General features: G+C 45.3%; 1 protein-coding gene across 1 annotated transcript; it reads right to left on the reverse strand.

Annotated features, from left to right (window-relative positions):
• Positions 1 to 32,516: 32,516 nt before the first annotated feature.
• LOC134910929 (uncharacterized) lies at positions 32,517 to 88,877 on the reverse strand. Its single transcript, XM_063919320.1, has 9 exons — positions 88,834 to 88,877; positions 80,579 to 80,634; positions 68,477 to 68,615; positions 67,107 to 67,234; positions 63,875 to 64,010; positions 45,379 to 45,556; positions 44,081 to 44,173; positions 34,500 to 34,695; positions 32,517 to 33,932 (listed from the first exon to the last, which is right to left on the reverse strand). The coding sequence occupies exons 1-9, from the start codon at positions 88,875 to 88,877 to the stop codon at positions 33,169 to 33,171; spliced, it is 1,734 nt and encodes a 577-aa protein (XP_063775390.1). The 3' UTR covers positions 32,517 to 33,168.
• Positions 88,878 to 144,179: the final 55,302 nt, after the last annotated feature.

Consider the following 144,179-nt stretch of genomic DNA (forward strand, 5'->3'; position numbering starts at 1 on the left):
TACAACAAGGAGAAGGGTTTTATTCAAGCCTATTTGTAGTTCCGAAGCTGGACAGCTCGGTCAGACCGATTCTAAACCTGAAAAATCTGAATCTCTACTGTCAAAGTCAAAAATATTACATAAAGAGAACATACAAACTACACACATTTAAGTCGCTATACTTGCAAATATGCGCAGCGAGCACAGCAAAATATGGTAACACACGCATTTACACGGACATGCCACAGAGATGGATTCGACACTTATTTCATACAGTACATAATTATAATAATATCAAGCGCCAGACATCATGATGATTTAAAATTACCTAATGAATTAATGTCATGAATGTGTATTATTTGAACGGAACCAGACACACCTGTCATGTTTACTATTAAAACAAGCAGATTGGTGTGTAGATTAATTTGATACTTGTTATTAAGTTGTGGGACATTGCAGCGGATAATTATGATTACATGTATAAAAGCTAAAATCACTTCTATTAGAACAATAGAAGCTCCAAACAGGTAATGAACAGGAAACTCAGGCCAGCCCCTTTGGACGTCCCCAAGGGCTGAGCATGTTCAGCACATACAAAGAAACTAGTGACTCAATCATGAATGAGAGAGAGACCCCTCCCCCAGAAACTAGTTAACACATTTTGCTGGTCACACAGGAAGGTAGTTCCTGTTTCTTTTGGTCTCAGAGTTAGTTGCTTTTTGGTCTCAGAAGAAGATGAAGTCTCAGCATGATTTTACAGAGGAAAGAGAGAGAGAGAGAGTCATATGGAGACAAACTTATATGAGAAAGATATGGTATTGTATCGCTGGCATGTAACTGAAACTGCATATAACTGTATGTAATTGTATGTTCTAACTGTTTACTGTGTGAGTTGTATTCATGTAACTATAGGTATACTGTACTTTGTAATATATATTGAATTCATATCCTTTTAACAACAAATATATACATTAATGAGCTTTGGAACTCAGATAACGTGTGGGTGTATTGTTTTCTCTTATGGGATGCAGTGTTGTGCGATGTACAGCGCACATTCATGGGATATAGTAATAAGAGGTGCAGGCATTTACAATATATATTAGAGCGGGCATTTTAAATATTTGTGAGAAATCAATTTGGCATTCTTACTACCAGCAAAGGTTCAAGTTCAAGATGGAATCTCTGAGGGCAGAGATTTCCAGTCTGGAGGAGGGGGAATTCATGGTGTCAGTGGACATAAAAGATGCCTACTTACATGTTCCCATTTATCCTCCGCATCAAGCTTATCTGAGATTCGCAGTACAGGATTGTCATTACCAATTTCAGACGTTGCCGTTCGGACTCTCCACGGCACCGAGGGTGTTCACCAAGGTGATGGTGGAGATGATGGTCCTCCTTCGACAGCAAGGAGTCAATACAATTCCTTACCTGGATGATCTCCTGATAAAGGCAAGGTCCAGGGAAAGGTTGGTGCAGAACATTGCACTCTCCCTGACAGTACTTCATCATCACGGTTGGATCATAAATTTTCCAAAATCACAGTTGGAACCAATGACAGGATTGTCTTTTCTGGGGATGATACTGGATACAGAACTACAGAGGATATTTCATCCAGTAGAGAAGGCACTGGAAATCCAGAGAATGGTCACACAAATTCTGAAACCAACAAGAGTGTCGATTCATCAATACATTCGGTTGTTGGGAAAGATGGTAGCGGCCTACGAGGCCATACAGTTTGGCCGATTCCATGCCAGAGTATTCCAGTGGGACCTGTTGGACAAGTGGTCCGGATCCCATTTACACATGCATCAGAGGATAATCCTGTCATCCAAAGCCAGAATTTCGCTCCTGTGGTGGCTACACAGTTTTCACCTCCTAGAGGAACGCAGGTTCGGGATTCAGGACTGGGTCCTAGTAACCATGGATGCAAGTCTCCGAGGCTGGGGAGCAGTCACACAGGGGGAAAGCTTCCAAGGAAGATGGTCAAGTCAAGAAACCTGTCCTCACATAAACATTCTGGAGTTGGGAGCCATTTACAATGATCTTCTTCAAGATCAACCAGTACAGATCCAGTCGGACAATGTAACAGCAGTCACATACATAAACCGTCAGGGCGGAACGAAAAAGCAGAACAGCGATGGCAGAGGTGACAAAGATCCTCCTCTGGGCAGAAAGACATGCAAGAGCTCTGTCGGCAATTATCATTCTGGGAGTGGACAATTGGGAAGCAGACTTCCTCAGCAGACACGATCTCCATCCAGGAGAATGGGGCCTCCACCAAGAAGTCTTCGCAGAGGTGACAGGTCTTTGGGGAGTTCCTCAAGTAGACATGATGGCATCTCGTCTCAATAAGAAGCTTCAGAGATATTGTTCCAGGTTGAGAGACCCTCAAGCAATAGCAGTGGATGCACTAGTGACCCAGTGGGTGTTTCGGTCAGTGTATGTCTTCCCTCCACTTCCACTCATACCGAAAGTTCTCAAGATCATAAGAAGAACAGGGGTTCAAGCAATCCTCATTGTCCCAGACTGGCCAAGGAGGACTTGGTATCCAGATCTTCAGGAGTTGCTCATAGAAGAACCTCGGCCTCTTCCTCTTCACGAGGACCTGCTGCAACAGGGGCCGTGCGTGTATCAAGACTTACCGCGGCTATGTTTGATGGCATGGCTGTTGGGCGCCGGATCCTAGCCCGAAAGGGTATTCCCTATGAAGTCATTCCCACTCTTATTCAGGCCAGGAAAGGAGTAACGTCTAAACATTACCACCATATTTGGAGAAAATATGTATCTTGGTGTGAAACCAAGAAAGCTACAACGGAAGAGTTTCAGTTAGGACGTTTTCTCCATTTTTTTCAGGCGGGTGTGGATGCGTGCCTAAGATTGGGTTCAATCAAGGTCCAGATTTCAGCCTTGTCGGTTTTCTTTCAGAAACAATTGGCCTCCCTTCAAGAAATTCAGAAGTTCGTGAAAGGGGTTCTGCACATCCAACCTCCATTTGTGCCTCCTGTGGCACCATGGGATCTTAACGTGGTGTTGCAGTTCCTTCAATCAGATTGGTTTGAACCTCTCCAGGAGATAGAGTTAAAGTTTCTCACTTGGAAAGTGGTCATGCTGTTGGCCTTGGCATCCGCAAGGCGGGTGTCTGAGTTAGGGGCCTTGTCTCACAAGAGCCCTTACTTGATCTTTCATGAAGATAGGGCTGAGTTAAGAACTCGTCAGCAATTTCTTCCAAAGGTGGTTTCTTCTTTTCATATTGATAATGTCGATTTTGATTACCTTATAACCTTCACAATAATGGGTAAGAGACACAGAACGCAATTGGCGTATGGGGTACCGTAAGGGTACGCACTTAGCGTAGCATACGCTCGGCCGTGATCGAGACGCACATGCGGCACGCTCGCTCACAGCTTAATGCGTGGTGTCGAGCACGCTATAGGCGAGCGACTACCGTAATGCTACGCTACCAGCGTAGCGGACGCTCGAGACCAGGAGGAGATCACGAGCGGCGCAGACGCTCACAAGATGATAATCAGTAAACCTTGAATGTAACACACAGAAAGGATACTCTTATACTGTAAACCTTGTACTGAAACACTGTAGCGATATAACGCTGCTTAACCTGAAAAGCTGTTTGAGCGATCGAGACGCTCCTATTACCCACTGCAATGTAATGAACACACGATACCGTGCTAAGGTTCCAACACCTTTACTAACAAGCTTTTAAATTATATCGAAAAAGGTAAACAGTTCACAAGTCATACACTACAGACTAACATATAATTCTAACAGATTATCTAGACAGAAATATACAATAACGTTACAATCTTATACTAAACAGAGAGAGAGAGAGAATATGGCCAATACAAGCAAAGAGCGAGATGATTACAGAGAATTACTTACACACACTGGGAATGATCGCTGCGCAGCCTGGTACCAGCTCCGAGTTAGTCAATATGAAAACCGTTTGTAGAGTGAGATAGAGCTGCCCAGGCTGGCTGATCTTATATACACTGAGTACAGTATACTACAAAGGGACCTATAATCTCATTGTTCATTGGACACAGGAATGTCTCCTCGCATCATAACAAAAGGTCATAGGTTAGTTTGAACAGGTGGGCTGTGACTATATCAAACTGCTCAGGTGGGAGGGAATCTGAAGATTCCCGCCGCATGGGTAATGAATCGCAAATATATGAAATGTCCAGAATCTACTAATGGCCATAACTATACGCAGGAGCGATTAATCTTTACCTAACCATCACCGGATTGTTGCTATTAAAATGTTCTTTAGTTAGGTACCAGACACAGCTGTTCAAACCCTGTCTGACCCTTCGTACCATACAAAGAGGAATTCCTCTGTCCAGCGACCATTTACATTAAGCAAACTTACAGTCATTATTAAGGGGAACATTATCTATAAAACATACTATTTGGTGTTATTATTTAACGATTGAGTCGCCCGCTAGACGCACACAAACTCTAAGGTAAATGCACATACCACGCGCTCGAGCGCATGGCCGAGGCGCCATCACGCGGCTGCGAGTATCCGCACGCACGGGAGAGAATGTGCACGTGCAGCAGGCACGCGCATGAGGTGAATATATGGCAACGTGTAGCATGATATTTTTCTGACTTTGACAGTCCACCCTTTGGCAGTCATCAATAACTGCCACTTCCTAAAACAGTTCAAAAAGAGAAAAATATATGTCATGTATAAATACATTTCTATGATTGGGTAAGGGAGAAGAGAAGAAGGTGGGAAAAAGGTATGACCTAGTGAGATAGTAGAAGCATGTGTGTATGAGTCCATGTTTGAGGGGTCATGTATCATCGTGCCGTACATGTTTTAAATCAAGCTTCGAGGTATTGCGAAGTATACATTTGAATTCCTTCTTGTCCCGTATTACGGGCCTGTGGATGGGCTGTCAAACTTTACCAAGCACTTTTCGGCTTTTGGTTGCAACAAAATGGGGGAGCACACTTTAGTTGATGATACATGAATGGGGGGGAATATGCGAGTGCTGATATCTGTGCCTATATTCCCTATCGACTATGTGTGTCATTACCTGAAGGTTGTAGAAATGCAGATAAGAAGCAATTATGGTAAATGCAGTCATAAACTATGTGAGTTTAATATACATTTGTTGATTGAGGTCTTGTCTTGCGTCTTGTCTTGATGTACATGTTGACTGTAGTCTCTTTGGGCTTTTGCTATAATGCGAGCAAAGCCGTTTCAATGTCCATAAAATTTTAAATCACTAAAGTTCTGGGCTAGCGTTTTCATTAAAGTCACTAGGGATATTGGGGGCCGGCAACATAGTCCATAAAAAATCTTTGTATAAATGTGGTCTTCAAATCCTTCTTCCAAGCGAGTCTTTGTACCTTGGAGAAAAACAAAGGAGAAACGGGTGAAAGAAACGGATCGTGGAATCACATTTTATCACAGCGTGGTCTCAATGGTTGGGTCGTAAATCAAATCAACTTTGTTATGCGATACAGTCATTACTTCAGGCGGTACCTTTCCAATATAACATAATCCCTCTGAGTTTGGGGCAAGCCACTCATACGCCTTTCTCCCGCATATGAAATATGCATCATCGGGGAGAACATATGGGACTGAATATGTCAAAACCATGTTACACATTTTCCATGTGAACTCTCCTAACCCTAATTCTCCCATCTGTCTAGTACACGTATCCGGTTGTATGATATGTGCACAGTATCCTGGTGATACTTCTCCAACTCTCATTGTCCTACTTCCTAGGGTATACCTATATCGGAAGAATTTCCTATGGTCGGCTATCTGGCGTATAAGTTTTGTGTCTATGGGCAATCTGTCGGCTCTGTATGAAAAGGTCATGGTTTTGTTATTCCATGACACTTCCCAATTTCCCGGCTTTCGGGGATTGGAAATGTTAAAGCACACTAAGGACCTATCCACATGATATTGGTGGAGCTTCAAACTAGGAGGACTAGAGATATTAAACCTCTTGTCCACCGGCCTCCCACCACTTAGCTCAAGTACCTCTCCTACCGTTAAAGGGAATGGTACTAGTCCTGATTTGCTATGGCCATGAGGTACTTGAGAGCATACCCAACAGTCTGTCTTATTTAACACTTTACCCACTAATGAGTGATAGTCACTCAATGGATGCCGGTCCATGTGGACATTAAAACTGGACTGACATTTCTTGATGCACCCGTTCTCAACTAAGTTTTCACAATGCCTACAGATGCAATTTTCTTCAGCTAACAATCCTTCACAATGTCTACAAATAACATGGCTGCTAGATCGTTTTCTGGTACTCGCCTTTGCTTGGTGATTGTGTTGCTATTGGAAATTTACGCCTCCGTCTCAGTCATCAGAACCTTTCTGGGTCCTTTCTCGACCTCACTGGTACTCTCAACGAAACAGACTGCTCTGGTCAACATCATGGTCAACAGGAAAACACGGACTGCAGTCTCTTGGGGCGAGTCCATCTTACAGGAGGAGAAAGAGAAATTTGTAATGGGGGTACAAAAAAACAGTTTGAGGGGGAGAGAAACTTGTTATGATAATTAGTTCTCTAGTCTTGTTGTTCTTCTTGTTCTGTTGTCATCTCAAAGGTGCTGTCTCTCAGTCTTCTAAACATTCTGGTGATACAATATTCTTTCTAGCTCAGTGCTCTTTCTGTAAGGAGAATAAATCTTGCATTACCATTTATCCAACTGGTGTGTGACATACCATCTGTAAAGTATGAGAACATGAGAAAGAAGAAAAAACAAAAAACAAAAGAGAGAGAACAATTCATATATATATGTTACATAAACCAACAATAAACAACAAAACATTGTCAGATCTTCCGTTCACCATCAGGCTGTCACATCTACATGTCCAATGGTATCTTTGCATAGTCTCTCCCACCAGTATTTCCATACTCCACCCTTTGTATCTGGCCAGGATACATCGATGCTGGTAGGTCATACTGGGGTTTGGTAGACTTCTGAAAAGGTCAGGTAGTCAGGTGATGTTGGAGCTGTTGTGGTGAACGTCAGAGATGGGGAAAAAGAAACATTTTACAGATACATTACAATTTTTACCCGGTCATTCCTGTGTCTTCAAGGAATGACCTCCCATTAACTGTTACCTTAGGCTTTATCAAGGTTAATGATCAACTTTCCTAATCATAAATTATATGTGTGGACCAAAATTTGACATGTGTGATACCTGATTATACTTCCGAGTGTCGTAACTCTGCTCGTGTTCTTGTCTAGGGGGTCTGACTTTATGTGGGCTGTTGCAGTTACTGGCATAATGCCCTTCTCTTTTACAAAGATAACAAATCCTTGATTTCCTCCATGTGCCAATGGCCTGGGGTTTTGGTTGATTTGATGCCTCCTCTAATGCTTGGATGCTCATCACCATCAACCGCTCTTCCTGTGTTTCCCTGGTTCTTTGACTATTATGGTCATGTCGTTGTCTAGGGGGTATATATATCTTGTGTGTGTTTTTAGACCTACAATCTCGTGCAACATGACCTTCCCTTAAGCAGTTGTAACACCTTCTTACTTTTGACCTATTCACAGGGGTTTGTGGCTTGCTTTTAATGTTCCGGTCATGATTAATAGCGGACTCTTTCAAATCGGCCACTGAGATATCTCTCCAGTTAGGTAGAGAGGCTTGTATACTCGTTCTTAATACTTCCTTTAAACCATTTATTAACACATAAACTGCTACTTTCCTGTAGTGTACATTTGTTTTAATATCTTCTATACCAGTGTATCTAGCCATTTCCTGCAGTGCCCGATGAAAGTAATTAGAAGTACTTTCCCTTTCGTTTTGTCTTATGGAGAAGATTTCGTTCCACTCGACAACGGCTGGGAAATATACTCCTAACTGTCGGTTGATCTGCTTAATACATTCCTGATTGTGTTCCTCCGTTTGAGGTACTTCTGTGTCTAATTTACAAACAGCAATAAATTTCGCAGAGTCAACATTGGAGGGCAGACATGCCCTCAGCACTGCCCGCCAACCTTTGTTGGTGGGTTCTGCAGAATTACCTAACTCTCTAATGTACTTCTGACATGCGGCTAGATTTCTCCTGGGATCAGGGAATTCAGACATAATTGTCATCAATTCCATCCTGGACCAGGGACATTGCATAGCAATGTCTCTGATGGGAGTGACCTTGTGACTATTAGTCCTTTCATTGGGGATTGTGTTCACCCTGACAGGATTTTGTTCCATTATGCTATTTTGTGTTAACTCTTCGGTGTAAGATGCATTTGTCTGTGAGTAACATACAATACCGTACTTACCTGTTGACACGACCTCACCTGACCCTCCGTTAGGGGGTTTGATTATTGCCTTTACCGAATTGGTCGTGTCCACCTGGACGTCTTGTGTGATGGCTGCTGGAGAAGATGCCGACATCGTGCTAGGTTCACTTTCTTGCTGGTAATCCTGAGGGAAGTTTAACATGGGGTGCAACTTGCATGGGTTAATAGTTGTACATTTAACAGTATTACAATTATTCTTGTTACATTTATTACAATTGTTCTTATCATCTATAATACAGTTGCTAAGTGCATGTTTATCAAACACCAGTGTGCCATTCTCTGTAACCACCTTCTCTCTCGCTGCCATATTTTTCTTACCAAAGTGAGAGTCAGCTGTATGAGCTAATCCTCCTTGTATTTCACCTTCCTGTTGCCATAATTGTAAACAATCATAATATTTGATCCGTCTCTTTGCAGATTTAATGAGACATATCCTTCTCCTTAGATTCTGTAACACCTCGGGAGTAAAACTGCCTACCCGTGGGAACTTTTCCCCGTCATGCACAGTCATTCTTTCCCATTCATTGAATAAAACCTCTGTGTGTGATCCATCTCGGACCTCCTGGTCTGTATCACATGTTATAGACCTTGCCGACCCTATTGGCCGGTTTACTAAATCAACCCGAACCGAGGTTGATCGCCCCCTACCTGAACAACTGGCCCCCATCTTTGCAGGTGTTGCTTTCACTACCTCTGACCTTCAAATCAGGGTCTTCAGCGAACCCTTACAAAAACCAAGATGTCCGGGGTAGGCCGGTGGTGGCAGTTTACCGAGTACTCCACTCACTCGCCCACGTCGACCAATACGCCCACACACTGCTCTAGCGCTGGCGTACTCGACCTAGGGCCCCTGCGACCTGAACCTCTATTTACTGGAACATGTGGGTGTGATCCGAAGAGCACTTAACCCTTTCCAGTAACTATTGGTTGTTGGCTAGTTCCCAAGTGACTAGCGAACTTCCCTTAAAATAAAAAAATTACACAAATCACGTTAGAATGTACAAATAGCGTTTATGACCCCTCTAGCGTACGCAAATGGTACTGGGTCAAGTTACTAACTAATGCACACAATTACGTGCGGTACAATCGTTCTGCACATAAGCAACTAATCTTATGTGCGGAGCGACCAGTGGAATCGAAAATTGTGGCTGCGAATTCCTTCAGCCTGTGCTTAATGGCCTATATGGGTACCGCACCAACCCTTCCTGGTGTTGTGCTCCTTTACTCTTTATCTATAGCGGACTTCTTAGTCTGCTGTACCTGGACCTCCTGGTCTGTCTGGACCTCCTGGTCTGTGCTACAGTAGACCTCCTGGTCTGCTATACTCTAATGCTCTTTTTTAAATGTTTAACAAGGGATGCCTCCCAAGCCACCATGCAGTCACTTACACGTATGTACCTTCACGAGAACTCGATGATTTCCTTGGTTCAACCCCAAAAATTAGAAACTTATATATATGTATACACACTCTTTCACCTCATGTACTCTTTACTTTCGTTTCTGCGCAGAAATCCCTTTCATTCAGTATCGCAGGCTAATCCCGAGGAGTTACAACTAGAGAAGGATCTATTAGCTTAAAATTTTGGACACTGAGATCGATTTGCGCTATTTTCGCGTTGCCTCCTTATCGCCTAATTAAAACAATACTATCGTGTGATTTGTATTATGTGGGCGTACCCAGACGCTCCGTTGCATAATATACGCTCCGTGCGTCGGCCCTTGCGTCGCGTACACTAGTCCCGCCCTTTGTTAGAGACACGTGTACGCCAGCCAGGTATATCCACAGAAATACAATTTAACACGTTTATATCAATGTAGATGATCTTTAACTGTCATCATCTACTGAACACCACACCAAACTTCCTTGTATCTTAGGCAAGCCGTGCGCGTGTATTACAAATTACTCCGTAACGTATTATTTTTACTCTTTAACTACCAATAGCAACAAATCTTTCTCAGCACGTTATAAATTGTGAAATGGCAAACAGGAAAGTGATATGTGAAAATACACAAATGAAAAGAAATACAGGTGTGTGCATGCGTGTGTACGCAAAACAGAAATAAACAGTTTTAAAAGACACTAGCGTATTGTTCTTACCTCCGGTTCCGGATTCCACCAGCACTCCTTCAACGTAGCGAAACAGATGCTTATCTAGCCAGCACTACTGTATCCCGATACGAAGGGATACTGCCTTCCTGCCCTTGCTGACAGATAACGTTTGTTTTCGCTAGTGCGGATATGTGGAGGACGGACGAGCCGCCAATTGATAATGTCGATTTTGATTACCTTATAACCTTCACAATAATGGGTAAGAGACACAGTACGCAATTGGCGTATGGGGTACCGTAAGGGTACGCACTTAGCGTAGCATACGCTCGGCCGTGATCGAGACGCACATGCGGCACGCTCGCTCACAGCTTAATGCGTGGTGTCGAGCACGCTATAGGCGAGCGACTACCGTAATGCTACGCTACCAGCGTAGCGGACGCTCGGGACCAGGAGGAGATCACGAGCAGCGCAGACGCTCACAATATGATAATCAGTAAACCTTGAATGTAACACACAGAAAGGATACTCTTATACTGTAAACCTTGTACTGAAACACTGTAGCGATATAACGCTGCTTAACCTGATTAACACTAAAGCTGTTTGAGCGATCGAGACGCTCCTATTACCCACTGCAATGTAATGAACACACGATACCGTGCTAAGGTTCCAACACCTTTACTAACAAGCTTTTAAATTATATCGAAAAAGGTAAACAGTTCACAAGTCATACACTACAGACTAACATATAATTCTAACAGATTATCTAGACAGAAATATACAATAACTTTACAATCTTATACTAAACAGAGAGAGAGAGAGAGAATATGGCCAATACAAGCAAAGAGCGAGATGATTACAGAGAATTACTTACACACACTGGGAATGATCGCTGCGCAGCCTGGTACCAGCTCCGAGTTAGTCAATATGAAAACCGTTTGTGGAGTGAGAGAGAGCTGCCCAGGCTGGCTGATCTTATATACACTGAGTACAGTATACTACAAAGGGACCTATAATCTCATTGTTCATTGGACACAGGAATGTCTCCTCGCATCATAACATAAGGTCATAGGTTAGTTTGAACAGGTGGGCTGTGACTATATCAAACTGCTCAGGTGGGAGGGAATCTGAAGATTCCCGCCGCATGGGTAATGAATCGCAAATATATGAAATGTTCAGAATCTACTAATGGCCATAACTATACGCAGGAGCGATTAATCTTTACCTAACCATCACCGGATTGTTGCTATTAAAATGTTCTTTAGTTAGGTACCAGACACAGCTGTTCAAACCCTGTCTGACCCTTCGTACCATACAAAGAGGAATTCCTCTGTCCAGCGACCATTTACATTAAACAAACTTACAGTCATTATTAAGGGGAACATTATCTATAAAACATACTATTTGGTGTTATTATTTAACGATTGAGTCGCCCGCTAGACGCACACAAACTTTACCGTAAATGCACATACCACGCGCTCGAGCGCATGGCCGAGGCGCCATCACGCGGCTGCGAGTATCCGCACGCACGGGAGAGAATGTGCACGTGCAGCAGGCACGCGCATGAGGTGAATATATGGCAACGTATAGCATGATATTTTTCTGACTTTGACAATATAAACCAACCTATTGTGGTTCCAGTGGCTACTGACACCTTCGCTACTTCAAAGTCTCTGGATGTGGTCAGAGCTTTGAGAATTTATGTCGCAAGAACAGCTCGGATACGGAAAACAGAGGCTCTGTTTGTCCTGTATGCTCCCAACAAGATTGTGTGTCCTGCTTCTAAGCAGGCCATTGCGCGCTGGATCAGAGGTGCAATTCAGCACGCTCATTCCACAGCAGGGTTACCGATACCGAATTCGGTCCTTGGCGGCTGCCTGGGGGGTCTCGGCATTACTACTTGCTCAGGGACAAAAATGTTTGCTAAGTTTTACAAGTTTGACACCTTGGCCGATGAGGACCTAAAGTTTGGTCAATCGGTGCTGCAGGGTCATCCGCACTCTCCCGCCCGTACTGGAGCTTTGGAGTAACCCCATGGTACAGAAGTGGACCCCAGCATCCTCTAGGACGTATGAGAAAATAGGATTTTAATACCTACTGGTAAATCCTTTTCTCCTAGTCCGTAGAGGATGCTGGGCACCCAACCCAGTGCGTAAATTTGCCTGCAGTTGTTATTATGTTATAGTACACAAGTGTTGTGTTCAAATTTATTTTCAGCATGTTGCTGCAATAATTCACGCCCATTGGCATATGTTCTGTTGAATGCCATGTTGTGCGGCATAGTTGAAGTGTGAGCTGGTATGAATCTCACCGTTAACTTAAAAGTAAATCCTTTTCTCGAAATGTCCGTCTCCCTGGGCACAGTTCCTATACTGAGGTATGGAGGAGGGGTATAGAGGGAGGAGCCAGTTCACACTCTGGAAAAGTCTTAAAGTGCCCATGGCTCCTGCGGAACCGTCTTTACCCCATGGTACTGAAGTGGAGCCCAGCATCCTCTACGGACTAGGAGAAAAGGATTTACCGGTATGTATTAAAATCCTGTTTTTCCTCACAGGAAGTGATGTCACCAATCACTTAGCCATGTGCTAGGATTCTATTTTCTCTGTAGGTATAAATTGAGCTCCATTGACGAAACACGTTAGGACTGCTGTACCTGAACCTCTCATATGGACAGATAAGCCTTTTATTATTTATTTCTTGTACGTTTGCATTGTTACCATTTCTACGGATATTTATGAAAAGTTCGATGTACCTGTTTTCCTATATGGACAGATAAGCTCGATTGAATTTTATATCCTGTACGCTTGCATTTCTACCATTAGTTTTTATGTGTTGTATTAAAATTTGTAAAAACCTTTTAATTATACCTGGCTGTGGATTTTAAATTATGGGATGTACTTATCCTTGTAAAGGTTTTTTATATACAACTGTTTTTGTGCTGAACAATGGTATGATAATTGCATGAAAACGGTATGCGCTATGTTATATTTAATTTATCTCTTTTATGTTCCATTATTGGTCTCACGACTGAAGGAAAATATACGCTCCAGATAAGTAGTGTTCATTCCTATTCACACTGGGTATACACTGTATACAATTACCTAGACACTAGAAGGCGCCCTTTTCTCTACTTTCACTTAAATTTCACTATATGTGTGTTTTCCAAGCACATATTAAACTGCTTAAGGTTGCTGCCACTTGATTTTAGAGGAGTGTCAATTAAATGAAAATTATTAATTTTAATAAAAGTTTCAATCATTAAATAATATTTTTTGATCACGTGCTTTGGTAGTGCAGTTTTTAGTGTCACCTGGGTGCCCCCACATCTATTGTTTTTCATATATATATATATATATATATATATATGTCTCCAGGAAACTGAATCTGGGCATTTGGTCACCAATGCTGGAGAGCTGAAGATTGAGAGAACATTGGTCTAATGAATGTTGAGTTCTCCTGTGACATGCAGGTGGTAGAGACGGAAACAATTTAAATACATGGATCCATACTGCAATCGTCAATGGTTCAGGTTGGTGGTGGTGGGGTAACGGTGTGGGTAAGTGGGCTGTGCTTTATCCTAAGATCGATATATTGATCTGAATTATACAGTATTATAAGAATTGCTTTAGTTCTTCATATTTAATTAAATTTTCGTGGCGGGATGTACTAAACGGAAAATGCTGTAAAATCCCTGTTTACCGCATTTACCAAAGTACTAACTGCTGGCCGCCGGGGCACATCCGCGGAGGGGAACACACTACCCCATAGAAGCATATGGGCCTCTCTTTCTGCAGCGCTGGCGTGAGGGATACGATTGGGCCCATCCCAGTATGCCCTGTGGCTGCCTCGACACTCTGCGTATATGCATAATGACTCCCAGGTCATAAACCCGGAAGTCCAGGGCCCGCCGGAGATCGCAATGGACTGCTCTTATCCGAAGAGCTGTCCTTCGCAGTACTAAGGACATCTGTAAGTGCATATGCGATTAGCATCGCTGCGATGGGCGGCGATGGCCGGAAATACCCACTAGTATTTCCCGCCCTCTATATTTTTCATGTGCGTATCTGTCTGTGTGTCCTATTATGTGTGGAAGTATGTGAGACATTGCCCCCATTCATTGATAAAATCTCAATATTGCATCAATAAACTATATTTTCAAGTTTCTCTTTCCATTGATGCTACATGGTGATGGTGTTTGGAGAATGGGTGTTGCAGTGATAACAGTCAGCTCTGATACTTGGTGAATATGCATGGATAAGCCTTTGTTTGTGGATGCTGCAAATACTTAATATGACATTACAGCATCCCTATTACATATAGGTTGAATAAACTGTAGCTGCCAATAAAATGTTTCATAAACTGCTAAATATGCCCCTATTATTATTACAAACAAAATGCAAACTTGTTCAATTGCAAAATAATAAAATAAAACAATCCATATGAAATATGGCATAAAGAGATATAGCCTATTTTTCTTCATAGAGACATGGATACAGTATTTACAGGCAGTATTAGCACATCCAACTAAACAAGAAAAAGAGTGGAAGGTTAAAAATAAGCATAGAATAAGATCAAGAAAAGGAAATACAAAAGCACACACAATCAGTATTATAGGTACTTATGAGTGATGAGCAATATGAGAGGTAAGTGAATTTTATGAGCACAAAACATAAAGGCACACATTGTGTAATACATCACATTGACTGTTATAGCTACAGTATGTCACCCATCCTCTGTTTTGGAGGTACATAGCTGCTACTTGGTACATAAAGTCTAGAGACAAACTACATTTTTAAAACTGTTCCACACAATAGTTACCTTATTCTGAATTTGGCCCCAAATTTCCAAATGTTTTACTAGTGGAAACTAGTGATGAGCGGGTTCGGTTCCTCGGAATCCGAACCCCCCCGAACTTCAGCCTTTTTACACGGATCCGAGGCAGACTCGGATCTTCCCGCCTTGCTCGGCTAACCCGAGCGCACCCGAACGTCATCATCCCGCTGTCGGATTCTCGCGAGGCTCGGATTCTATCGCGAGACTCGGATTCTATATAAGGAGCCGCGCGTCGCCGCCATTTTCACACGTGCATTGAGATTCATAGGGAGAGGACGTGGCTGGCGTCCTCTCCATTTAGATTAGAAGAGAGAGAGTGAGAGTGAGACACTTGATTTACTGGAGCTTAGGAGTACTCAGAGAGTGCAGAGTTTACTAGTGACTGACCAGTGACCACCAGTGCAGTTTTATTATATTATTATTTAATATAATCCATTCTCTGCCTGAAAAAAAACGATACACAGTGACACTGTAACAGTATACCATATCTGTGCTCAGCCTCAGTGTGCTGCATCATCTATGTATATCTGACTGTGCTGAGTGCTCAGTGCTCACACAGCTTAATTGTGGGGGAGACTGGGGAGCAGTAGCAGGAGTACATATTATTTAACAGTGCACACTTTTGCTGCCAGAGTGCCACTGCCAGTGTGACTGACCAGTGACCACTGTCTGACCACCAGTATATTGTGATTGTCTGCCTGAAAAAGTTAAACACTCGTCGTGTGGTGTTTTTATTCTATAAACGCATTCTGCTGACAGTGTCCAGCAGGTCCGTCATTAATTACATAATATATACCTGTCCGGCTGCAGTAGTGATATATATATATATTTTTTATATCATTATCATCCAGTCTATATTAGCAGCAGATGCAGTACGGTAGTCCACGGCTGTAGCTACCTCTGTGTCGGCAGTCGCTCGTCCATCCATAATTGTATACCACCTACCTGTGGTGTTTTTTTTTTTTCTATCTTCTTGATACTAGTAGCTTACTTTAGGAGTCTGCAGTGCTGACAGTGTCCAGCAGGTCCGTCATTATAATATATACCTGTCCGGCTGCAGTAGTGATATATATATATTTTTTATATCATTATCATCCAGTCTATATTAGCAGCAGACGCAGTACGGTAGTCCACGGCTGTAGCTACCTCTGTGTCGGCAGTCGCTCGTCCATCCATAATTGTATACCACCTACCTGTTGTGTTTTTTTTTTCTATCTTCTTGATACTAGTAGCTTACTTTAGGAGTCTGCAGTGCTGACAGTGTCCAGCAGGTCCGTCATTATATAATATATACCTGTCCGGCTGCAGTAGTGATATATATATGTTTTTTATATCATTATCATCCAGTCTATATTAGCAGCAGACGCAGTACGGTAGTCCACGGCTGTAGCTACCTCTGTGTCGGCAGTCACTCGTCCATCCATAATTGTATACCACCTACCTGTGGTGTTTTTTTTTCTATCTTCTTGATACTAGTAGCTTACTTTAGGAGTCTGCAGTGCTGACAGTGTCCAGCAGGTCCGTCATTATATAATATATACCTGTCCGGTTGCAGTAGTGATATATATATTAATTTCATCTCATTATCATCCAGTCTATATTAGCAGCAGACGCAGTACGGTAGTCCACGGCTGTAGCTACCTCTGTGTCGGCAGTCGCTCATCCATCCATAATTGTATACCACCTACCTGTGGTGTTTTTTTTTTCTATCTTCTTGATACTACTAGTAGCTTACTTTAGGAGTCTGCAGTGCTGCTGACAGTGTCCAGCAGGTCCGTCATTATATAATATATACCTGTCCGGCTGCAGTAGTGATATATATATATATTTTTTATATCATTATCATCCAGTCTATATTAGCAGCAGACGCAGTATGGTAGTCCACGGCTGTAGCTACCTCTGTGTCGGCAGTCGCTCGTCCATCCATAATTGTATACCACCTACCTGTGGTGTTTTTTTTTCTTTTCTATCTTCTTGATACTAGTAGCTTACTTTAGGAGTCTGCAGTGCTGCTGACAGTGTCCAGCAGGTCCGTCATTATATAATATATACCTGTCCGGCTGCAGTAGTGATATATATATATTTTTTATATCATTATCATCCAGTCTATATTAGCAGCAGACGCAGTACGGTAGTCCACGGCTGTAGCTACCTCTGTGTCGGCAGTCGCTCGTCCATCCATAATTGTATAGCACCTACCTGTGGTGTTTTTTTTTTCTTCTATCTTCTTGATACTACTAGTAGCTTACTTTAGGAGTCTGCAGTGCTGCTGACAGTGTCCATCAGGTCCGTCATTATATAATATATACCTGTCCGGCTGCTGTAGTGATATATATATATTTTTTATATCATTATCATCCAGTCTATATTAGCAGCAGACGCAGTACGGTAGTCCACGGCTGTAGCTACCTCTGTGTCGGCAGTCGCTCGTCCATCCATAATTGTATACCACCTACCTGTGGTGTTTTTTTTTTTTCTATCTTCTTGATACTAGTAGCTTACTTTAGGAGTCTGCAGTGCTGACAGTGTCCAGCAGGTCCGTCATTATATAATATATACCTGTCAGGCTGCAGTAGTGATATATATATATTTTTTATATCATTATCATCCAGTCTATATTAGCAGCAGACGCAGTACGGTAGTCCACGGCTGTAGCTACCTCTGTGTCGGCAGTCGCTCGTCCATCCATAATTGTATACCACCTACCTGTGGTGTTTTTTTTTTCTATCTTCTTGATACTAGTAGCTTACTTTAGGAGTCTGCAGTGCTGACAGTGTCCAGCAGGTCCGTCATTATATAATATATACCTGTCCGGCTGCAGTAGTGATATATATATATTTTTTATATCATTATCATCCAGTCTATATTAGCAGCAGACGCAGTACGGTAGTCCACGGCTGTAGCTACCTCTGTGTCGGCAGTCGCTCGTTCATCCATAAGTATACTAGTATCCATCCATCTCCATTGTTTACCTGAGGTGCCTTTTAGTTGTGCCTATTAAAATATGGAGAACAAAAATGTTGAGGTTCCAAAAATAGGGAAAGATCAAGATCGACTTCCACCTCGTGCTGAAACTGCTGCCACTAGTCATGGCCGAGACGATGAAATGCCAGCAACGTCGTCTGCCAAGGCCGATGCCCAATGTCATAGTACAGAGCATGTAAAATCCAAAACACCAAATATCAGTAAAAAAAGGACTCAAAAATCTAAAATAAAATTGTCAGAGGAGAAGCGTAAACTTGCCAATATGCCATTTACCACACGGAGTGGCAAGGAACGGCTGAGGCCCTGGCCTATGTTCATGGCTAGTGGTTCAGCTTCACATGAGGATGGAAGCACTCAGCCTCTCGCTAGAAAAATGAAAAGACTCAAGCTGGCAAAAGCACAGCAAAGAACTGTGCGTTCTTCGAAATCACAAATCCACAAGGAGAGTCCAATTGTGTCGTTTGCGATGCCTGACCTTCCCAACACTGGACGTGAAGAGCATGCGCCTTCCACCATTTGCACGCCCCCTGCAAGTGCTGGAAGGAGCACCCGCAGTCCAGTTCCTGATAGTCAGATTGAAGATGTCAGTGTTGAAGTACACCAGGATGAGGAGGATATGGGTGTTGCTGGCGCTGGGGAGGAAATTGACCAGGAGGATTCTGATGGTGAGGTGGTTTGTTTAAGTCAGGCACCCGGGGAGACACCTGTTGTCCGTGGGAGGAATAGGGCCATTGACATGCCTGGTGAAAATACCAAAAAAATCAGCTCTTCGGTGTGGAAGTATTTCAACAGAAATGCGGACAACAGGTGTCAAGCCGTGTGTTGCCTTTGTCAAGCTGTAATAAGTAGGGGTAAGGACGTTAACCACCTCGGAACATCCTCCCTTATACGTCACCTGCAGCGCATTCATCATAAGTCAGTGACAAGTTCAAAAACTTTGGGCGACAGCGGAAGCAGTCCACTGACCAGTTAATCCCTTCCTCTTGTAACCAAGCTCATGCAAACCACCCCACCAACTCCCTCAGTGTCAATTTCCTCCTTCCCCAGGAATGCCAATAGTCCTGCAGGCCATGTCACTGGCAATTCTGACGAGTCCTCTCCTGCCTGGGATTCCTCCGATGCATCCTTGCGTGTAACGCCTACTGCTGCTGGCGCTGCTGGCGCTGCTGTTGTTGCTGCTGGGAGCCGATGGTCATCCCAGAGGGGAAGTCGTACTCGTAAGACCACTTTTACTACTTCCACCAAGCAATTGACTGTCCAACAGTCCTTTGCGAGGAAGATGAAATATCACAGCAGTCATCCTGCTGCAAAGCGGATAACTGAGGCCTTGGCATCCTGGGCGGTGAGAAACGTGGTTCCGGTATCCATCATTACTGCAGAGCCAACTAGAGACTTGTTGGAGGTACTGTGTCCCCGGTACCAAATACCATCTAGGTTCCATTTCTCTAGGCAGGCGATACCGAAAATGTACACAGACCTCAGAAAAAGACTCACCAGTGTCCTAAAAAATGCAGTTGTACCCAATGTCCACTTAACCACGGACATGTGGACAAGTGGAGCAGGGCAGGCTCAGGACTATATGACTGTGACAGCCCACTGGGTAGATGTATGGACTCCCGCCGCAAGAACAGCAGCGGCGGCACCAGTAGCAGCATCTCGCAAACGCCAACTCTTTCCTAGGCAGGCTACGCTTTGTATCACCGCTTTCCAGAATACGCACACAGCTAAAAACCTCTTACGGCAACTGAGGAAGATCATCGCAGAATGGCTTACCCCAATTGGACTCTCCTGTGGATTTGTGGCATCGGACAATGCCAGCAATATTGTGTGTGCATTAAATCTGGGCAAATTCCAGCACGTCCCATGTTTTGCACATACCTTGAATTTGGTGGTGCAGAATTATTTAAAAAACGAGAGGGGCGTGCAAGAGATGCTGTCGGTGGCCAGAAGAATTGCGGGACACTTTCGGCGTACAGGCACCACGTACAGAAGACTGGAGCACCACCAAAAACGCCTGAACCTGCCCTGCCATCATCTGAAGCAAGAAGTGGTAACGAGGTGGAATTCAACCCTCTATATGCTTCAGAGGTTGGAGGAGCAGCAAAAGGCCATTCAAGCCTATACAACTGAGCACGATATAGGAGGTGGAATGCACCTGTCTCAAGCGCAGTGGAGAATGATTTCAACGTTGTGCAAGGTTCTGCAACCTTTTGAACTTGCCACACGTGAAGTCAGTTCAGACACTGCCAGCCTGAGTCAGGTCACTCCCCTCATCAGGCTTTTGCAGAAGAAGCTGGAGACATTGAAGGAGGAGCTAACACAGAGCGATTCCGCTAGGCATGTGGAACTTGTGGATGGAGCCCTTAATTCGCTTAACAAGGATTCACGGGTGGTCAATCTGTTGAAATCAGAGCACTACATTTTGGCCACCGTGCTCGATCCTAGATTTAAAACCTACCTTGGATCTCTCTTTCCGGCAGACACAAGTCTGCTGGGGTTCAAAGAACTGCTGGTGACAAAATTGTCAAGTCAAGCGGAACGCGACCTGTTAACATCTCCTCCTTCACATTCTCCCGCAACTGGGGGTGCGAGGAAAAGGCTCAGAATTCCGAGCCCACCCGCTGGCGGTGATGCAGGGCAGTCTGGAGCGACTGCTGATGCTGACATCTGGTCCGGACTGAAGGACCTGACAACGATTACGGACATGTCGTCTACTGTCACTGCATATGATTCTCTCCCCATTGAAAGAATGGTGGAGGATTATATGAGTGACCGCATCCAAGTAGGCACGTCAGACAGTCCGTACTTATACTGGCAGGAAAAAGAGGCAATTTGGAGGCCCTTGCACAAACTGGCTTTATTCTACCTAAGTTGCCCTCCCACAAGTGTGTACTCCGAAAGAGTGTTTAGTGCCGCCGCTCACCTTGTCAGCAATCGGCGTACGAGGTTACATCCAGAAAATGTGGAGAAGATGATGTTCATTAAAATTAATTATAATCAATTCCTCCGTGGAGACATTCACCAGCAGCAATTGCCTCCACAAAGTACACAGGGAGCTGAGATGGTGGATTCCAGTGGGGACGAATTGATAATCTGTGAGGAGGGGGATGTACACGGTGATATATCGGAGGATGATGATGAGGTGGACATCTTGCCTCTATAGAGCCAGTTTGTGCAAGGAGAGATTAATTGCTTCTTTTTTGGTGGGGGTCCAAACCAACCCGTCATTTCAGTCACAGTCGTGTGGCAGACCCTGTCACTGAAATGATGGGTTGGTTAAAGTGTGCATGTCCTGTTTATACAACATAAGGGTGGGTGGGAGGGCCCAAGGACAATTCCATCTTGCACCTCTTTTTTCTTTCATTTTTCATTGCGTCATGTGCTGTTTGGGGGGTGTTTTTTGGAAGGGCCATCCTGCCTGACACTGCAGTGCCACTCCTAGATGGGCCAGGTGTCTGTGTCGGCCACTAGGGTCGCTTAGCTTAGTCACACAGCTACCTCATTGCGCCTCTTTTTTTTCTTCTTTGCGTCATGTGCTGTTTGGGGACTAGTTTTTTGAAGGGCCATCCTGCGTGACACTGCAGTGCCACTCCTAGATGGGCCAGGTGTTTGTGTCGGCCACTTGGGTCGCTTATCTTAGTCACACAGCTACCTCATTGCGCCTCTTTTTTTTCTTCTTTGCGTCATGTGCTGTTTGGGGAGTGTTTTTTGGAAGGGCCATCCTGCGTGACACTGCAGTGCCACTCCTAGATGGGCCAGGTGTTTGTGTCGGCCACTTGGGTCGCTTATCTTACTCACACAGCTACCTAATTGCGCCTCTTTTTTTCTTTGCGTCATGTGCTGTTTGGGGAGTGTTTTTTGGAAGGGCCATCCTGCGTGACACTGCAGTGCCACTCCTAGATGGGCCAGGTGTTTGTGTCGGCCACTTGGGTCGCTTATCTTAGTCACACAGCTACCTCATTGCGTCTCTTTTTTTTCTTCTTTGCGTCATGTGCTGTTTGGGGAGTGTTTTTTGGAAGGGCCATCCTGCGTGACACTGCAGTGCCACTCCTAGATGGGCCAGGTGTTTGTGTCGGCCACTTGGGTCGCTTATCTTACTCACACAGCTACCTCATTGCGCCTCTTTTTTTTCTTCTTTGCGTCATGTGCTGTTTGGGGAGTGTTTTTTGGAAGGGCCATCCTGCGTGACACTGCAGTGCCACTCCTAGGTCGGCCAGGTGTTTGTGTCGGCCACTTGGGTCGCTTATCTTACTCACACAGCTACCTAATTGCGCCTCTTTTTTTCTTTGCGTCATGTGCTGTTTGGGCAGTGTTTTTTGGAAGGGCCATCCTGCGTGACACTGCAGTGCCACTCCTAGATGGGCCAGGTGTTTGTGTCGGCCACTTGGGTCGCTTATCTTACTCACACAGCTACCTCATTGCGCCTCTTTTTTTCTTTGCGTCATGTGCTGTTTGGGGAGTGTTTTTTGGAAGGGCCATCCTGCGTGACACTGCAGTGCCACTCCTAGATGGGCCAGGTGTTTGTGTCGGCCACTTGGGTCGCTGAGCTTAGTCATCCAGCGACCTCGGTGCAAATTTTAGGACTAAAAATAATATTGTGAGGTGTGAGGTGTTCAGAATAGACTGAAAATGAGTGGAAATAATGGTTATTGAGGTTAATAATACTTTGGGATCAAAATGACCCCCAAATTCTATGATTTAAGCTGTTTTTTAGGGTTTTTTGAAAGAAAAAAAAACCGAATCCAAAACACACCCGAATCCGACAAAAAAAATTCGGTGAGGTTTTGCCAAAACGCGTTCGAACCCAAAACACGGCCACGGAACCGAACACAAAACCAAAACACAAAACCCGAAAAATTTCCAGTGCTCATCACTAGTGGAAACTGGCCATACGTGTTCCCAGTCCTAACCCAACCACATCACACAATATAATGTACTATCCTTGCAGCTTTATCCAAAGAGTATATGGGATGCGGATTCCAAAGGTTGAAATCCAGATGGTCAGAATGCTGATAGTGGCATCACAATGGTCAGAATCCCAACGGATCCCGATGTCAAGTACCTAGGGTTAGGGAAAGGATTTAGGGTTAGGCAGTAAGAGGAGGGTTAGGATTAGGATGTGTGTGGGTGGGGTGGGGGGTGGGGGGGAGACAGGGAGTAAATGTGAATTTCTAATTACAGTGTGGAAATATCATTGGGTGTGAATTGTGCAGCAACAAATAGCAGAACTTGAAGATTGTAAGGCTGGACCTTCACATATCACATAGGAGGGACAGGGCAAGCAAAAGAGTAGGAGGTGTATGTCTTTATTTTAAACCATCTCTTAAGTCATACTTAAAGTAGGTTATTTATGAGGGGACTGGCGATAATGTGGAGTCACTATGGGTTGTAATCTCAAGTGGGGGTATTGATGCAAAAAAACTAGTCATAGTCACGTGCTACAAACAGACGGATATTAGCATACATGAGGAAGAACAACTCTTGCAGCAAATTGAAAGGTCTGCGGGATTGGGGGACATCCTAGTGATTGGAGATTTTAACTATCCTGATATTAATTGGAGTAACAATTCATGTGTTAAAGCTAGGGGCAACAGGTTCTTAAATATGTTAACGGATCACTACTTGTATCAATTAGTAGAGGACCCAACTGGGCGTAAAACTACTCTAGATCTAGTAATTACTAATAATGTGGACATCATATCGAATACTGAAGTTGGGGAGACTTTGTGTAACAGTGATCACTATATGATCACATTCAACCTCAGTTTCAGGAAACATATCTATAAGGGTTCACCAAAACATTTAACTTTAGGAAGGCTAACTTCAGTATGCTGAGATGTGCATTAAATGACATTAAATAGGAAGTTTTGTTTCATGGTAAGTATACTTCGGAAATGTTGGATGCTTTAAAAGGGTTGCTAGGTAGCAATATTCACAAATTTATTCCCATGGGCAGTAAGCGCAGGAGTACCAAACTCAAACTGATGTGGCTTAACAAGAAGGTCAAGGACGAAATCGATAAAAAGCATGCTTTCAAAGCATTTAAATCTAATGGAAAGCAGGATTCATTACAATACTACAAGGAATGCAATAAAAGACGCAAAAATGCAATAAGAGCAGCTAAAATTGAAAACGAAAAGCAAATTGCTATACAGAGTAAAACCAATCCTATTTTTTTTTATAATACATAAACAGTAAAAAGTTAAAAAAGGAGAACACAGGTCCAATAAAAGATGAATTTGGAGTATTGTTTAATGATGACGAATCAAAAGCAGAAATACTGAACAAATTTTTTCAGTGGTGTTCACCAGAGAAGAACTGACAGTGGAAGTAGTGCATAGTGACAGTAAGGAAGGATTCATGGTTAGATATTTGTTTAAGTGAAGAAGTAGTCTGGGAGAGATTACGCAAAATAAAGATTAACAAATCACATGGCCCAGACGGACTTCATCCGAGGGTTCTTATGGAGCTTAGGTCACAACTAGCAAGACCTCTATACTTGATTTTCAATAGTTCAATTAGATCTGGCATGGTACCGAAGGTTTGGCGTATAGCAGAGGTAGTGCCATTATTTAAAAAGGGATCCAAAAATCTTGCGGGTAACTACAGACCAGTTAGTTTGACATCTATAGTGGGGAAAATATTGAAAGGAATTTTAAGGGATAGCATACAGGAGTATCTGCAGACCACTAAGATTATTAGCAAGAACCAGCATGGGTTTGTGAGGGACAGATCATGTCAAATTAACTTAGTTAACTTCTACGAGGAAGTGAGCGACAATCTTGACCAAGGAAAAGCAGTGGATGTGGTCTACTTAGATTTTGCAAAAGCCTTTGATACAGTGCCTCACAGGAGACTAATCAGCAGATTAAAAGAGCTTGGCCTAGGAAAAACTCTTTGTACATGGATAAGTAACTGGCTGGACAACAGGGTACAGCGAGTAGTGGTCAACAGGAAGTCCTCAAGCTGGACACCAGTAGTCAGCAGAATACCACAGAGGTCCGTACTCGGGCCACTACTGTTCAACAAATTTTCAATGACCTAGAAATAGGCCTGGAAAGCACAGTGTCAATCTTTGCAGATGATACTAAACTGTGTAGGGTAATTAATTCAGAAATAGATGTGGAGTCTCTGCAGAATGACTTATCAAAACTTGAAATCTGGCGTCTAAATGGAGAATGAGGTTCAATATAGAAAAATGCAAGGTTATGCATTTCGGGACTAAAAACAAACTTGCATCCTACATATTAAACGGGGAAAGTCTAGGGGTAACAGTTTTGGAAAAAGATTTGGGGGTACTCATTGATAATAGGCTTAATAACTGTATACAATGTCAAAGCGCAGTAAAGAAGGCAAGTAAGGTGCTAGCGTGCATAAAACGAGGAATTGAGACAAGGGACGAGGATGTAATCCTCCCACTGTACAAATCATTGGTACGTCCGCACCTGCAATATTGTGTTCAGTTTTGGGTACCACTGTATAAAAAAGATATCGGTGAACTCAAAAGGGTTCAAAGGCGAGCTACTAAATTGATTAAAGGGCTAGAGGGGCTGGATTATGATGAAAGGCTTTACTAGGTTGAATATGTATACACTGGAAAAGAGGTGTCTAAGAGGAGACATTATTAATATCTTCAAATATGTAAAGGGACATTACAAAGAGTTATCAGAGGAATTATTTATTAAAAGAACTGTTTAGGACATGTGGGCACTCGTTGAGGCTGGAGGAGAGAAAATTCCGTACGCAACAGAGGAAAGGGTTCTTCACTGTTAGGGCAATAAGGATTTGGAATTCCTTGCCAGGGAAGGTGGTAATGGTGGACTCTGCAAATGCATTTAAAAGGGGATTGGATGAATTTCTGATTGAAAAGGATATCCAAGGTTACAACATTTAAAATATTGACGTTGTTAATCCGGGTGTAACATGATTTGTAGTTGTTAACTAGTCATAAAACATTACTTCAGCAGGTACAGTAAAATCAACTCAACTTAATACAAAATACAGGTTAAACGCGATGGTCATTTTGCCTCTTTTCAACCGCAATTACTATGTTATTTCTGTAAATTGACTTGTTTAATTGCAAAACTTGATTATTAGTGCCCAATTTTGCATAACTGTGATAGAGTAACATTTCTAGTCCCTGATTTTTGTTTTATGTGTCCTAGGAAATAACTTTTTTCATAGGAAGCAGTTAAAATACAGCTAGTCAGGATCCCGGCGGTCACGTTGCCGATACCGCGATCCCAACTAGAGCTGAAACCCCGCTGCCAGAATACCAGCGCCACAGCCTATTTCCCTCTGTGGATGTCCACGACACCCATAGAGGGAAAATATAACCTGTGGAAAGCGCAGCGAGCCACCGTGCCCACAGCGTGGCGAGTGCAGCGAGCCCACAAGGCGCTTTCGAGCGCTCACCCCGCTGCCAGCATACTGGTGGCCGGGATCCGCTGTCAGTATACTGACGGCCGGCAGCCCGGCCGCCGGTAATACATACCGGCCCCGTTTTCATTACGTAGGCGAAGTCTCAGTTTCAGCCCACTGCAAATTATTATTTTTTTACATTTATGTGCTCTGACTGAAAATCAACTATAGTTCATAAAGATACATTTTAACAAAAAAAATTTATTATTTATTTTCTTGTTTCATCAAATACTGTATTTTACTTTCCATACTATTTGTAATTTGATGGCATTTATTTTGTTAAGAATAGGTAATAGGAGACGTAGAAAGATGGTTCATTTATTTCAATCCCTCTTCACTACTTCATACACTAATGTGAACATAGAAAAGGCTATTAAATGTCAGGTCCCTTGTTAATTATTAAACAGGATGATCTGATCAGAATTGACCAGACTACCTAGCATTGTACCTTATGTCTGGTTATTATCTACCACTTCATCAATGCTGCATATAACAATTACAATTGTTCTTTTTTTTTTCTTTACGCATTTTAGTTTGTTGAAAACTGTAAATTAAGGTTTTGTAATGTAGGGAATGTTATTTACCTTTAATCCCTATCAGTGTAGTGACGAGCTTTTTGCCCCTGCAGTACTTATATTGATGTGTATATGCAAATGACAAATTAAATAAGTAAGTAAAAAGGTATATAGTGGAAAGTGGGTAGATCAGGTGAGCTCAGTAGGTGTGTTAACAAAAAAGTGAAAGTAAACAAATGTATTTTATATATAAAAACAAAAATTTAAAGAAACCTATATTTAATGCTAATTTGACTGTGCTAATTATTTTATTATTTGTCTCATCCACTGATTTATTCAAGTCAGATTCTACTATTATGATTTTTTCGTAAACAAAATAACCATGGGGAGTCCTACAAATTTCATACACATATTACAAACTTAATTTTATATATTTAATCAATTCTTGATAGGGATTACTTGCAGAAGAGAATATTAATTTTACATAGAATATGATTTTATAGCAAACTGAAATAGTAAATATACCATTACAATAATTATTTAGAAAGTAAAACAAATTTTGGAGCTCCATTATCACTAAGTGCTACGTGAATACTCTCTTGTCTGACAGCTATTTTATTAAGTTATTAAGTTTATGTTAATATGCCCACTTTGTAGCCAATCCTGTAGCATGGATATTTCTGGGCCTGTGCTGGCCCCACCCCCATTATGTGACATTATGACCAGGTAGAAGAGCAGTACCCGATTTATCCTAAGGACGCTCCTGACGGCACTATAGGCCACAGTGTGCAATTACAGGAACACTGCAAGCTAAATGCAGGTGCTATGAGTGAGCAACAGTGACACCCCCTAGGCCTGTGACCTGGACGCAGTACCACACGCACACTCCTTGTTGTGTAGCTTTTTTGATGAGCGTATGTCATTGATATGTGGTAGTGACACAATATTTAACTAATTACCAGTGCTCCAAGTGAACATTTGCTGGAATCATTTCTCCACCATCCAGCGAGCAAATCACTGGATTATGGTGGTCATTCCGAGTTGATCGCTCGCTAGCAGTTTTTAGCAGCCGTGTAAACACATCGTTGCCGCCCACCGGGGAATGTATTTTCACTTTGCAGGAGTGCGAACGCCTGTGCAGCAGAGCGCCTGCAAAAACATTTTGTGCAAAACAAGACCAGCCCTGGACTTACACTCCCTGTACGTTGATTCTAACGTTGGAGGGTTGGCTTTTGACATCACACACCTGCCCAGCGTTCACCCAGCCACGCCTGCGTTTTCCCTGGCACACCTGCGTTTTTCTAAGCACTCCCTGAAAACTGTCAGTTGACACCCAGGAACGCCCCTTTCCTGTCAATCTGCTTGCGGCCGCCAGTGCGAATGAAAACATCGCTAGAACCTGTGCAAAACCACAAAAGCCTTTGTACCCGTATGTTGCGCGTACGCATTGCGGTGCATACGCATGCGCAGAAATGTTGATTTTTAGCCTGATTGCTGCACTGCGAACAACGGCAGCTAGCGATCAACTCGGAATGACCCCTATATACCTAAAGACAGGTGTCCAAGATTATTATTTTTTATCACAATTAAAAACGGGGAAAAAAAATCTTTAACTGATGATTACTTCAGTTACCAAATTTGAAAACAAATGGGTAAATACGGCTTTCACAGATAAATGCACTGACAGTTAAGAAGGAAATAAAGGACAGGTGAAAGTTACAAACACAACAATTTGTTTCATTTTACACAGAATAAAAATATTGGGAATAATTTTCCAACCATACTTTGTTATATCAGTAAAAGATGTTAAACATTTATTTGAGTGTTAGTTATTTGTATGTATATATTACATTTAATTGCTGCCTGTCTTGATAGTGTATAGAAAATGTTGACATTTTCAACCAAATCATATGGGCTCAACTATGAATAATGGCATAAAAATAATATGCTGGAAGTCATTCATGCCAACGTTCCATGTGCCACTCCAAATGTTTACCTACTTGGTTTTCATTTAAAAAAAAAAATATATATATATATATATATATATATATTTTATTTTCAAACAGGTTTATGCCTTAAATTGTAATAGCTTTTTGTGAGCACTGGACACAAGAGGGTGACTCAGATGCAACGACAGGTGCAGAACGGCATCAGACTGTCAGTGATTGACAGTCTGCTGCCATTTGGGGGAGCAGAGGGGGTGGCGACGGCTACTGTTTCGCCAAATGGAGGCACAAAGCCACAATTGCAGGAAAGGGAAGATGCCAGATGAAGATTTCTGTAAGCTTTGGCGGGGGGGGGGGGGACTTTAAGTTGCTGTGGCAGCAGGGAGATGAGATTAGTGGTAGTGCGTTACAGCCAGTGGCTCACCATAAACTCTGGCGTCGGCAGCTGCGGCAGCGGGAGGGGGTGATCGGGCAATATTGCCCGTGGCTCACTGTACCACCTGTCAGGGGGAGGAGGTGGTCACTGGTCACAGTTGTCAGGCTGCACTGTAAGCGGCGCACCTGCTGTTGGGGAGGGTGGATGCTCAGTGTAGCCTCCGTGGAAAGAGGGTAGGGAGTGTCTGGGCGGTAAGCTGTGGCGCAGAGGGGGGTGGAATCAGCCATTGCTGCACTGTGACACTACCGTGGACACCCATTGCGTTGCAGAACTATGGGTGTTGCCAGCGATACTGTTCCCACAGTGCATATGCGCTGTGTGCCAGGCACAGCTGGCACACACCTAATTACGGCCTTTGTTACACATGCTCGTAAAAAAATTAATACAAGCTCAAATAAAGTTTGCACATCTATATCCAGAAAGACTGCAACTTTTCAAGGCAATTTCATGTGCGGCTCGGCAGCCTCATTGCCTTCTTCATTTTTTATATCTCATTGTTTCTGTTATGATAAGATTAATGTTGCTGTTGTTATTTGTAGTTATTTGTTATTTATAACCTCTATTCCCAAGGCCAAACTGATTTAAATAACAAAACCTCTTTTTGGCATACTGTGTCCATGCCACTGTTGACCAGATCACATCTCTTATTCAGCCTGTCATTGAAATGGTTACAATGGCCATTAAAGGTCTCAAGTCTTGTAAGTCTCCTGGTCCTAATAGCCTTTCTCAGAAATTTGACAAATTCCTTAAGTGTTCTATATTTGAACCTCTGAGATGTTTATCAATTCTATTTTACTGGTGATCCTTTCCCTGATTATTTAAATGATGCAATTATTAAAGTATTATCTAAATCAGACAGTGATCCCACATTACGGCTTCTTATTATCCAATGTAGTTTTTAAATGGGGATTTGAAATTATTCACCAAAATAATAGCTGACCGATTTAAACTAATGGTTCTTTTCTTTGGTACACTAGGACCATACTGGCATTGTTTGGATCCGGAGTTCAGTACCAAACATATGCAAGGTATTGGCAGTTTTGCAACACTTGGGAGGCATTCAATAGGATTACCTCAATATTCCTTTATCTCTCAAAGCTGAAAAAGCATTTGACTTATTTATGTATTATTTACCAGTTATTTATATAACGCACACATATTCCACAGCGCATATTTCGACTTGGTAGTTTGGGATCATCTTTATGAGACTTTAAGAAGATTTGTCTTCCCAACCCAAATTATTATTAATCTCAAATAGTAGCAAATTACTTTCTCCTGCCCATTTTACTATTCAAAAAAAGGTACCTGCCAGGGTTGCCTCCTATCCCCATTGTTATTTGCCCTTGTTCTGGAACCCACAGCTGTCTCCCTGCAAAATAACGCTCATTATAATGACATTCATATAGATATTGTGGAATTAAAAAATGTGTTATATGCAGATGACATGCTTTTGTTTATTTCTTACCCAGCTACATCAATACTAACTATATTGCAAGACATTGCTCGCTTCAGCACATCTGCTGGATTTATGCTGCTAATTTCTACCACTTTATTGATAAAATCCTACAAACAATACAGTATTGGATGTCTCTACCTTTAGCTTTATTGGGAAGGATAGCCAACATTAAAAGTGATCTATTCCCTCAACCAGCCTATCCTTTCCAAGTGCATCCCTTCTATCTACCTATATCAGATATGCAAATTGTACAATGGCTTTTCAGTAGTTTATATGGAGTAGCAAGAAACCAAGGAAAGCTATAAACAGGTTAACTCAGCCTGACATTAAAGGCATTCTCGGTCTTCCAGGCAGAATGACATTCCCCAAGTTGCAGCTTTTCGGTATATTTCTGACTGGTGTTTGGGTCATGCTCACTTTACTAACACGCTTCTGTAGAAAGTCTTGTTCTTCCCTTACTCTCCTGCTGCTCTCTTGCATACACCTTGCTCCAATCTCTCTAAAGAGATCACCAATAACCTTTTATTTAGAAGTACTTACACAGCCTGGCCTTTAATACACAAGAGCTTGGATTCTGACCCTTACTTCACCAAATATTTACCATGTTCCTATCTACTCTCTTTCCCCCATTTACCTCTTATACTTCTACTCTGACTATATTTAAAAAAAATGTATTTAGACCGCGGTTCTGGTTCAGCCTCTGATTATCTATAATTGTTAATATATTGTTGTTGCTGTTTCTCTCTGTTCCTTAGCTTATAATAATCAGTTCTCATATCTGTATCATCAGGTGATGGCTGATTCTATGCAAAACTGTAGACCTACTTTGTATTGCTGTTTCTCTTTCTCTGGCCTTTGTGTTTCTATACTGACCCCCAGCTTGTTAACACTAGGATATTAAAGGCTGGTTGGATGTATCACATGCTATTTTTTTATATGGTTCTAAACCAGCATGGATTGGATGAGGTTTTCAAACACAAACCACAGAATCTGCAGTATGGGAAACATTGTATCATATACAGTATGTGCAGTTTCGAAGGCAGTTTACAAAATAATGCATAACTGTATGCACTTTTTTAAGAGATGGCTGGCTTGCAAACTGAACATCAAGCAAAAACATTTGCTTTTGATCTACTACTGTACTTTGCTATAATTATTGTAGAAGATGTATATTTGTGCGTCCCATATAACTGATGCAAGTTTACTTGTAGATAATGACAGCTATGACATCTGTGATCTGTATGCATCTGCATATTAAAGTTGTACCCATCTGCGACGAGTCACACAACAGGAGGACTAGATTAAATTAATTCTTAGAACCAGTACCTCAATTTCACCTATAACAGCCTTCTTTCCCAGTCCTGATATCTGCATCAGCAGATGATGGTTGATTCTATGCAAAACCCTCGACCTACAGAGATCACTCAGGAAGCAAACCTCATAGTCAAAACAAGCAGAGGTAAAAACACAAGAGCTGATTAACACAATCAGATCCTGCATCAAGGAAACACAAATGGTCATGACCACTACAGTGTACAATAACGAGTGTATCTTTCCTAGCGAACTGGCCAGAACCAAGTGATATGTGGTAGCTCTTTATTCACAAACCATCACATTTTAACAATATCATAAGATATCTGTATTAATTAATTTTGTGGTCACATTTTAGTGACCCAATATAAATGAAGTACCTTTATGTAAATGTCTTACTTGTAATTGGCAGATGTACTAAGCCGTGGAGAGAGATAAACTACCAACCAATCAGCTCCTGTCATTTTTAAACAAAGCCTGTAACATAAGCAAAAAAAGAAACAAGTGGTCCAGATAAGCGCTGTCTCTTGGTAGATTGGTTCTGCTTGCATTTTTCCTCCAGGCAATAATCCTGAAGCCTCTAGCCAATTTTATAAGCCCCTGCTCTTTAAGGTAACGGCCTGGCAGCATCCTAAGTATCAGTGTGTGCTCTAAGGGTCTCATACAATTGTGCTGGAGTTCCATAAAATGAGAACCATGTCCAAATGAGATGTGTACAACGTAAAGAGGAGCAGAGTTGATATTCCACAATTGTTTCATTTCATTATACAGTTGTCCTGGTAAGTATGTGACTAAGAGAATGTCATCATGCATTGTATATAAAAAAGGACACGAAAATCCTTGGGTACTGAATACCCAGTGAATATCATTGTTTTCACAAATGGAGAGGATGCTAAGGAGCTCAAAAAACACAGGACATAAATTCAAATCTTAAAATATCCTATTTTTCTCTCTGATCTTTTCAGATAAGCAGGTAACAATAATGGTAGATTTAGATTTGCGATTTTATGAGCTGGAGTCAATTGAATTATGTTCCTTTTAGCTTTACTACTATCCAATGGTAAGCGTGACTTTTCTATTGAATGTCCTAAGCCTTTCACAATAGTAGTTTTTTGTCTTGTCAAAACTGGAGGTCTTATTCCACTTACAACTAAAGGGGGAGATCCACTTATTGCATGTTGTGATAATGTCATCCAAGAAATTTTTTTTGTGAAATTGTCTCTTAGTGCAGGTTGTCTAAGCTTTGGTAGAGTGGACTGATGTGATGATTCAACAATTACTACATTGAGACTTTTTCTATCCTGCCATTGACAGCAATTAGGTGGAACAGTATCATCTTCTGATTGTAGATTTCGGTGTCGTGCTCCTTGTATTTGGTAATAGGGAGTTTCATTAACCTGGCCATTTAGAGGCATAGTCTTTGCTTTCTCAATATAGGAACCAGATGTATTGTAATTCTGCTGGGTTTGAAATTTGGCAGACTGGTGTGTATCACTTTGAATAGAGATTTTCATTTCTGCAAAGCGCCTGCTTGAAAAGTTATTTTGAAAGACGTTGTCTTCTTTATGTTCTTCTTGCTGATTCAAGTCTTTGTTACTCAGAGGAGTAGCAATTATATCCATTTTCTGTTGTTTGGAAGAATCTGGAGGCTCCAAGTAGACCATCTCCCTACCTGCAAACTTTGAAGCTAAAATCAGAATAAAAAAGTTAAAATTGAGAGATATTGTTTACTATTTTCATATCAAAGTAACTTGATGAAATGCATCTATTTGGTTGTCATATTGGCATGATGTTTAATCAATGACTGATTTTACCTATGGGCTACAGAACTGCAGCTACCCCCAGGTAAAATCCGCCACCCCGCTCAGTGTCAGTGAAGTCAGAAGCATTCCGTGACTGCACTGTCTTCAGTGTGACTGGTTTTGACTTCCTATTGGAAGTCCTACCTGTCAGTGACAGACACACAAGGCAGTCCCCTTGGGAGGTGTTTCCTCCTGGGACTGCCAGACCAGGCTGCGATAAGCAGAGTGCTGACTTACTGCAGGAAGCCACTCCCTGCTTTTCACGCAGCCCTATCCAGCTTCTATGGGCTCCAGTTGATGCAGTCCATAGAAGTTGGGAGTTTGCGCATGCACAGTAGCACTGCAACGTCTGCACATACGCCTGTCCCGTCACCTGCCAGATCCATCGCGCAGGACCCGGTCCTCTCTATTTCTCTATCTCTCTCTACCTATAAATAAATTCATTAAAGTACCTTTAAGAACATTTTCTTGATTATCTAAAATGACAGCAATTTCATCCTCTTGGATAGGTTCACACAAAACAGGAATTTTCTTATTTTTAACTCCTTTGTTTTCATTTTGCAAAATAACTTCCTCAAGTTTGACATTATACTGATTTTCAGTGCACTTTAGTTGGTCGCTGTCATTTGTTTGCTCCTGTACTTCACTCTGTTGAAAAAAAAATGATAAGAAACCTCTTTTTAGACATACAGGGGGATTCAAAAGTCGCAGTACACCCTTTTGTTTCCAAAACTGTGCAGGAAATGGGAAAACTGAGTAGTCATGTAAGGTATGGGTGAGGTGGGCTGTCTTTTAGGGTATGTACCGAACATGGGCGCCATCTTGAAATTGGCCATCTTGAATCTAAGTAAGTTTTTTTTTAATGGAAAGGGGGTCATGTAACATGTCAAACAACATTAGAATTTGTTATGGTTCAAAAGTTACAACACTTTTATTTTTGCAGTTAACTGAAGATGTCTTTGACAAAAGAGGAGAGAATTAAGGTCATATTGATGTCTGGAGAACTAGTTTCTGCTGCAGGGTACACTGGGCTCCACAAGTCTGGACAATGGGGTGTAGAGTAGGATCTTGATCCGAGGCACCAACAGACTCAAAGCTTTGACTGTTCCCAGAATGCACAGCGCCACCTCCTATATCACCCCGCCTCCCAGCACAGGAGCTCAGTTTGTGACATTCACTGCTGCAGCTCCAGCTCTCCCCAGCGGCACTGTACACTCCCGAGCCCTGGTTGCCGGGTACCTACAGCGGAGGCTCCGGTTTTCTTCATGTTAGACACACACAGCTGGGGCTCTCCAGGATCGCGTGGCCGCGCTTCGGGAGGTGGTAAGTGGGTCCCGCTCGCGGGACCCGGTCTTTATCGCGATCCGGCGCGGTCAGTGGGAGGCGGGCGGTGGACACTGTGGCAGTACAGGCGATCCCACTAGATCACCAGGGCATGGGCGCAGGTCGGGTTTTCTCTCTAAACCACTTCTTATATCGCCCACAGTACCCGGTGGTTTTGCCAGCAAGGGGGATAAGGCTTAGACCTGAAGCCCCTCCCCCAGCCCCAGGGCGCCATTTCCCGCAAATGTTCCCGCCCTGGAGCTGCATATTTGTCTTTTCCTCACTCACAGTCAGTGTCTGCGGCGCCATTATCCCTCAGCTCACTGTTCCTGGGACTGTATGGGCAAATCCTCCTATGTAAAGCCGCCTGGTTGTCAGCGCTGTGCCTTTACATGACACTTAAGTATTCTACCTGCCTTTTTACACAGTGATAGTTAAGAAAGAGTGCATTTAGTCAGAGTTTTATAGTACAATTACCCTGTGATATACATCCAGTTCTTACTCTGTACTGTTATATCTACTGTTATATAGCTGTGTAAGCTAGTCCAGTGCAGTATTATTTTCTGTAATAACCTCTGTATTGTACAAACTGTGACCTTCTGTGTGTGCATTTGATAGCTGAGTGTTGTCCATCTTGTGTCTTTCACTCAACTTGCTATCCCTATATTCTATAACCTGAGGGGGCTTAGTGCGTCAGGTGTTATCTAATATAGGATTTTCACAAATATATACTGTATTACGTATTTTTCTCTGTGATTTGGTCACCATATCTCTCCTTTATCTCTGCTAGTGCTGACTACACTGCGCAGGGGTTTGGGATATTGTGCTGCTGATAATTGTACTGTGTTACCTCATACTGCAAGTTATATCATGTCTGCTTCTGAGGGTAACGGTTCTGGGGCAGAACACACTGCTGGTGTTGCTGAAGCCACAGGCACATATGAGGAGAATATAGCAGCTGTGGGCTCTGGTTCTGGGGGCTCCTTGCACCCCAGTGGGACTGTGGCAACGGAGGCACATACTGACCCACCGTGGGCCGCTTTTTCCACGCTTCTGCATACGCTAGTTCATAAACTAACACCCCCTATTGGACCCCCAATGCCGGTACAACCGTATGTGGGCCCTGCAGCTAATCCGCCGTGGGCGGACAATTTATCTGCTCAATTAAAGAAGTTGAACCAGTCCTTGACTACTAAAAAGTCTGACCAAAGCTCGCCTAAGTCCAAGAGGTCCTCTAAGCGAGCGCGCGTCTCCTCACAATCCACTGCTGTCACTGACACCTCGTCTGATGAGGACGGCACTTACACTGACCCCACAGGTTCTGACTCAGATACGGCTGATGGGGAGGGTAGTTCACATGTGGATATTCCTGACCTTTTGGAGGCTATTAAGTTAATTCTGCAGATTACGGATGATCCCGAGCCATCTGTGCTTCCTAAGAAACCAGATAGGTTCAAGCGTCAGAAGGTGGTTAAACAGGTTTTACCTCACTCTGATCACCTAGTGGATATACGTCAGGAACCCTGGGAAAACCCGGGTACGAAGTTTGTGCCTGAAAAGAGGATGCTGGCTCGCTATCCCCTCGCGCCAGAGCTGTCTAAGAATTGGGAAACACCTCCTCCAGTGGACTCACATGTGGCTGATGGTTTCTTCAGCTCTACATGTCACTACCGTCACATCTCTGAAAGAGCCTACGGATAAACGTGTGGAGGGTTGTCTAAAAGCGGTTTACACCCTCACGGGTGCTGCACAAAGGCCTACTATTGCAGCTTCATGGGCTGCTGAGGCTATTGAAGCATGGGCCTTGGAGTTAGAAGCTGAAATCTCCTCTGACCATGCTAGACAATGCTTGTCATATATTGTCACAGCTTCTCGATATATTAAAGAGGCGGCTTCTGATGCCGGTATCCTAGCAGCCAAGGCCTCTACTACGTCAGTCCTGGCTCGCCGGATATTGTGGCTGAGATCCTGGTCTATGGATCTGGACTCTAGAAAAACCCTGGAGGTACTCCCTTTCAAGGGAGATATTCTGTTTGGGGAGGACTTAAATAAGATAGTGGCTGACTTGGCTACTGCCAAAACTGCCTGTTTACCTAATACCGCTCCTTCTGTGTCGAAGGCTAAAGGTACGTCCTTTCGACCCTTTCGTCCTTCAGGTAAAGCAAAAGGTCAGGCGTACCATAAGCAGGCCCGCACTTCCAAACCTGGCAAGCCGAAGCCCAAAAGAGCCTGGGCTGCCCGTCAGCCAACTGCCAAGACGATAAGCCTGCTGCATGACGGGGTGGGCCTCCCCCTGGGGGATCCCAGGGTGGGAGGCCGGCTTCTAGGGTATACCCAGGAATGGTAGAAGACCACTTCAGATGTCTGGGTACGGGAAGTCGTCACTCGAGGTTACGCCATTGCCTTCAAAAACCGACCCCCTCATCGATTTTGCCAGGCAGACGTCCCTTTGGACCGGACAAAGGCAAAAACTCTACACTCGGTGGTACAGACCCTCCTGGATACAGGAGTCGTAGTACAGGTGCCTCTTGCTCAGAGGGGCCGGGGGTACTATTCTCCGCTGTTTCTAGTCCCGAAACCGAATGGGTCCTCCCGGCCCATTCTCAAACTCAAGGCATTGAACAGGTTTGTGCAGATTTCCAAGTTCCATATGGAAACCCTTCGCTCTATAGTTCTGGCCTTGGAACCTGGGGACTACATGGTCTCCTTGGACATACAGGATGCTTACCTGCATATTCCTATATCAACAATACCTGAGGTTTGCTATTGGCAACATCCATTACCAGTTTCGGGCGTTACCTTTTTGGTTTAACAACGGCTCAGCGAGTCTTCACCAAAGTTATGGCGGTGATGACGGTGGTACTCCGCCGTCAAGGGGTCAGGATACTGCCGTATCTGGACGACTTGTTAATCCTGGTAAATTCCCCAGATCTTCTCCTGTGTCATCTGGATATGACGGTCCGGTTTCTAAAAGCCCACGGGTGGCTCATCAACTGGAAGAAATCCTCCCTGGTCCCTGCTCAGAGCATGGTGCACCTGGGAGCGCTGTTAGACACTCACAACCAGAGGTTGTTCTTGTCTCAGGAAAAAAAGTCCTGAAGCTTCAGGACAGGATTCGTTGCTTCCTTTCTCGTCCGCAAGTGTCGATACATTCGGCTATGCAGGTGCTGGGCCTCATGGTGTCAGCATTCGACATGGTGGAGTATGCTCAATTTCATTCTCGCCCCCTCCAGAAGCTTATTCTAGCCAAGTGGGCCTGCCTGCCTCACCGGATCAGGTCTCACATGATCTCATTGACTCCGGAGGTCCGTCTGTCGCTGCTCTGGTGGCTCCAGGACCAACAATTGTATAGGGGCCGTCCCTTCTCGATATCCAACTGGGTCCTGTTGACGACAGATGCCAGTCTAAGAGGTTGGGGAGCGGTGCTGGAGCAGCACTCCTTACAGGGTCGGTGGACCAAGGAGGAATTTCTCCTCTCGATCAACATTATGGAGTTGCGGGCGGTCTTCAATGCGTTGAACCTGGCCCAGCATTTAATTCAGAACCGTCCTGTTCAAGTACAGTCGGACAACGCCACCACAGTGGCTTATATAAATCATCAAGGTGGCACTCGAAGCCGTTTGGCAATGAAGGAAGCCTCATGGATTCTACAGTGGGCAGAACGCCATCTACCAGCAATATCGGCAATATTCATTCCGCGAGTCCTGAATTGGGAAGCGGACTTTCTCAGTCGTCAGGACGTGCATGCCGGCGAGTGGGGCCTCCATCCAGAAGTGTTTCAACTCCTCGTGGAAAGGTGGGGTCTTCCAGATGTGGCGTCTCGACACAATCACAAGGTGCCGGTCTTCGGAGCAAGGACAAGGGATCCTCAAGCAGCATTCGTGGATGCGCTGGCGGTGCTGTGGAGGTTTCGGCTGCCGTACGTGTTCCCTCCGGTGTCACTCCTGCCCAGGGTAATTCGGAAGTTCAAGCAAGAAAAAGGAAATCTGCTTCTCATAGCTCTGGCGTGGCCCAGATAGACCTGCAAGGCCTATCGTCAGAGCGTCCACTTCTACTTCCACAATGCCCAGACCTCCTCGTTCAGGGTCCTTGTGTCTACCAGGACCTAGCCCGGCTATCTTTGACGGCGTGGCTCTTGAAGCTTCCGTCTTGAGGGCTAAGGGTTTTTCTGAAGAGGTCATTAAAACTATGTTGCGGCCCGGAAACCGGCTTCTGCTCGGATTTACCATAGGGTCTGGCATTCATACTTTGTTTGGTGCGCATCTAACAATTATGACGCTTCCAAGTTTAGTACAGCCAAACTTTTGGCTTTTCTGCAGCAGGGCCTAGATTTAGGCCTGCGTCTGGCCTCCCTCAAGGTTCATATTTCTGCCTTGTCGGTGTGGTTTCAGAGAAAAATTGCGACTTTACCTGATGTTCATACTTTCACTCAGGGTGTGTTGCGTATCCATCCTCCCTATGTCCCGCCTGTGGCTCCTTGGTACTTGTCAGTGGTTTTGGAGGCGTTGCAGGAGCCTCCATTTGAACCTCTTGGTTCAGCTGACCTTAAGTGGCTTTCCCTTAAGGTGGTGTTCTTGCTGGCTATTGCCTCTGCTAGAAGAGTGTCGGATCTGGGTGCCTTGTCTTGTAGTTCCCCATATCTGATTTTTCACCGTGACCGGGCGGTTCTTAGGACTCGTCCCGGATGTTTACCTAAGGTGGTTTCTTCGTTCCACCTTAATCAGGAGATTGTGGTTCCAGCCTTTGTCTCTCCTGATTTGTCTTCCAAAGAGCGGTCTTTGGATGTGGTAAGGGCTCTCCGTATCTATGTGAAGAGAACTGCTTCTATTCGAAAATCTGATTCTCTCTTTGTTTTGTTTGGATTTCACAAACGTGGCTGGCCTGCTCACAAACAGACCCTGGCCAGATGAATTAGAATGATGATTGCACATGCTTATGTGAAGGCTGGTCTGTCAGCTCCTGTTCACATTACGGCCCATTCTACTCGGTCTGTTGGACCTTCTTGGGCGGCCCACCGTGGTGCGACCCTTGATCAATTGTGCAAGGCGGCTACGTGGTCCTCCGGGAACACGTTCATAAGGTTCTATGCCTTCGATACTGCCGCTTCCCAGGATGCTTCCTTTGGACGCCGGGTTCTTGTGCCCGCTACAGTGCGTCCCCTCCCATAAGGAACTGCTTTAAGACATCCCCATTGTCCAGACTTGTGGAGCCCAGTGTACCCCGCAGCAGAAAATTAGTTTTATGGTAAGAACTTACCTTTGTTAAAACTCTTTCTGCGAGGTACACTGGGCTCCACAAGGCGCCCACCCTGACGCACTTAGCTTCTTTGGGTTGATATGGCATTAGCCGCTGACACTTCTCTTGTCATGAGAGTGTGGTATATGTGGCTACTAACCGTTGTCGTCTCTTTTCCTGCTACTGCATTGGGCTAGTTAACAAAAACTGAGCTCCTGTGCTGGGAGGTGGGGTGATATAGGAGGCGGCGCTGTGCATTCTGGGAACAGTCAAAGCTTTGAGTCTGTTGGTGCCTTGGATCAAGATCCTACTCTACACCCCATTGTCCAGACTTGTGGAGCCCAGTGTACCTCGCAGAAAGAGTTTTAACAAAGGTAAGTTCTTACTATAAAACTCGTTTCCGTGTCATAGCTGCAGATTTTAACAACTGGCACTCAGAAATATCTCCAATTTCACATAACACTGTCAGGTGCCTAATTTCTAAATTCTGAGAAACTTGGACTGTGGCTGACAAGTCACGGAGTGGTCGTCCAAAAAGTGCTACTGATGAGACAACCTCAACAATGGTTTTGGCATCCTTTGTGAAGCGCCCACAATGCAGCACAAAGCCCACACATTAAATGACTGTCCTTTATGGAGAACAGTTCAGATTGTAATTCCAACAACAAAAAAAGTATTGTAACTTTTGAACCATAACTGCTATTTCAAATCTGTGTGCAGCAATAACATTTTCAGCAAATTCTGATGTTGCCTGACATGTTACATGACCCCCTTTCTATTAAAAAAACTGACTTAGATTCAAGATGACTGATTTCAAGATGGCGCCCATGATAAGTACATACCCTAAAAATAGCCCACCTCACCCATACCTTACTGGAGTATTCAGTTTTTCCATTTCCTGCACAGTTTTTGAAACAAAAGGTTGTACTGCGACTTTTGAATCATCCTGTATATAATAATAATAATAATAATAATAATAATAATAATAATAATACTGAGCTGCATTCAGAGAGGATGCGTGAGGATATTCATATGCCTACAAAAAGCATCTGTAAACTATAACAGGTAATAAAAGAAATGTTGGATATAATTTGGAAACATAAATGATAAATTTTACTAAACATGATATGATACTGTAGATTCATTTTCTGTATCATCAAAAAAATAAGGTAAGCACAATAAATAATTCAAAATATACTGTTCCTTCACTAATGTATATACAGCATACTGTGGCAGAAACAACGCTCACACATTCAGTGTCAACCTGTTACAGTAAAATCATCTACAGGTTTATTTTTGGGGTTTTAAAACCCAGTGCTTCTGATTGTGTTTATGCACAAAATTTAAAAGGACAATGCTTTCACTAGCCATCTATTGCTAGTAAAATTATTGTCCTTTTAAGTTTAGGTCATAAACACCATCAGTAGCTCTGGGTTTTAGAATCAAACACTTTGTAAATAAACCCCATAGACTATACATACAATAGGAGAGGCTTTTCCCAGTACTGTTGGTATTCTTCATTTATACAACTTTTACGTTTAACTCTCCTGGTTAAATTCTGTTAGGTTCAAGTTCAGGTTAATTGCTGCTGTACGAGTATGAAAGTCTTCTCAGATAGGAAGCATATTGTGTACAGGTAGTGGAACTATTACAGCCACACCATAGAAAAAGCCTGTGAAATAGAAATATCACAGTAGGGAGCTCAAACCAGTTTCATAAAAAATGTGAGTTATCTGGTTAGGAAATCTTTACTTAAGGGGGGTACTCACGGAGCGATATTCTAAGCAATCTGACTAAATTGCTTAGAATTTAAGCAGGATCGCTCCGTGTGTACCCCATACAGCGATAGCGATGAGCAGCACCGCGCATCGCTATCGCTGGTGCTAGATTGGCCTGCTGTGCAGGCCAATCTAGTGGGTCGCTCATTTCACCCGCTAGGTGAAATGAGCGCCCCCCCCCGTCTCCCCCCGCACGCTCAGCACAGATCGCGCTGTGCTGAGCGGCAGGAGAGATGTGTGCTGAGCGGTTCGCTCAGCACACATCTCTCCCACATCGGCCCGTGGGTACTGGGCTTTAGGCTTCCAACTAACTTCAGGTGGGTTGCTACTCCAGGAGAAATAGCCACAACAAGTCAGTTCAGCAATGTACCTCAGTGTTAAGGCATTTCTTACTGCAGCCATATAGTGACATCCAAAGTCCTCCTCTGCCATTTGCATACTCAAACCATAGGTTGGGTACACACACTATGCAATATATCATTCGTACAGACAACGAACTATATATTTTCCCGGCCATCGACTCATCTGTACACTCGATACGTCTGTAAAGGACGTTGCTCACAGATTTATCACGTCGGCCTTGCAGTTTGGCAGATACTTGCAGATATATCATTACATCTGCCTTAAGGTGGGTATACACTGGAAGATATATTTGCCGATCAATTGATCGGCAGATATATCTATGGACGGATCGGGCAGTGTGTTGAGCATACACACTGGCCGATCCGTCGGGGACTGACGTCATGAACTGGGCGGGCGTGTACACACACCCGCCCAGTTCAGCTGTCAATTACCGCCTGCCGCCACAGGATGTGTACGGGTGGTCGGCCGACCGACCGTATACACACAGCGATGCGCCAATATATCGGTAGATATATTGGCCGTCGGCTGTGCTGCGGGGTTGACGCGATACGTCTGTGAACGACGGAATTCACAGATGTATCGGCCATACACACTGGCCGACGGACCCACGATATATCGGCCGGTCAAGAGAACGGCCGATATATCGGCCAGTGTGTATGGGCCTTTAATGTACGGGTTACCGGCCAATCCATAAGCCGGCTGCAGGAACCGCTGACAATGACGCCAATACTGATTACTGTGGCCAGGCATCTTGGGCTGCAGATTGATAAGTGTATATGCACAAATTGTTTGTGCAGAACACTTACCGTTCCATCATTCAGGTGTGTACCCATCATAACTAATGCTTGTTAAATGGTGCAAAATAATTGGAACAAATGGCACTGACTGAAATGCTTCCTATGATACAGGTGTATTATACAGTATCTTTATAGTACACAAATAATATTGCTTTGAACACCTGTAAATAATATTGTATGTTCACTAAACTTTATTGACATTAAGCTTAATTTGATCTTTTTAGTGTTCATTACGACAAGTAGAAATGATGCATATTATCTGTAGTAAATTGTCCATATACATATATAACTGGACCGGTTGACTGATGGACTCATGATTTATTCACATAATTTTTTATTTTGAGACCTATATAAAAGCTCTCACGCCACAGTCATGTGCTTTAAAATGGTCAATGAACTCCTCACAGACTTCTAATCATTTAATTTATAGTGGGAAGTCCATTATCCTACAAATACACATTTTAGGTTTTTCTCCAACAATAAAAGCCATCTATCTTAAGATAAACACAACAACAATTTTTTGTCCCTATGTAGTACCTCCAAAGCATGTTTTCGAGGAACAGTGTCATTATCTATGGATTCTAACCATGGCATAGTAGCTGGTAAATTCCATTTATTGGACTCTTTTTTCTATAAAGAAAACAGAAAGGAAAAAATGTGTATTTCTATTTAGAAAAGCTACAATTCCAGCTAATAATACTTAAACACATGCAATATAAGCTACAGGTAGAGGAGGCCATTTTTAGTGCACTGTCATACTTTTTTATTAAGAACTTTTTATCATCTGTAAAACAATTATAAAATCAATCAAAATAAATAATAAGCAATAAAATGTGTATAATACATTGTATAAGTGACACGCATGCCTTTGCATTAGTAGAGGCATTATTTCTGTGAGTGTGTTTAGGTATGTAACAAACATTACTTGTGAATCAGATGATGCATGCCATGGCTCATCATAACCCAATACAATACCCATTGTGCATGTAACTGAACCCATGCCGAATATCATGAATAGGTATTTAGTAGGATTATAATTAAAATTTACTGCTACTAATATATAAATCTGTAATTCTGGGATGATACATTCTGCAGAACATGCATTTTGCAGTACTTATACTGCTACTGGGTCTGTGTAAGTAATGCAGAAGTCTATTACATAGATGGATTGTAATTTGCTAGATATAGTGGTTAATAAAAATTAATTGTGCCAGTACTGCACCTACAGTAACAAGGTTCAGAACAATGTAACAAATTGGGTACAATTGGGGTTAAATAAATGACTCCTTACTTATTCTTCAGACTAGAGTCTTGTTTGTATCACAACACTGTAGAAATGTTTCAATAAGTCTCAGTATATAGGCAGAAAAAGTCTTGTAATATTTAATACCAGTTTGTGCATCCTGCTGGTATTAATCAAATTTTGAATACTGTACTTCCGCTGCGTCTTTGTAGTAAGCCGTTTGCCCAGACGGGCTTGTTACTTGTTAACTTCAAAGTTAAAATAGCGGTGTCCTGCCTTTATATTATGCTATCTTGTAGAAGTAAATTCCCACATTCTTATGTCCTGAGCTAAATAGTTGTATTGAGTGATAAAAATTGTAAATGGGGTGCATGAGAGAGAAGGGTCAACTAAGCTGCTTCACGTTACTCAAGAAGACTATCCAGTTTTACAACAGCAACTTGAACTGTATAATTATAATTTTACACTATTATGCCCTGTATTTATTAGGCTTGTGCAGAAGTATTTTTATTAAAACATCAAATATCAATAGTGTTTTGATTATCATTGTCATTCTTTATTATTTTTAATATATTCAAACATTTCTTTTTACCTTTGATAATTTATGTTCCTTTTGGTTCTTTATCAGTTTTTTGAGAAATAAACAATATGATGCCATGATTGGAGATGGCTTGTTATTTACTAAAATATTAGTAACTTCTGAAATGTTGACATCCATGATAGTAGTCATGTAACTCAATACAGTGGAGTTTAACTCATTAGGACGAAGTCTGTAATAAACAATAAAATAATCCTTATTAAAGTTGCACTGTATATAACCTCTGATTAAAAAATACTTTTCCTGTTCCATGGTGTAAATTATTCATTGAAATTAGTTTGTGACATTCATTGAGGGTATTTGCAAAAAAATAATAGGAGCTAGCTGATTATTTCTTGGTTTGGATGCATGTCGGCTATTAAAATGATAGTTTTACATTGTATGCTCTATCTTTGGCATACTCCCCGATTCCCGTTTCAACAAAGATATTAAAGAACCTTCAAGGTGAGATTTCTGGGCTGGTAAAAAAAAAAAACAGGGTCAGGATGCGTTTACTACAAAGGCATCATACCTCTGGAGGCCTTGGCATCACAGACCTTATCAAATATTTTCGGGCGACCCACCTCACACCCTGTACACCGCCCAACTGCAAGGGTTAAAACACTATAGAAATGGGCACGTTTTCTGTGTATTCTTTGTCTGACCTTCTATGGTGTTCACCATGCATTCACCCTGCATACATATTTCTGCTACCAACCAATCATTTTACAGTGACTAACTGGGACCTATGTTCTAGGCTCTATCACTTATGTACATTCCGTCCATTATTGTTCCCCCCTTTGAAACAAACCCACTTTTGCTCTAGGCCTCCAGCATCAATTATTCAGCTATTTGACTCGCCACAATATTCTTTTTCCTTTGGATGATGCACCACTCCTCACATTTCCTGAGTTTGGCAGTCAACAATCTAGATCAGGAAATCCCAACCACAGTCCTCAAGGCACACTAACAGTCCAGGTTTTAAGAATAGCTATACTTAAGCACAAGAGACTTAATTAGTGCCTCAGTTATTTTGATTTAACCATCTGTGCTCAAGCCTGGATATCACAAAAATCTGGACTGTTTAGTGTGTGGGAATACCTGAGCTAGATACTCCCTTCCACATATCAAGGTTTTTTTTTACCAGTACCTGCAGATATGGCACTTCCATCATTCTCTATTGAAATATTCAACTTTTACGACTTACTCTCCATTTGAAACTCTTTGTTGGTGCTCCCAGACAACTAAGGGCCTTATTTCCACCATTTATCAGCTGCTACTTTCTTACAATCTACTTCAGAAAGAGGGCAAACGAGCTGGCATGGGAAAAGGAGATAGGTGAGAGTCTCTCCCCCAAGAAATGGATCACAATTAGAACTGAAATTGCTACAAGTTCCATCTCAGTCCACAATAAAGAAAACTATTATAAACTTTATTATAGCTGGTATCTAGTCCCCACCTACCTGCATTGGCTTTACCCAACTAGCTCCAATATTTGCTGGAGGTTATGTGGCCAATGAGGAACCCTGCTGCATGTCATAGCCACCTGGTGCTATCCTTTTGGACTCAGGTTCACAATCTCATTCAGTCTATTACTGTTCTCCAAATGCCAACTTCCTCTCTCTATACCAGGGACGTGCAGTGAGCTAAATGTCTCAGGAGGCACTGGCTACCACCAAAGTCAGATTTATGCACAATATGTGAGTCAAAGTGTACATCTCAACATTATACACAGGTGCAGCAGTGATTACAAAGATGGCAGTGATTTATCACTAACCCTCCCAGCGCTAATAGACAATGAATAGAAAAAAAAAAATATATATACTGTATTTCTTATAATATTGAATGCTCTATTACTGCAGGATCATTTAAAGGGGACATATATATTTTTACATTCTTTTTTTTTTAACATCATTTTTATTCATGGGATCACAAAATACAAACAGGAACCAACAAGTGGCAATAATAGCATAGTACATTGCAAATACATCCTGACAGTAGGTACGTATATAGAGAATAAAAAAAAAAGTGATCCATTTTTGACCCAAGCAGCAGGTAATATAAAACAGAAAGAAAGGCAGTCAGCCGAAAGTTCAGCCGACTGATATTAAGGAGTAGTGCAGGAGAAGATAGAGAAGAAAGAGAGAAAGAGAAGAGAGAAAGAAAGAAGCAGAGAGATAGAATAGGATAGGGTAGAGTAGAGTCCACGGGATGGTTCCATCAGTTATAGCACAGGGCGGTGAAGGTTGAAGGGTGAAGGGGCACGTTGGTTAGTTAGCCGTGGACTCCATATTTTATCAAATGACTTTGAGGAGCAATTAATGATACTAGTCATGTAGTCCATATGGTAAACATACCAGATGCGGGCAATTATAGATTGTATGGAGGGCAGAGTAGGGTTTTTCCAGTCTGTGGCCAATTGACATGTCATTGCAGAAACTATATGTCGCACCAGTTTATTTTTAAATTTTGCCAACGTTGGCAGGTTTAGGGGGAGCAGAAAATATTTAGGATCATAAGGAATAGGAATCTGTAATAAGTCAGTAATAACATTGATCACATCTCTCCAAATATTCACTATTTTAGGGCATGACCACCATATATGTAGGAAGGAGCCCTCTGCGCCACATCCTCTCCAACATCTGTCTGATGTATCCGCGTACATTCTGCTTAAGCGAGATGGTACCATCTATATAATCATTTGTAAACATTCTCTTTAATTCTAACGCAGATAGAGCTAGATGCTGCGTTACCCCAGGCTTCAGACCATTCCTCATCATCTAAAGCCGAGCCTAGATCCAGTTCCCATGCCCTCTCGTGAGGGTCACGTTGAGAGGGTGATTCCCCATTAAGAGTGGTTAAGTGACGTCTGAAACATACTGCCTCGAACGTGGTCAGAGCTCTGCTAGAGAGAACGTGGCTCATTGCGGAATGAAAGTGCCTAAGTTGTAAAAATTGGTAAAAATATTTGGATGGGATATCAATATCTTTTTGAATCTGTGAGAACTGAGGAAAACTAGTGTCTCTGGTGATATCATTCAGATATAAGATACCCCTATCCTGCCAGGGGGTAAATAATAGCTTGTGTGTGCCATGGGAAAATGCTGGGTTGTGTAATATTGGGATGATGGGGGAGGGTGCTGGGGCCAAGCTGTATTTCCTATTGGCAAAGTCCCAAACCGTCAGTGAGCGGGACACTACGGGGTGAGAGGCCACATTTCTAGGGCGGCAGGATTTCGGGAGCCAAAGAAGAGAAGAAAGAGTAGAGAGACCTAGTTCGGCAGCTTCCATAGATACCCAGACCCTCCGAGACTCAGGGTTACACCATTGTACACACTGTAAAAGCTGCGTGGCTAAATAATATCTTCTAAAGTCTGGGATGCCCAGACCGCCACTACAGGTGGGGCACTGTAATAGTTTTAGTCAGACTCGGGGACGCCTATTTGCCCATATAAATTGAGACGTGGGAAACTGTAAGAATTTGAAGGCAGATGGAGGGATATATATCGGAAGAGTTTGAAATAGGTACAGTACCCGAGGGAGCAAATTAATTTTCACCGAATTCACCCTGCCTATCCAGGAAATAAAGAGGTTAGACCAAGAAGACAAGTCCGATTTAATTTGGTCCAAAAGTCTAGGGAAATTAGCTTGATACAGTTGATGGTGACAATGTGTTAGGAAAATGCTTAAATATTTAGTCTTTTGTTTGTGCCATTGAAATGGAAAGGAATTTTCCAAAGAGAGCCTAATCGGGCCAGGAATGTAAAAATTCAACACTTCAGTTTTACTCGCATTGATTTTATAACCTGAATGCTTAGAAAAGAGGTCTATTTCAGAAAGGAGCCACACGCGCACGCAGGGTTTTTTTTCCAAGTACCTAGAAACCCCCCCTGGTCGCTGATCTATTGCAGAGGAGCTGAGTTTTTTTTCTTTCTATAACCGCCCAGCCTCGCAGTGTCTCACAGACAGTCACTTACTGCCCTTCGCGAGGCTGGCCTGGCACGTAGGAGGAGCACTGCAGCTCCTCTCACGTGCTGCTGTGAAACGATAGAAGCGCTGAAGCCGGCGGTGCTGCTTCACCGTCCCGGCCAGGAGCCAGGCAACGATGGTCTCTCTGTGGCTCCATGGAGCAGCCAGGTGAGACATACGGCAGGGGCAGCGCTGGTACTGTTATGTTTGTCTATGTGGGGGGGAAATAATGGTGCTGTCCTGACTATTGGTGGGGGAGGGGGAAAAATGGTGCTACGCTAGTACGCTGTCTGTCTATGGGGGGGGTGTTGGTGGTGGTGTGAGAGTAATGGTGCCACACTGTCTGTCTGTGTGTGAGGGGAATAATGGTGCTACGCTATCTGTCCATGGGGGGGGGGGGGGGCGGGAGGGAGAGGGAGAATAATGGTGCTACGCTGTCTGCCTATGGGGTGGGGGTGGGGGAGAATAATGGCGCTACGCTGTCTGTCTATGGAAGGGGGAGAATAATGGTGCTGTCCCCCATACGCTGTCTATGGGGGGGTGAGAATAATGGTGCTACGCTGTCTATCTATGGGTGGGGAGAATAATGGAGCCACACTGTCTGTCTGTGTGTGGGTGGAATAATGGTGCTACGCTGTCTGTCCATGGGGGGAGGGGGAAGGAATGATGGTGCTACGCTGTCTATCTATGGGTGGGGAGAATAATGGTGCTACACTGTCTATGTGGGGTGTGAGAATAATGGTGCTACGCTGTCTATCTATGGGTGGGGAGAATAATGGTGCTACGCTGTCTGTCCATGGGGGGAGGGGTAAGGAATAATGGTGCTACGCTGTCTATCTATGGGTGGGGAGAATAATGGTGCTACGATGTCTATGTGGGGTGTGAGAATAATGGTGCTACGCTGTCTATCTATGGGTGGGGAGAATAATGGTGCTACGCTGTCTGTCTATGGAAGGGGGAGAATAAGGCTGCTGTCCCCCATACGCTGTCTATGGGGGGGGGGGGTGAGAATAATGGTGCTACGCTGTCTATCTATGGGTGGGGAGAATAATGTTGCTACGCTCTCTGTCCATGGGGGGAGGGGGAAGGAATAATGGTGCTACGCTGTCTATCTATGGGTGGGGAGAATAATGGTGCTACGCTATCTATGTGGGGTGTGAGAATAATGGTGCTATGCTGTCTATCTATGGGTGGGGAGAATAATGGTGCTACGCTGTCTGTCCATGGGGGGAGGGGGGGAAAATAATGGTGCTACGCGGTCTATCTATGGGTGGGGAGAATAATGGTGCTACGCTGTCTATGTGGGGTGTGAGAATAATGGTGCTACGCTGTCTATCTATGGGTGGGGAGAATAATGGTGCTACGATGTCTATGTGGGGTGTGAGAATAATGGTGCTACGCTGTCCATCTATGGGTGGGGAGAATAATGGTGCTACGCTGTCTGCCTATGGGGGGGGGGGGGGGAGAATAATGGCGCAACGCTGTCTGTCTATGGAAGGGGGAGAATAATGGTGCTGTCCCCCATACGCTGTCTATGGGGGGGGGTGGTGAGAATAATGGTGCTACGCTGTCTATCCATGGGTGGGGAGAATAATGGAGCCACACTGTCTGTCTGTGTGTGGGGGGAATAATGGTGCTACGCTGTCTGTCCATGGGGGGAGGGGGAAGGAATAATGGTGCTACGCTGTCTATCTATGGGTGGGGAGAATAATGGTGTTACGCTGTCTATGTCGGGTGTGAGAATAATGGTGCTATGCTGTCTATCTATGGGTGGGGAGAATATTGGTGCTACGCTGTCTGTCCATGGTGGGAGGGGGAAGGAAAATGGTGCTACGCTGTCTATCTATGGGTGGGGAGAATAATGGTGCTACGCTGTCTATCTGTGGGTGGGGAGAATAATGGAGCCACACTGTCTGTCTGTGTGTGTGGGGAATAATGGTGCTACGCTGTCTGTCTATGGGGGGAGGGGGAAGGAATAATGGTGCTACGCTGTCTATCGATGGGTGGGGAAAATAATGGTGCTATGCTGTCTATGTGGGGTGTGAGAATAATGGTGCTATGCTGTCTATCTATGGGTGGGGAGAATAATGGTGCTACGCTGTCTGTCCATGGGGGGAGGGGGAAGGAATAATGGTGCTACGCTGTCTATCTATGGGTGGGGAGAATAATGGTGCTACGCTGTCTATGTGGGGTGTGAGAATAATGGCGCTACGCTGTCTATCTATGGGTGCGGAGAATAATGGTGCTACGCTGTCTATGTGGGGTGTGAGAATAATGGTGCTACGCTGTCTATCTATGGGTGGGGAGAATAATGGTGCTACGCTGTCTATGGGGGGGGGAGAATAATGGTGCTACGCTGTCTGTCTACGGGGGGGATAATGGTGCTACGCTGTCTGTCTACGGGGGGGGGGGGAGAATAATGGTGCTACGCTGTCTATGGGGGCAGGGGATGTTGGTGCTGTGTCTGTCTGGGACTGGGGAGGGGGTTGCTGGTGGGGGAATGTTAGGTGTAGGCTACACTGGGGAGGTTAGGGTTAGGCTGCGGGAGGGGGGTGGTTAGGCTTAGGCTGCAGGCAGTGGGGGGTGTTAGGGTTAGGCTGCGGGGAGGGAGGATAGGATGCAAGGAGGGGGGTTAGGTTTAGGCACCACTGGGGGGGGGGGGGGTTAGGCACTAAGGGGGAGGTTAAGATTAGGCACTAGCAGCTAGAGAATTCATTTTAATTACTTCATGGTTCCATAGTATACAAGTTAAATGATAATTTTAAGAATACCCTTTAATTGGTTACAGACCATTATTTAATTGGCCTGTAACCAATTGTTTGGAAACCCCCCTTTCAAAATCCTGCATTTGCCACTGGGAGCGGCTGCAGCGACTGAGTCGGGGATCCAAGGGATAATAGGACATCGTCAGCGTACAATGCAATTTTATGCTCAGAAGGGCCTACCTGCACTCCGGCTATATCTGTATTAGCTCGGATCCTTGCTGCCAGCGGTTCCATAACCAAGGCAAATAGCAGGGGGGAGAGCGGACATCCCTGTCTGCTGCCATTAGTGATTCCAAAAGTAGAAGAGGTAAGGCGATTAAAAGAAACCGTGGCAGTAGGGGATCTATAACGCGCTGAGATACCATCCAGAAATTTGCCAGAGAAGCCCATCTTTCGGAGTACCGAGAAAGTGAAGGACCTAGATATCCTGTCAAAAGCCTTCTCGGCATCCAGTGCTAGTAGCAGCGAGGGTAGCTTTTGTTTATGAATAGAATATATAAGATCTATGGCTCTCCTGGTATTAACGGAGGCCTGACGGCCAGAGATAAAACCCACTTGGTCTGGGTGAATCAATTGCGTGAGTAGGGGAGCTAAGCGGTTGGCCAAAATTTTAGCGTAGATCTTAAGGTCAACATTCAGCTATGAGATCGGGCGATAATTGGAACATCTCTCTCCGGTTTCGGAATCACAATAATGTTAGCTTGCACAGTTACCGGCGCAAACGATGCTCCTTCCAAAACATTATTAAAAAGTGAGTTAAGATGAGGGCCTAGTTCCGTGAGGAAAGTTTTGTAATATTGTGCGGTGAAGCCATCTGGGCTAGGTGCGGCTGACGATCGCATAGATTTGACAGTGGCGACCGTCTCTTCCAACGAGATAGCCTCATTAAGAAGAGAGATCTGCCGCTCCGTCAGGCACAGCAAGGGTGTATCCAAGAGGTACGAACATACACCCTTCTGGGCCATGAGAGGAGAGAGGAGGGGCAGGAAGATTATATAAGGAGCTATAAAACCCCCGAAATTCCTCTACCATCAGTTTAGGGTCATAGGTGAGCGTATTCAATGTATTGGAGTATAATTTTTCTATCATTCCCATAGCCCGCTTAATTCTCAATTTATTGGCTAAAAGACTATCTATTTTATCCGCTTTATCATAGAATTTTTGACAGAGCTTCTATAGAATGGCTGCCGCACGTCGCGATAAAAGAGTATTTAACTGACCTCTGAGGTTGTTGATCTGTGAAAGTAAGGAGTCAATCGGGGAATTTTTATGTTGCGCTAAGAGCGCAGAAATTTGAGATTCCAATGAGGAAACTTCTAGTGCTGCTTTCTTACGTATGGCCGAGGCCTTGGACATAAGATGACCATGGATAGTGGCTTTGTGCGCTTCCCAAACAATACTAGGAGAGACTTCTGGGGAAACATTTTCTTTGGAAAAAATTCCAGGGTTGATTTAGTGTCTAAAAGGGTGGAGGGATGTGAAAGAAGAGTGTCATCCAGACGCCATTTACGTGTCTTATTAGGGGTTCTGTAGAGTTCTAACAGGATATAAACTCCCGCATGATCCGTCCATGAACAAGGAGTGATGCCTGCATCAGAAATTGATGTTGTGAGTGATTGAGACACTTGGATCATATCGATCCGAGAGTAATGTTGGTGAGGTGCAGAGAAGTGGGTATAATCCCTAGCTGTGGAATGTTTAAGACGCCAGGTATCTCTTAGATTAAGCTGGGTGAGGGAGGATATTAACGTGAGAGAGGCCTCAGTCGGGGATGCTTCCTTCTTATTTTTTGGAGAGTTAGATTTATCTAAGAGGGGATCGATCACAGTATTAAAGTCCCCACCTAAAATGATGTGGCCCTGTGCTACTCTATTAAGACGCAGAAAGAGTGTGCAGAAAAACCGTGATTGGTCTTGATTCGGGGCGTATACAGACACAAGTGTCAGAGTTTCTGTGTTAAGTGTACCAATCACTATGATGTATCGGCCTTCAGGGTCAGCTATGGTTGTAGTGTGTACAAATGGGATGTTACGATGGATCAGTATAGCCACCCCCCTCTTCTTACAATCAGCAGAAGCAAAAAAGGTTTGGGTAAACTGCTTACCTTGAAGTCGAGAGTGTGTACCAGTGAAGTGGGTCTCCTAAAGGAAAACTATGTCAGCCGTTTCTCTCCTACAGGCAGACAACATTACTGTACATTTCTTGGGAGAATTAAGCCCGTTAACATTTACAGAGAAAAACTTAAGTGCCATGTGATACCAAAGAATGGAAAAGGATCAACAGAAACCCATCCCGGGGAGGAAAAGAAAAAAAGGAAGAAAAGGGACAGCAAGAAACAAGGAGCAGAGATGTAGAAGAAGAAAGAGTGATAGGAAACCCATACGGGAAAACACCCTGAAACATAGGGTCCTAATCAAGGACCGCTATACCAATAATAGACATTATATACGAAATCACAAATAAAGGGAGCACGGGGGTAGTGGGAGTGGAGAACCAATGCAGGAGAAGCAAATCCTCCTGGACCGCAATAATTAAGGTGGTAATATCCGAAGAATCAGTTATATAACTCAAAACACACAACAACATAAAGAAAAAACAAACAAAACGTACTGTCGTGACAAGGAAGAAAAAAAAAAAAAGGGGGAGGAGGGGGAAAGAGGGAAGGGGACAAGGGCAAGGGGGGGGAGAGGAGGGATAGGGGGAGGAAAAGAAGACAAAGGGAAATCAGGGTAAGCAAGGCAAGCCCAGCGTAATAACATAATACTAGGCACAGCATATAACAAACATTAAAGCTCAGTAGTCGATATCAAAACCAATAACATTCGTATAAAGAAGGTAAGATGGAAGCCATAGCCCCCATCTGGCCACAAAAAAACATATGATAAGGAGACACATCCCTAGAACAGTGGGAATTATCTTATTGTAACTAAGAGTGTCTGTCAAGATCAGGGAGGGTCATTGGTGTCATTGCGATGACGGGTCACCCTTGTCCATTCAGGCAATGGGATCTGAGGGCAGCATGATCCAGAGGAAGAGGCAGCCTCACCATCAGGCGACGGTACTGGGAGGAGATCTAGTTTAACCAACAAGTCCTGACCCTGAGCTAAAGTTTTAACGGAATGGGTGGAGTTGTTCGCTGTAACCTGTAACATAAATGGGAATCCCCATCTGTAACGTATTTGATGCTGTCGTAGTATCCTAGTAACGGGCTGGAGATCTCGTCGCTTTTGAATAGTAGATTGGGCCAGATCCTGAAAAATCTGCAGTTGCATATCCCGGAAATCGATTACTGGGGAATCTCGAACCGACATCAGGATCCGTTCTTTTGAGCGATAATAGTGTAGACGAACTATGACATCCCTGGGTGGTTGTGACGGAGCAGGTTTCGCTCGGAGCACCCTGTGAGCTCTATCACAGAGACAGTCGCCATCAGAGAGACCAGGCAGTATGTGCTGAAAAAAGTCTTTCAAAAAGGACGGTAGGGCGGAGCTTAGAATTGATTCCGCTACATTGCGAATATGCAAATTATTGCGAGAGAGCGATTCTCCTGATCTTCTTGTCGTTCTTTGAGATCCTCCATCTCATCATGGAGTCTAGAGAGTTCCGAGTCCAGGCGTTGCTGAGAGCAGCAAAGGTCATCTGTCTTAGATTCAAGAGCATCTGTACGATTACCTAGAGCTGTGAGATCAGATTTGAAGTCGGCAATGGCTGTGGAAAGTTCTTGCTTAAAGGCAGTAAACTTGTCATGACTGCTTGGATCTGTGGGTCTATACCCGTCTCTGATGAACAGGGGGAGGAAGGAGAGTCCGTGAGCAATGCAGGAGTTGGAGGGCCCTTAGATTTTGGTCCAAAAAAATTTGTGGGGGCCTGTGTATTTTTCTTATTTCTTTGTGCCATTGTGCGGGGCCAATAGGGTAGGCGGGGCGTCACAAACGTAAAAGGAGAAACAGACGCTGTTTGATAGATGTATGTTAAGTAGAAAACTGGGGAGGTATAAAGAAAAATATCGCGGTCCAGGCAGTATAAATTGCGGCGTTAGGTCAGCATCCCGGGATAGTGCCCTAAGGGTGTGCTAAAATTACAGAAAGGGCTCTATGAGCGCTCTATCGGTAACAACTGCTGCAGAGAATATATGCCCATAAAATACGAACACACAGTGGTGCGTCTGGAGGGAGAAGCAAAAGCCGGTGGAGTCACAGCTGTCCCAACAGTGCGGCAGATAACCAGTGCGAGGCACCGAAAGCAGGTGGCTGCAGTACGGCCCAGGAGCACAACTCCCTGCAGGCTGAGGAGAGCAGGGATTAGGCTGCGTCAGGGGAAGAAACAAGAGCTGGCGGCCACACCACAGTACCTCCGATGCAGCTTGCTTCGAATGTGCAGCTCCAGGAACTGGCAGCTACAACGCGGCTTTGGAGTTTGCATCTCTGCAGGCCGAGGAGAACAGGAATCAGGGAGCAGCAGGATGATGCCTCTCCAGGACCGAGATCTTCCACTCCCACACTAGTGCGAAGATAGGGAGCTCACCTACAGGATGAGGCCCGGCCACGGTCCACGGTCCAGCCAGTGACCAGGATTCCCCCAAGGCCAGGTAACAGTGCAGCAGGAGAGGGGGAGTGATGGCTGCCAGAGCACAGGTCCCAGGAAGTAGGGGGCCTCCTGGGGATACCAAGACAGGTAAGAACATGGTTGGAGCTGTGTTATGGGTGGCAGGAGGTGTGGAGGCCAGCGGGGATCAGGGTGAGTGCAGCAGGGGACTGAATGGGTGTCTAGACACCCGTCGATCGCGGCCCGCACGTCCCGGAAGTCCGCAGCGGGGACGCTCCAAACTCGAGGTCCCGGCCACCGGAGGATGCATAGGCCACAAACCACCAGAGTACACAGCTCCCATAGTGGCGCAGAGGCAGCGGCCGGCGGTCACCAGTGTGGATCCGGAGAGGTGTGGAGGGAGCAGGGAGAGTTATGGATGGTGGGGTGGGTGTCTTCAGGCCGCTGGATGCCTCCATCTCGGCCGCACAGCGATCTTGGAGCTCACCTCCGGGCAGTCCCCAAGCCTCAGGCCCTGGCTTCCGGAAGTGCTGTAGGCCTCAGTCGTCGTGGGCTGTAAGGTGGCGCCCAGCTCTGTATGTTTCCTCTCACAGCCGTGGGCAGACCCAGAGGTGGCCAGGGGAGCCAGAGGGCACAGCAGAAAGTGGTCTGAAGGTGGGGGTCCGCTTTCCTGGGTCAGCAGATAAATTGAGGTACCGGCTTCTAGTGGATCGATAGGCCGCAATCTGCACAGACGCAGAGCGCATCTGCCGGCTCCGCGCACCTCCCAATCCAACACAGGGGGGGCTCCAGGAGGCAGAAATGGTCCCCAAAATCTCCAGGGAGCAGTCAAAATGTTTAAAATATATGCCCAAAGCAGGAGCTCCAGGTCAGCACATCTGCTCGAGTCTGCTGTCAGGCCAAGCCCCATATTTTTACATTCTTATGTGTGTTTTTATGCTTTTTATTTTCATTTCCTTGTTTGTATTGTCTTAATAAATTGTCTTGTGGAAAGCGCAGGTCTCCTGAGCCTTTCTATATGTATATATATGTATATATATATATATATATATATATATATATATATATATATTTATTTTGTGCACCGGAAATTTTTCGGGTTTTGTGTTTTGGTTTTGGATTCGGTTCTGCGGCCGTGTTTTGGATTCGGACGCGTTTTGCCAAAACCTCCCTGAAATTTTTTTGTCGGATTCGGGTGTGTTTTGGATTCGGGTGTTTTTTTACAAAAAACCCTCAAAAACAGCTTAAATCATAGAATTTGGGGGTCATTTTGATCCCATAGTATTATTAACCTCAATAACCATAATTTACACTCATTTTCAACTATTCTGAACACCTCACACCTCACAATATTATTTTTAGTCCTAAAATTTGCACCGAGGTCGCTGGATAGCTAAGCTAAGTGACACAAGTGGCCGACACAAACACCTGGCCCATCTAGGAGTGGCACTGCAGTGTCAGGCAGGATGGCACTTCAAAAAAATAGTCCCCAAACAGCACATGATGCAAAGAAAAAAAGAGGCGCACCAAGGTCGCTGTGTGACTAAGCTAAGAGACACAAGTTGCCGACACAAACACCTGGCCCATCTAGGAGTGGCACTGCAGTGTCAGACAGGATGGCACTTAAAAAAATTGTCCCCAAACAGCACATGATGCAAAGAAAAATGAAAGAAAAAAGAGGTGCAAGATGGAATTGTCCTTGGGCCCTCCCACCCACCATTATGTTGTATAAACAGGACATGCACACTTTAACAAACCCATCATTTCAGCGACAGGGTCTGCCACACGACTGTGACTGAAATGACTGGTTGGTTTGGGCCCCCACCAAAAAGGAAGCAATCAATCTCTCCTTGCACAAACTGGCTCTACAGAGGCAAGATGTCCACCTCATCATCATCATCCTTCGATTCCTCACCCCTTTCACTGTGTACATCCCCCTCCTCACAGATTATTAATTCATCCCCACTGGAATCCACCATCTCAGATCCCTGTGTACTTTCTGGAGGCAATTGCTGGTGAATGTCTCCACGGAGGAATTGATTATAATTCATTTTGATGAACATAATCTTCTCCACATTTTCTGGAAGTAACCTCGTACGCCGATTGCTGACAAGGTGAGCGGCTGCACTAAACACTTTTTCGGAGTACACACTGGAGGGAGGGCAACTTAGGTAGAATAAAGCCAGTTTGTGCAAGGGCCTCCAAATTGCCTCTTTTTCCTGCCAGTATACGTACGGACTGTCTGACGTGCCTACTTGGATGCGGTCACTCATATAATCCTCCACCATTCTTTCAATGGTGACAGAATCATATGCAGTGACAGTAGACGACATGTCAGTAATCGTTGGCAGGTCCTTCAGTCCGGACCAGATGTCAGCACTCGCTCCAGACTGCTCTGCATCACCGCCAGTGGGTGGGCTCGGAATTCTTAGCCTTTTCATCGCACCACCAGTTGCGGGAGAATGTGAAGGAGGAGCTGTTGACGGGTCACGTTCCGCTTGACTTGACAATTTTCTCACCAGCAGGTCTTTGAACCTCTGCAGACTTGTGTCTGCTGGAGCGATACAACGTAGGTTTTAAATCTAGGATCGAGAACGGTGGCCAAAATGTAGTGCTCTGATATCAACAGATTGACCACCCGTGAATCCTGGTTAAGCGAATTAAGGGCTCCATCCACAAGTCCCACATGCCTAGCGGAATCGCTCTGTCTCTACCTTCTTCTGCAAAAGCCTGATGAGGGGAATGACCTGACTCAGGCTGGCAGTGTCTGAACTGACTTCACGTGTGGCAAGTTCAAAGGGTTGCAGAACCTTGCACAACGTTGAAATCATTCTCCACTGCGCTTGAGTCAGGTGCATTCCCCCTCCTTTGCCTATATCGTGGGCAGATGTATAGGCTTGAATGGCCTTTTGCTGCTCCTCCATCCTCTGAAGCATATAGAGGGTTGAATTCCACCTCGTTACCACCTCTTGCTTCAGATGATGGCAGGGCAGGTTCAGGACTGTTTGCTGGTGCTCCAGTCTTCGGCACGCGGTGGCTGAATGCCAAAAGTGGCCCGCAATTCTTCGGGCCACCGACAGCATCTCTTGCACGCCCCTGTCGTTTTTTAAATAATTCTGCACCACCAAATTCAATGTGCAAAACATGGGACGTGCTGGAATTTGCCCAGATGTAATGCACGCACAATATTGGTGGCGTTGTCCGATGTCACAAATCCCCAGGAGAGTCCAATTGGGGTAAGCCATTCTGCGATGATGTTCCTCAGTTTCCGTAAGAGGTTGTCAGCTATGTGCCTCTTATGGAAAGCGGTGATACAAAGAGTAGCCTGCCTAGGAACGAGTTGGCGTTTGCGAGATGCTGCTACTGGTGCCGCCGCTGCTGTTCTTGCTGCGGGAGGCAATACATCTACCCAGTGGGCTGTCACAGTCATATAGTCCTGAGTCTGCCCTGCTCCACTTGTCCACATGTCCGTGGTTAAGTGGACATTGGGTACAACTGCATTTTTTAGGACACTGGTGACTCTTTTTCTGACGTCTGTGTACATTTTCGGTATCGCCTGCCTAGAGAAATGGAACCTAGATGGTATTTGGTACCGGGGACACAGTACCTCAATCAAGTCTCTAGTTGCCTGTGAATTAACGGTGGATACCGGACACACGTTTCTCACCACCCAGGCTGACAAGACCTGAGTTATCCGCTTTGCAGCAGGATGACTGCTGTGATATTTCATCTTCCTCGCAAAGGACTGTTGGACAGTCAATTGCTTACTGGAAGTAGTACAAGTGGTCTTCCGACTTCCCCTCTGGGATGACGATCGACTCCCAGCAGCAACAACAGCAGCGCCAGCAGCAGTAGGCGTTACACTCAAGGATGCATCGGAGGAATCCCAGGCAGGAGAGGACTCGTCAGACTTGCCAGTGACATGGCCTGCAGGACTATTGGCTTTCCTGTGTAAGGTGGAAATTGACACTGAGGGAGTTGGTGGTGTGGTTTGCAGGAGCTTGGTTACAAGAGGAAGGGATTTAGTGGTCAGTGGACTGCTTCCGCTGTCATCCAAAGTTTTTGAATTGTCACTGACATCTGATGAATGCGGTCCAGGTGATGTATAAGGGAGGATGTTCCTAGGTGGTTAACGTCCTTACCCCTACTTATTACAGCTTGACAAAGGCAACACACGTCTTGACACCTGTTGTCCGCATTTGTGTTGAAATAATTCCACACCGAAGAGGTGATTTTTTTTTGTATTTTGACCAGGCATGTCAATGGCCATATTCGTCCCACGGACAACAGGTGTCTCCCCGGGTGCCTGACTTTAACAAACCACCTCACCATCAGAATCTTCCTTGTCAATCCCCAGCGCCAGCAACACCCATATCCTCATCCTGGTGTACTTCAACAGTGACATCTTCAATTTGACTATCAGGAACTGGACTGCGGGTGCTCCTTCCAGCACTTGCAGGGGGCGTGCAAATGGTGGAAGGTGCAAGCTCTTCCCGTCCAGTGTTGGGAAGGTAAGGCATCGCAACCGACACAATTGGACTCTTCTTGGGGATTTGTGATTTAGAAGAATGCACAGTTCTTTGCTGTGCTTTTGCCAGCTTAAGTCTTTCCATTTTTCTAGCGAGAGGATGAGTGCTTCCATCCTCATGTGAATCTGAACCACTAGCCATGAACATAGGCCAGGGCCTCAGCCGTTCCTTGCCACTCCGTGTCGTAAATGGCATATTGGCAAGTTTACGCTTCTCATCAGACGCTTTCAATTTTGATTTTTGGGTCATTTTACTGAACTTTTGTTTTTTGGATTTTACATGCTCTCTACTATGACATTGGGCATCGGCCTTGGCAGACGACGTTGATGGCATTTCATCGTCTCGGCCATGACTAGTGGCAGCAGCTTCAGCACGAGGTGGAAGTGGATCTTGATCTTTCCCTATTTTAACCTCCACATTTTTGTTCTCCATTTTTTAATGTGTGGAATTATATGCCAGTATCAATAGCAATGGCCTACTACTATATATACTGCGCACAACTGAAATGCACCACAGGTATGGATGGATAGTATACGTGACGACACAGAGGTAGGTAGAGCAGTGGCCTTCCGTACCGTACTGCTATATATACTGGTGGTCACTGTCAGCAAACTGCAAAACTAAAATGCACCACAGGTATAGAATCTAGATGGATAGTATACTTGACGACGCAGAGGTAGGTAGAGCAGTGGCCTTCCGTACCGTACTGCTATATATACTGGTGGTCACTGATCAGCAAAACTCTGCACTGTACTCCTCCTATATAATACAGCTGCTCCCCAGTCCCCACAATTAAGCAATAAGCACAAATATTTGCAGCGACATTAATAAACGGAGAGGACGCCAGCCACGTCCGCTCCCTAACATTTCCAATGCACGAGTGAAAATGGCGGCGACGCGCGGCTCCTTATATAGAATACGAATCTCGCGAGAATCCGACCGCGGGATGACGACGTTCGGGCGCGCTTGGGTTAACCGAGCCATACGGGAAAATTCGAGTATGCCTCGGACCCGTGTAAAATGGGTGAAGTTCGGGGGGGTTCGGTTTCCGAGGAACCGAACCCGCTCATCACTAATATATATATATATATATATATATATATATAACTTCTTGCTGTCTTAAGTGTATTTAATGGAAGTCTCCGTGAATGCCGCACCAACCCGTCTATGTATTGAAATTCCTACATGCGGGCACCCGGTGCGTTATTTGGAGTAATTGGGAGAGCCGGCACCTGTTTAATCATTATATATATATATATATATATATATATATATATATATAGTTTAATTAAAGTCTTCCTGAAGATTTATTACAGGTACAGCAGTATAAACTCCTGAAAAGGTAGACAGAGAAGGCACTGTCTCACCTGCCATAGACTTTTTACTCCAGACCTTTGGCTATAAAAATGATTAGAATAATACAACAAAGATATTTTAAACATATTCTTTATATTTTTCATATATTTCATATAGTCAAAACTCTGGCGCAAATGTTAGTATGACAGGAAAGGCTCTGCCTCACCTGCCTCACCCCACTGCACGCCACTGCGGTTTATACTCTGTTACCCTTGCCAATCCCACACTTTCCTCATATGATGCAAAAATTTATGAATCTCATAGTATCAGATGTCATGCATGCATGAAACCAAGTTCACGCATGCGCAGAAGCACTGCCAAATCAGAATAGAGAGTGGTAAGGATTTGCGGGGACAGCTAATTTCAGGTAAGATGTCTCCGTGCCATAGCAATGTTGAATCGCTATCCGGCCCCCAATAATAAAGATTTTTGGCACCAGGGGAAGTTAATGAGAGGTTTTATGAATAGTAATGCAATAAATTGACAATGTGGGGTTTAATTTTATAATCAGGATGGAGTCAATGATTGTAAATGGGTTCATTATGCATAAAAATGCTGTTATGGTGAGACTGAGGGGGAGATGTAGCAAGCCTCCTAAAGAGGACAAGTGGAAGTGTTGCCCATAGCAACCAATTCAATTATTGTTATTTATATTGTATATTCTAAAAAATTGCTATGGTCTTCTTTACGAGGTTTGATACATCTCCCAATGAGTTAATCATTTTAAGATTAATTAGTGATGAAGGTTATGATATTATACCTCAACTTTTCCTCTTTAGAAGGTAAATTACGTCTCACCCTGAATTACTGTAGTTAATGATTTTGTGGAGGTTAATTAATGACAAGGGTATGATATTACATGGCACTCACAAGGATGCTCTCTGTATAGTATGATGTTCACTAGGTTGCTTTCTGATATTTTTTCACTAGGCTGTTCTCTGTATTGTGCACTGATCACTAGGATGCCCTCTGTCCTCTAAGGCAATATGACTTTTTTTTCCTATTATACTGCTAGGGAAATTGTATTTTAGGTCAGCCTGCTTTTGAGGTCACTTTCATATTTTTTTCCAGGGCAGCTAAAAGTTCACAATCGTCCAGGTGTCGATTAAGATGGAAAACCAGCTCGGGAAATTTATGGAATCCGCCCCTGCAATCACCCCTGATAAGACAAGAGAGTTTTAGATCATGTGCTACTTGCCTGGACTTCACACAAGAGCAACAAATTTGCACAAACATATCTTAGACTGATGCATGCATTAATGTACTGTTTTCATTACCAAATAATGTTCTTAAAGACATTTCAGCATTTCTTGAAAATTCAGAAAAGTTAGTAGAATAAGAGATTACCTGTTTTTGTATGAAACAGAACTCAAAGGCTTTTGTGTAAAACCTTCGTTTAGCCATTTGTCATCCATTGCTTCCTTGACAGTAGGGCGTTTTAGAGGATCCGCCTCCAAAAGGGTATGTATAAAGTGAACTGCGCCTGAAAAGAAAAACGTATGGGAAAGAACAAAATTAATTTAAGAAGTTAAATAGCCATAGTTCTATCTTTTCCACATTGCACATTGTCGTACACATTTCAGGTACTTTGGCCCTCATTCCGAGTTGTTCGCTCGGTATTTTTCATCGCATCGCAGTGAAAATCCGCTTAGTACGCATGCGCAATGTTCGCACTGCGACTGCGCCAAGTAACTTTACTATGAAGAAAGTAATTTTACTCACGGCTTTTTCTTCGCTCCGGCGATCGTAATGTGATTGACAGGAAATGGGTGTTACTGGGCGGAAACACGGCGTTTCAGGGGCGTGTGGCTGAAAACGCTACCGTTTCCGGAAAAAACGCAGGAGTGGCCGGGGAAACGGTGGGAGTGCCTGGGCGAACGCTGGGTGTGTTTGTGACGTCAACCAGGAACGACAAGCACTGAAATGATCGCACAGGCAGAGTAAGTCTGAAGCTACTCTGAAACTGCTAAGTAGTTAGTAATCGCAATATTGCGAATACATCGGTCGCAATTTTAAGAAGCTAAGATTCACTCCCAGTAGGCGGCGGCTTAGCGTGTGTAACTCTGCTAAATTCGCCTTGCGACCGATCAACTCGGAATGAGGGCCCTTGCCTCCTCTTTGAAAAACATTGCTACAAACACCCAGGAACTGATTCAGAATTGGCCTCAATTTACATCTAATTCAACACATAAAGGAGCTGATTCTGATTTGGATGCAGCTGAACCCATGTTTGCATCTATTGGTGGTTGCCATCTGCAACTATATGCAAATGCCACTACAAATCACCATGCGTCTGCATGTGCAAGGACTGAGATGCCCACTATCACCATCCGTAGATGCAGAAATACCAACTGATGTATCGTTATATACACCATCTGTGGCACCATTGAAACTTGAGCCAGCACTATGGCAGGTGCATTTCTTCCGTCCATCTCTGGGCAGTCACTGCACAGGGTGCATATCAGGTAATACATTGGCCATAAATTAATGTGTAAGGGGCACTAACCCAGTGGCCATAAAGTGTAAGGGGCACTACAATTGCGGGCTGAATGTGTATGGGGCACTACTACTGTGGCCATAATGTGTAAGGGATACTACAACTGTGGGCATAATGTGTAAGGGGCACTACAACTGTATGCATAATGTGCATGGAACACTACTACTGTGGGCATAATGTGTAAGGGGCACTACTACGTTGGGCATAATGTGTAAGGGGCACTACAACTGTATGCATAATGTGCATGGAACACTACTACTGTGGGCATAATGTGTAAGGGATACTACAACTGTGGGCATAATGTGTAAGGGGCACTACAACTGTATGCATAATGTGCATGGAACACTACTACTGTGGGCATAATGTGTAAGGGATACTACAACTGTGGGCATAATGTGTAAGGGGCACTACAACTGTATGCATAATGTGCGTTGAACACTACTACTGTGGGCATAATGTGTAAGGGGCACTACTACGTTGGGCATAGTAAGGGGTACTACAACGGAAGTCATACCGTGTATGGGGCGCTACTACTGTGAGCACAATGTGTAAGGGGAACTACTATGGTGAACATAATGTGTAAGGGGCACTACAACTGGGTGTTTTCCATGGGACCATGCCCCCACTCAGGCGTGTGCCTTAGGCATGCACAAAAGTACTTGGGGGGTCGCTGAAGTGTATATACGCTTACAAAAAATGTTGGACTCGGGCCGGCCCTGTACATAGCAGAAAAGCACAGAAAAGCGCACATGGAGCCTGTAACAGCAAATAACTTTTTTAAATTCCATTCTGTTAAATATATCAGCTACCGCTCCCTTCCAAAACAAAGTAGGAATTATACTATTTTATTTTTTTAAATGAGTGTATTGTACACTGTAATCCTGCTATTAGATCGCAGCAGCAGCTATACTATTATATGCAGTACTCGGCGTCCGGTGAATCAGACACAGTTACCACCGCCAATAGTTTACATTTGATAATGATTGTATTTACACCAGCTATATCAGGGTGTGAATAATAGGGTAGACAGTTTCTAGGTCGACAGTGACTAGGTTGACACCTGAAATAGGGTGACACGGTCATTAGGTCATCATAAACAAGGTCGACATGGAAAAAGGTCGACATTAAAACATTTTTTGTGTCATTTTCTTCATAAAGTGACCGGGAACTCCAATTGGTGGTGCACCGTATCCCCCTGCATGGCTCGCTTCGCTCGCCATGATTCGATGAGGTGCCTTGCTCCACTACCTCTGCGCTCGGCACTGGTTACTATTCCCAATCGTAGTCCACGTAGATCAAAAAGTGTGAAAAAGTTCAAAAAATGAAAGAAAAAAAATAACCCCAACTGAAAAACTTACGTCGACCCTTTGTCATGTCGACCTTGTCCATGTCGACCTAGTGACCATTTCTACATATAGACCATGTGGACCTAATGCATGTCAACCAATAATGGTCGATCTAATGAGTGTCGACCTAAGTCCTGTCGACCTAAAGACCAGGGGGGTCATTCCGAGTTGATCGCTCGCTAGCATTTTTAAGCAGCCATGCAAACACATAGTCGCTGCCACGGGGGAGTGTATTTTAGCAGAGCAGGAGTGCGAACGCCTGTGCAGCAGAGTGCCTGCAAACACATTTTGTGCAAAACAAGACCAGCCCTGTAGTTACTTATCCTGTGCGATGATTGCTGCAACGAGTGACATGGTAATGATGTCAGATACCCGCCCAGCAAAAGCCCGGCCATGCCCGCGTTTTTCCAAACACTCCCAGTTGACACCCATAAACGCCCTCTTCCTGTCAATCTCCTTGCGTTCGGCTGTGCGATTGGAATCGTCGCTAGAACCTGTGCAAAACCACAAAGGACTTCGTACCCGTATGATGCGCATGCGCATTGCGGTGCATATGCATGCGCAGATTAGCCATTTTTTCCAATTATCGCTATGCAGCGAACAATGGCAGCTAGCGATCAACTCGGAATGACCCCCCCAGATTCCCTACATAAAGGGTATCTGCCTAAATAAGCGTATGCAATCCTTGTCTATCTGCTTAGATTTAAAAGATAAATAGTAGTTTTCATTATAATACCTGCAGATGTTTCAGGTGGAATTAGGCTGATGTCTCCACTTAACATTTTTTGGAGAAGATGTTTAATATTAAATGGTTCCACTGTAAAGGGAAGGGTTCCTGTCAGCATTGCAAACATGCTCACTCCTCTGAAACAGAATCATGGGAAATGATCATGATACATATAATAGGCACTATACTGAGTACTTTATACACTGCACCAAATAAAACTTACATGAACATTGTGACTCTGGAAAGGTAAGTAATTAAACATGGGTGCAGTCTGTGCAGTAGGTGCCCCTGGACCAAGGGACCTGTGTGCACCGCACACACTGCACCCATTATAGGGCCTAATTCAGATCTGATCGCAGCAGCAAAATCTTTCTCTAATGGGCAAAACCATGTGCACTGCAGGAGGGGCAGACATAACATGTGCAGAGGGAGTTAGATTCAATGCTTTATTTTTACACTGCAATTTAGATTTCAGTCTGAACACACCCCACCCAAATCTAACTCTCTTTGCACATGTTACATCTTCACCCCCCCCCCCCCCCCCATCCTGCAGTGCACATGGTTTTGCCCATTAGAGAAAGATTTTGAATTACAGTATGCCCTTGGATACGCCAGTGGTTCTGTGATAAACTTGAACAGCATTCAGATTGTAACCTACTGCTCTCTCCTCTGCTGTTACAGCCTTGCCTGCTGTCATTAATGCTTTTTTTATTAAATACTCTTTTATTTCTACCAATTAAGTAAAGTCACCTTTGTCTATAATACAAAAGGGAAAAAAGATAATGTATAAATATGCTCTAAACTAATACATTGTACATACAGATGTAAATAATACTGTACATATAGAATGGATTTCCACCACTGTCAGGGCTGTCTTAACTGGGCAAAGCAATGCACTTGGGCCCATACCCAGCCATTAACGGGAATACTTTGAAAAATGTATCTCATAATTTACCACTCCAGCGATCCCACGCCGTCACATACTTCCTTACAGTAAATGGCTGTCAGCACTCTGATTGGTGGATAGCTTTATTGGTGGATAGCTTCACCAATCAGTATGCTGACATTCATTCACTGTCTGGCTGCAGGCTGGGAGGCAGGTAGGGATTGCTGCACTCTGATTGGCGGATAGCTCCAACAATCAGCACGCTGAGCACAGACAGTTCCAATACTCGAAGGCTCGTAGAATCGTGGGGTCCTGGGAAGCTGCCCAGTGTGCCCATTCGTTAAGATGGCCCTGCCACTGACTATCAATAAACCAAGAGTTTCCCTGCTGTTTTGAAAAACAAGCCTACACAGAGAACTAATTGTTGAAACATCAGCGTGTTTACTACAACAACTACACCATTATGCTTCAGTACAACCAGTTACATACTTACATAGACCAGACATCTACTTTTGGACCATATTTTTTATTTGCTAAAAGTTCTGGTGCAGCATAAGCTGGACTGCCACACTGTGTCTTCAGCAACTCTGGGGAAAGGCCATGAGACTTCATTGTGTTGCTTAGCCCAAAATCTGTTTTAAATTAATAAAGCAAATGAATATTCCTTAATGCCAATTCATTATAAAAGCCTACTGTAAACATTACATATGAATAGGATTTCTCAGCAACCTCTATCTCACATTTCAACCAGCTGCACATTGTACAGTACGTTACAAAGAAATGTAAACAAATGTATTTGCTGGATACCCTGCAAAGTAATGTACCGTATATACTTGAGTATAAGCCGAGTTTTTCAGCACATTTTTTGTGCTGAAAAAGCCCCCCCCCCCCCCCCCCCCCCCCCCCCCCCCCCCCCCCCTCGGCTTATACTCGAGTGATGCTCCAGGACTGCAATTAAAAGTACCTGTTTGAGGTGGGCGGCGGCAGCAGTGTGAGATATCCCCGGGGTACGCTGCCCTGTCTGACTCCACTGCGCTGGTGACCTGCTCTGCTCTGTATGCTTCCGGGTGAACGGCGCCCGCAAATCCCCCCCCCCCCCCCCGCCACCGTGGACCGTGCGCCAGAGCAGTTAGCGGCGAGGGGTGCTGATGAGAAGCCGAGATGCCCTCACTAGTTGCAACGCGCACATCCTGACAATGGGGTCACTGTTATCCAGAGCAGCATAACTGCTGGGTGCCGCAGCTTCTAATGAATGTGCTTCCACTATAGTGGAAGCCTGGGGTCTCAGCTGAATGTATAAAAGTAAAGTAAAGTAAAAAAAAAGAAGAAGAACATAATAAAGTGCATAAAATACTAGATGTAAATAACCCTCAGCTGCAGCAGCTCCATTACATACACTGTTTGCAGAGTAAAGGTCCTAGGGTGGGAAATGCTGTCCATACACGCTAAGCATAATCGCCCAGTGTGTATGGACAGCATTTCCCACCCTAGGCTTATACTCGAGTCAATAAGTTTTCCCAGGTTTCTGTGGTAAAATTAGGCGCCTCGGCTTATATTCGGGTCGACTTATACTCAATACGGTACATGTTTCTATAAACATATTTAAAAAAAATTTCAATTACATTTTTATTTATCATTTTATGGCAATTACAGTCATTTCTTAATGAGATTATATTACAGGTATATTGCATAAATAGTTTTAGCCATTGTATATTAAACATACTCAAGGTTCTTCTACAACAGGGGTGGGGAACCTGCGGCCCTCCAGCTGTTGTTGAACTACACATCCCAGCATGCACTGCAACTATTTTAGCATGGCTAAATAACAAAACTGTAGCAGGGCATGCTGGGATGTGTAGTTCCACAACAGCTGGAGGGCCAAAGGTTCCCCACCCCACTCTACTGTTTGTATATTTACTTACAGGATTACTGCAAGTACATATACAGGATTACAAGTGCAATGTAAATTTGAAATACAGGACATCATTGTAGAAATAGTTGTAAAATACTGTAGAAAATGAGGGTTGTGTTTGTGTTTTAGTGCAATTTAGGGAATTGGAGAGAAAAGGACTTCTATGAAAACTGCTGCAAAGAAAATGAATGGGTGATCTCTACAGAGGCCAATCAGATAATAATAATTTTTTCTACTGCAGTCTGAAAATCTTTATATAATAAGACTTAGAAAGGCTCTTGGCTTTGCAAGAATGTGAGTTTGATGGAAAGGATCCAGGAATGGCTCAAGCCGATTATGGGAGCTGCTTGTTGTGTCCTGAATTTGCTTTATGAAATGTGAGGTTTATGTATTATTCCTTTCCACCAGTTCGCGTAAATGTTTTAAGTAGGGCTGTGCAGTTGAAGACAGTTTGGGTGGATTGCATTAATGCATATACAGGCAACTATGATAAATTTTAGCTATTTAAAACTCGTTGCGTATGATAAATGGTGCTCCAGCCAATCAGCCTCTAATTGTCATGTGTTCAAAAAATGACAGTTGGGAGCTGATTGGCTGTAGCACCATTTATGATACGCAAACAATTTTAAATAGCTAAAACTCATTGATAAATGGGCCCTATTATTCTAATATGCTCCTGCAGATCAGTCTCATGTTTCTCTAAACACATGAGCAGGAGGAGACATGCAATAAAGTGTTGAAACCAAGAAAGAAAAATCAAATACCAGCAAGGGGTTGTTCTCTGGTACAAAATTGTAGAGCCAATCTAAAAAAAACCCACACCCGTGCACAAAGCCGGCTAGGTAACAAATTAATGGGTTTCCCAAAAGAAAAACAGGAAAATAACAGAAATGCAAATAGATATTAAATGTACCTTGGGTGCAAAGTGTGGCAAACGATAATGAGCTTAGGCATGAATAAAAATATATATCATTTATTCACAAACAGAGCATAAAAACAAATATGAACAAATATAAAAATACATAAATTATGGCTCAAAGGACATAATAATAAATTGTTCCTCATATGGTTATTAAAATTGCATATAAGGCATGCACCAAATATGTTTTTAAAATATTTTTAAAAAAATCCATGTAATACTTTACATAGTCAAAATGAATATCCTACCAAACTGGAAATGTTGGAGCTGCAGGTGATTGCAGAGTATGGCCCGGACCATGTTCTGCATAGGCTCCAAAGCTTGTCCAGAGTGGATTACAGAAAACCTCCAGGTACTGGAAATTTCCAGTTTGGCAGGATATTCATTTTGACTATATAAAGTATTACATGGATTTTTTGAAAAACATTTTAAAACATATTTTGTGCATGCCTTATATGCACATTTCACATTTCACCACCTTCTGAGGAACCATTTATTGTTATGTCCTTTGTGCCATAATGAATGCATTTTTATATCTGTTCATATTTGTTTTTAAGGGGTTGTAGAATGTTTGGAGTACCATAAAGTTCTGGTGAAAACACATGGTAAAGCTATACCTGCTGGGTGAAGGGACATTGAGGTGTGCATGGCCTGATCTGTAAGTGTGACTAACACATTGAGGTCAGTCCAATTATGCGCAAGTTGCTGTTGCTGCAGAGTTTCAATGTCGGCAATGGCACCACATCTTGCAACCCCTCACAAAACTCACACCAAATTGGATTGACTCCCTAAATATCATGATATCATGATACTAAAGGGCCGTACAGACGGGAGATGTGGAGGAAGATGTGTGCTGAGTGAATCGCTTAGCACACATCTCTCTTCCCGCTCAGCACAGCGCGATGTGTGCTGAGCAAGGAGGGGGACACGGAGGGCCGCTCATTTCAACCAGCAGTGAAATGAGAGACCTGCTAGATTGTGCCTGCATGCAGGCCAATCTAGCCCCCGCGATAGCGACGTGCGGGACCGCGCATCGCTGTCGCCGGCACCCCTACACACGGAGCGATGTGATCTAGTCAGATTGCTTAGAAATTAACTGAATGTCACTCCGTGTGTACCCCCCTTAATATCATGAAACACTATGGCAATAGAACTTGCACTCTTCATACATAATTGGATTGACCTCTGATAATGTTGGTAGTGGTACAGGGAGTATGTCATAAATAAGCAGTACTAATAAATAATGTTGGTACAAAAGGGGTGAGGATTAGTATTGTGCATTAGTTACTGGAAACATTATAACTCAGTGAAACCATGTAAGCATGGTTAGTTTGTTCTCTGTTTGAAGAACAATAAAGTTCTGTTTATAACAAGAAAAAAACAAAGCCGTAGCCTTTAACCAGTTACTGGGCACGGTAGCATGGAATGGGACCACAGCCAGATGCAATTTCACTGACATGATCGCATCGTGGGGGTCATTCAGGTGCGGATGCAAAGCATATTGACCAATGTTTTCACACTGCACATGCGTAAGAGCCACTGTGCGCATGCGCAGTGAGTGATTGCAGTCGCACCTATATTTTGGTCGTTAGTGAGTAACAGGAAGTCAGTGTTTGGGAGTAGTCAGCAAATGCAGGTGTGGCATGGCGGACGGCGTTTCCTGGGTGTGCATACATTATTAGCTGTGATCACACTTGTTACTGGAGAGGCCTGTGCATCCCGGGAGTTCAGCTCAGCCTGCTGGTCTTCAGAGGTACTCAGGCTCTGCATGGTGACCTGATGTGCGACAATGTAAGCAATGTTTCTGCAATCAGGCAGCGCCATACGCAAATGATTTGATTGCAGTGGACGTGCTTTTGAATGGATTAGCTTCTGTCCATATTAGCATATAATTGCAATTGCATACGGCAAATCACTGCAACAGCAGTAGGAAGAACAACCACCCCTGAAAGACTCTTCCCATGTGACAGTGCTGTCCACATCCAACTGTACAATAGGAACTCTGTGCTGCAAAATGGATGTCCTACTCCTGCTCCAGCCCCCTGGCAGAGATGCAGCGATCTGTGACCACCAACATTACTGTAGAAATCGCTCTCCAGAATGCCATGTGAATGGCACTCTGAGGTGCACACATTGGAATCAAAAGCGTGAGGAGGGGAACTTCATTACCACGGAGCACTGGGGGTCATTCCGAGTTGTTCGCTCTGTAAATTTATTCGCATCGCAGCGATTTTCCGCTTAGTGCGCATGCGCAATGTTCGCACTGCGACTGCGCCAAGTAAATTTGCTATGTAGTTAGGAATTTTACTCACGGTTTTTTCCTCGTTCTGGTGATCATAATGTGATTGACAGGAAGTGGGTGTTTCTGGGCGGAAACTGGCCGTTTTATGGGTGTGTGTGAAAAAACGCTGCCGTTTCTGGGAAAAACGCGGGAGTGGCTGGAGAAACAGAGGAGTGTCTGGGCAAAAGCTGGGTGTGTTTGTGACGTCAAACCAGGAACGACAAGCACTGAACTGATCGCAGATGCCGAGTAAGTCTCGAGTAACTCAGAAACTGCACAGAGATGTCTTATCGCAATATTGCGAATCTTTCGTCCGCAATTTTAATAAGCTAAGATTCACTCCCAGTAGGCGGCGGCTTAGCGTGTGCAAAGCTGCTAAAAGCAGCTTGCGAGCGAACAACTCGGAATGACCCCCACTGTCTGGCTGATTTCTGTATGTGCAGAGATCAGCTGCTGCAGGGTGGATTGATGGATAGGCTCTCCTAAACCACACCCCGTTGATCCCTGCAGGGCTGCCATCAGAAATTGTGGGGTTCGGGACTGACAAAATAGGCAGGGCCCCCTACCACACACATGCGTGCACACACACACACATACTGTATGCATTCAAAAAAGAAATGAAAATCACCAAACATAGACAAACTGGTGTGGCTCTAAAATGAACTGCATGATTGTGACTGTCTATTACACAGTTATTTAGACATTCAGGAAATATACATAAAAAAGTCAGCATAAATGATACTAAAATAAAAAGGGTCGGATACAGAAGATAGACATTAAAAAGACAGACAGCCATTAGGTCTGGTCCCGCGGACAGTTTTCAGTTGATACTCTGTAGCCAGCAGTACAGCCACAGTAGTGGCAACAATGTAATATTCAGCTGAATATAATTACAACACGTAGCCTACAGACAAAGGAGTAATTGAGATCTGATAGCTGGGTTGCATTTTTTGCTGTCCGACGTTCAGATAGTCGCCACCTACAGGGGGAGTGTATTTTCGCTGTGCAAGTGTGCGATCCTATGTGTACGCCGAACTGCTAAAATTCTGTGTGTGCAGTCTCTGCGCAGCCCAGGACTTACTCTTCCCTGCGATTCAATCAGGCTAAGCTGACGTCACACACCCTCCCTGAAAACGCTTGGGCACGCCTGCGTTTTCCCGAACACGCCCAGTCAACGCTCAGTTGCCACCCATAGACGGCCTCTTCCTGTCAATCACCTTCCGAACGCCCATGCGATCGGATTTTTCGTACCATCCCGTTGCTGACCGGCACTTCTGCTTACCCCTCCAGCAACATACACCCACACCCCTGCTTACCCCTCCATTGCTGGACACACACACACACACACACACACACACACACACACACACACACACACACACACACACACACATTTGTGCTTACCCCTCCATCATCGGACACACACACGCATTGGCAGTAGCAGCAGACTGTAGGCAGCGCGGTGAGCAGCAGGTCTGGTAGTGCGCAGCGGCAGTCAGTAGGCGTGCACAGGTCTGGGGCCTTCTTTCTCTGTGCACTCGCAGTAGTAGGCAGGTGGCTGGTCTGGGCCCCTCCTTCTATTCGCTGCACTGGCACTCGCAGAGGCGGGCGGGAGGCAGATGGCAGGTCCGGGGGCCCTGGCTCCTCTTTGCTGCACTGGCACTCGCAGCAGTGGCCAGGAGGCAGGCTTAGACTAAGGGGTTCTTTCACCATGGGAGTAGTGGTGCTGGTAGGTGGTAGTGGACTGGGCACTACTCTCATGCAGTAGCAGCGGCAGGCGGGTGTAGTATACGTGCCTCATTCAACTGGTGGCAGTAGCAGCCGGCTGGGCAATAGGAGCTGACCGGGCCCTCCCTCTCTGTCAATGTGCCCAGGCCCAGGACTGAAGTACCCACAAACCCCCCTTGTTGGCGGCCCAGCCTGCAGGATGGTATAGGTGAGAGGGCACATTGGGTAATTTCACAGGGAGGTGATGGATCAGCGGTGCAAGTGGACTGGTACGGGTGGGTACGGCGTACCCTTAAGAATTTAGCCATGGGTACACTACCCACCGCCGCCGGGCTGCCGCTCCCTCCCTCCCTCCGCTACTGCTCACTGCGCCACTGCTGCTTGAGGGGAGGAGAGCACAGCATGTACCTCTCCTGCCCCTCAGTGTCTACCTTCAATTTGGTGCCAGCCCGTGAGCCAATCAGAGCTTGCGGACTGGCAGCCAAGGCTCCTGATTGCAAGCTTTGATTGGCTCACGGATCAGCGCCTAATTGAAGGTAGACACCCGCACTGCCGCCGGAGACTGAGGGGCAGGAGAGGCGCACGCTGCACTCTTCTCCCCTTACACACAGGAAAGCAGCAGCACAGTAAGAAGCAGAAGAAGGGAGGGCACTGTGAGGACATGTGTACCTGGCACTGGGGGCATCTCTGTATCTGGCACTGGGAGCATATCTGGCACTGGGGGCATCTCTGTATCTGGCACTGGGGACATATCTGGCACTGAGGGGACATGTGTATCTGGCACTGGGGGCATTCCCGTATCTGGCACTGGGGCATATCTGGCACTGTGGGGGCATTTCTGTATCTGGCACCGGGGGCACATCTGGCACTGAGGGGACATGTGTATCTGGCACTGGGGGCATTTCTGTATCTGGCACTGGGGCATATCTGGCACTGTGGGGGCATTTCTGTATCTGGCACTGGGGGCATATCTGGCACTGGGGGGACATGTGTATCTGGCACTGGGGGCATTTCTGTATCTGGCACTGGGGGCATATCTGGCACTGGGGTCATCTCTGTATCTGGCACTGGGGGCATATCTGGCACTGTGGGGGCATTTCTGTATCTGGCACTGGGGGGGGGGGCAATATATATCTGACACAGTGGTGGCATTTGTGTATCTGGAACTGTGAGGCAATGTATATCTGGCACTCTGGGGGGCATTTGTGTATCTGGCACTGTGGGGCAATGTGTATCTGGCACTGTCAGGCAATGTATATCTGGCACTCTGGGGGCATTTGTGTATCTGGCACTGTGGGGCAATGTGTATCTGGCACTGTGGGGCAATGTGTATTTGGCACTGTGGGGCAATGTATATCTGGCACTGTGGGGCAATGTGTATCTGGCACTGTGGGGCAATGTATATCTGGCACTGTCAGGCAATGTATATCTGGCACTGTGGGGCAAGGTATATCTGGCACTGTGGGGCAATGTGTATCTGGCACTGTGGGGCAATGTGTATTTAGCACTGTGGGGCAATGTGTATTGGCACTGTGGGGCAATGTGTATCTGGCACTGTGGGGCAATGTGTATCTGGCACTGTGGGGCAATGTGTATCTGGCACTGTGGGGCAATGTGTATCTGGCACTGTGGGGCAACGTATATCTAGCACTGTGGGGCAACGTATATCTGGCACTGTGGGGCAACATGTATCTGGCACTATTGCAGTCATATGTGTATCTGCCCTCCCCCCCCCCCATATGTATCACACCCATTTTTTTGCGCGTGCGCCACACAGTACCTGTAAGACATTTTTTCTGCTTGCACCACTGGTGATGGTATAGCCCCACATAATAATTACTGAAGGGAGGGGATGATGTAGATCGATCGGATGGATCCTTATGGACACTGGTGGTTGGTGGAATTCTGCAAATGGGGATCTATTGCCCCTGGGAGATCTATTAACACTCTGGAAGGGGGGGGGGGGGGGGGGAGGTACAATCACAATTGGAGCCTAGGGAGATGGGAGTGTGTATGAGACATACACTTAAATATATATTTAAAAATACATTATACATTTAATGAAATAGCAAAACCCAACAATTTCTGAGCGGTTTTGGGGGGAAAACATTAGCCAGTTAAATGGTTTATAAAATAAATATATTTTATGTTCAATTAATCGAAGTATCCTGAGGATTTACGCTGTGGTGATAGATATGACTTGTGCTACAATTTTACTACAGTAAATGTATTACTAGCTAATCTATACCTTGCTATACATTTGCTACCTATGAAGGAGTTAGAGGGGGTAATTCCAAGTTGATCGCAGCAGGAATTTTTTTAGCAGTTGGGCAAAACCATGTGCACTGCAGGGGAGGCAGATATAACATGTGCAGAGAGAGTTAGATTTGGGTGTGGTGAGTTCAATCTGCAATCTAAATTGCAGTGTAAAAATAAAGCAGCCAATATTTACCCTGCACAGAAACAAAATAACCCACCCAGATCTAACTCTCTCTGCACATGTTATATCTGCCTCCCCTGCAGTGCACATGGTTTTGCCCAACTGCTAAAAAATTTCCTGCTGCGATCAACTTGGAATTACCCCCAGAGTGTAGTAAAATAAGGGAGTCAGAGGGGAAAGTGTGGCATACCAAATCCGCAGCTCTGGTTTTAAATGTGTGTTAATGTTTAAATATATTTATTAAATGTTACTTTATTAACACAAGATGACAGGTTTAATATTTCAGTATTTGGTTATCTGATATTGCAGTACAGGGAGTGTATGGCATGCTTTGTTCCTATGAAACTAAAACTGCTGTCATCTGACATCCTGACATAAGGGAGGAAATTTACCAAGAATTGTGTCTGGCTGCAATCCCTTATCTATCCTTATCGTCAAGACGTTAACCGCATGAAATCATGAAATCACTAAGAATCATGCGGAGCTGAGTCACAGTGTCCGATGGCGATAGTAATCGTGTTGTTCATGCTTGGAGGTGTAAATGTAGCTGTGAAAAAAGCAGTGTCTACTATAAAGCCTGCACAGACCAGTGCAGGCTTTTGTGTTTTAAGTGAATAAAATGGTTTATTTTACATAAAAACGGCATAGGGACAACCAGCACCGGGCTGTGTGAGCCGGCCCTGGTTCAGGAAAAATGGGGGGGGGGGGGGGCGGGGGGGGGGGGGGGGGGCTGTATTTCAGTGAATCAGCACCGGGCTCTTGAGCCAATCCTGGTGCTGGAAATATATGGTGAGAGAAATGTGTAGGGGTCCCCCATATTTCCAGAACCAGCACCAGGCTCTTACTAGCAGGGAAGGAGAGGGGGTCGGTCACAGTCAGGGGACACATTTGATGGGATCCTTCGATCACAGCATTCATCAACCCCAACTAATCACCCCAGCCTTGGAATAGCTGAGAAAGTGGAGACCCCCCAATAGAGGGGTCCCCCCTCCTGAGGATTTCACAGGGCTAGGGTGAAGCTTAGGGCTTTCCCTGGAACCCCTGGGCGGTGGGTGCCAAGTTGATAGCTTTGAATGTATAAAAGTAGAAAAAATATTGTCCTTTACAGAGGGCTACCGGTCCCAGCAAGCCTGCCCTGCATGCTGGTACTTGGATTACCACAAGTACTAGTATGTGGGGCATAAAGGGTCTGCTGGTACCTATAGTCCTCCTGTAAAATAAAATGTAAAAATAACAACAGTACATACGCACTCACACTCATATATACTCACCTTGTCCCTGGTGTGGTCAGACCTCCAGTAGAATCCTGCTACATGGATAGGGGGGAAAAAATACATACTCATCTGCCCTTGCACGGGTTGGTCCTTTTCTCCGTTATTATCAAGGGGTTAAAAAAAAACATTTATACAGCGCATCTCATGCAAGAGGCAGAACCCATGTGAGTTCTGTCCCTACAAAGCTGCCAGCCAATCAGCGGCCACTGCTATGGGAACAGGCTGCTGATCAGCTGAGACTGGCCTGACTGTCAATCAACAGTCAGGTTGCTGTTGACAGTCAGGCCACTCACAGCCATGTACATAAAGCATAGCTTGTGTCCAACATGGATCGGGTGCTTAATTTTTTAACCCCCTGGATGCCTACATTGAAGAAGAGAAGGGTAGGTGTGTATGTATATATTTTTTCCCCCACACGTGTAGCAGGATTCTACTGGAGAAGTGAACTGACCATACCAGGAACAAGGTTAGTATATGTGAGTGTATGTAGTAAAGGTTTACTGTCTACGATGTGTGTGTGTCTTGTGGTTATTTTAATATTTATTTTGTCGGGGGCTTATAAGTAACAGTGGGCCCGTAATATCCCACATGTGGTTCTCCAAGTACCAGCATGTGGGGTAAGCTTTCTACTTTTATTCCTACTTTGTATTATTTTTACTTTTTACACTTTTTAAAGCTATTAATTTGGCATCCACCTCCCAGTGGTGCAGGATATAGCCAAGGCTTGGGTGACTTGTTGGGGGGAGGATGAATGCATTGGCTGGGGGACCCCATCCGTTGTGTCCACCTGGTTGTGGCATTACCTCCCCACTAGTATGAGCCTGATGCTGGTCCTAGAAATATGGGAGAACCCTACACATTTTTTCCACCTTATTTTCAGCACCGGGACTGGCTCAAGAGCCCGGTGCTGGTTTATTGAAATATGTGGGACCACCTCACCATTTTATTTTATTATTATCATCCTTTATTTATATGGCGCCTCAAGGGTTCCGCAGCGTCCATTTTCCTCCCAAATTTCCTGAACCAGGGCTGGTTCACATAGCCCGGTGCTGATTGTGCTTTTGAGGGGACCCCGGGACTTTTTTAATAAAATTAACCCTTTAATTCACTTAAAACACAAAGGACTGCACGGATCTCACTGATCCGTGCAGACTTCACATGAAATAGGATTTTTCTTTTTAAGTGTATAGGTTTAGTAATTTTGTGTTACGATTTTGGTGCTGGTTCCCAAACAGGAATCTTAGTAAATATGTGATTTGCAGTGATGTCAATGTTAATTGAATGATGTTTGGTCCGATGGAGGGATGCTGTGATTTGTTTTGCGAATTACTGTTCTACATACGACTTCCATGCGATTTTGCCCTTATTAAATCTCCGACTTACAAAATTGGGGGGTTATCACTGAAAAACTGCTAATAGGAAAAAACTTGACCCACTAGCGTATCTATAATGGGTGCAGTGTGTGCAGTGCACACGAGCCCCTGAGTCCAGAGGGGGCCACACTGCACACACTGCTCCCATTTTTTCTATACTTACCTTTTTGGCATCCATCAGTGAGGTGCGTGGGCCCCCTCCTCTCCCGTAGCCATCACTGCCGTTGCTAGCGCACTGAGCGCTAGAGACTCTGACACAGTGCCAGAGTCTACAGCGCATGCGCAGGACTCCGGAAAAATGGCACAGTGACCATTTTTCAGAGTCCTGCGCATGCGCTGTAGACTCTGGCACTGTGCCAGAATCTCAGCACGGACAGCGGCGGTGACGGCTACAGGAGAGGAGGGGGCTCACACACGGAGTCTGCACACGGGTCCCCTCCTCTCTAGAAACACTGCTGACTCGACCTTAGTAAATTTCCCCCAAGGTGTGTAATAATAACTTATTGAACAAAATCACTGTATAAGGATAATGTGGTCTGATTCAATATTATAATTTACTTACGAATCACCTATAAAGCAATATTTAAGACAATACTGTAGCTAGAATTTAAAGATCCTAAAATATGATCAAAACTAATCGTAAAAAGTATTATGTAAAGTTTACTTACCAACAATTTTAATGTTGTCATTTTCATCCAGTAGAAAATTTTCAATTTTCAGGTCCCTACATGAGACAAAAAAATATTTGCATGCAATGCATTCAGTAAAGCCCTGTACACACTGGGCGTTAACACTGGACGATATGAATGATAACGATCTTTTTTGACTGATCTATCGTTCATATCATCCAGTGTGCATGCCTGAGCGATGAACGATGCGCACACCCACGGGTCATCTATGGTCCATCGAATATGCAGCTCAATTTTGACTACATCGTTAAGCTGCAAGTTCGGTGAATGCGGGGGATGACATCACTGAATGATATCGTTCATTGAAATTGTTCAGTGTGTGTGATACCGTTCAACGATATAGCATTCATTACACATTAGGCATAGTCATCCAGTGAGTACAGGGGCTTAACTATACTATAGTGAAAACACAGAATAAGGGAACAGTCTTCACAGATTCCTCTGTGGATGTTATATGTTTTTAACATGACAACAAAGAAAGGGTATCCGGTTGATAGATAGACAGTGTCTAGTTACACAGTCAATAGATAGACACCACATGTTAGAGAGACATTAGGTTGACAGGGTCAAAAGGTTGACAGGGCTGAAAGGTCGACATGAAAAAGGTAGACAGTACAAAAGGTCAACAGGGTCAAAAGGTCGACATGAAATGGTCGACATAAAAAAGATAGACACATTTTACAAATTTTTTTTACATGTATTTGGACTATTTCATACCTTATCTATCCATGTCGGCATAGAGTTGGTTATAAACCTTGTGGTGAGAGCAGCAAGCCACCAAACCGAAGCGTGGCAAGCGAAGCGAGCCCCGCGAGGGTATGCCTTTCTACAATTGAGGGTCTCAGATGACAAAACTATCCACATAAACCACAAAAATGCAAAAAACATGGTGTCTACCTTTTTTTTGTGTCGACCATTTTCATGTCAACCTTTTGACCGTCGACCTTTTGTACTGTCTACCTTTTTCATATTGACCTTTTAACCCTGTCAACCTAATGTCTGTCTAACATGTGATGTCTATATATTGACTGTCTAACTAGACACTGTCTATCTATTAACCCACACCCCAAATAAAGTGCTACATTGTCTCAAAGAGCTTTTGCAAAAAAAAAAAACCAGGAAATGCATCATCCTTTCTGGTTCAAATGTATTGTGTTTAGCTTTAAAAGATGTTAAGATGTAGGGTTTTATTTACTAACATGCTTTCACAAATCAGCCATGTTCTGAGTTTTTTAGTGGAGTCTTGTTGCTGATATCTGTGGATATCAGAAGGTTTGTAAAAGCGCAATTAGTAAAAAAAAGTCATTATTGCTCCGGTGAAATTGTATCTGAAATTCAGTTATCCCACAAAAATGTAAAAATGGTGTAATGTATACAAATGATCAATGGACAACCCTTAAATCCCTCTCTCCACACAAAATTCACAAGAATAATAAGTACCCTGTACAAAATATATAGTGATATGTGTCATTTTACATTGATTGGGAACATAGAAATATGCCATGGCAAGTAGAAACAAAAAAATCATAAGCTATGAAAAATTTTATTTCTCTGACGTCCTAGTGGATGCTGGGAACTCCGTAAGGACCATGGGGAATAGACGGGCTCCGCAGGAGACTGGGCACTCTAAAAGAAAGATTAGGTACTATCTGGTGTGCACTGGCTCCTCCCTCTATGCCCCTCCTCCAGACCTCAGTTAGAATCTGTGCCCGGCCAGAGCTGGGTGCTCCTAGTGGGCTCTCCTGAGCTTGCTAGAAAAGAAAGTATTTGTTAGGTTTTTTATTTTCAGTGAGATCTGCTGGCAACAGACTCACTGCTACGCACCATTAGCTCCAGAGGGTTCGAACACAGGGCCTGACCTCGATCGTCCGTTCCCGGAGCCACGCCGCCGTCCCCCTTGCAGAGCCAGAAGACAGAAGAGAAGCGATGAAATCGGCGGCAGAAGACTCCTGTCTTCATTAAGGTAGCGCACAGCACTGCAGCTGTGCGCCATTGCTCCCACAGCACACCACACACTCCGGTCACTGTAGGGTGCAGGGCGCTGGGGGGGGGGGGGGGGGGCGCCCTGGGCAGCAATTATAATACCTTTTGGCATAAAATACACATAATACAGTCAGTTAACTGTATATGTGTAAAAAAAAACGCCATTAAGTTACAGAAAACGCGGGACAGAAGCCCGCCGCTGAGGGGGCGGGGCCTTCTTCCTCAGCACACCAGCGCCATTTTCCCTTTACAGCTCCGCTGGAAGCAGCTCCCCAGGCTCTCCCCTGCAGTATCCTGATACAAGAAGGGTAAAAAAGAGAGGGGGGGCACATAAATTTAGGCGCAAATAAGATATTTAGGCAGCTATTGGGTAAATCACTTTTTATAGTGTGAATCCCTGTGTTATATAGCGCTGTGGTGTGTGCTGGCATACTCTCTCTCTGTCTCCCCAAAGGACTTTGTGGGGTCCTGTCCTCAGTCTGAGCATTCCCTGTGTGTGTGCGGTGTGTCGGTACGGCTGTGTCGACATGTTTGATGAGGAGGGTTACGTGGAGGCGGAGCAGGGGCAGATAAATGTGGCGTCGCCCCCGACGGGGCCGACACCTGATTGGATGGATATGTGGAAGGTCTTAACCGACAGTGTCAACTCCTTACATAAAAGGTTCGATGACGCAGCAGCCTTGGGACAGCCGGGGTCTCAGCCCGCGCCTGCCCAGTCGACTCAGAAGCCGTCGGGGGCTCATAAACGCCCGCTAGCTCAGGTGGTAGACACAGATGTCGACACGGAGTCTGACTCCAGTGTAGATGAGGATGAGACAAATGTACAGTCTACAAAGGCCATCCGATGCATGATTACTGCAATGAAAGATGTATTGCACATTTCTGACATTAACCCGGTTACCACCAAGAGGGGTATTATGTTTGGGGAGAAAAAGCAGCCAGTGACTTTTCCCCCATCTGATGAATTAAATGAATTGTGTGAAGAAGCGTGGAGTTCCCCTGATAAGAAACTAGTGATTTCTAAGAGGTTACTGATGGCGTACCCTTTCCCGCCAATGGATAGGTTACGTTGGGAAACATCCCCTAGGGCAGAGGTCCCCAAACTGTGTGCCGTGGCTCCCTGGGGTGCCTCGGGATACTTGCAGGGGTGCCCTGGGTTGGTGGTTCAGGACCAATTGAAATTATTCATGGTCAATATAATAGGCAAAACCAGTGCTGGTGGCTGCCAGTCATAATATATGTGGCCAAACAGAAGCAATCTTGTCCCTCACCACACAACTGACCCTAAGGATGACATATAAAAGCGATCTACTTAATGTAATATTTCTTTCTAAATTTCTCAATAAGAAATTTCTGGCCTAGGGGTGCCGTGAAAAAAAATCTGATATTCTAGGGCGCCGTGATTCAAAAAAGTTTGGAAACCACTGCCCTAGGGTGTACAAGGCGCTCACACGCTTATCTAAAAGGGTGGCACTGCCGTCTCAGGATACGGCCGCCTTAAAGGAGCCTGCGGATAGAAAGCAGGAAGCTATCCTGAAGTCTGTGTATACACACTCTGGTACTCTACTGAGACCTGCTATTGCTTCAGCCTGGATGTGTAGTGCTGCAGCAGCATGGACTGATACCCTGTCAGACAACATTGATTCCCTCGACAGAGATACTGCTTTGCTAACCCTCGAACATATAAAAGACGTCGTCTTATATATGCGGGATGCCCAGAGGGACATTTGCCTGCTGGCATCTAGAATTAATGCAATGTCCATTTCTGCCAGGAGAGTATTATGGACTCGGCAGTGGACAGGTGATGCTGATTCTAAAAAACACATGGAGGTTTTGCCTTATAAGGGTGAGGAATTGTTTGGGGACGGTCTCTCGGACCTCGTATCCACAGCAACAGCTGGAAAGTCGACTTTTTTGCCTCAGGTTCCCTCACAGCCTAAGAAAGCACCGTATTATCAAGTGCAGTCCTTTCGGCCTCAGAAAGGCAAGCGGGTCAGAGGAGCATCCTTTCTGGCCAGAGGCAAGGGTAGAGGAAAGAAGCTGCACCAGGCAACCAGTTCCCAGGAACAAAAATCCTCTCCTGCTTCCACTAAGTCCACCGCATGACGTTGGGGCTCCACAGGCGGAGCCAGGTGCGGTGGGGGCGCGTCTCCGAAACTTCAGCAACCAGTGGGTTCGCTCACAAGTGGATCTATGGGCTGTACAAATTGTATCTCAGGGATACAAGCTGGAGTTCGAGGCGACTCCCCCTCGCCGTTACCTCAAATCTGCCTTGCCAGCTGCTCCCAGGGAAAGGGAGGTAGTACTGGCGGCAATTCACAAGCTGTACCTCCAGCAGGTGATAATCAAGGTCCCCCTCCTTCAACAGGGAAGGGATTACTATTCCACAATGTTTGTGGTACCGAAACCGACGGTTCGGTGAGACCCATTCTGAATTTAAAGTCCTTGAACACTTATATAAAGAAATTCAAGTTCAAGATGGAATCGCTCAGAGCGGTCATTGCAAGCCTGGAAGAGGGGGATTTTATGGTGTCACTGGACATCAAAGATGCTTACTTGCATGTCCCCATTTACCCACCTCACCAGGAGTACCTCAGATTTGTGGTACAGGACTGTCATTACCAATTCCAGACGTTGCCGTTTGGCCTGTCCACGGCACCGAGAATATTTACCAAGGCAATGGCCGAAATGATGATACTCCTTCGGAAGAAGGGAGTTATTATTATCCCATACTTGGACGATCTCCTGATAAAGGCGAGGTCCAGAGAGCAGTTGTTGGTCAGCGTAGCACTCTCTCAGGAAGTGTTGCAACAGCACGGCTGGATTCTGAATAACCCAAAGTCGCAGCTGATTCCTGCGACGCGTCTGCTTTTCCTGGGCATGATTCTGGACACAGAACAGAAGAAGGTGTTTCTCCCAGTGGAGAAGGCCCAGGAATTGTCATCTCTGGTCAGGGACCTCCTGAAACCAAAACAGGTGTCGGTGCATCACTGCACGCGAGTCCTGGGAAAGATGGTGGCTTCTTACGAAGCAATTCCCGTCGGCAGGTTCCATGCAAGGATCTTTCAGTGGGATCTGTTGGACAAATGGTCCGGATCGCATCTTCAGATGCATCGGTTGATCACCCTGTCCCCAAGGGCCAGGGTGTCTCTGCTGTGGTGGCTGCAGAGTGCTCATCTTCTCGAGGGCCGCAGATTCGGCATACAGGACTGGATCCTGGTGACCACGGATGCAAGCCTCCGAGGATGGGGGGCAGTCACTCAGGGAAGAAACTTCCAAGGACAGTGGTCAAGTCTGGAGACTTCACTACACATAAATATACTGGAACTAAGGGCCATTTACAACGCCCTGAGGCAAGCAGAGCCCCTGCTTCAAAACCAACCAGTACTGATTCAGTCAGACAACATCACGGCGGTCGCCCATGTAAACCGCCAGGGCGGTACAAGAAGCAGGATGGCAATGGCAGAAGCCACAAGGATTCTTCGATGGGCGGAGAATCACGTGCTAGCACTGTCAGCAGTGTTCATTCCGGGAGTGGACAACTGGGAAGCAGACTTCCTCAGCAGGCACGACCTCCACCCGGGAGAGTGGGGACTTCATCAAGAAGTCTTCACACAGATTGTAAATCGCTGGGAACTGCCACAGGTGGACATGATGGCGTCCCGCCTCAACAAAAAGCTAAAAAAATATTGCGCCAGGTCAAGGGACCCTCAGGCGATAGCTGTGGACGCACTAATGACACCGTGGGTGTACCAGTTGGTTTATGTGTTCCCTCCTCTTTCTCTCATACCCAAGGTACTGAGGATAGTAAGAAAGAGAGGAGTAAGAACTATACTCATCGTTCCGGATTGGCCAAGAAGAACCCAGAACTACAAGAAATGATCTCAGAGGACCCATGGCCTCTGCCTCTCAGACAAGACCTGTTACAGCAGGGGCCCTGTCTGTTCCAAGACTTACCGCGGCTGCGTTTGACGGCATGGCGGTTGAACGCCGGATCCTAGTGGAAAAGGGCATTCCGGATGAAGTTATTCCTACGCTGATAAAGGTTAGGAAAGACGTGACAGCAAAACATTATCACCGTATATGGCGAAAATATGTTGCTTGGTGTGAGGCCAGGAAGGCGCCTACAGAGGAATTCCAGCTGGGTCGATTCCTGCACTTCCTACAGTCAGGAGTGACTATGGGCCTAAAATTAGGATCCATAAAGGTCCAGATTTCGGCCCTATCTATTTTCTTTCAAAAAGAACTGGCTTCACTGCCTGAAGTTCAGACGTTTGTTAAGGGAGTGCTGCATATTCAGCCCCCTTTTGTGCCTCCAGTGGCACCTTGGGATCTTAACGTTGTGTTGGATTTCCTGAAATCACACTGGTTTGAGCCACTTAAGACCGTGGAGCTAAAGTATCTCACGTGGAAGGTGGTCATGCTGTTGGCCTTGGCATCAGCTAGGCGTGTGTCAGAATTGGCGGCTTTGTCATGTAAAAGCCCGTATCTGATCTTCCATATGGACAGGGCAGAATTGAGGACTCGTCCCCAATTTCTCCCAAAGGTGGTATCAGCATTTCATTTGAACCAACCTATTGTGGTGCCTGCGGCTACTCGGGACTTGGAGGCTTCCAAGTTGCTGGACGTAGTCCGGGCTTTGAAAATTTATGTTTCCAGGACAGCTGGAGTCAGGAAAACTGACTCGCTATTTATCCTGCATGCACCCAACAAGCTGGGTGCTCCTGCTTCAAAGCAAACTATTGCTCGCTGGATCTGTTGCACGATTCAGCTGGCACATTCTGCGGCTGGACTGCCGCATCCTAAATCAGTAAAAGCCCATTCCACAAGGAAGGTGGGCTCTTCTTGGGCGGCTGCCCGAGGGGTCTCGGCTTTACAGCTTTGCCGAGCTGCTACTTGGTCGGGTTCAAACACATTTGCTAAATTCTACAAGTTTGATACCCTGGCTGAGGAGGACCTTGAGTTTGCTCATTCGGTGCTGCAGAGTCATCCGCACTCTCCCGCCCGTTTGGGAGCTTTGGTATAATCCCCATGGTCCTTACGGAGTTCCCAGCATCCACTAGGACGTCAGAGAAAATAAGAATTTACTCACCGGTAATTCTGTTTCTCGTAGACCGTAGTGGATGCTGGGCGCCCGTCCCAAGTGCGGACTCTCTGCAATACATGTATATAGTTATTGCTTCACTAAAGGGTTATTGTTATGAGCCATCCGTTGAGTGAGGCTCAGTTGTTGTTCATACTGTTAACTGGGTATGGTTGTAGAGTGTGATTGGTGTGGCTGGTATGAGTCTTACCCTGGATTCCAAATCTTTTCCTTGTTGTGTCAGCTCTTCCGGGCACAGTTTCCCTAACTGAGGTCTGGAGGAGGGGCATAGAGGGAGGAGCCAGTGCACACCAGATAGTACCTAATCTTTCTTTTAGAGTGCCCAGTCTCCTGCGGAGCCCGTCTATTCCCCATGGTCCTTACGGAGTTCCCAGCATCCACTATGGACTACGAGAAATAGAATTACCGGTGAGTAAATTCTTATTATTACAAATGTTTCATTTTTCAGGAAAACCCTCTAGAGCAGGCATTCCCAACCGCGGTCCTCAAGGCACACCAATGGTACAGGATTTAGTGATATCCAGGCTGCAGCACAGACGGTTAAATCAAAATAACTGAGCTACTAATTAAGTCACCTGTGTTCAAGCCTGGATATCACTAAAACCAGGACTATTAGTGTGCCTTGAGGACCGAGGTTGGGAAACACTGCTCTAGAGATACTGTATGTTTACGTGCTCACTTAGGAGGCAAAACTGCTGTAATGCAGAGCAAAATCCTCATGGTGATAAGATAACATGATCCTAGCTTTCTGCCAAAGTTTTCAGTGAAAGATGTTGACAGCTGCACCAGCATATAGGAAGGAAGCGTTTCAGGTAGGGAGGAAGTACCTTGCTAAATGGTGCAAAGGAATTTGTTTTTGCAGAGCTGTGTTATTAAAATGACATAAAGTAATGGCGTCAAGGGAGATTTGTGCCTCGGTGCACATCCATTTCCACTCCACGCTTAAATTGGTGAGGGACCGACCAGCAAATCAGAATGAATTTAGGATAGAAGCTGAAAATTACAGCTTCCTCAGAATTCCAAAACTTCAAAGCATCAGGTTAAATTAAAAAAATAAATGATATAATGAGTTAGTATGGTAGAAGTATTATACATTCTGCATGCTCATACATATAGTGTACCAAGGTCTATTTTATCCAATTCCCACTTGCCAATGATTGCAAGATAACAAATAAGCTCATTGTAAGCCATGCTAAGGATAGACATTGACAGTCAGAGAAAGAGGAACTGACCCAGTGAGATGACAGCAGGCAAGGATCTAAAAGAAGTCAATGACCCAGAGGTACTGTACGTCAAACTTCCGTAAGGGTCTCTCATGATAATGGGCCTGATTTAGATGTGGCTATCGCTTTAGCTTATATGGAAGCAGCAGCGATAGCACTTTTATGTTAATGCAGCAGATTCTATTAAGCGTGCTCCTAAACACTCCCTCAGAATGGCGGTGACAGGTTTTGGGAAATGGAGGCTGCTGCTGTCCCCTCCATGCCCCCAAATGGCATCAGACTGTCGATCACTGACAGTTTGATGCAGATCACATAACCATAGTGCACATGTGCAGAACAGGTCCAGAACATGCACAATCACCGACGACTAGACCAATCCTGACAGCCCAAGATGTTTCCCTGTATGGCTGTTGTCCTAAACTGCCAGGACCTGAATCAGGTGCAATTTGCCTTATTAATTGCTCTATCTTTTGCTCTATGGCTACACTGCAATTTATTCTGATTGAACTCTATGTCAGCTGTACATGGTATATGTTAATTAGTCTTGCTGCGAATGCAATCAAAAGTGGCTCTATTCTGATAGAGTGTGGATCATTAGATCTACACTAAAAAGGTCTACAGTCAATAGGTCAACCACTAATGGTCGACATGTATTAAGTTGACGGGGTCAAAAGGTCGACATGGAATACTTAGTAGAAAAGATTGACAAGGTCAAAAGGTTGACATGGAAATGGTCGACACAAAAGGTTGACACAGTTGTTTTTTGTTTGGGGTGTTTTGTGACTTTTCTGCCACAAAATAATCCTCATTAGTGTACAGCATTCACTTGCCAAGCTTCATGCAAGGTTACTATTCCCACATGAATGGTAAAGTGTGAAAAAACTGAATAAAATGAAAAAACAAACAAACAAACAAACAACAACTTGTGTCGCCCATATTTGAATCGGGTGTAGTACTGGTGACCGGCGGTCTCCTGACCGCCGGTCACCTTACCGACGCCGGGATCCCGGCAGCATACCGACGCCGGGATCCCGGCGGGGAGGGGCGAGTGCAGAAAGCCCCTTGCGGGCTCGCTGCGCTCGCCATGCTGCGGGCTCGGTGGCGACCTGCGGTCGCCACGGGTTCTATTCCCACTCTATGGGTGTCGTGGACACCCACGAGTGGAAATAGTCCCTGTTGGTCGGCATGCCGACCATCGGGATAGTGAGCCGTCGGGCTCACGGAGGAGATCATGTGACTGTCGGTCAGCTGACCGGCGGTCACATGAATACCACCCTTTGAATCAACCAACATGTCGACCTTTTGAACTTGTCAACATTTTTAACTGTCTACCTTTTACATGTTGACCATTTGACCATGTCAACCTTTTGACCCTGTCGGCCTAATGCATGTCGACCATTAGTGGTCGACTTATTGACTGTAGACTTTTAGTGAAGAGCTATACCAGATACCAGTCTGATAAAACTTTTAAGGGGTCCACTTTTGGCCTGGTTCAGAGATGTATAAAACCCAATGGATTACTTACATCTGCAAAGATGGGGCAACTGTGCATGTACAGGATCAGTTCTGTGCTTGCGTATAAGGGTCCTGCGTCGTCACATGCAGTCGCTATAGCCTGATTGACAGACTTCTGCTATTTGCAGGCAGCGTGTGGACACTGCCAGCCTCTATTCCGAAAATGAGGCATGGCACAGTGGCGCAGAGAGGAATAGAGGAATGGGAGAGTGTGTATTGTTTACTCGGCTTGGTGTGGGCCCAACATTGGGGGTAATTCAGAGTTGATCGCAGCAGCAAATTTGTTAACAGTTGGGCAAAACCATGTGCACTGCAGGGGGGCAGATATAAAATGTGCAGAGAGAGTTAGATTTGGGTGGGATCTTTTGTTTCTGTGCAGGGTAAATACTGTCTGCTTTATTTTTACACTGCAATTTAAATTTCAGTTTGAACACACCCCACCCAAATCTAATGCCCCCTACAGACTCGGTGATCCGCAGCCGAGCTGCCCAACGGCGGATACAGCCGACGGGCGACCCGGCAGCGGGGGGAAGGTGACGGGGGGAGTGAAGTTTCTTCACTCCTCCCGTCACCTGACTCCATATCAATGCATGCTAATATGGATGAGATTGTCCATACTGGCCTGCATGTATAAGCGACGGGGCACCAATGATGAACGAGCACGGGGCCGTGCATCGTTGATCGTTGGTGCCTACACACTGCACGATATGAACGAGTTCTCGTTCATTAATGAACGAGAACGTTCATATCGTGCAGTGTTATCTACCAGTGTAGGGCCCTTAACTCTCTCTGCACATGTAGTATCTGCCCCTCCCCCTGCAGTGCACATGGTTTTGCCCAACATCTAACAAATATGAGCTGCGATCAACTCTGAATTAGGCCCATTGTCCCCCTTTGCAGCACTGTGGGCCATGGTCAGTTGCCAGATATCCGGACTCCAGGTCGACAACAAAAAGGTCGACACACCTTAGGTCGACACCAATTGGTCGACACACCTTAGGTCAACATGGATAAAAGGTCGACATGGACAAAAGGTCGACAGGAACAAGTTCGACATGGAAAAAGGTCGACATGAGTTTTTCACAATTTTTTTTTTATGTGGAACCTTTTCATACTTAACGATCCACGTGGACTACGATTGTAACGGTAATCTGTGCCGAGCGAAGCGGAGCGAAGGCACCATGCCCGAAGCATGGCGAGCGAAGCGAGCCATGCGAGGGGACGCGGTGCACTAATTGGGGTTCCCGGTCACTCTACGAAGAAAACGACACCAAAAAAACATAAAAAACTCATGTCTACCTTTTTCCATGTTGACCTTGTTCCTGTCGACCTTTTGTCCATGTCGACCTTTTGTCCATGTCGACCTAAGGTGTGTCGACCAATTGGCGGCGACCTAAGGTGCGTCGACCTTTTTGTTGTCGACCTGGAGTCCCAGACCCAGCTGCCAAGCAGTACTACTGTGGAGACAAATGCCCCCCTTTGCAGTGTGTGACACCCCATTTTGCATTGTATTTGTTTTCTTTGTTTTTTTGAGGGGCATGGCCATGCCTGCAGATTTTGCCACTCCCCCACTACCCAGGCCTCAGGGGCCAAGTTCCTGAATGCTTTGCGTTTCAGAACTTGATAAATTTAGCATTTTAGAAGCCCATATAGAAACCTACGGGGGCTACTTTTACAAATGAAAATGGTGGGTTACTGTACAGCTGATATCTCCAATATCTGCTGCGGTCCTTGTACATGCATTCAGTGTATTTACAGATAGCCTCAAAAAAACAGCTGTTTTCAGTGGGATATCCTGCAAATATTATTTTAGAAATATTAACATAAACATCTACACATCTCTTAAATATATTTCAAAATGTTTCCAGACTATGGCCCTCATTCCGAGTTGATCGCTAGCTGCCGTTGTTCGCAGCGCAGCGATCAGGCTGAAAATCGGAACTTCTGCGCATGCGTATGGTGCGCAGTGTGCACGCGCGACGTACTTTCACAAAAGCCGATGCAGTTTCACAAAAGGTCTAGCGACGCTTTTAAGTCGCACCGGTGATCGTTCAGTGTCTGACAGGAAGTGGGTGTTTCTGGGTGGTAACTGACCGTTTTCGGGGAGTGTGTGTAAAAACGCAGGCGTGCCAGATAAAAACGCAGGAGTGGCTGGGGAAATGGGGGAGTGGCTGGCCGAACGCAGGGCGTGTTTGTGACGTCAAAACAGGAACTAAATAGTCTGAAGTGATCGCAAGGTAGGAGTAGGTCTGCAGCTACTCTGTAACTGCACAATTTAATTTTGTAGCAGCTCTGCGAACCTTTCGTTCGCACTTCTGCTAAGCTAAGATACACTCCCAGAGGGCGGCGGCTTAGCGTTTGCACTGCTGCTAAAAGCAGCTAGCGAGAGGACAACTCGGAATGAGGGCCTATGGCCTCAGGGCTAATGTAAAGTTGAATATAATTTACATTAAAAAAGCAAGTGTAAATTGTGTCCCAAAACTAACAAATAGAAAGTAAATCTCACATCATATGTACTTTGCTTTATACCTGAGGAAGTCTGTGCATGATAAGAAATGTATTGGCAACTTCACATCATCAGCACACTCTCAGCGCGGGTAGCTGAGGAAACTATTTGAGGACACAATACATAGCAACTGGGTACCTAGCGAAGAAATATCACACAAATTGCATAGCTAAGAGCAGAACAGGATCAGCAACAATTCCAGGCTCCTTCTCTACACTACACAGTGAGCTGCAAGAGTGCTGTAAACACTTCTGCCTAGGGCCATATTTTTTTGTATGGGCTCAATGGGCTGTTGCACATGGGTATAAGGGCACTAGGTTGATAGCTGAGGGTCCCCTTTTTCCAGGGGTACCAGATTTTTGAAAATCAGCCCTAGGGAACCGGAGATATCTGATTTCAAAACAGTGGTCCCCATCCGAACCTTTTAATTGCTCTTTCCAGCCAGATATTATGGGTTCTGGTTTTCTGAGGGTATTCTCCAAAAGCTGGGACTCTCCTCTTTTAGTGGACACTGGCAGCTTGTCTCTACTATGCCCAGAACCAGAGATATCAGCCTTCTAGCAGCTGGTCCCGCTCCAGCTCAACACACCTGGTATGTAGTTTTATATTTTCATCCGTGGATTGCTCTGGCTCCTGAACTCTGATCTCCAAGGTCCCAGTACCTCCTGAAAGGTAGGTCTTTTTAGTTTGTTATCCTATTAATAGTCAAGAAATCTATTTCCAGGCACTGGAGATATCTGCAGTCAAGCAATCTGCCCTCAAACCGGAAAATGAATATTAAGCCCACTCCACTCTAAACCCCTCCCCTGCATATTAAACACCCCCTAACACCCTAGAAGACATGTGCCGGGGCCCCTTCCTTCAGCCCAATGCCCCTTCTACAGTTTAGTGTTCTACCTCCCGCCCCATCTCCTCACATACTTGCAGTAAAGGAGTAATTAGTAGAAATTACTGCTCCAGGTCCTGCATGCTGAGCAGAAGATAGAACTCCCCCTACCTCCAGCAGGACATCAATGATGCTGCTGATACCCCCCAACCTCTACCAGTGGAGCCTACACTGCTGTTATGATGGCCCTGCTTCTGCCTGCCATGAACCAGAAAATTATTAACTTCACAGGTAAGTACTAATCAACGGTTATAACCAGCCTACTATTTAGGAGGGCTCATCATGGAAACCAGAGATTGATCTTTCATGTCAGTTTGGAAATACAGAAACTGTACATTAATAATGGTTATTGGTGTTTATTCAGATTATGAAATGAGTAACTGAGTATTACCAGAAAATTAAGAGATATTAATGCATAGTAGATGTTTTGGGGTTCAAAAAATCCCCTTCTACAATTGCAAAAATATGTAAATCTGCTTCTTTTAAGGTAATGTAGTCAGAATCCCGGTACTCAGGATTCTGATGGTCAGAATAACGAAGGCCAGCCCAATCCTGATGTTACCCTGTATGTGGCTGTTATGCTTTAATATAATACTGCCAATGAACATATTTTGATTCAGGGCTCTTTTGCCATTTAGCCAGGGCCGTAATTTGATGTGTGTGGACATAGCATGCAGGGTAGGGGGCGCTGTTGGTGGCACTTGTCAAATATCTGTTTTAATTACTTTCACTTGCAGCTTGCCCCCTTTTTAAAGCCCAGCATTCTCTGACTACCCCTGTCTCCTACCCTGACCCCTTCTGTCGCTAATATCTATACAACATTCATGAACTCAACTTTTTTCTTTATTTTTCAGTCACACTGTCCTTGATTACATTTCAAGATGCTGACATACCTGGGATTCAAACCAATTGCCTATAACATTGCAGTCAGACAATCTATTCATTGAGCTATCTGCCCTTGCATAGAAATGTAGCTAATTCTAAGTTAGAGAATTCTAACTATTTGAAGCTTACCTTGTACTTTGTGAACAAATTATCAGCATTGCGGCTGAGCAGATCTATGTGGTGTGTGGCTACAAGATATTACTGCTCAACTGGCTGCAAGAGATTACTGCTCAATTACAATGCTGATTATGTTTTTACAAAGTACCAGTAGCTTCATATAGTGTTCATAGTTTTATGCCAGATCAAATAGCTCAATGAGTAGGGTATTTGATTAGAATTCAAAAGGTTATAGGTATGACTGTATATTGAAATGAATTATTTAATAAAGGGTATTGTAACTGAACAACAAGCTCAAGGTAAGTGCACGATTGCGGTATAAAGAGGATTTGTGTCCAAATCCAATTTCTTGCACTGGCCTATAAATGTATGTATAACACACACACATATATATATATATATATATATATATATATATATATATATATATATATATATATACAGGGGTGTATCTTTCTATTGGCCAGGATGGCACTTGCCAGGGGCACCGGCCAGGGGGGGCACCACCCGGCAGTGCCACCCGTGGGTAGAATGACATAGTAGTTCTCACTACATCCCTTAGCAGTGCTCATCCACTGCCAGACTCTCAGAAGCGTATTGCACTCTGACACTCTCTGTGGCTACAGTCACAATGATGGTGAATATAGCCAGGGAGCGGGGCACTTCCAGGTATGGGGAGGGGCGAGGCACTTCCTTTTCCTCTTCCGCTACCCTTCTCATTGGTCCCACGCGGTCTGTTGCCAAACACCAGCCACTACAATCAGCACCAGTCAGCAGTGCAGCGTGAGCATACCTGTACATTTTCTGCGGTACCGTAGCTGCACTGCATGGTCTATCCTGGCAGTCTGGATCACAGGTTACAAAGAGCTCGGTATGGATAGAGGTATCTAGACCAGTGACTGCCTTTCCAGCTGTGTTGAGACTACAAGCAGGGCCGCCATCAGGGGGATGCTGAGGGCACAGCTGTCCCGTGCCCAGCCTCTCTGACAGAGAGATGAGGGCCCGGGATGCTCATGCAGCCACCTGCCCACCCGCTGCCGTCCCTGCCGTTCCGCGGTCATCGCCGCTGCTCTGCCGCTGTCCTCCGACCCTCCAGCAACTCTGTATTGAAAACTTCCCTCCCAAAATGGTCGCTGCCACAGAGGAGACAGTTATTCAAGATACAAGTGGAGCCCTCTAGTATCTTGAATAACTGTCTTCTCTGTGGCGGTGGCCATTTTGGGAGGGACGTTTTCAATACAGCTGCAGGAGGACGGAGGAGAGCAGCAGAACAGCGGGGATGGAGGCGGGCAGGCAGCGGCATCAGCATCCCGGGCACTACGGACAGCGCACATGTATGTATGCATGCATGTGTGTGTACATAACACACACACACACACACACACGTTAACTGGTGCTATTTTACCTTGGGGTGGGGGCCTGCCTATTTCGTCAGTACCGGGCCCCGCAATTTCTGATGGCAGCCCTGACTACAAGTCCCAGCACACCTTGTCAACTGGATTTGCTGAGAGATGTAGTGCCATCACACCTAGAGAGGGTTTTTAACTGTATGTATGTGTGCATATCTCCCCTCGGTGTCCCTGTCCGCAACCTCCTTGTAATTCCCCCTCAGTGTTCCTGTCCACACCATCCCTGTAACTGCCCCCTCAGTGACCCTGCCCAAACACTCCTGTAATTCCCTCTCAGTGTCCCTGCCCGCACCCTTCCCATAATTCCCCCTCAGTATCCCTGCCCACACTCTCCCCGTAATTCCCTCTCAGTGTCCCTGACCTCAGCCTATCTGTAATCCCCCTTCTGTGTCCCTGGATGGGGGAAGTGGGGGGCTCCAGTTCCTTACTTTGCCAGGGGCGCTCAGACCCCTAGATACACCCCTATGTATATATATATATATATATATATATATATATATAAAGTATATAAAGTGTTCACCCCCTTGGCTTTTTACCTATTTTGTTACTCCTGTAATTTATTTATTTATTTTTTAATCTGAATTCTATTTGATGGATCTGCACAAAATAGTCTAAGTTGGCGAAGTGAAATGAGAAAATTTTATATAAAAATAATTTTTATAAATAAAATTTTGAAAATTGGCATGTGCTATGAAGCCCCTCAAAAGTTCTGGTGCAACCAGTTACCTTCAGAAGTCACATAATTAATGAAATGAAGTCCACCTGTGCGCAATCGAAGTGTCATATGATCTGTCAGTATAAACAAACCTTTACTGAAAGGCCGGAGAGGCTGCAACACCACTAAGCAAGAGGCATCACACCATGAAGACAAAGGAGCTCTCCAAACAAGTCAGGGACAAAGTTGTTGAGAAGTACAAGTCAGGGCTGGGTTATAAAAAAATATCCAAATCTTTGATGATCCCCCGGAGCACCATCAAATCCATCATCTTCCAATGGAAAGAACGTGATACCACAACAAACCTGCCAAGAGAGGGCTGGCGACCAAAACTCACAGACCAGGCAAGGAGGGCATTAATCTAAGAGGCAGCAAAGAGACCAAAGGTAACCTTGAAGGAGCGGCAGAGTTCCACAACAGAGACTGGTGTATCTGCGCATGTGACCACAATAAGCCGTACACTCCATAGAGCTGGGCTTTATGGAAGAGTGGCCAGAAAAAAGCCATTACTTAGTGTTAAAAATAAGAAGGCACTTTTTGAGTTTGTAAAAAGTCTATGTCTGGCGTAAACCCAACACATCCCATCACCCCAAGAACACCATCCCCACAGTAAAATATGGGGATGGCAGCATCATGCTGTGGGGATGTTTTTTTTTAGCAGCAGGGACTGGTAAACTGTTTTGAGGTGAGGGAAAGATGGATGGTGCTAAATACAGGGATATTTTTGAGCAAAACCTGTTTCAGTCTGCCTGTGATTTAAGACTGGGATGGAGGTTCACTTTCCAGCAGGACAATGACCCAAAGCATACTGCTAAAGCAACACTCGAGTAGTTTGAGGGGAAACATTTAAATGTGTTGGAATGGCCTAGTCAAAGCCCAGATATCAATCCAATTGAGAATCTGTGGTCAGACTTGAAGATTGCTGTTCACAAGGGGAAACCATCCAACATGAAGGAGCTGGAGCAGTTTTGCCTTGAGGAATGGGCAAAAATCCCAGTGGCAAGATGTGGCAAGCTCATAGAGACTTATCCAAAGTGACTTGCAGCTGTAATTGCCGCAAAAGGTGGCTCTACAAAGCACTTTAGGGGGGTGAATAGTTATGCACCCTGAAGTTTTCTGTAATTTTGTCCTATTTGTTGTTTGCTTCAGAATAAAAAAAACACATCTTCAGAGTTGTAGGCAGGTCCTATGAATGAAATGTTGCAAACCTTCAAACAATCCATTTTAATTCCAGGTTGCGAGGCAACAAAACATGAACAATGCAATGGGGGTAGGGGGGGTGAATACTTTAGCAAGGCACTGTGTATATATATATATATATATATATATATGTATATTCAAGTTCAAGTTCAAGTCTATTGTCATCAGCCAAAACAAGTTGACAGACGAAATTGCAATTATACAAAGCATCAAGTAGTAGCAGGCTGCATCATCAAAACAAAACATAAAAATAAATCATTCATTTAACATACGTACAGCAGATGGAATAAAACTAACCCTAAAATGACTAGTACGAGTTAACAAAGTACGAAACCTCTTTCGGTATGGAAGTTTGTCAAAAAGCATACTAAAAGGATGCTCGCTATCTGATAAAATACACCTAGCTTTGCTTAAAACCCTACGCCTATACAATTCATCAAAGCTAGGCAATGGCATGCCAATGATTTTACTAGCAATTTTCCTAATCCTCTCTAATGCCCATTGATCTTTTAAAGTGCAGCCACCATACCATGCCACGATCCCGTAACTTAGGATGCTCTCTATCGAGCACCTATAAAAGTTTAACATGGTCTGCGCACCAACACCTGCTGCCCTTAAACGTTGCAGGAAAAAAAGTTGTTGTTGAGCGTTTTTTACTATCAGTAGCAGGTGCTCTGACCAAGTCAAACATGACGAAATCTGAATGCCCAAGAAACGGAACGAGGTAACCATTTCAACAGCCTGATCACCAACAAACACTGGCGTTTTCAGCGGCTGCCTTCTCCTAAAATCAACAATCAGTTGTTTTGTCTTCCCGCTATTTAAGAATAAATCATTTTCATTACTCCAATCGACTAACTTCACAACTTCCGTCCTATACGCTAACTCATCGTCATCCCTAATTAACCCTACCACAGCAATATCATCCGCAAATTTAATCAATTTAACAGATGCGTCCGCTGATACACAATCGTAAGTGAACAGCGAGTATAGGAAAGGGCTAAGAATGCAGCCCTGGGGTACACCTGTATTAATCTGCACCTCCCCGGACCTAATGCTGCCCATTTTGACCATCTGAGGACGATTTGTCAGAAATGCTAGAATCCAATTACAAGTAAAACTATCAAGGCCTAATACAGATAATTTATTTATCAAAGACACTGGAATCACTGTGTTAAAGGCCGAACTAAAATCAACAAATAAAATCCTAACATAAACATTCCTCTCTTCCAAGTTAGACAAAGTAAAGTGCAACAATGAAATAATCGCATCATCAGTGCACCGATTCTGTCTATAAGCGAACTGGAACGGGTCAAACCCAGCAGAGAAAAAGGATTTAATATGATTCAGTACCAGTCTCTCAAAACATTTTGTTATGAGGATGTTAACGCTATAGGCCAGTAATCATTAAAACATTTAGCTAACCCTTTCTTGGGGACGGGGACAATACTAGTCAACTTAAAACTCCTCGGCACTACTCAGTACATAAGTGATAGGTTAAACAAAACTGTCAGTATTCCACTCAGTTGCTCCGCACAACCATGAAGAACCCTCCCTTGAATGCCATCAGGTCCTGCTGACTTGCCCGGATTTATCTGACGCAGACAATTTGCCACTGCGCCCACTTCAAGTAATAGGGACTCACCTATTACCCTCTCTGGGCCTCAGCGGTATCTGGGGTAATCTATTACTCTCCTCGAATTTGCAATAAAATGAGTTTAAATCCTCCACCAGTGCCTTGCTAGTCACTCCATAATCAGTCTTTTTAACTTTACAACCCATCACTTCATATATCAACTGCCACAAACTCCTAGGATTCTTATTCAGGCTACTAAGATCTTCAATCTTTTTCGAGTAGCTAATTTTCGCCTTTATAATGCCTAATCTAAGTTGTGCCCTAGCAAGTCTCAGAGCAGCCTGATCACCAGCCTTAAAAGCTCTGTCCCTAGCTCTAAACAGAGCACGAACCTCCCCATTTAGCCAAGGTTTCTCATTGGAAAAAGTTTTTATTTTCTTCCTCACCGTAACACTCTCTGTACATGTGTTAATATAACAAGAAATCAGAGAAGCCAATGAATCAATCTCAATTGATCCATTGATCAAACACTCTTCAATAAACAATTCCCAATTTGTAAATTCCAACATATCCTGCAACCTCATCATTGCACCATCAGGGCCAGATTGTAACCATTTTAACTACAGGCTTCACTCTTTTAACCTGAGGTTTATAAATGGGCTGCAGAAATAGGGACAAATGATCGGAATTGCTGATATGAGGACAAGCGAAAGTCTCATATGCTAAACTTAGATTAGAATAAACCTGATCTAATGTGTGCATACCCCGCGTGGGGACCGGTTCATACTTATAAAATCTTGGCATAACTTTGTTAAAATCCGCCTGATTAAAATCACCCGCCACAATAAAACATGCTTCAGCATAACTAGTCTGTAAAGAACCTACGGTACTAAAAAGAATCTCCAAAGCCTGATTAACATTCGCACAAGGGGGTATGTAAACAGCAACAATAACTATAACAGAAATTTCCCTAGGCAAATAAAAAGGCCTACACTTAACAATCAAATATTCAATATCCATCGAACAATTAGTATCAATCAAAGTGGCGTCAACACACCACGAACTATGCATGAAGACACAAAGCCCACCACCCCTGCTTTTCCCAGAAGACAGAGTCCGATCCGCCCTAAATAAAATCCTGTCATCAATTGATACAGCTGAATCCGGAACAGAGTCCTTTAACCAAGTTTCAGTAAAAATATATAATGAACAGTACTTTAAATATTTCTTATTTGCACAATCCACATGTAAATCGTCAAGCTTACTGGCTAGTGACTGAACGTTAGCCAAAAGCAAGCTAGGTATAGGGGGCCTCAATGAATACAGACTGAGTCTGGCTTTAATACCGGCACGTTTGCCCCGTTTTTGCTTCCTCTCCCTCCTCTTCAGCCATAACCAGCCAAACTTGGGGCTCCACAACCGAAAATAATAATTTTTCCCTTTGCTGGGACGTTGTCTGCTCCCACCCCTAGAATGATCGTAATTATGCCCATTCTGCACAGACTGAGGGAACATAGACACTCTCACATGCGATCTTGGGGCAATCTCCTGGCAGTCCTGCATTCCTGATAGCCTGGAAGTAGAGGGACCAGAACCAGGGAGACTAGATTCAAGACCCCCATCAGCACCCGCCGACCCAGCATCACCGGTAGCAGAAATGGCAAACACATCCGCAGCCACGGGAATAGAACCGCTCACCGCCGCTCCCACAGAACCAGTACTCACAGAAGCCGCCGCGGTCAGCGCAGCAGCGCTTCCACTACCCGCACTCACAGAAGCCGCCGGGGTCAGCGCAGCAGCGGTTCTACTTCCACTTCCGATTCATGATGCAGGGGAAGCAGCACCAATCCACCGCGGCCTCAGTAACATCAAAGGCAACGCCGGAGGCGCGGGCAGCAGCTCAGGAGGCAGCCGAAAACCCAGCAGCACCTCCCGGGGGTAAACCATCCCGCTGCTGCAACCCTCGAGTAGGATGCTGAAAACGCCTAGGACCACCAACACTCCTGTCACACTGCAGCCTCCACGGGCACGTACTCCGCCGGCACCAAAAACAGCATCCACACCGCCTTTAACTACAAGAGCAGGTACAACCGTAGCGTATACACAGTGCCTTGCCAAAGTATTCACCCCCCTTGGCTTTTTACCTATTTTGTTACACCTGTAATTTATTTATTTTTTAATCTGAATTCTATTTGATGGATCTGCACAAAATAGTCTAAGTTGGCGAAGTGAAATGAGAAAAATTTATATAAAAATAATTTTTATAATTAAATTTTGAAAATTGTCATGTGCTATGAAGCCCCTCAAAAGTTCTGGTGCAACCAATTACCTTCAGAAGTCACATAATTAATGAAATGAAGTCCACCTGTGCGCAATCGAAGTGTCATATGATCTGTCAGTATAAACAAACCTTTACTGAAAGGCCAGAGAGGCTGCAACACCACTAAGCAAGAGGCATCACACCATGAAGACAAAGGAGCTCTCCAAACAAGTCAGGGACAAAGTTGTTGAGAAGTACAAGTCAGGGCTGGGTAGCCCATGTATGAATGGCATGTGTCATCCACAGGGCTGGCGACAGGGGCGGTCAAAGGGGACACCTGTACAGGGCCCCAAGGATTAGAGGGGCCCCAAGGATATGGTGCTTAGTGCCCGGCAGGTATGTGAGCCATCTTGTACAAATAGGGCAGCGAGCTGAAGGTTGTGTGGCTGCAGCCTTAGAGTGACAGGAACCTCTTACACACAGTGACTGTGCCATGCGAGTGTGTGCCCGCTCTTCTGGGTCCAGCTCTGTTGCAGGCAGTTACGGGACATGGCATACATATATATATATATATATATATATAATAATCTGAAGGGGCCCCAGAGATATTACTGTATGGGGCCCCAAGATTTCTGTTGCTGGCCCTGGTCATCCAGCAACCTGCAATGACCAGTCTTTGAGCTACACCTGTAGCAGTGTAGACAGACTTTAGAGTGGCCTCAATTTTCCTATCTGCCGGGTCCTTTACCATAAAGGAGCCCGGAGCAGGAAGTACTGCCTTTTTAGAAAGGCAAGAGACTGAGACATCCACTGTTGGAGATTCTTCCCAGACTTTTCTGCCTGCAGGGGCAAAGGGGAATGTATGCAGAAACCGTTTGGATACCTGATATTTTTTATCTGGATTTTTCCAGGCTATTTTAAATAAGTCATCCAATTCCTTGGAATCATGAAATGTGACTGTCAGTTTGACTTGTGGGAGGAAAAATGACTGCTGAATATTAGAATCCTCCAGGGGGCGCTTTAACACATCCCTAAAAGCCAATATGAGGGGTTCAATACCCTGGATAGGCGTGGAATCCCCACTTATGGGGTCCACATCATCCCCATCATCCTGTATATCATCATCAGTATCCGATAGGAGTGCAGGTAGAGCACGTTTTTGTGCACCTGTAGCAGACAGGAAGGGATGTTTAGCAGTTAGACTTGCCACTGCTTGTTGCAGTTCCTGAGTCTTATTGGCATTTGCAGTGAGTTGAGATGACATATCAGACATCATAGTTTTGATAGCCCCCAATCAGGAGGGCTCTGGACTCTCCCCCACATTCATATCAGCATTTTGAGATGACTGACTACACTGCTCACAAGATATTGAGCCAGATGAACTAGGAGAGAATCTAGCATTACAAACACTCCATAACTTCTGTTTTACAATATTGAATAAGAAAAAATAAGATTTTACTTACCGATAAATCTATTTCTCGTAGTCCGTAGTGGATGCTGGGAACTCCGTAAGGACCATGGGGAATAGCGGCTCCGCAGGAGACTGGGCACATCTAAAGAAAGCTTTAGGACTAGCTGGTGTGCACTGGCTCCTCCCCCTATGACCCTCCTCCAAGCCTCAGTTAGGATACTGTGCCCGGACGAGCGTACATAATAAGGAAGGATATTGAATCCCGGGTAAGACTCATACCAGCCACACCAATCACACCGTACAACTTGTGATCTGAACCCAGTTAACAGTATGATAACAATGAAGGAGCCTCTGAAAAGATGGCTCACAACAACAATAACCCGATTTAGTTAACAATACCTATGTACAAGTATTGCAGACAATCCGCACTTGGGATGGGCGCCCAGCATCCACTACGGACTACGAGAAATAGATTTATCGGTAAGTAAAATCTTATTTTCTCTGACGTCCTAGTGGATGCTGGGAACTCCGTAAGGACCATGGGGATTATACCAAAGCTCCCAAACGGGCGGGAGAGTGCGGATGACTCTGCAGCACCGAATGAGAGAACTCCAGGTCCTCCTCAGCCAGGGTATCAAATTTGTAGAATTTAGCAAACGTGTTTGCCCCTGACCAAATAGCTGCTCGGCAAAGTTGTAAAGCCGAGACCCCTCGGGCAGCCGCCCAAGATGAGCCCACTTTCCTTGTGGAATGGGCTTTTACAGATTTTGGCTGTGGCAGGCCTGCCACAGAATGTGCAAGCTGAATTGTACTACAAATCCAACGAGCAATAGTCTGCTTAGAAGCAGGAGCACCCAGCTTGTTGGGTGCATACAGGATAAACAGCGAGTCAGATTTTCTGACTCCAGCCGTCCTGGAAACATATATTTTCAGGGCCCTGACAACGTCAAGTAACTTGGAGTCCTCCAAGTCCCTAGTAGCCGCAGGCACCACAACAGGTTGGTTCATGTGAAAAGCAGAAACCACCTTAGGGAGAAATTGAGGACGAGTCCTCAATTCTGCCCTGTCAGAATGAAAAATTAAGTAAGGGCTTTTATATGATATAATCCGCCAATTCTGACACACGCCTGGTTGAAGCCAGGGCTAACAGCATCGTCACCTTCCATGTGAGATGATATTTTAAGTCCACAGTGGTGAGTGGTTCAACCAATGTGACTTAAGGAACCTCAAAACAACATTGAGATCCCAAGGTGCCACTGGAGGCACAAAAGGAGGTTGTATATGCAGTACCCCTTTTACAAATGTCTGAACTTCAGGTACTGAAGCCAGTTCTTTCTGGAAGAAAATCGACAGGGCCGAAATTTGAACCTTAATGGACCCTAATTTTAGGCCCATAGACAGTCCTGTCTGCAGGAAATGGAGGAAACGACCTAGTTGAAATTCCTCTGTAGGGGCCTTCTTGGCCTCACATCACGCAACATATTTTCGCCAAATGCGGTGATAATGTTTTGCGCTTACATCCTTCCTGGCTTTGACCAGGGTAGGGATGACTTCATCTGGAATGCCTTTTTCCTTCAGGATCCGGCGTTCAACCGCCATGCCGTCAAACGCAGCCGCGGCAAGTCTTGGAACAGACAAGGCCCCTGCTGGAGCAGGTCCTTTCTTAGAGGTAGAGGCCACGGGTCTTCCGTGAGCATCTCTTGAAGTTCCGGGTACCAAGTCCTTCTTGGCCAATCCGGAACCACGAGTATCGTTCTTACTCCTCTCCTTCTTATGATTCTCAGTACTTTTGGTATGAGAGGCAAAGGAGGGAACACATACACTGACTGGTACACCACCGCTATTGCCTGAGGGTCCCTTGACCTTGCGCAATATCTGTCCAGTTTCTTGTTAAGACGGGACGCCATCATGTCCACCTTTGGTTTTTCCCAACGGTTTACAATCAGTTGGAAGACTTCTGGGTGAAGTCCCCACTCCCCCGGGTGGAGGTCGTGTCTGCTGAGGAAGTCTGCTTCCCAGTTGTCCACTCCGGAATGAACACTGCTGACAGTGCTATCACATGATTTTCCGCCCAGCAGAGAATCCTTGCAGCTTCTGCCATTGCCCTCCTGCTTCTTGTGCCGCCCTGTCTGTTTACGTGGGCGACAGCCGTGATGTTGTCCGACTGGATCAATACCGGTTGACCCTGAAGCAGAGGTTTTGCTTGACTTAGGGCATTGTAAATGGCCCTTAGTTCCAGGATATTTTTGTCTCCAGGCTTGACCATAAGCCCTGGATATTTTTTCCCTGTGTGACTGCTCCCCAGCCTCGCAGGCTGGCATCCGTGGTCACCAGGACCCAGTCCTGAATGCCGAATCTGCGGCCCTCTAGAAGATGAGCACTCTGCAACCACCACAGGAGGGACACCCTTGTCCTTGGTGACAGGGTTATCCGCTGATGCATCTGAAGATGCGACCCGGACCATTTGTCCAGTAGGTTCCACTGGAAAGTTCTTGTGTGGAATCTGCCGAATGGGATTGCTTCGTAGGAAGCCACCATTTTTACCCAGAACCCTTGTGCATTGATGCACTGAAACTTGGTTCGGTTTTAGGAGGTTCCTGACTAGCTCGGATAACTCCCTGGCTTTCTCCTCCGGGAGAAACACCTTCTTTCTGGACTGTGTCCAGGATCATCCCTAGGAACAGAAGACAAGTCGTCGGAACCAGCTGCGATTTTGGAATATTGAGAATCCACTCGTGCTGCCGCAACACTACCTGAGATAGTGCTACACCGACCTCCAACTGTTCTCTGGATCTTACCCTTATCAGGGAATCGTCCAAGTAAAGGATAACTAAAATTCCCTTCCTTCGAAGGAATATCATCATTTCGGTCATTACTTCAGTAAAGACCCGGGGTGCCGTGGACCATCCCTACGGCAGCGTCTGAACTGATAGTGACAGTTCTGTACCATAACCTGAGATACCTTTGGTGAGAAGGGTAAATTTTGACATGAAGGTAAGCATCCTTGATGTCCCGAGACATCATGTAGTCCCCTTCTTCCAGGTTTGCAATCACTGCTCTGAGTGACTCAATTTTGAATTTGAACCTCTGTATGTAAGTGTTCAAAGATTTTAGATTTTAAAATCGGTCTCACCGAGCCGTCTGGCTTCGGTACCACAATCGTGTGGAATAATACCCCGTTCCCTGTTGCAGGAGGGGTACCTTAATTATCACCTGCTGGGAATACAGCTTGTGAATGGCTTCCAAAACTGCCTCCCTGACAGCGGGAGACGTCGGTAAAACAGACTTTTTGGAAACGGCGAGGGGAATACGTCTCGAATTCCAATTTGTACCCCTGAAATATTACCTGAAGGATCCAGGGGTCTACTTGCGAGTGAGCCCACTGCGCACTGAAATTCACTGAGAACGGGCCCCCACCGTGCCTGAACTTGTAAAGCCCTAGCGTCATACTGAGGGCTTGGCAGCGGCGGAAAAGGGTTTCTGTTCCTGGGAACTGGCTGATCTCTGCAGCCATTTTCCTCTCCCTCGGTCACGAGCAGAAAAGAGGAACCCTTTTGTCCGCTTGCCAACCAGGACTGCGCCTGATAATACGGCATCTTATTTTGAGAGGCGACCTAGGGTACATCCCCTTTTTTAAGGCAATTCCAAATGCCGTTTGGAATCCCTGACCACTTTACTGGTAGATACAAAGCACTTATACTTGATGCCAGTCGGCAAATATTCCGCTGTGCATCATGCATATATAGAAAAGCATCTTTTAATTGCTCTATAGGCAATAATATACTGTCCTTATCTAGGATATCAATATTTCCAGTCAGGGAATCCGACCACGCCACCCAGCACTGCACATCCAGGCTGAGGCGATTGCTGGTCGCAGTATAACACCAGTATGTGTGTAAATACATTTTAGGATACCCTCCTGCTTTTTATCAGCAGGATCCTTAAGGGCGGCCATCTCAAGAGAGGGTAGAGCCCTTGTTCTTACAATCGTGTGAGCGCCTTATCCCCTGTAGGGGGTGTTTCCCAACGCACCCTAACCACTGGCGGGAAAAGGTATACTGCCAATAACTTTTTAGAATTATCAATTGTTATCGGAGGAAAACCCACGCATCATCACACACCTCATTTTATTTTTCAGATTCAGGAAAACTATAGGAAGTTTTTCCCCACCAAACATAATACCCCTTTTTTGGTGGTATTCATATTATCAGAAAAGTGTAAACATTTTCCATTGCCTCAAACATGCAATGTGTGGCCCTATTGGAAATCACGGTTGTCTCTTCACGTCGACACAGGAGCCAGTATCCGTGTCGGCGTCTGTATCTGAGGTAACGGGCGCTTTAGAGCCCCTGTATGAGACATCTGGACATGCACAAGCTGAGTAGCCGGCTGTCTCATGTCAACCACTGTCTTTTATACAAAGCTGACACTGTCACGCAATTTCAACAGTACATCCACTCATGTGTCGACCCCCTAGGGGGTGACAACACTATTACAGACACTCTACTCCGTCTCCACATCATTTTTCTCCTCATACATGTCGACACAAAAGTACCGACACACAGCACACACACAGGGAATGCTCTGATAGAGGACAGGACCCACTAGCCCTTTGGGGAGACAGAGGGAGAGTTTGCCAGCACACACCAGAGCGCTATATATATACAGGGATAACCTTATATAAGTGTTTTTCCCTTTATAGCTGCTGTATTGTTTATACTGCGCCTAATTTGTGCCCCCCTCTCTTTTTTAACCCCTTTCTGTAGTGTAGTGACTGCAGGGGAGAGCCAGGGAGCTTCCCTCCAACTGAGCTGTGAGGGAAAATGGCGCCAGTGTGCTGAGGAGATAGGCTCCGCCCCTTTCTCGGCGTCCTTATCATCCGTTTTTCTATATGTTTTGGCAGGGGTTAAATGCATCCATATAGCCCAGGAGTTATATGTGATGCATTTATTTTAGCCATATAAGTTTTTATCGATTTATTGCGTCTCAGGGCGCTGCCCCCCCAGCGCCCTGCACCCTCAGTGACCGGAGTGTGAAGTGTGCTGAGAGCAATGGCGCACAGCTGCGGTGCTGTGCGCTACCTTATCTGAAGACAGGATCGTCTTCTGCCGCCGATTTCACCGGACCTCTTCGCTCTTCTGGCTCTGTAAGGGGGCCGGCGGCGCGGCTCCGGGACCCATCCAGGCTGAACCTGTGATCGTCCCTCTGGAGCTAATGTCCAGTAGCCTAAGAAACCCGATCCACTCTGCACGCAGGTGAGTCCGTTTCTTCTCCCCTTAGTCCCACGATGCAGTGAGCCTGTTGCCAGCAGGTCTCACTGAAAATAATAAACCTAAACTAAAACTTTCACAAAGAGCTCAGGAGAGCCCCTAGTGTGCACCCTTCTCGTCGGGCACAGAAATCTAACTGAGGCTTGGAGGAGGGTCATAGGGGGAGGAGCCAGTGCACACCAGCTAGTCCTAAAGCTTTCTTTAGATGTGCCCAGTCTCCTGCGGAGCCGCTATTCCCCATGGTCCTTACGGAGTTCCCAGCATCCACTAGGACGTCAGAGAAACAGGTACAATACACATACAACACAGCCTGAAATACAATACAAGTCTGTCCTATTGCATGTGAGAGGAGACACAGGAGAGAGGACACCAGCACACCCAGCGCTGCACAGCCCCAGTGAGGCTGTCAGCATTTTATATGTAAACAACAGTGAGACTGTATTATGAAAAATCCCTCAGAGGGATGTTACTTGTGCACACTATAGTGGCTCTCCCCCTCTACACTCGGTACCAGTGATCCAAGGACTGTTATGGATGAGCTATTGAGGCTGCTGCTGAGCCTGCTCTCATGTAGCTCCGCCCCCCACCATGGTGCCAGAGCTGCTGCTTTATATTTATACTGGCTATGTCTCCCAATGTTTGTATCCTCACATAAATGCTTGGTACAATGTATTTTAGCCAGTCTCATGCAGGGGCTACAGCGGGTCCCCCCCAAGGAGGGACCCGTATGCCTCACCTGCGCTTCAGCCACACAGTGAACCGGATGACCCCCCTAATGGGGTCCCCGGCATGTACTCACCACCGATGATCACCTTCAGGCAGCACTAGGGGTGTGCGGCGTGCTGTGGCTGCGACAGCCAAGGCGCCATGCCCCGCTGAACTAACAGCCCCTCGGGACGGTGGTCCTGCAGCGGGGAAGCGGCTCTGCACCTCAAGAGGCCGGTGACCTTCCCCCTAACTCCCACGGTGCAGGTATGCTGTTGCCCAAACAGCATACCGAAAGAAATAAAACTTTAAAAGAAATTGAAGAAAACTCTCTGGAGCTTGCAGAGTGTGCATCCTCTCCTGAGGGCACTTTTTCCTAAACTGACCTGTAGGAGGAGGCATAGAGGGGAGGAGCCAGTTGAAAAAATTTAAACTGCACTGGCTCTTTTGGACCCGTCTATACCCATCGTACTAATTCTGTCCCCAATATCCATTATGGATGCTAGAGAAAGTCTTGTTATGGCTCTGCATTTAGCCCTGTTCTTTCTGAAGATACACAGGATAGCATCCTCTGCATGCCCTTAGGATGTCATGTGCAGTCTCAATAGTACAGCAGCAGCTGACCTAGCTGTAGACAGTCCATATTGAATCTGTCAGTTTTATAATGGCCCATGCGAATCTCTTCATTATTTCCAGAAACAAATGGAATATATTTAATATTAACAAATGACTTTTACCTGTGGACTATTCCATGTTGGTGTAGATGCTCCACAGCAGACATGATCTGCCTGGTGTATTTTCTTACATCTCTCTCTTTCAGCTTCTTTTTAGTACATATTCGGTCCATCAGATCACCTCCCAAACACAATTCCATCACCATATAGTAAGAGTTCTCTGTCTCTAGAGTTTCATAAAGTTGTACAATATTTGGATGTCTAATCATCTGGTGAATACGTGGCTCCCTCTTCATGTTTTTTAACACATAAGAATCTTGTTTGGCCTTCTTTTTATCAATGACTTTCATGGCCACCTTTAACATAAAGACAAAATAAATAAATGATAAACAGTGGGTTCATATAGTAATACAACATTGCAAGACCCTAAAGCACCATTACGTCTAAGATTCTCCCACATTCCTTCACTGTCATGATTAATAAAATCCATATCTATTGTATATAATCCACTAAAATCTGTACCATCTCTGAAATCCACAGTGTGAGCTGGGGTGCACGCCTCTGGAGCCAATGGACAAAGCTTAGACCACTCTGTGGGCACTGATAATGGGCTACATATTAAGCCGGGACAGAATGGGGAGACAACAGGATGCAGCTGGTGGAAGCAGCCGATCCAGCAGACACATGGGAACATTTACTAGTACAAGGATAAACTGATTAGTATTTTATTTTAGAAGAGAACATTTATGTAATGAAAAAGGGTAGGAATAATTATGTGGAGTGTGTGTAATACCCCAACAGGTGAGTTAGAGAATGACAGTGGTGTGTTTGCTTAATGTACCTGGATGATGAAGGCAAGTAAGTGGTTTGCTCTTCTCTGGTACTTGCTCATTGACAGCAGTGATGGTTCATTTCTATTACTTAGTCCATGCTTGCTTATATTATTTATCAGACTTGTATAGTTTTTATATGTTTAGCTAAACCACATTTGTTTAGTGAAATCTTGATAAATAATAAGATTTTAAACCTACCGGTAAATCTTTTTCTCCTAGTCCATAGAGGATGCTGGGGACTCCGTAAGGACCATGGGGTATAGACGGGCTCCGCAGGAGACATGGGCACCTAAAAGAACTTTTTAGTATGGTGTGCACTGGCTTCTCCCTGTATGCCCCTTCTCCAGACCTCAGTTAGAAAACTGTGCCCAGAGGAGATGGACAATACGAGGAAAGGATTTTGTTAATCTAAGGGCAAGATTCATACCAGCCCACACCAATCATACCATATAACCTGGAATACACCTAACCAGTTAACAGTATGAACAAACAACAGTATCGGTCCAAGACCGATTCTAACTGTAACATAACCCTTATGTAAGCAATAACTATATACAAGTCTTGCAGATTTTCCGCACTGGGACGGGCGCCCCGCATCCTCTACGGATTAGGAGAAAAAGATTTACCGGTAGGTTTAAAATCTTATTTTCTCTTACGTCCTAGAGAATGCTGGGGACTCCGTAAGGACCATGGGGTTTATACCAAAGCTCCCAATCGGGCGGGAGAGTGCAGATGACTCTGCAGTACCGACTGAGCAAATACTAGGTCCTCATCAGCCAGGGTATCAAACTTGTAGAATTTAGCAAAAGTGTTTGACCCCGACCAAGTTGCTGCTCGGCAAAGCTGTAATGCCGAGACGCCCGGGCAGTTGCCCAAGAAGAGCCTACCTTCCTAGTGGAATGGGCCTTTACTGAATGCGGTAACGGCAATTCAGCCGTAACATAAGCCTGCTGAATCGTGTTACAGATCCAGCGAGCAAAAGTCTTCTTCGAAGCAGGCGCGCCAATCTTCTTGGCAGCATACAGGACAAACAATGCATCTGTTTTCCTAATTCTAGCCGTCCTGGCTACATACATTTTTAAGGCCCTGACTACATCCAGGGACATGGAATCCTCCAAGTCACTCGTTAGCCACAGGCACCACTATAGGCTGGTTCATATGAAATGAAGACACCACCTTGGGTAAAAATTGAGGACGAGTCCTCAATTCCGCTCTATCCACATGAAAAATCAAGTAAGGGCCCTTGTAAGACAAGGCCGCCAATTCTGACACATGCCTCGCAGATGCCAAGGCTAACAACATGACCACCTTCCAGGTGAGAAATTTCAACTCCACCGTTTTAAGGGGTTCAAACCAGTGTGATTTAAGGAACTGCAACACCACGTTCAGGTCCCATGGTGCCACTGTGGGCACAAAAGGAGGCTGGATGTGCAGTACTCCTTTTACAAAAGTCTGGACTTCTGGAAGAAAAGCCAATTCCTTCTGAAAGAATATTGACAAAGCCGAAATCTGTACTTTAACAGAGCCTAGCTTTAGGCCCATATCCACTCCTGTCTGTAGGAAGTGGAGAAAACGACCCAGATGGAAATCTTCCGTAGGAGCATTCTTGGTTTCACACCAAGAAACATATTTCCGCCAGATACGGTGATAATGTTTTGACGTCACCTCCTTCCTAGCCTTTATTAGAGTAGGTATGACCTCCTCCGAAATACCCTTCTCCGCTAGGATCCAGCGTTCAACCGCCATGCCGTCAAACGTAACCGCAGTAAGTCTTGGAACAGACAGGGCCCCTGCTGTAAAAGATCCTCTCTTAGAGGAAGAGGCCAAGGATCTTCTGTGAGCATCTCCTGAAGATCTGAGTACCAGGCCCTTCGAGGCCAGTCTGGAACAATGAGTATTGTCTGTACTCTTTTTCGTCTTATTATCCTCAACACTTTTGTGATTAGAGGAAGCGGAGGAAACACATAGACCGACTGGAACACCCATGGCGTTACCAGAGCGTCTACTGCTATTGCCTGAGGGTCCCGGGACCTGGCACAATACCTCCATAGCTTCTTGTTGAGGCGTGACGCCATCATGTCTATTTGAGGAACTCCCCAGAGACCCGTTATCTCTGCAAAGACTTCTTGATGAAGTCCCCATTCTCCTGGATGGAGATCGTGTCTGCTGAGGAAGTCTGCTTCCCAGTTGTCCCCTCCCGGAATGAAGACAGCTGACAGAGCGCTTACATGATTTTCCGCCCAGCGAAGAATATTGGTGGCTTCCGCCATCGCAACTCTGCTTCTTGTCCCGCCTTAGCGGTTCACATGAGCTACTGCTGTGACATTGTCTGATTGAATCAGAACCGGTAGTTGCGAAGAAGATTCTCCGCTTGTCGAAGGCCGTTGTATATGGCCCTTAGCTCCAACACGTTGATGTGTAGACAAAACTCCTGGTCTGACCATAGTCCCTGAAAATTTCTTCCTTGGGTGACTGCTCCCCATCCTCGGAGGCTCGCGTCCGTGGTTACCAGGATCCAGTCCTGAATGCCGAACCTGCGACCCTCTAGAAGGTGAGCACTTTGTAGCCACCATAGAAGAGACACACTGGCCCTGGGGGACAGTGTTATTTTTTTATGTAATTGTAGATGGGACCCGGACCATTTGTCCAGAAGATCCCATTGATACGTCCTTGCATGGAACCTGCCGAAGGGAATGGCCTCGTAAGTTGCCACCATTTTCCCCAGAACCCGAGTGCATTGATGAGCTGACACTCTTTTCGGCTTTAGTAGTTCTCGGACCATGTTCTGGAGGTCCTGGACTTTTTCCAACGGGAGCAAAACTTTCTTTTGTTCCGTGTCCAGTATCATGCCTAGGAACGGTAGTCGAGTTGTCGGAACCAACTGTGACTTTGGTAGATTGAGAATTCACCCATGTTGTTGAAGCACTCTCTGAGATAGTGACACGTTCTCCAGTAATTGCTCTCTTGATCTCGCTTTTATCAGGAGATCGTCCAAGTATGGGATAATTGTGACTCCTCGCTTGCGCAGGATCACCATCATCTCCGCCATTATCTTGGTGAAAATCCTGGGGGCCGTGGACAGCCCAAATGGCAACGTCTGAAACTGATAATGACAATCCTGTACCGCGAATCTCAGGTACTCCTGATGAGAGGGATATATGGAGACATGAAGGTAAGCATCCTTTATGTCCAGTGACACCATAAAATCCCCCCCTTCCAGGCAGGCTATCACCGCTCGGAGCGATTCCATCTTGAATTTGAATCTTTTCAGGTACAGGTTCAGGGATTTTAGGTTTAAAATGGGCCTTACCGAACCATCCGGCTTCGGAACCACAAATAGGGTTGAATAATACCCTTTTCCCTGTTGGCTCAGGGGAACCCTGATAATCACTCGCTGTTGACACAGCATTTGAATTGCAGCTAGCACTACTTCCCACTCTGGGGTAGAAGCTGGTAAGGCCGACTTGAAAAATCGGCAAGGGGGCACCTCTTCGCATTCCAGCTTGTAACCCTGGGAGACTATTTCTATCACCCAAGGGTCCACGTCTGACTGAACCCAGACTTGGCTGAATAGTCGAAGGCGTGCCCCCACCTGTGCGGACTCCCGCAGGGGAGCCCCAGCGTCATACGGTAGACTTAGCGGAAGCCGGGGAGGACTTCTGCTCTTGGGAACCAGTCGCAGCAGGTGTCCTCTTGCCTCTACTCTTACCTCTGGCGAGGAAAGAGGAGCCCCGACCTCTTCTGAATCTATGCGACCGAAAGGACTGCATCTGATATTTTGGGGGTTTCTTTTGCTGTTGGGGAACAAAAGGTAAAAAGGTCGACTTACCCGCGGTAGCTGTAGAGATCAGGTCCGCGAGGCCGTCCCCAAACAATACATCCCCTTTGTAAGGTAAAACCTCCATATGCCTTTTTGAGTCTGCATCCCCCATCCATTGGCGGATCCATAAGGCTCTTCTTGCCGAAATAGCCATAGCATTGGCTCTTGAACCCAGTAAACCAATGTCTCTTTGAGCGTCCCTCATATATAAGACTGCGTCCTTAATGTGAGCTAATGTTAACAAAATTGTATCCCTATCTAGGGTATCAAGGTCAGCTCACAGTGTATCAGTCCAAGCTGCTACTGCACTACATACCCATGCCGACGCAATTGCCGGTCTAAGCAAAGTACCAGTATGAGTGTAGATAGACTTTAGTGTAGTCTCTTGCCTGCGGTCCACAGGATCCTTGAGGGCCGCTGTGTCAGGGGACGGTAGCGCCACCTTCTTGGAAAGGCGTGTTAAGGTTTTGTCCACTGTGGGAGAGGATTCCCAACGTGCCCTGTCCTGTTTAGGGAAAGGGTACGCCATAAGAACCCTTTTGGGAACCTGCAATTTCTTATCTGGAGTTTCCTATGCTTTTTCACATAACTCATTAATTTCATGGGAAGGAGAAAAGTTTATAACTTGTTTCTTTCCCTTAAACATGTGTATCCTCATGTTGGGCACCGAGGGCTCATCAGTGATATGTAACACATCTTTTATTGCAATAATCATGCACTGAATACTTTTTGTCACCCTGGGGTGCAATCTTGCTTCATTATAGTCGACACTGGAATCAGAGTCCGTGTCGGTATCTGTGTCCCTTATTTGTGAGAAGGGACGTTTCTGAGACCCCGACGGGTCCTGTGAGTCGGTATAATCCGTAGATTGATTACCTGCCGACGCACTGGACTCTGCTTTGTCCAGTCTTTTATGCAGTGAAGCTACACTAGCATTTAACATATGCCACATATCCATCCAATCCTGAGTCGGCACCGCCGACTGAGACACACCACTCATCTGTTCCACCTCCTCTTTGGATAAGCCTTCCGTTTCAGACATGCCGACACATGTACCGACACCCCACACACACTGGGATATAACTATAAGGGGACAATTCCCTAAAGAAGGCCCTTTGGAGAGACAGAGAGAGAGTATGCCAGCACACACCAGCGCCAACTGACCCAGGAAAAAAAAAAACCCAGATAGCGCTTTTATATATATATAAATGTATATAGATTTCCCCACTCACTGTGCCTTAATTATGTGCCCCCCTCTCTTTTTTTCAGCCCTCTGATGCTCAGCAGGGGAGAGTCCGGGGAGCCAGCGTTCTCTGCAGCCTCTGTGGAGAAAATGGCGCTGGTTAGTGCTGAGGGATCAAGCTCCGCCCCCTCGCGCGGCGGGCTTCGGTCCCGCTCGTCAATTTGAAAAAAAAATGGCGGGGATCCGTAGTTTACTGCCTCCACAGCCTAACTACATACTTTTTTGCCTAAAACGAGGTTTATTGCTGCCCAGGGCGCCCCCCCTGCGCCCTGCACCCATCAGTGCCATGTGTGTGTGTAAGTGTGGGAGCAATGGTGCGCAGCTTCCTGCTGCACGCTTACCTCATGAAGATCTGAAGTCTTCTGCCGCCTGATGTCTTCTTATGTCTGACATACTCACCCAGCTTCTTTTTTCCGGCATCTGTGAGGAGGATGGCGGCGCGGCTCCGGGACGAACCCCAGGGTGAGACCTGTGTTCCAACTCCCTCTGGAGCTAATGGTGTCCAGTAGCCTAAGAAGCAGAGCTCTTAACTCTTAAGAAGTGGGTCTGCTTCTCTCCCCTCAGTCCCACGATGCAGGGAGTCTGTTGCCAGCAGAGCTCCCTGAAAATAAAAAACCTAACAAAATTCTTTTTACAGAAAACTCGTGGAGAGCTCCCTGTAATGCACCCTATCTCCTCTGGGCACAAGATCTAACTGAGGTCTGGAGGAGGGGCATAGAGGGAGGAGCCAGTGCACACCATACTAGAAAGTTCTTTTAGGTGCCCATGTCTCCTGCGGAGCCCGTCTATACCCCATGGTCCTTACGGAGTCCCCAGCATCCTCTAGGACGTAAGAGAAAAGGAGCTGCTAATGTGAGGTGTTAGGTGTATGTTACAGACATCCTTCAGAAACTTTACATTTGTCTGTTTAGCACCTCAAAGGGGGCAGTCTCCACCTCAGTTCACTCCCACAAACAGATCATCAGGACGCCACCAAGACAAAATAGGGAAGGTCATCGGTGGGTTATACACGGTCGAGTCACATTATTATGACCAACTCCTACATTTGGCATCTTTAGCGCATAGCACCTGTCGTGCGCTGGCTTGGTGGTTATTTAAAGTGTGCAAAAAGTCGTCTGCATGCATATCACTCGTTGCTGTCATGGGTAATAGGGGCGATTTATCCAAGTTGCAAAAAGGAATGATTATCAGCTTTCAGGCCAAGGGTGGCAGTATTTCTGAAACAGCGGCTTGTCGACTGTTTACGTACTGCTGTGGTGAAGGTGTATCGTGACTGCACAAATGTCACCATTGCCAATGACTAAAAACTGCGGAGCACCATGTGCCATTGACGTGTGAGGTGAATGATGGCTACAAAGGTGCATGAGGGACGACCGACACGCTACAGTGAAGCAGCTCACCAAAAGGAGCTGCGAGTTATATAAAAATATATTATCAATTTCTATTGTTTGTACTATTTGGAATGCTGTACCCTAGTGCATTTTCCTCACGTGCATCTATCCCTGGGGCAGATGTATTAAGCCTGGAGAAGTGATAAAGCAGTGATAAGTGCAAGGTGATAATGCACCAGCCAATCAGCTCCTAACTGTAAATTTACATATTGGAGCTGATTGGCTGTTGCATTGTCACCTTGCACTTATCACTGCTTTATAACTTCTCCAGGCTTAATACATCTGCTCCCCTGTGATTCACGCAGTTTAACAGGAGCTGCGAGTTATATCAAAATATATTTGTATTTTCTATTGTTTGAACTATTTGATGTGCTGTACCCTAGTGCGCTTTCCTCACGTGCATCTAGCACTGTGATTCACGCAGTGTAAAAGGAGCTGCAAGTTATATAAAAATATATTGTTCATTTCTATTATTTGTACTATTTGGTGCGCTATACGCTAGTGTGCTTTCCTCATGTACATCTAACCCTGTGATTCACGCAGTCTCCCTGTCACTGGAGGGCTTGGTTTGTTAAACTTTGCATGTTCTTTTTAATATCCAACATAAGGGTGGGTTGGACGGGACCAAGGACAATTCTATCTTGCACCACCATTCATTTCTGCCATCTGCTGTGTGTCAGTGTTTCATACATATGCTATAAACTGCCGTGTGTTTATGCCGCTGCTCTGTCGCTTAGTAAACCAGCCAGCTCACTGCAGACTTTGGCTTAAAGTGGATGAAAACAACATTGTGAGCTGTAAGGTAGTCAAAATTGTCTGCAAATAACTTGAAATTAATGTTATTGAGGTTAATAATACTCTAGGTACAAAAAAAAGGCCTAAATTAAGTGATTTTAGCTTTTTTGTAAATTAAAAAAAAAAATCTAAATCAAAATCAAAAGCCAGTCACGGCGATTTGGCAAATCCAAATCCAGCCGACGAATTAGAACAAAATCCAAATCTGCAAAAATGGCCCGGCGCACATCTCTAGTTTGGATGCAGATGTCAGTTGATTGACAGTCTGCAGCCATTTGAGGGCAGGGAGGGGGTGGCGATGACCTCTGCTTCCCAAGACGAAGGTGAGTCGACTCAGTTTTGTAGGAGTGCTGGGGCGAGGATCTCTGTATTCTGGCGGAAATATCCTTGCCTCAGTGACAGAGCCGCGGAAGCAGGTCTGCATAAACTCATGGGTTACTCAGCTGGCCGATGGTGTAGCAGGTTACCCAATCACACATGCAGAGTTGGACTAAGGCATGAAGGGCCCACCGGGGAATGCAGTGAGAGGGGCCCTTGCTTAGGGGTGTGGCCAGTTGCCACAGAGGTTTGCCTAACCATTAGAGAGTCATGATCTGGGCCTAGGGTTACCACCTCATCCCTTTAATTCTGGACACATATTTATTACACAGGTTCTGTGGCTGATTAAAACCAGGTGAAATGGAGTCTTGAAACCAGCCAGCCACAGAACCTGTGTAATTAATATGTGTCTAGAATTAAAGGGATGAGATGGTAACTCTATCTGGGCCCCTTGATAAATATATATTATATATAGTAAATATTGCTAATGCTTGCAGTATAATGGCCCTCATTCCGAGTTGTTCGCTCACTAGCTGCTTTTAGCAGCATTGCAAACGCTAGGCAGCCGCCCTCTGGGAGTGTATCTTAGCTTAGCAGAATTGCGAACGAAAGATTAGCAGAACTGCTACTAAATCATTTGCAGCAGTTTCTGAGTAGCTCCAGACTTACTCCTAGTTTGCGATCAGCTCAGTCTGTTTAGTTCCTGGTTTGACGTCACAAACACGCCCTGCGTTCGGCCAGCCACTCCCCCGTTTCCCCAGCCACTCCTGCGTTTTTACCTGGTACGCCTGCGTTTTTTAGCACACTCCTGAAAACGGCCAGCTACCGCCCAGAAACACCTTCCTGTCAATCACACTACGATCCCCCCAGCGATGAAAAAACGTTGGTCGGCCTTGTGTAAATCTACTAAGCTTTGTGTGAAAGTACTTAGCGCATGCGCAATGCGTACCATGCGCATGCGCATTTTCCACATAATCGCTCCGTTGCGAAAATCGGCAACGAACGAACAACTCGGAATGACCACCAATGTACCACATTAATAACAGGAATACACTGTAGAGAATACACCACAGTCCTGTGCAGTTTAAGGTAACATATGTAGAATGTATAAGTCAAGTGCACAGTCTGGAACCTGATCCCTAGAGGAGGAGGTGGGCCTTCAGGCAGTGGGGCCCACCGGGGGTTTCCCCTGCACCCCTGCTTCAGTCCAACACTGCACACATGCTCAGAGCCGGCCCTAGGCATAGGCAAACTAGGCAAATGTCTAGGGGCATCAGCAGCTTCTGCTGCTTAAAATGATATGCGGCATGCCTATATTCTGCCTATATATGCGGCATGTCTATATTCTGCCTATATATGCGGCATGTCTATATTCTACCTATATTAATGCGGCATTGCCTATATATATGCAGATACAGCCACAGTCTCACACAGTTTATACGCATGCTGCATATCATTTTAAGCAGCAGAAGCTGCTTGTGCATCCTAGCCACATAGCAATGCAAATAAGATGCATTTTCTTTAAAAAAATGCACCCTGACTTAGCATTAAGGCACGTCTGTATCCAAGCAGAAGCAGAGGTCACAGTGTTAGCGGCTGTGTGAGTGCTGTGTGTGAGTGGGTCAGTTGTGCAGTAGTGTTCGGCATATGTGTAAGGGGCATTATGTGTGTCATGTGTAATAATGCATTATTAATGTACATCAAATGTGTAAGGGGCACTATGTGTGTCATTATGTATATAAGGGCATTAATAATGTGCGGCATATGTGTAAGGGACATTATGTGTGTCATTATGTGTATAAGGGCATTAATAATGTGCGGCATATGTGTAAGGGACATTATATGTGTCCTTATGTGTATAAGGGCCTTAATAATGTGCGGCATATGTGTAAGGGACATTATGTGTATAAGGGCATTAATAAAGGTTGTCATAATGTGTAAGGCGCATTATGTTTATAAGGACATTAATGCGCATCATATGTGCAAGGGGCATAACTGTGTAGTATTATGTGTATAAATGCATTACTAATGTGTGGCATTATGTGTATAAGGTGCTCTACTTGGTAGCGTAATGTATAAAAAGGGCACTACTGTGTGGTGTAATGTGAATAAAGAGCAATTCAGAGAGGTGTAATATGAATAAGGGGCACTACTGTGAGGAGTAATGCATATAAGGTATAGTGGTACTACTGTGTGATGTAACGTGAATTATGGACACTATCGCATGAAAAAATGTGAATAAAGTTGCAGTACTGTGTGGCGTAATTTGAATTGGGGGTACTATTGTGTGGCCATGCCCCTTGCCAGCAAAAACACACCCCTTTTTGGGCTGTGCGCCGAATGTGCACACTGTTTCTATTTAAAAATAAGAATTTACTTACCGATAATTCTATTTCTCGTAGTCCGTAGTGGATGCTGGGAACTCCGTAAGGACCATGGGGAATAGCGGCTCCGCAGGAGACTGGGCACATCTAAAGAAAGCTTTAGGACTATCTGGTGTGCACTGGCTCCTCCCCCTATGACCCTCCTCCAAGCCTCAGTTAGGATACTGTGCCCGGACGAGCGTACACAATAAGGAAGGATTTTGAATCCCGGGTAAGACTCATACCAGCCACACCAATCACACCGTACAACTTGTGATATGAAACCTAGTTAACAGCATGATAACAGAGGAGCCTCTGAATAGATGGCTCACAACAAGAACCCGATTAGTTAACAATAACTATGTACAAGTATTGCAGACAATCCGCACTTGGGATGGGCGCCCAGCATCCACTACGGACTACGAGAAATAGAATTATTGGTAAGTAAATTCTTATTTTCTCTGACGTCCTAGTGGATGCTGGGAACTCCGTAAGGACCATGGGGATTATACCAAAGCTCCCAAACGGGCGGGAGAGTGCGGATGACTCTGCAGCACCGAATGAGAGAACTCCAGGTCCTCCTCAGCCAGGGTATCAATTCGTAGAATTTTGCAAACGTGTTTGTCCCTGACCAAGTAGCTGCTCGGCAAAGTTGTAAAGCCGAGACCCCTCGGGCAGCCGCCCAAGATGAGCCCACCGTCCTTGTGGAATGGGCTTTTATTGATTTAGGCTGCGGTAATCCTACCGCAGAATGCGCCAGCTGAATAGTGCTACAAAACCAGCGCGCAATAGACTGCCTAGAAGCAGGAGCACCCAGCTTGTTGGGTGCCATCAGGATAAACAGCGAGTCAGTTTTCCTGACTCCAGCCGTCCTGGAAAAATAAAATTTACAGGGCTCTGACTACGTCCAGCAACTTGGAATCCTCCAAGTCCCCAGTAGCCGCAGGCACCACAATAGGTTGGTTCAAGTGAAAACCTGAGACCACCTTCGGGAGAAACTGAGGACGAGTCCTCAACTCTGCCCTATCCATACAGAAAATCAGATAAGGCCTTTTACATGACAAAGCCGCCAATTCTGACACATGCCTGGCCAAGGCCAAGGCCAACAGCATGACCACTTTCCACGCGAGATACTTTAGCTCCATGGTTTTAAGTGGCTCAACCAATGCGACATTAGGAAATCCAACACCACGTTGAGATCCAAAAAGTGCCACAGGAGGCACAAAAGGAGGCTGAATATGTAGTACTCCTTTAACCAAAGTCTGAACTTCAGGCAGTGAAGCCAGTTTTTTCTGGAAGAAAATCGACAGAGCCGAAATCTGGACCTTGATGGACCCCAATTTGAGGCCCAAACGTCACCCCTGCTTGCAGGAAGTGCAGGAATCGACATAGTTGAAATTCCTCCGTCGGGGCCTTCATAGCCTCCCACCAAGCAACAAATTTTCGCCAAACGCGGCGATAATGTCTTGCGGTGACATCCTTCCTGGCTAAGATCAGGGTAGGGATGACTTCCTTCGGAATACCCTTTTCCTTTAGGATCCGGTGTTCTACCGCCATGCCGTCAAACGCAGCCGTGGTAAGTCTTGGAACAGACAGGGTCCCTGCTGCAGCAGGTCTTGTCTGAGCGGCAGAGGCCAAGGGTCCTCTGCCAGCATCTCTTGAAGTTCCGGGTACCAAGCTCTTCATGGCCAATCCGGAACCCCGAGTATGGTTTTCACTCCTCGCCTTCTTATTATTCTCAGTACCTTGGGTATGAGAGGTAGAGGAGGAGACACATAAACCGACTGGTACACCCACGGTGTCACTAGAGCGTCCCCAGCGATCGCCTGAGGGTCCCTTGACCTGGCGCAATATCTTTTTAACTTCTTGTTGAGGCGGGACGCCATCATGTCCACCCGTGGTCATTCCCAACGGTTTACCCGCATTTGGAAAACTTCTGGATGAAGTCCCCATTCTCCTGGGTGTAGGTCGCCCATCGGAGAATCCTTGTGGCTTCTGCCATCGCCATCCTGCTTCTTGTGCCGCCCTGTCTGTGTACATGGGCGACCGCTGTGATGTCGTCTGATTGGATCAGTACCGGCTGGTTCTGAAGCAGGGGCCTTGCTTGTCTTAGGGCTAAATGGCCCTTAGCTGCAGAATATTTATGTGAAGCGAAATCTCCTTGGAAATTTCTTCCCTGTGTGACTGCACCCCAGCCCCGAAGGCTGGCATCCGTGGTCACCAGGACCCAGTCCTGTAATCCGAATCTGCGGCCCACTAGTAGATGAGCCCTCTGCAGCCACCACAGCAGCGACACCCTGTTTCTTGCTGACAGGGTTATCCGCTGTTGTATCTGTACATGGGACCCGGACCATTAGTCCCACAGGTCCCACTGGAACGTCCTTGCGTGGAGTCTTCCGAATGGAATTATGCTTCGTACGAAGCTACCATTTTTCCCGGGACTCGTGTGCATTGATGTACCGACACCTGTCCTGGTTTTAGGATGTCTCTGACTAGAGATGACAACTCCTCGGCTTTTTCCACTGGAAGAAACACTCTTTTCTGGTCTGCGTTCAGAAACATTCCCAGGAACAGAAGACGTGTCGTCGGGACCAGCTGTGACTTTGGAATATTGAGAAACCAGTCGTGCTGTTGTAGCACTTCCCGAGAGAGTGCTACCCCCACTACCAACTGTTCTTTGGACCTCGCCTTTATCAGGAGATCGTCCAAGTACGGGATAATAAAAACTTCCTTCTTGTGAAGGAGTATCATCACTTCGGCCATTACCTAGGTAAAGACCTTCGGTGCCGTGGACAACTCCAACGGCCGCGTCTGGAACTGATAGTGACAGTCCTGTACCACATATCTGAGGTACTCCTGGTGAGGGGGGGGGAATGGGGACATGCAGGTACGCATCCTTGATGTCCAGGGAGACCCTGTAATCCCCCTCGTCCAGGCTCGTAATAAGCGCCCTGAGCGATTCCATCTTGAACTTGAATCTTCTGATATAAAAGTTCAAGTATTTTAATTTCAAGATGGGTCTCACCGAACCGTTGCGGTACCACAACCACTGTGGAATAGTAACCCCTTCCTTGCTGAAGGAGGGGCACCTTGACAAACACTTGTTGTGATTATAGTGTTGAATATCCACCAACACCGTCTCCCTAGCAGAGGGAGGTGCCGGTAAGGCAGATTTTAGGAAACGGCGGGGGGAAGAACGTCTCGAACTCCAGCCTGTACCCCTGAGATACTACTTGAAGGACCCAGGGATCTATGTGAGAGAGCCCACTGTCCGCTGAAATATCTGAGACGGGCCCCCACCGTACCCGGGTCCGCCTGAGCAGCCCCAGCACCATGCTGTGGACCTACCGGACGCAGGGAGGACTTCTGCTCTTGGGAACTAGCTGTGTGTTGCAGCTTTTTTCCTCTACCTTTGCCTCTCGGCAGAAAGGATGAGCCTCTAGCCCCCTTGTTTTTCTGGGGCCGAAAGGACTGTACTTGATGATACGGTGCTTTCTTTTGTCGTGGGGTAGCCTGTGGCAAAAAAATTAATTTCCCAGCAGTAGCTGTGGAAACGAGGTCTAATAAAACTATCCCCAAACAGTTTTACCCCCTTATAGGGCAACTTCCATGTGCCGATTCGAGTCGGCATCGCCTGACCATTGCCAAGTCCATAACCCCCGTCTGGCGGCAATGGACCTAGCGCTTATTTTTGATGCCAGCCGGCAAATATCCCTCTGTGCATCACGCATGTATAAGACCACGTCTTTTATATGCTCTATTTTCAGCAAAATATTGTCCCTATCCATAGTTATTTTCCGACAGGGAATCTGACCACGCAGCGGGAGCACTGCCCATCCATGCCGAAGCAACGGCTGGTCGCAATATAATGCCCTAGTGTGTGACCATATCTTATAGGGTAACCTCCTGCTTTCTATCAGCAGGTTCCTTCAGGGCGGCCGTACCCGAAGACGGTAGTGCCACCTTTTCTGATAAGCGTGTAAGCGCTGTATCTACCCTATGGGGTGTTTCCCCGCGTGACCTATCCTCTGGCGGGAAAGGGTACGCTGCCAATAAATTATCAATTTCTTACCGGGGGAAGACCACTCTTCCTCACACACCTCATTTAGTTTCTCAGATGCAGGAAAAACTACTAATAGTTTTCTCTCACCAAACACAATACCCTTTTATGTGGTACCTGGGGTATAATCATAAATGTGTAATACATTTTTCATTGTCTCAATCCTGTAACGGGTGGACCTATTTGGAGGGTACACCAGTCTCATCGATGTCGACACTGGAGTCAGTATCCGTGTCGACATCTGTGTCTGTTATCTGAGGTAGCGGGCGTTTTTAGAGCCCCCCATGACATTTGAGACGCTGGAACAGGCACAAGCTGAGTAGCCGGCTGTTCCCTGTCGTCGGCCTTTTATGTAAGGAGTTGACACTTTCACGTTGATCCTTCCATAAGTTCAACCACACCTGTTTCGATCCCGCAGGTGGTGACAACATATTTACAGGCATTCGCTCCGCCTCCACCTCATTATCCTCCACATACCTGTCGACACAGCCGTACTGACACACAGCACACACACAGGGAATGCTCTGATAGAGGACAGGACCCCACAAAGCCCTTTGGGGAGACAGAGGGAGAGTATGCCAGCACACACCAGGGCGCTATATATCACAGGGATAGCACCTATAAAAAAGTGTTTTCCCTTATAGCTGCCTATATGTTGTATACTGCGCCTAAATTGTGCCCCCCCCCTCTCTTTTTAACCCTTTCTGTAGTGTATTAACTGCAGGGGAGAGCCAGGGAGCTTCCCTCCAACAGAGCTGTGAGGGAAAAATGGCGCCAGTGTGCTGAGGAGATAGGCTCCGCCCCTTTTTCGCGGACTTTTCTCCCGCATTTTTATGGAATCTGGCAGGGGTTAATATACATCCATATAGCCCTGGGGGTTATATGTGATGTATTTTTGCCAGCCAAGGTGTTTATATTGCTGCTCAGGGCGCCCCCCCCCAGCGCCCTGCACCCTCAGTGACCGGAGTGTGTGGTGTGCATGAGGAGCAATGGCGCACAGCTGCAGTGCTGTGCGCTACCTTGGTGAAGACTGATGTCTTCTGCCGCCGATTTTCCAGACCTCTTCTTGCTTCTGGCTCTGTAAGGGGGTCGGCGGCGCGGCTCTGGGACCGGACTCCGAGGCTGGGCCTGTGTTCGGTCCCTCTGGAGCTAATGGTGTCCAGTAGCCTAAGAAGCCCATGCTGGCTGCAAGCAGGCAGGTTCGCTTCTTCTCCCCTTAGTCCCTCGATGCAGTGAGCCTGTTGCCAGCAGGTCTCACTGAAAATAAAAAACCTAAAACTAACTTTTTCTAAGAAGCTCAGGAGAGCTCCTAGATTGCACCCTGCTCGGTCGGGCACAAAAATCTAACTGAGGCTTGGAGGAGGGTCATAGGGGGAGGAGCCCGTGCACACCAGATAGTCCTAAAGCTTTCTTTAGATGTGCCCAGTCTCCTGCGGAGCCGCTATTCCCCATGGTCCTTACGGAGTTCCCAGCATCCACTAGGACGTCAGAGAAATATAGGGGTAGTAAAACGTAAAATAAGGACTGCTATGGGTGAGGGGTGATGGTTCTGGGAAAGGGGTGCACTGTCAGAGGCGGAACTAGGGCATCATATTGGTTAGGGCCAGCCGTGCACATGCTTACAGGAGGTGTCTACTTATACCAGACACCTCCTGCTGCATTAACATGTTGGCATTGCTGCTACTTCCAAGTAAGCATCAGCTATGCTATTTCCAACCACATCTGAATCACCCCCATTGTGCCTCCAAATATGACCAGCTATTAACTTCTGCTGTTGGTAATGAATGTTCAATCATTTCTTTTTATAATTCAGACCTTTTCGCTCGCTAGGGATTTTTGCAGTCCTGCGTTTGCATAGTCGCCGCCCATAGGGGAGTGTATTTTGCTTTGCATAATGTATATCAGGGGCTCTACCTGGCATATTGTTTATCAGGGGCTGTACCTGGCATAATGTGTATAGTAGAGATGAGCGCCTGAAATTTTTCGGGTTTTGTGTTTTGGTTTTGGGTTCGGTTCCGCGGCCGTGTTTTGGGTTCGAACGCGTTTTGGCAAAACCTCACCGAATTTTTTTTGTCGGATTCGGGTGTGTTTTGGATTCGGGTGTTTTTTTCAAAAAACACTAAAAAACAGCTTAAATCATAGAATTTGGGGGTCATTTTGATCCCAAAGTATTATTAACCTCAAAAACCATAATTTACACTCATTTTCAGTCTATTCTGAATACCTCACACCTCACAATATTATTTTTAGTCCTAAAATTTGCACCGAGGTCGCTGTGTGAGTAAGATAAGCGACCCTAGTGGCCGACACAAACACCGGGCCCATCTAGGAGTGGCACTGCAGTGTCACGCAGGATGTCCCTTCCAAAAAACCCTCCCCAAACAGCACATGACGCAAAGAAAAAAAGAGGCGCAATGAGGTAGCTGTGTGAGTAAGATTAGCGACCCTAGTGGCCGACACAAACACCGGGCCCATCTAGGAGTGGCACTGCAGTGTCACGCAGGATGGCCCTTCCAAAAAACCCTCCCCAAACAGCACATGACGCAAAGAAAAAAAGAGGCGCAATGAGGTAGCTGTGTGAGTAAGATTAGCGACCCTAGTGGCCGACACAAACACCGGGCCCATCTAGGAGTGGCACTGCAGTGTCACGCAGGATGTCCCTTCCAAAAAACCCTCCCCAAACAGCACATGACGCAAAGAAAAAAAGAGGCGCAATGAGGTAGCTGTGTGAGTAAGATTAGCGACCCTAGTGGCCGACACAAACACCGGGCCCATCTAGGAGTGGCACTGCAGTGTCACGCAGGATGTCCCTTCCAAAAAACCCTCCCCAAACAGCACATGACGCAAAGAAAAAAAGAGGCGCAATGAGGTAGCTGACTGTGTGAGTAAGATTAGCGACCCTAGTGGCCGACACAAACACCGGGCCCATTTAGGAGTGGCACTGCAGTGTCACGCAGGATGTCCCTTCCAAAAAACCCTCCCCAATCAGCACATGATGCAAAGAAAAAGGTTAGGTGGTATACAATTATGGACGGACTGCCTGCCGAGTGCAGACACAGAGGTAGCCACAGCCGTGAACTACCGTACTGTACTGTGTCTGCTGCTAATATAGACTGGTTGATAAAGAGATGTCGTAGTAGTATGTATGTATAAAGAAGAAAAAAAAATCACGGTTAGGTGGTATACAATTATGGACGGACTGCCTGCCGAGTGCAGACACAGAGGTAGCCACAGCCGTGAACTACCGTACTGTGTCTGCTGCGACTGGATGATAAATGATATAAAAAATATATATATATCACTACTGCAGCCGGACAGGTATATATTATATATTATATAATGACGGACCTGCTGGACACTGTCTGTCAGCAGAATGAGTTTTATTTTTATAGAATAAAAAAAACAACAACACACAAGTGAAGTCACACGACGAGTGTTTAACTTTTTCAGGCAATCACAATATAAGTATACTACTAACTATACTGGTGGTCAGTGTGGTCAGGTCACTGGTCAGTCACACTGGCAGTGGCACTCCTGCAGCAAAAGTGTGCACTGTTTAATTTTAATATAATATTATGTACTCCTGGCTCCTGCTATAACCTATAACTGGCACTGCAGTGCTCCCCAGTCTCCCCCACAATTATAAGCTGTGTGAGCTGAGCAGTCAGACAGATATATAATATATATAGATGATGCAGCACACTGGGCTGAGCCTGAGCAGTGCACACAGATATGGTATGTGACTGAGTCACTGTGTGTATCGCTTTTTTCAGGCAGAGAACGGATATATTAAATAAACTGCACTGTCTGGTGGTCACTCACTATATAATATTATGTACTCCTGGCTCCTGCTATAACCTATAACTGGCACTGCAGTGCTCCCCAGTCTCCCCCACAATTATAAGCTGTGTGAGCTGAGCAGTCAGACAGATATATAATATATATAGATGATGCAGCACACTGGGCTGAGCCTGAGCAGTGCACACAGATATGGTATGTGACTGAGTCACTGTGTGTATCGCTTTTTTCAGGCAGAGAACGGATATATTAAATAAACTGCACTGTCTGGTGGTCACTCACTAGTAAACTCTCTGCACTCTCTACACTTCTACAGTACTCCTCCTAGTCCTAAGCTCCAGTAAATCTCTCTCTCTTATAATCTAAATGGAGAGGACGCCAGCCACGTCCTCTCCCTATCAATCTCAATGCACGTGTGAAAATGGCGGCGACGCGCGGCTCCTTATATAGAATCCGAGTCTCGCGATAGAATCCGAGCCTCGCGAGAATCCGACAGCGTCATGATGACGTTCGGGCGCGCTCGGGTTAACCGAGCAAGGCGGGAAGATCCGAGTCGCTCGGACTCGTGAAAAAAAACATGAAGTTCGGGCGGGTTCGGATTCAGAGAAACCGAACCCGCTCATCTCTAGTGTATAGGACTCCATTGTAGTGTAATGTGAATAACGGACAATACTGTGCCGTGTCATGTGAATTGGTACATTTCTGTGACCATGCCCATTGCCCATAAAACCACGTCCCTATATTTTTTGCACTGTCCCTATTTTGAATATGGGGAGGAGGGGGGCATTAACTCTTTCTGGCACTGGGCACCAAAATGTCTAGTTACAGCACTGCATATAAACATACATGTAAACTAGAAAAGGTTCAGAGACGGGCGACCAAGTTGATTAAGGGGATGGAGACGCTAGAATATGAGGAAAGGCTTGCTAGGCTAGACATGTTCACACTGGAAAAGAGCAGATTAAGAGGGGACATGATTAACATTTACAAATATATAAGGGGTCAATACACAGATCTTGCAGGGGATTTAGTTTTGGTAAGATCAGCACAGAGGACACGTGGACACCCACTTAGATTAGAGGAGAGGAGATTCCGCACACAGAGACGAAAAGGTTTCTTCACAGTAAGGACAATACATATTTGGCATTCCCTGCCTGAGAGAGTAGTAATGGCGGACTTTGTCATTACTTTTAAGAATGGACTAGATAAATTCCTAATGGACAAGGATGTACAGGGTTATGGTGTGTAGATCACGAATTATAGTTATAAAAAAAAAAAAAGAAGAGGAATAAACATAACAGCCGACATTCACATCAGTTAAAATTAGTCCTAAAAATAATACAGTGTAGAAAACCGATCACCAGAACGAAGAAAAATCCTCGTAATGCCCTGAGTAAAATACTAACTTTTCAATAAAATAACTAAGCGCATGCGCTCTGCGAACATTGCGCATGCGCAGTAAGCGACTAATCGGCAACGAGCGAACAACTCGGAATGAAGGAAAAAAGGGGAAATATTCCCCTGCGCTGGAAGTGTAGATGCTGCAAGTATGTTTATGCTCCGGAGTTATCGACCGGAAAATAAACAATAACACAATACAAGAAATTATATACAAAATGTGCTTCAACACTGGATAGATAAAAATGAAATATTTCAGACCGATTTGTTCCCAAGAGGTCGTAACGTCTTTGATAATTTTCCTCAGGAGTTTTCTCCAACAAGATAGTACATAAAGGGAGAAATCAAAAAAGAAAAAAATGTCCAATATGTAGTAAGTTCTTTTGGAAATATTCAAGGGTCACCCGAAAGATGTGTCATCCAAAAAGACACCAAGGAGGGGAGACCTTATATCCTATAGTCCCTCTATATGACTCTTATTATCTCATAAAGAACTTACTACATATTGGACATTTTTTTCTTTTTTGATTTCTCCCTTTATGTACTATCTTGTTGGAGAAAACTCCTGAGGAAATCTATCAAAGACGTTACGACCTCTTGGGAACAAATCGGTCTGAAATATTTAATTTTTATCTATCCAGTGTTGAACTCGGAATGAAGGCCTATATGTCTGTGAAAGCACACACAATGATCAGTATACAGTATCTACAGATATATTTGTGCATCGTTCTGTGTGTACGGGCGGTCAGCCTACCGCTCGTACACTTCTTGTAGCAGCCGGCGGCAATTGATGGCTCAACAGGGCGGGCACGTGTAAATGCCCACCCAGTTCGGGACATCAGACACGACGGATCAGGCAGTGTATATGCTCAACACACTGCCTGATCCGCCTGTAGATATACGGTGCATCTGGAAAGTATTCACAGTGCTTCGCTTTTTCCACATTTTGTTATGTTACAGCCTTAATCCAAAATGGAATAAATTCATTTTTTCCCTCAAAATTCTATATACAATACCCCATAATGACGTGAAATTTTTTGGGGTGATTTTTGCAAATTTATTAAAAATAAAAACGAAGAAATCACATGTACATAAGTATTCAGGTGCATCCTGTTTCCGCTGATCATCCTTGAGATGTTCTTACAGCTTAATTGGAGTCCACCTGTGGTAAATTCAGTTGATAAGACATGATTTGGATAGGCACACACCTGTCTATATAAGGTCCCACACTTGATAGTGCATGTCTGAGCACAAACCAAGCATGAAGTCAAAATAATTGTCTGTAGACCTCCGAGACAGGATTGTCTCAAGGCACAAATCTAGGGAAGGGTACAGAAAAATATCTGCTGCTTTGAAGGCCCCAATGATCACAGTGGCCTCCATCATCCATAAATGGAAAAAGTTCGGGACCACCAGGACTCTACCTAGAGCTGGCCGGACGTCTAAACTGAGCAATCGGGGAAAAGGGCCCTAGTCAGGGAGGTGACCAAGAACCCGATGGTCACTCTGTCAGATCTATAGCATTTCTCTGTGGACAGAGGAGAACCTTTCAGAAGGCCAACCATCTCTGCAGCAATCCACCAATCAGGCCTGTACGGTAGAGTGGCCAAACGGGAGCCACTCCTTAGTAAAAAGCACATGGCAGCACGCCTGGAGTTTGCCAAAATGCACCTGAAGGACTCTTAGACCATGAGAAACAAAATGGCAGGTGTCATGTTTGGAGGAAACCAGGCACCGCTCATCACCAGGCCAATACCATCCCTACAGTGAAGCATGGTGGTGGCAGCATCATGCTGTGGGGATGTTTTTCAGCGGCAGGAACTGGGAGACTAGTCAGGATAGAGGGAAAAATGAATGCAGCAATGTACAGAGAAATACTGGATGAAAACTGCTCCAGAGCTCTCTTGACCTCAGACTGGGGCAACGGTTCATCTTTCAGCGGGACAAGGACCCTAAGCACACAGCCAAGATATCAAAGAAGTGGCTTCAGGACAACTCTGTGAATGTCCTTGAGTGGCCCAGCCAGATCCCAGACTTGAATCTGATTGAACATCTCTGGAGAGATCTGAAAATGGCTGTGCACTCACGCTTCTCATCCAACCTGATTGAGCTTGATAGGTGCTGCAAAGAGGAATGGGTGAAACTTCCCAAAGATAGGTGTGCCAACTTTGTGGCATCATATTCAAAAAGACTTGAGGCTGTAATTGCTGCCAAAGGTGCATCAACAAAGTATTAAGCTAAGGCTGTGAATACTTATGTACATGTGATTTCTTAGTTTTTTATTTTTAATAAATTAGCAAAAATCTCAAAAACACTTTTTTTACGTTGTCATTATGGGATATTGTGTGTCGAATTTTGAGGGGAATTTTTTTCTTTATTCCAGTTTGGAATAAGGCTGTAACATAACAAAATGTGGAAAAAATGAAGCGCTGTGAATACTTTCCGGATGTACTGTATCTGCAGATCCATTGATCTGCAGGTATATCTATTGGTGCCCATACACTTGTGCGATGCCCCGCGATGTGACATCGCGGGGCATCGCACCGGCAGTTCAGGTGCGATGAAATCGCACCTGAACTGCCAAAGTGATTACCATGCGATCATGCGATAGATCGCATGGTAATCACGTGATGGGTACGTCACCGCAGAGTGGGAGCAGCCTCTGGCCGCTCCCAGCGGGTGCCCATCGCACATCGCAGTGCGATATATAGCATGTGTTTTTAAAAACACATGCGATCGCACTGCGATTAGATAAATATTAAGTGCAGCACATACTATCTTGAGACGTGAGATTCGACCGGAGTGCCCGCGCATCGCGTCGAAAGGTACCTAAAATGTGCATACAATCAGGGGCGTCGGAACTGGGGGGGCAAGGGGGCAGCTCGCCCCCCCCAAACACACAGAGGCGCCGATCTGGACGGGAGGAGCGATGTGCGGTCAGATGAAAGACCGCACATTGCATCTCTCCGCTCCGTGCAGTGTATAAGAACAGTAGCCGCAGGCGCCACAGCATTGTGATCCTCCTCCTACTCCCTGGTGATCCTGGCGCCAGGCTCACCTACAACGCGATGCACTGCTGCTGTGCATCGCTCCCAGGCTCCTCCTCCCGCCATCCACTCACAGAGAGGCGCCGGTCATGTACGGGACGGGAGGAGCGATGTGCGGTCAGGTGAAAGACCACACATTGCATCCTCTGCTCAGTGAGTCAGTGTGGCAGTGCAGGGAATGTGTAGCTGGTGCTGCACCATCATTGTGCTCCTCCTACTCCCTGTTGTCCCGGCAGCCAGCCTCACCTATAACGCTGCGTTGCACCCAAGCTCCTCCTCCTGCTCCTGCCACCACACTGCCTCAGGCTCCATCCCTCGGACCCCCGATCTCTTCTCCGTTATGCCACCAGCATTTTCTTCTCTTATCCTGGTACAGCTTCCTCGGTGGCTCCGCCCACAGGTCAGTTTGAGGACACCTCACAAGGCATATAAAAGGCAGGGTAAATGCTAGATCCAAGTGGCCTAAAGGATCTTTGACGTCAGGAGGAGGAGCCATGACACCACGGGGAGGAGCTAGGCGAGCGGGATATGTCCTCTGCTATCCACGCCACCAACTATTACCTTTAGTAACCCGGAGGCGAGCAAACTTTTTGGGTACCCTGTTCGGCCATAGCTCCTCCCTCTGGTGACGTGGCTCCTCCCCTAGTGACATCAGAGGTCCCTTCTCCCACTCGGATTTAGAACCAACCCTAAAGGCAGGTACCACTGCCCTTGGCTGCAGCAGGAGCACCATAGCAACACCACAGAAAGATATTCTGACCCATGCTGTCCCAACAACAGGTATGTTGAAAGGGTGGTTGGTTAAAGGATAAATAATAAATATAAATAAAGAAAAGGGGCTTATTAGTATTATTCGTAGTATTATTATTATTATTATTATTATTATTGTTATTATTATGGGGGGGTAATGAGGGGGTTAATATATTAATTAAATTAATTGATTAATGAGGGCTAATGTTAGTAATGAGACAGGATGTAGTTAATATCCCGGCTCTCGGGATCCTGGCGTTCAGGATCCCGACGCCGAAATCCGGACAGCAGGGAATGCCAACAGGGCTCACCACGGGTATTCCCACTTGTGAGTGTCCATGACACCCAAAGAGTGGGAATAAAAAAAGTGGACTCTTTGCGCTTGCCCGGTATTCTGGCAGCCGGAATGCTGCTGTCGGTTTATTGACAGCCGGCATCTCGTCCGCCAGGATATCATTACCATCCCAATGAGATAACTAGTTAAGAAGTTTAAAAAAATCATTCTATTATATGGTGGTTACTGCTCTTTAAGAGGGTGATAAGGATATACAGATGTACACACACATTCATCATTGCCGCAATGCGTACGCGCTGAACTGTGACTAAGTGCAGTCGGCAATCACACGATTGAAGTCTATGGTATGTGCATGCATACGCACACGTGCGCCATAGACGTGGGCACACCAGTCGCGCCACACATCACGGCAACGATGAGTGTAGCTACATCTGTAGGGTAATGATTGCTCAGGTTCTTTCAAAAAAGTGTAGTGTAAATTATCTGTTTATGTATATGCTGTGATGGCACCTGTAAGAAAGAAAAAAAGGTGCGGCAACTTACAGTAGTTGTTCAGTGCCGCTCGTTTTCCCCACCAGTCCTCATACCAGCAGAAACAGGTGGTGACACTAGCCATAGCTGACCGTACCGCATGTGGTAGTTTAAGAGCGTTAGCCCCCGTCTTAGGTGACCGGTAGCTAATTCAAGTATTTGCGTAACTAGCCCCATGCTAGATCGCGGTGGCAGTATTCATTTCAGGAAATTAGCTGCGTTAAGCGGCTTCTCTCTTCTAAGGGATGGACATGCTGCAGTTACAGCACACCCAACAGTTGCCGCAGGTCTAACCAGCCATGGCCGCTACTGTCACTCACCTCAGCGCCAGCACTGCACTGGTCACTGCTGGTGCTTGATCTACTCTCCCTGCTACATGGGGCACGTGGTGGGAAACTAGAGTGACATCAAACAACCAGATATTCAGCTAGTGATTGCACAATTGAAGTCAATGGCGTGCACGCCATAGATGCAGGCATACTAGTCACGCCATCCATGTTGTGATGATGAGCGTGGCTAAATTTGTACATGAGGCAGCCAAAAAAATAGTATGTACTGTAGTCGGCTTTTCTGGGTGTGGGAATTTAAGGGTAAATGTATTACCTTGCGATATGGATGAGAAGCGGTATAGCGCACGTTATGCGCCATACGACCTTGTCCATATCGGCACTGCCATCTGAAGATAGCAGGCCGATATGCGCGGGCTGTGCGACGCTGACAGTTTCGACACCTGCAGCTGTCGATTTTGATAGCTGTAGGTGGAGATGCCCATAGACCACAGCAGGGACAGAGCTGTCCCTGACTGTGGTGGGTGCCGACTCCGGAGTGCGCTGGGGATCCCGTGTGAGTAGCGAGATCCTGCACATGCGCAGAGGAGTCGTCTGGGAAGGAGACACAGCGCGTCAGCTCTGAGCTGATTAGTTGTGAGCTCAGGGGGACATCGCCGGACGCGTGAGCTTTCACTCCCCTGCTTCGTCAGACAAGATGTTCATACATCTTGTTGATGTCTCTTCCTGCTTCGCCTCTGTAATGAGGCGAAGCAGGAAGTATTATAGCGGCACGATGCATGCTGCTATATACATTTACCTATTAGTGTGGATCTGGCATTTTCAATGTATTTTGTGTGGACCTGGCCTAATGTCCTAATAGCAAAACGATGGCAGGGCATGCTGGGATCTGTAGTTCCGCAACAGCTGGAGGGCCACATGTGGAATACCCGTGCTGTATTGTATGTCAGTGTCAAACATTTACCTACACTTAATTTTGTATGGCAGTCCCCCAAAGGCACTCTTGGGGGGGGGGGTGTCATTTAGCGATTCAGCAATTTAGGACCATTAACACATATGGGTATAAATAGCTGGGATGAGGGACCATATGGATATGCCTTGAAAAAGATCAACGGATTGATCGAAACGCGTTGGCTGATCATAACAACTGGTGGCTGATTGACCACACGAGGAGAGGACGAGGTGCCCACTGCTTGGAGCTGATTGTCCCCGGGGACGCTGAACATCTATACAGCCCTATATTTGGTGCACTTCAAAAATCTAAAATCTGGTAGGAAGCCACCCTCATATATTCTGGATGTAAAGTGGATTTTTTATCATTTCTTCATGCGATGAAGAGTTTTATTGTTGGATTGTTTTTCAACTATTAAACATAATCATATTTTATCATATGTGTTTGATCGGGTGGTATTCATGTGACCGCCGGTCAGCTGACCGACAGTCACATGACCTCCTCCACCAGCCCGACGGGTCACTGTCCCGATGGTCGGCATGCCGACCAACAGGGACTATTTCCACTCGTGGGTGTCCATGACACCCATAGAGTGGGAATAGAACCCGTGGTGACCGCAGGTCGCCACCGAGCCCGCAGCGTGGTGAGCGCAGCGTGGCGAGCGCAGCGAGCCCGCAAGGGGCTTGCTGCACTCGCCCCTCCCCGCCAGGATCCCAGCGTCGGTATGCTGCCGGGATCCCGGCGTCGATCATTGCACTCCATAAATTGGAAGTGATTCCTTTCAAAAGTTAAGAAAATACTACACTAGATTGTATTCTTGATCTCTCTTTTTCATGTACCATCTCTGAAAGTACACGTCACACCTTTACTGACAATGTATGTGGGTATGAAGATTGTGGAAAATTGAGAGAAGCATCTGGTTTAAGATAAGTAGAGATTCCCTTCTGTTTTTTTGGGAGAGCGCAGGAAAGAGGACATTCAGAAATCTTGGTAGTTTGCAGCGCCGAAATGAGATTATATCTTGCCCCCCCCCCCAACCAAAAATGTTCTGACACCCCTGCATACAATACTTCGATTTCTCTCACAGATGCGTTCGAAATCGAAGGTTAGCATCGATTATCTCACAAGTGTATGGTCACCATATCAGTATGTACCCAGCATTAGATTTCAGTTTGGACACACCCCACCCAAATCTAAAGCAGGGTACACACTGGCAGATATATCTGCTGTTCAATCGATCTGCAGATATATTTGCCAATGGTGATTGTTCATACACACAGAAAGATGCACCAATATATCTTAAAGATATATCTGCTGTTCAATCGATCTGCAGCTATATGTGCAGATGAGGGTTTTTCATATAGGACCTACACACTGGCAGATATTACTCAAAGATATGAACGATCTCGTTCATTAATGAATGAGATACCGTTCATATCTCTGAAGGTGGGTACACACTAATAGATATATCTGCAGATCAATTGATCTGCAGATATATCTATGGACGGATCGGGCAGTGTGCTGTGCATACACACTGCCCGATCCGTCGGGGACTGACGTCATGAACTGGGCGGGCATGTACACACGCCCGCCCAGTTCAGCTGTCAATCACCGCCGGCCGCCGCAGCATGTGTACGGGCAGTCGGCCGACCGCCGTACACACACAGCGACGCGCCAATTTATCAGTAGATATATTGGCCGTCGGCTGTGCTGCGCGGCCGACGTGATACATCTGTGAACGACGGCGTTCACAGACGTATCGGCCATACACACTGGCCGACGGTCCCGCGATATATCAGCCGTTCAAGAGAACAGCCGATATATCGACCAGTGTGTACGGGCCTTGAGTGTGGAGGCACCAGCGATGAACTATGCGCGGCCCTGCGCTCGTTCATCGCTGGTGCCCCGTCGGCTGTGCATGCAGGCCAATATGGACAATCTCGTCCATATTTGCCTGCACTTCTATGGAGCCATGTGATGGAAAGAAACTTCACTCCCCCTGTCACTGCCCCCCCGCCGCCGGGCAGCTCGGCGGCGGATCGCTTAATGTGTAGGGCCCTTTACACACACAGAAAGATGCACCAATATATCTGTAAAGGCAACGTTCACAGACATATTGTTTGTATACACCTGCAGATCAGTAAAATATATATTGGCTGATCAACTGATTGGCCAATATATCTGCCAGCGTGTACCCAGCATAAACATCACTGGCCGATATATCAGCCATTTTATTGAATGGCCAATATATCGCTAGTCCCTCGGCCAGTGTGTACCAATGATATGTCTGTGAACGCCACTGTATACAAGCTGCACCAGCCGGTGGTGATTGACAGCTCAACTGGGTGGGCGCATGTAAATGCCCCGCCAGTTTGTGACATCAGTCACGGGGGATCAGGCAGTTTTTATGACCAACACACTGCCCGATCCGCCTTTAGATATAGCTGCAGATCCATTGATCTGCAGATATATCTATGAGCGTGTACCCAGCTTTACTCTCGCTGCACGTTACATCTTCCTCTCTGCAGTGCGACAAGTTGAGTCTTTTTTTTGCTTTACTTACAAACATGAATTAGGCATAAAGTTAGGGTTACACAAAACTGGGCTATTTATCTGTCAATATATTGTATGCTTGCAGGGCCCTCTTCACTCTTTGGGGTAAATTTACTGAGGTGAGAGCTTTTTAGAACTGCCTATAGCAACCAATCATATTCTCTCTATTAACTTCTAAAGGGAACTAGATAAATGTTAAGTAGACTCTGATTGGTTGCTATGAGCAACATCACCAGGTTTAAAACACTCCCACCTTAATCATTTTACCTCTTTGTCTGTCTTTTATTAGCCAATATTATTCTATTACTATTTGTTCTTGATTGAAAAAGCACAATGGAATATGCTGACGCGATATAAGTAACTGTTAATAAATGTATCTATTTTATTGAATGAGATTATTTGCAACAAATAGTCAGTATAGTTGGCCCTCCCCTATGAATCTATTAGAGTAAACACAACTGTCTTTTTGACCCATTTTTAAATATTTACATCACTGTTACATGAGTCGGCTACACTACCAGTGCAGTAGTGCATCTTCACACCTCTCTGCACCTTCTAGCCTCCATCTTAAGATCATGACCTTCTCCATAAGCATTGTTCTTTTTCTGTAATTCTATGCTCCTCAGTCATTTGTTTAGGTCATATTTGCCTACGCTCCCTCATTCTGCAGGAGACTCCCTGAAATAGAAGCAATCTCCCTGACTCCCTGAATAGTCCAGCAATCTCCCTGATTGCACCTTAACCCCATTGTGCAGCTTTTACATTCTTGGGGGGGGGGGGGGAAATACATCAGATACATACATTCAAATGGGAACAACAGTGCCATTTCCCTGCATTGGTAATAAGATACAATGATCCCTATGGCTACATGCATTTTAAATAAAGTTTCTTGTGGCCACTTACAGTATATGGAACCTCTTGTAAAGTGCAATACACAAACAAATTTCCTCAACAAGTAGATTTTACTAACTTTGGGGCTCATTTACATTTGGATGTAAGTCATTTTTATGACACGCCTCTCAGATGTAGCAGTACACGTCCGTACTGATAGGTGTTATTTTCACATCTCCCTGAAATGCTTTTTCAAAAGTAGGCACGTATGGTTTAGGTTTTCATGTATACTGATAGTTAAAAACATCTTATTCTACATTAAGTATTTCCAATGCTCAATATAAAATACTGTATTTATGGCAGTTCTCTTTTAAAAAACAAACAAACATTTTTATGGATAGTAAAAAGATACTCATACTTGCAAAACTTTGAATACAATTTTATTGCATTGATGAGACTATTCATTCTCTACGTATGCTTATATGGATACTACACATGGTAACATGATGGTGTACACAACACTTAACCTGACCACTATGACTGTGATATAATTATATTACTTCTTATAAAATTGTTGCGCTTAACTTGCAACTGACACTAAATAAGGCTCACTGTGAGGAGAAGCGCAACACAGGACACTTATGAGGCAAATAAAAAATAACGTACAGTTTAGATGTGTTTAAGTAACTTTTAGGCATGTTGTTCAAAATGCTGGAATTACTGTTGTCCTGAACCCCCCCCCCCCCCCCCCCCCCAAGTCACTAGAATCTAGATTTAGGGGTACATTTACTAAGCAGTGATAAGAGCGGAGAAGTGAGGAAGTGGAGAAGTTGCCCATGGAAACCAATCAGCACTGAAGTAACATCTATAATTTGCATACTATAAAATAATACAGAGCTGCTGATTGGTTGATGGGGACATTTCTCCACTGGCTCACTTCTCCGCTCTTATCACTGCTTAGTAAATGTACCCCATATTACCCAATAGCTAGATTAATACCCTTTCACACCGCACAAATAACCCGGTATCGACCCAGTATACTGCCAGGTCGTCACGGGTTGCTGTGCGGTGTGAAAGGGTTAGTCCTGAATTCCTGGGTCGCCTGACCCGAAAATTCAACCCGGGAATAAAGAAGGGTTATTCATTGGCTATTACCGGGTCAGGTGCAGTGTGAATGGGTTTCCTGGGTCGATGCGACCCGGTACCCGTTCACTGCATAGGGAGAGGTGGCGCAATGATGATCTCATCTCCTAGCGCCGCCGCCACCCTCACCCCCGATGATGCTGCTGTCCTCGCCCCTGACTACAACCCATCCCGGCAATATGCCGGATTGGGAAGCCAGTTCTCAGGGTCCAATGCCGGGTCACACCCGGGAAGGACCCGTTTACAATTCCTGGGTGCAACCCGGCATTAGCGATCTGAAAGTGGTATTAGAGATCTTGATAGTACAATATCTTTAATAGGTATAATGAAATTATTTCAGTGATTATAGGCTCACACAGACATTGATTATAGGCTCACACAGACATTTTTGATGGGCTGCCTTATTTACAGTTGTAAGTAGCTTGAAAAAATTTTTGACAGATTTTTTTGCTTTTTTTCCTGTTTCAGCACTCAGAGCAAACCAGAAAGCTGCAAACTACTGACCAAGAAATCCAACATTCTGAAGCCGGGATACATTCTCTTAACGTATCACTAAAGGGAACGGACAAAGTTAGTTCCCTTCCACACCATAACAATCCCTCTGTCAAAGTGCTGTCTTGTTAAACAATACCTTTTTAAAAATGGCCACCTGAAATAGCCACATGTATGTATTTCACTATGGAAAATTCACTGATCTGCCTTAATTGATTAATTAATGACTTAATTATTGTGCCGTCATTCTATAGGACCTAAGAGCTGTGATCAGAGATGCAGAACATTCCAACACAAAGCAAGTCACCAAGGCATCCACACTGTGCAGCATGACTGATTCCCTGCCTTCCTGTCCTCACTCACCTAACACAAAACTTGACCCGACCACTGGACACGATTGGATTATAACTGTATTCCCTTTTAAAGGCTCACTTTCAATAACAGCTAAAAATGTATGAGGAGTGGGAGCAGATACTGTGAAACAAATGGAACAAGGGTAATGATACTATGAACTTGGTCAGGGTAATAAAACAGGGGGGTGGTCTTCTGTATGCCGAATGTCGGAATCCCGACATTCGGCATACTGACAACTATTCTCCCTCGTGGGGGTCCACGACCCCCCTGGAGGGAGAATAAAATAGTGTGGCGCGCGTAGCAGACAATACTGCATAACAAAAGATATCATTCTTGCTGCATTTCGCTCTCTAGGTGTGAATATTCTTTGTCTCCAGTTCCACTAATCTGCTACTTCTCCTGCTATCAGTGTTCTGCATCTATGTTTCTATTTGACTTATTTTGCCTTGTATTGTGTGTTGGCTTTGTAATTCCTTTTATGGCTTGCTTATTAATAACTTAGTAAAAAGTCAGTATATATATATATATATATGGTTTGCGGTTAAAATACTGTCCGTTGGGATTGCGGCTGTCCCAATACCAATGCCGGGATCCCAACAGGGGTACTATACCGCCGCCGGAATACTGGCAAGGTAGGTGATTTTCCTTCTGTGGGTGTCCATGACACTCATAGAGAGAGAATAGAACCTGTGGCGAGCAAAGCTCCCCACCGAGCCTGCAAGGGGCTTAGTTGCACTCACCCCCCTACTGCCATTCTGGCGCATGGGATGCCAATGTCAGCATACTGACCTTTGGTATCCCCTGCGCTATATATATATATATATATATATATATATATGTGTGCGTGTGTGTGTAGGTTTCTATGTGTGGCTGCTTGTCACTTTAGAATCTGCATAACACTCATCACACAACTACACATTAAGGAAACAATGGATGATCAAATGTCCAGTTGTCGGTGTTACACAGCCCACCGAAACATTTTATGGACACCAATGATAAAACTGATTTGTACAGCTGTATAAATAGTACTGTAGGGACGTTTGGAACCAGTATGTATGGTAAATATTAGTTGGTAATACGTCTCATCAATTACGCTGTTACTTACTGATAATAAATAGCATACTGTATGTGAACATACAATACCTTTTGTCCTGTGGGAATGTGTAGCCCTTCCATCACTTTAGCGAAGGTTCCTTTATTGATCATTTTCCCAACCAAGTAATTTCCAACTCGTTTTGTGTGAGGAAAGTTCTTGCCAGCCTCTGGAGACATCCTGGAGAAATTCTGCCTCTCACATTCATGTAATATCTTCTCCAAGTTGCCCTCATTCAGCACAGCATTGACAGCTGCAGGCATATTTAAACTCAGATTGAAACAACTTCTAATTCATTAGACTGAGTACGCATGTAAAAGAAGAACATAATTCTGTTTGTAGCAATTCCACAACGCATATCAGAGCTTTATCAAGGAACAGAGACATCACTTTAATGATCCCTGCACACAGTCATGTAGATCTGCTCAAGCACATCCAAGCTGTAGATTATTAGACAAACCTGATACACACAGTCAGTCAAAGCATGAGGCTACCTGTTACAGTGACATCTAACACCAGCATTAACAGGGAATGAACTGCACATTTTCACATAGTACATGAAGGGGACTAAATGTTAAGTGCAATGGCAGGTAACACCTATCTTATATATTTGCCACATTTGTCTTACATTAAGTGGCAGATTCAATTAGCTGCAAGTTAGCTGAAAAATTGCTTAATGCGGGTCGAAAACTGACGGCACCAACTTTCCCTATTCAATTAGAAATCTGCATTAAAACACAGAGTTATCATCTTGTACCTCCAGAGTAGGTGAAAAGTAGGGGAATATCCTTATTATAAGGCAAATATGTGGGGACACATTACACTTCTCCCAATGAATAATAATGTCTGTAAAATAGTAACATTCGGCCAATTAAGACATTCCATTTTTCATTTAATTTGGAATTCAGAAAAATAGGCTAATTGAAGTAAGACATGTATGTTGAGGTGTTGTACTGATGCTGAAGGGGTTCTGAGCTTGCAGATGGCAGATGATTTTTTTTTAGTACAAAACTTGATTTTACACCCAAAAGTCAGTAGAGACAATTCAATCTCCCCAAAAATATTCTAGATACTGATTTGCTGTAATACACTTGTTTGCTATAATTTTGCCATAATTTATAAAAGTCAGAAAAAATCTATCATTTGATACAATTAAATTGCATCCAACATTTTGCTTATGGCCACTATAAGCCTCCAACATTGCCCTGCTATCTTATTTTCTATCCTATTTATCACTTTTTTTGGGTTCAGGCACTTTCCCCACACTTTCATGCATTTCGTATAAGTCACACACCATGGTTGGACTAACAATCTGACACTACTGGCAAATGCCAAAAGAGTGAAAGAAGTGCTAGGTGCTGGTGCAGGATACAGGAAACCCATCCAAAGGATATAAATAATTAATTTATCCTATATAATAAAAGGCTAATGCTTCTCCTCACCTCTATGGGGGGAATTCAACTGTTTTGCGTGGTGGCGGCCACTTGATGGCACCCGACAGAGCAATTCAATTGTTGCTCTGTTTGGGCAGGCACAGCCACCAGCGCTGACATTACTGTTATGTTGTTTTGTCATTTTGACTGGCTGGTAACTAGTTAAAACTAATTCACAAACAGTATAAACAATATGAATAATACCCCTTTCACATCGCCAATGCTGGATCCCACCCGGGAATTGGAAACGGGTCCTTCCTGGGTGGGATTCGGCATTGGACCTCAACTGCAGGCTTCCCGACCCGGCAATTTGTTGGGTCGGATGCCATAGCGGCAGGTGGTGGAGCCGACAGCGGGGGCG

This window comes from Pseudophryne corroboree, chromosome 4 (genome assembly GCF_028390025.1).
Source record: "Pseudophryne corroboree isolate aPseCor3 chromosome 4, aPseCor3.hap2, whole genome shotgun sequence".
Taxonomy (NCBI): domain Eukaryota; kingdom Metazoa; phylum Chordata; class Amphibia; order Anura; family Myobatrachidae; genus Pseudophryne; species Pseudophryne corroboree.

Coding starts and splice junctions, on each gene's coding strand:
- LOC134910929 (XM_063919320.1), bottom strand. CDS start 88,877: ATGGCTTACAATGAGCTTATTTGTTATCTTGCAATCATTGGCAA. Junction 44,174..45,378: donor AGGAACATAAATTATCAAAG/GTAAAAAGAAAT, acceptor TTTTCTTTATAG/AAAAAAGAGTCCAATAAATG. Junction 34,696..44,080: donor CTCGAAAACATGCTTTGGAG/GTACTACATAGG, acceptor TTTTTTCAACAG/AGTGAAGTACAGGAGCAAAC.